The 134,795-nt window shown below is 34.3% G+C and overlaps 11 protein-coding genes across 18 annotated transcripts; 6 read left to right on the plus strand and 5 right to left on the minus strand.

The window, feature by feature from the left end:
• Nucleotides 1-15,836: 15,836 nt before the first annotated feature.
• LOC133289271 (B3 domain-containing protein At5g42700-like) lies at nt 15,837-17,904 on the minus strand. The gene is made up of 5 exons (XM_061487168.1): nt 17,683-17,904; nt 17,561-17,592; nt 17,300-17,465; nt 16,203-16,409; nt 15,837-15,887 (listed from the first exon to the last, which is right to left on the minus strand). Exons 1-5 carry the CDS (start codon nt 17,902-17,904, stop codon nt 15,837-15,839), a joined length of 678 nt encoding a protein of 225 aa, XP_061343152.1.
• Nucleotides 17,905-26,800: 8,896 nt separating this feature from the next.
• On the minus strand, nt 26,801-29,017 carry LOC133289273 (B3 domain-containing protein At5g42700-like). The gene is made up of 5 exons (XM_061487169.1): nt 28,790-29,017; nt 28,670-28,704; nt 28,410-28,563; nt 27,073-27,279; nt 26,801-26,851 (listed from the first exon to the last, which is right to left on the minus strand). The coding sequence occupies exons 1-5, from the start codon at nt 29,015-29,017 to the stop codon at nt 26,801-26,803; spliced, it is 675 nt and encodes a 224-aa protein (XP_061343153.1).
• Nucleotides 29,018-32,631: 3,614 nt separating this feature from the next.
• Nucleotides 32,632-34,721, minus strand: LOC133289297 (uncharacterized). Of its 3 annotated transcripts, XR_009748473.1 has the most exons (6): nt 34,295-34,721; nt 34,062-34,190; nt 33,800-33,964; nt 33,191-33,496; nt 32,967-33,049; nt 32,753-32,890 (listed from the first exon to the last, which is right to left on the minus strand). XR_009748473.1 is itself a non-coding variant. In XM_061487205.1 (5 exons), exons 1-5 carry the CDS (start codon nt 34,550-34,552, stop codon nt 32,750-32,752), a joined length of 999 nt encoding a protein of 332 aa, XP_061343189.1. In that variant the 5' UTR covers nt 34,553-34,721; the 3' UTR covers nt 32,632-32,749. The 3 variants fall into 3 exon arrangements, 2 of the variants coding, with proteins under 2 accessions (XP_061343189.1, XP_061343191.1); XM_061487205.1 differs by lacking the exon at nt 32,967-33,049 and having other exon boundaries at nt 32,632-32,890; XM_061487207.1 differs by having other exon boundaries at nt 32,764-33,049.
• Nucleotides 34,722-36,541: 1,820 nt separating this feature from the next.
• On the minus strand, nt 36,542-46,153 carry LOC133289292 (uncharacterized). Of its 2 annotated transcripts, none has more exons than XM_061487197.1 (8): nt 45,880-46,153; nt 45,545-45,730; nt 44,123-44,180; nt 43,716-43,796; nt 43,558-43,590; nt 42,982-43,221; nt 42,745-42,877; nt 36,542-37,455 (listed from the first exon to the last, which is right to left on the minus strand). In XM_061487197.1, exons 2-8 carry the CDS (start codon nt 45,721-45,723, stop codon nt 36,971-36,973), a joined length of 1,209 nt encoding a protein of 402 aa, XP_061343181.1. In that variant the 5' UTR covers nt 45,724-45,730; nt 45,880-46,153; the 3' UTR covers nt 36,542-36,970. The 2 variants fall into 2 exon arrangements, with proteins under 2 accessions (XP_061343181.1, XP_061343180.1); XM_061487196.1 differs by having other exon boundaries at nt 36,543-37,455; nt 42,745-42,886; nt 45,880-46,150.
• A 10,939-nt stretch (nt 46,154-57,092) lies between these two features.
• Nucleotides 57,093-60,853, plus strand: LOC133289305 (uncharacterized). Of its 2 annotated transcripts, none has more exons than XM_061487215.1 (7): nt 57,093-57,565; nt 57,670-57,758; nt 57,844-57,985; nt 59,280-59,375; nt 59,515-59,637; nt 59,902-60,164; nt 60,360-60,853. In XM_061487215.1, exons 1-7 carry the CDS (start codon nt 57,427-57,429, stop codon nt 60,468-60,470), a joined length of 963 nt encoding a protein of 320 aa, XP_061343199.1. In that variant the 5' UTR covers nt 57,093-57,426; the 3' UTR covers nt 60,471-60,853. The 2 variants fall into 2 exon arrangements, with proteins under 2 accessions (XP_061343199.1, XP_061343200.1); XM_061487216.1 differs by having other exon boundaries at nt 57,093-57,559; nt 57,670-57,774; nt 57,860-57,985.
• Nucleotides 60,854-62,613: 1,760 nt separating this feature from the next.
• Nucleotides 62,614-63,677, plus strand: LOC133289274 (uncharacterized). Its single transcript, XM_061487170.1, has 2 exons — nt 62,614-62,781; nt 63,225-63,677. The coding sequence occupies exons 1-2, from the start codon at nt 62,614-62,616 to the stop codon at nt 63,675-63,677; spliced, it is 621 nt and encodes a 206-aa protein (XP_061343154.1).
• A 4,372-nt stretch (nt 63,678-68,049) lies between these two features.
• Nucleotides 68,050-69,420, plus strand: LOC133289312 (probable carboxylesterase 2). Its single transcript, XM_061487227.1, has one exon. It carries the CDS (start codon nt 68,055-68,057, stop codon nt 69,057-69,059), a length of 1,005 nt encoding a protein of 334 aa, XP_061343211.1. The 5' UTR covers nt 68,050-68,054; the 3' UTR covers nt 69,060-69,420.
• A 6,081-nt stretch (nt 69,421-75,501) lies between these two features.
• LOC133289300 (patatin-like protein 2) lies at nt 75,502-78,036 on the minus strand. 2 transcript variants are annotated; one of them, XM_061487209.1, is made up of 6 exons: nt 77,896-78,036; nt 77,391-77,578; nt 76,923-77,271; nt 76,243-76,545; nt 75,715-75,890; nt 75,502-75,577 (listed from the first exon to the last, which is right to left on the minus strand). In XM_061487209.1, the coding sequence occupies exons 1-6, from the start codon at nt 78,034-78,036 to the stop codon at nt 75,502-75,504; spliced, it is 1,233 nt and encodes a 410-aa protein (XP_061343193.1). The 2 variants fall into 2 exon arrangements, with proteins under 2 accessions (XP_061343193.1, XP_061343194.1); XM_061487210.1 differs by lacking the exon at nt 75,502-75,577 and having other exon boundaries at nt 75,711-75,890; nt 77,391-77,581; nt 77,932-78,036.
• A 4,717-nt stretch (nt 78,037-82,753) lies between these two features.
• Nucleotides 82,754-85,247, plus strand: LOC133289275 (uncharacterized). Its single transcript, XM_061487171.1, has 5 exons — nt 82,754-82,986; nt 83,952-84,210; nt 84,502-84,681; nt 84,772-84,927; nt 85,083-85,247. Exons 1-5 carry the CDS (start codon nt 82,754-82,756, stop codon nt 85,245-85,247), a joined length of 993 nt encoding a protein of 330 aa, XP_061343155.1.
• A 9,431-nt stretch (nt 85,248-94,678) lies between these two features.
• Nucleotides 94,679-100,703, plus strand: LOC133289261 (polyadenylate-binding protein RBP47C'-like). Of its 2 annotated transcripts, none has more exons than XM_061487158.1 (6): nt 94,679-95,331; nt 97,505-97,970; nt 98,499-98,554; nt 98,651-98,781; nt 98,879-98,975; nt 100,290-100,703. In XM_061487158.1, exons 1-6 carry the CDS (start codon nt 94,993-94,995, stop codon nt 100,455-100,457), a joined length of 1,257 nt encoding a protein of 418 aa, XP_061343142.1. In that variant the 5' UTR covers nt 94,679-94,992; the 3' UTR covers nt 100,458-100,703. The 2 variants fall into 2 exon arrangements, with proteins under 2 accessions (XP_061343142.1, XP_061343143.1); XM_061487159.1 differs by having other exon boundaries at nt 100,293-100,703.
• A 9,316-nt stretch (nt 100,704-110,019) lies between these two features.
• On the plus strand, nt 110,020-126,222 carry LOC133289306 (uroporphyrinogen-III synthase, chloroplastic). 2 transcript variants are annotated; one of them, XM_061487217.1, is made up of 9 exons: nt 110,020-110,294; nt 113,795-113,882; nt 114,826-114,892; nt 115,626-115,744; nt 120,289-120,381; nt 120,500-120,555; nt 121,089-121,174; nt 121,559-121,693; nt 125,920-126,222. In XM_061487217.1, exons 1-9 carry the CDS (start codon nt 110,088-110,090, stop codon nt 125,972-125,974), a joined length of 906 nt encoding a protein of 301 aa, XP_061343201.1. In that variant the 5' UTR covers nt 110,020-110,087; the 3' UTR covers nt 125,975-126,222. The 2 variants fall into 2 exon arrangements, with proteins under 2 accessions (XP_061343201.1, XP_061343202.1); XM_061487218.1 differs by having other exon boundaries at nt 121,562-121,693.
• The last annotated feature ends 8,573 nt before the right edge of the window (nt 126,223-134,795 follow it).

A 134,795-nucleotide genomic window follows, 5' to 3' on the forward strand; every position in this document is an offset into this window, starting at 1 on the left:
AAAGAAGAGAGTCACCAACACCATATAATGCAAAACGAACAGATTGAAAAGAGTTAAATCAGAAGCTGTATATGTGAGGACAAACACCCCGAAGCATATGAAAGCAATAACCCACCTAACAACTTTCACAGTTATAGAAGTATCAACATTTGCCTTTGTATCTTTTTCATTTGACCCCCAAGTGCTCCAAATTGGATCCTGGAGAGAAAGGGGCAATGAAATCGTATCTGGTGGTATATATCTTAATATTAACACAAATATTTCCACCATGGTGAATGCAAGAAGTGTACCCACACTAACCATCCCAGCCAGTTGAGAGACTTCTATAGTAAATGCCAAGACTACAGTAACGAGGCCAGTAGCTATGTGCTCGTAACAGGAACCTGACTTTTCTTATCTATGTTAGTAAAAAATTATGGAAGAAGCCCATCCTTTTCTATAGCCATAAAAATTCTTGGATGGGCCAATATTCCACCCATTAATAATGCACATAGAACTGTAAAAGCCCCAACATTTATAATGATGAGGTGAGGTTGATCGAGGCAAGAAGCATGAGTAGATTGTACCTGATAGCTGGACATTTTGAGTTGCATGCCATTTAGCATTGCTATATGTATATCTTGATGCCACATGATGTATTTTGGAGGACTTAGTGCATGATCATTGTAGTAGTAATAGGTATCTGATACATGGTTACTTGCTTTGATCATGTTCCTTTTGTAGCTAAGTCCCTTGGCATGTATATTAAATTGTAGGAACTAAGATGTAAATGAGACTTTCATGAATTGTAATTAACACATGATGTAATATTGGAATTAATGGAGATGTATGTATGATGAAATGATATGCATGCTTCTTTTAGTGTATGAGTACCTTGAAAGATTAGAATTCATGTATTGGAAGAATTGTATGATATCAATTAGGAGATAGAGGACCTTGGGTTGGAAAATCCAAGTAAAGGTAAGGACATCCTGTCTTGTTGTCCATTTCCGTATTCTATATGACAGATTTGGACCCTCGTGTCTTAATGGAAGTTGTAGATATTTTTCTTAGCTTTCCATAGAGACCAAGATTGTGTAATTTGGAGTTGTATAACTAAAGTTATGGATGAAATACCAAAGGAGATCAAATTGCCCTGTGGAGGGGGCTTAAGCCTGAAAATGGAGGCTTAAGCTCGCTCAGGGGGCTTAAGCATCCAAGAGGGGGCTTAAGCGCCCTGAGGCACCTGTGATGGCCAAAAACTCTTTGTCGGTGGGCGCTTTAGCGCCCTGGAGTGCACTTAAGCGCCATTGGTGGCCTAAAAATCCCATTTTCCTCTGCCTTTGGGCGCTTAAGCTCTCTGTAGTGAGCTTAAGCGCCCTGCCGTGCGAAAAACTGGGTCGTGGAGGGCGCTTAAGCGCTCTCATCGCGCTTAAGAGCGCAGCCCGTTTTCAGCATACACATGATTTAGTAAAATTGGCATAACATGAGCTACAGAGCTCCAAATTGGGCGCGGTTTGAACCCACGCGTAGCTAATGAAAAATCCTATAACATAGTAGGAGATGTGAATCATAAAGGAAGTGTAGAATTAATTTAATAATAAAAGGGATGAAGTCATTTAACAACGTGTTGTCTAATAAAATGGTAATATTATGTCAAGCATAGTTCCACTATTCCGCAAAGTAAGATGGTTATGGTCACGCAATTGGTTATTTTAAATTCGGCTTGTTTAAAAAGAAAAAAATTATCCAAATTTCTAATTGAATCTATGTGATTGTAACTGCGCTTAATATCATAATGTGATGTTAACAAACCGGTTCTATAACGGGGTGTTACAACAGGGATCCAGTAATAGTAAAAATCATAATTGCAACACATGGGTCGACATCAATATTAATCCCAGGAACATGGTGGCATGATAAAAAGCTTGGCAAATTATCCATTCCTCCAATAAATGCAGCCACAAAGAGGAGGATCAACACACCCATGGTCAAATTCCTTCCGCCTGGATCCCACAAAACATTCCAACCAACAAAGATAGTTAAAGGCATATTCGCAAACACCTTCTAGGCAATGGTTAGCAATTGAATTTGTCCATGAATGAAGGAGACATCAGTAGACAAACCAAATGAAACAGAGAGTGAAAATAGTGGAACCATGTATAACAGTTCAGAATTAATCAGGCTGGAACGAGGTTGACTAGTGACCACGTTGATCTTGCGTGTGACTGGAAGGATGATTGCATGAAAATGAAAGCTCAAATCTGAGCCTGGTAGAGTGCTGCAGACTTGGTATTCAGTTGCTAAGGAAGGAGCCACAAGGTGAGTGAATGAAGTTGACACTGTTATGGTTGTTGGGCCTGAAGGAGTATGGTAGAACTCGTCAACCAGATCTAGGCTAGCAATATGGGGCTCCGGTGACACAATGAAGGTGTCGGGCTTCATAGTGAATATTTCAGAGTCAATCGTTGGTGGAGTTATTGAATATGTTGTTGGTCATTCCTGCCTACAAGCGGTTGCCATGTGAAAACCTCCTTGCGGATTTTCGCTTTCAAACCGAAGATAAAAAGGTTCATCAATATTGATTGTGAGACCACTATGCATATTGCAAGCGACTCAAATTGCTCCTAGTACTCACGTACACTTGTTATATGACGTAGATTGACTAATACCTCTTTTGGATCTGGATATTGTGAACGAATAAAGGAGGTGGTGGTTTATATTTCCGTGGGAATAGGAACCGGTGGAAGACCGAAAGTGGAACCACCGGCGAGGGCCGAAGGAGACACCAAGTGAGCTTTCAACGAGGAAACTTTCCGGGCTATGGGTCACATGTCCTGTTGCAAGGCCAATCGAGAATGCAAAAGTTGTGCCAACGTAGCTTCCAAAGCCGCAGTGGGCGTGGGGTGGCCAGCCATGATGAAAGAAGCTCAATAAAATTGTCAATTGATATAGTAGCAGATAAACAAAATGATAAAAAACAGAATAGAGGCCTCTCTTCAAGGGGAAGTCACCTCCTCAACCACAAAAATGGTTACTAATAAACTTCTCTATATTATTCAAGGAAAAGCTCAGTCTTATACAAAACACACACGCCCTACAAACAGAAAGCACGTAACAAAAAATACACGCAACAATACACAGCAAAGGAAAAAACAGTTTCCAACAAATTAACAACAACATCTGATTGCTCACACCAGCTAACAACCCTCTAGGCTTTCTCTTAGAGCACTAAGCACTAGTCATCACACCAGTAAATCCCTCATCCACTTGCCTCCTAGACCATATGGTCTTTGGGCTCATTTGGTGGCCCATCAGTTGCTCCTCCCAATCCACAGTAGCATTTTCACCATTTTGGGCTTTTTTCTCCTCTTGACCCATTTGCTTAGCCAGTCCACGCTTATCAGAAATCCTCTCCTTTCTTATTCTCGCTAGCTTTGCCGTGTAATACTACAACATCCGGTTTCTCAATTTTCTCGTTTTCCAATTCACGCTTCAAGAGCACCGAAAGGGGAACGGTTTGACATTCACTCCGAGAAGACATTGTTCACGCCGATCAACCTCGATTTCTTGAATCCGAATATGACGTATCTAGAGCATAAACAAGAACACGCCTTGCTTCTGCTTTAATCCTCCATGTGATTCTCTTGTCAGTTACAACCAAAATCTTATATTAGGAAACAATCATAATCAACATTAGAGAAACATCTCCAATGCTGATCCAACAGTTAAACAAAAAAAGGATCGTAATGCGGTACGCCTCATGAAATCAAGAGAAGAAAATATAATTATAAAGATGGTGTCCAAATCAGTTAGTTAGTTAAATGAATGAGAAGAAGGGAAAAGGTAAAGAAAAATTACGGGTAAGAATGGCGATCAGGCGCGAAAATATTGAAATACGTTGAAATGGAGTGGTCAAAAAACGCAGATTCCGGTGTTCTGCAAAACTTGCATTGTTGATAGAGAAAAACACTCTCACATACGATACAATAAAAAATCGCAAACGAAACCATTCCTTTTTCTTTTCCCCTAAAAACGTGAAAGACTGCGACTAAAACGCATTGTTTCCTTCTCTCGGCGTGAGCCATTTTGGAGCTAGCTAGCGACCGTATGGCCCGGTCACTATCAATGTTGTAGTTGTTTTTTTTTTGGAAAAAAAGAAAAAGAAAGCATTTTTTCTATTTTTTTTATTTTTGGAGAAAAAAGAAAAGAAAGCCATTTTTCTTTTTGACTTGCGCTTGCGGCGCTCTGTGAAGCACAGTCCATTATTTTCACTCATACTTTATATTCCTACCCCATAGTTCACTATTTAATTTGCATTACTCCTTTATAACCAGTAATTTTCAAAGCAATGAGAATTAAGAACCTATCTCTAGTCTAATCTACATAAAAATACATTGGTAACACCGGGATATCCAGGTTCGCCCACAGTCGAACGTTCATTTGGGCCGTACATGTTCTTTTTGGACTTTCCTTATTCACACAATGTGATTGGCTTACCATGTCAGACAAATTGGCTTAGCCTTACACTCAGGGGCGTTTGGTACAGGAGAAATTTTTATTTGTCCGAGAATCTCAATTTTCAAAAATATAATTTTTACATTCAGTTTACGATAATATTTGAAAATTTAAAATTTAAAAAATTTCAATTTCCCTGAAATCCAAAAAAAATCCGTGTGCCAAACAACCCCTGACTGTAATATTAGGGGTGATCAATGCTAACTTCATTTAAGTAACAAAAGTACAAAACACTGTACCAAAAAAAAACAAAAACAAAGGAAAAACGGGAGTTAATGGAGTGGACCCATATACAAGCACTGATAATAACATTGTCCAGTTTATTAATTTATAATCCCAACCTGAAACTTCGATTTGGAGGACCTGTAATTAGCGGGGCCTGTCGTAGTTATAGTCGATAACAAACGAGTGTTGTGCCGCACTCATCTAGGCACGTCCACACCATCGTAAAAGGGACTATTCTCTATTTATTTTTATTTTTTTTGGTTTGTTTGATTAATAGAATGTGTCAATTGGCTGGGTTTGGGCCAGATGGGTCGGGTCGAGGCAAGACAACAGGTAACCAACACCTACACGCCAGTGTAGGCGTGTAACGGCTTATAGATAGAGATGTGGGACTTTGATCATATTGCCACCTTTTAGGCAAAAAATTACCGGATTGCCACGTTAGGAAAATTTTTTGCCAAAATGCCACGTCACAATTTTGCTGGTCTGACAAGCGGGAATGGTCTGGACACGCGTCAGCGTCTGAATGGTCAACCATTCTCACTGGGCTGCCGAGCTAGAATGACAGAATGCTGACACGTGGCAAAAGTATAAGCATTCTCTGGATATCTGTACTTTTGCCACTTGTCAGCATTATGTCATTCTAGCTGGGCAGTCCAGCGAGAATGGTTGACCATTCAGACACTAACACGTGTCCAGACCATTCCCGCTTGTTAGACCAGCGGGATTGTGACGTGGTATTTTGACAAAAAAAAATTCTAACGTGACAATCCAGTAATTTTTTATTAAAAGGGTGGCAACATGATCAATGTTTCTAGATATGGTGGTTATGGAACAAAGTCCGCGTGAAAAGGAATCAATTATGCATAATGTAATAAGCCACTAAAAAATTCAAATATTAAAATGGTGGCTAACTTTTTGATGGCTCATGGGTAGATATAATCATGGCTTGAGTGGCTACCCTGCATGAGATTTATTTTTTTTAACCGAGAAAAAAAATTGTTAGGAATTTGGTAGAAATTTTTTTATCCAGTGTAAGTTTCAAAAAAGTGTTTGGTTAGCCAAAATTTTGCAGAAAAAGTTGGGTTAAGTTTACTGTTGCTATGTTTGGTTGATGGTAAAATATTGATGGGAATGTGAATGAAATTATCAAAATACCCTTAATTTTTTGAATATGCCATCATCAAATGTTGTTTTTTTTTTATAGAAAAAGTGAATCAAATATACCTTTTGAGAATCCAAGATCAAGGGGAAAAAATACCAAAGATTAAGTGGGACAAAAATTTTCCATTGTGTAGTTCAAAAAATAAATACTGGGTAAAAAAATTTCTTGGCATTTTGTTTACAATACTTATACCAAACATGATAAATAAATATTTTCCACCCTACTTTCCATCATTTCGTACCAAATACTCGTACCAAACATCCCCTACATGCTCTAACTAGGAATTATAAAGCTAGAAGGACTAGTTCTTGTTGTACATTCTTTTGCAAGCTGTAAACACCCCCACCTGGCCTTCCCAAGTGTTGCCATCAAATATAACAAAATTCAAATACGTGTAATCCATCACAGCCATTCACCCCAAAATCAATAATGAAATGTCTTTGCCCAAAATCAATAATGCATTTGTCTTCCTATTCCAATTTAGTTTTACTTGTCTTCCCAGAAAATATAGAAGTAACTATAAAACTATTTGTGTCTCATGTGTGATGTGTGTCAATTGGTTTGATTAATAATAAAAGAGGCTTTAAGGTAATTGACATTTCGTATTAATGGGAATTGACGTTTTGACGTTTTGCATTATGGCAACGTTTGCATTAATGGTAATTGACGTTTTGACGTTTTACATTATGGCAACGTTTCGCATTTATAGTAATTGACGTTTTGACGTTTCGCATTAATGGGAAGTTACACGGAGTTAATTGAAATTCTGTAACTGGTGACATGGTTCAGTTATATAAAGTGAAAAGTGGTGAGTCTCTGACAATGATAATCTCTCATAATTCTCTCCTTCATAGTTTGCCCATAAAAGTTATATCAGATCCCTGTCATAGACGATACAAGAAAAGCAGAAGGTAAAGACTCTGAGAAACAACGTTCCATCATCAAAGTTCTTCCGCACTAATGGAGAAAGTTCTTCCACACTAATGGAGAAAGGTACACTCTTATGTGAAAATCATGAATTCTAAAGATCCTTTGTCATGTTCTTAGAATGTTGATTGATGAACATGAATCATGAATCATTGTTGAAATGCTTACATGTGGTATCAGAGCTTGTGTTTAAGAGTTTGTGATTTTCCATATACAATTATGTATGATCTTCTAATTCATGAAAAGTTAGAGTTTTGAAAGGAAAACAAGATTCACGATCATCATGCTTAAAGGTACTTCCCGATTATCCGTGAATGTGTGTTTTTTATTTTATTTTATTTTTATTTTTTTTATGAAATGTCATATTATGCAATTTTTAATGAAACCGAAATGCACAGTGCATCATGATTAAGTCTTTATGGTTTTTGAATTCAATTCACTGTCTTTATTAATGTCAAATTCACGGTTATGGAGAAAGAAGTTGGAACTTCTATCTTTTATGGATTATTGAAAAATGACAAAGCTTTTTCAATTGATTTGAATGAAAGATAACTACCGTACGGTTTTCAAGAAATAAAATTGAAAGATAAAAGCCATTGATGTCCCTGTACGTTGAAAAGAATGGATTATTGAATGATACGCACAGTATGTATGAATTGTTATTTTTATTTTTAATGCCATTCGGTTTTCCATCTTGCACCGTAATATAACTGGTTATTTTTCGGTGGCGATTATGTTAAACTGTGAATAATTATGTAATTGGTTGGATTAAAATTGAATGTGAAAATTTAATCCTATCATTATTTATGAAATATTTTATTTTTGGAATTAAATTATAGTAGATTTGTTAGTCACCAAAGTGGCCAAATCTTGAAGAGTTATTTTAATTTCAAATATTATGAATTTTATTTCAATTACCATGAAATATTAAAGTTTTGGAAATTAAATTATGATAGATTTGTTAGTCACAAAGTGGCCAAATCTTGAAGAGTTATTTTAATTTCAAATATTATGAATTTTATTTCAATTACCATGACTGTGATGCTATGAATAGTATGATATAATTATTATAGTTATGGTATATTGAAGTTCATTATTATAGAACAGTTGGGGATCAACCCAAAGGTTGATTATTTGTTTTATAAAATGAACATGGATGTTGGTATTGTTGGCATATTTCCTCACATTTGGACATCCAAAGATGACAAATAATTATGATAGGGGTATGCATCATTGCCAAATTATGTGAAATTTATATAGCATCATTATAGTTAATGTTGTATGTTAATGGATCCCCAAAGGCGAACATTAATATGCATTGAAGTTAGTATAGTTGAATCTATGCATTGAAGTTAGTATAGTTGAATCTGTGAAGTATGTCAGTATGTGACATGTATGACTCAAAGCATTAAGTCAGCTCTTCCACAAACTGAAAGTACCATCGAAATGATGAAACTTGTGGAAGAGCGCTCCCAAACCGCTGATAAGTCTCTTGTTGGGACACTTATGAGTACACTGACCACCATGAAGTTTGATGGTTCGCGTACTATGCATGAGCATGTTATTGAAATGACAAGCATTGCGGCAAAATTAAAATCATTGAGCATGTTATTAAAATCATTCTGTCAATTATGTAAAGCATCAAGAAGCTGAAAAGTATAAAGGTAAGATGCATGAGAAGAAAGGAGGAGGAGGAGGACCCCTTAAAGTGAATGAGGCCTCTTCTTCTAAAATCCACAAGGCCAAATGAAAAGTTTGTCTTTATGGGCAATAGAGTGAAAGTTCCGGTGGAAGCTGTTGGGACGTATCGTTTAATTCTCGACAGTGGATATCATTTGGACTTATGTGAAACTTTGTATGTCCCTAGTATATCTAGGAATTGAGTTTCAATTTCCAAACTTGATGTTGCTGGATACTCTTTTAAATTTGGTAATGGTAGTTTCAGTTTGTACAAGTACAATCATTTGATTGGTAATAGTACTTTATGTGATGGATTATATAAATTATGTCTTGATAATCTTTATGCTGAAACACTTATGACTCTGCATCATAATGTTGGTACTAAACGTGCCTTAATTAATGAGTGTTCCGCTTACTTGTGGCACAAACGTTTGGGACACATTTCCAAAGAAAGGATGAAAAAATAGGTAAATAATGAAATCCTTCCGGATTTAGATTTTACCGATTTAAATGTTTGTGTGGATTGTATTAAAGAAAAACAAACAAAACACACAAAGAAAGGAGCCACAAGGAGCACTCACTTCTTGAAATTACACACACTGATGTATGTGGTCTGTTTGATGTTAATGCCTTTAATAAAGAAAATTTTTTATCACTTTCATTGATGATTATTCACATTATGGTTATGTCTATTTGCTGCATGATAAGTCTCAAGCTGCAAATGCTTTGGAGATTTATATTAATAAAGTTGAAAGGCAATTAGACAGAAAGGTGAAGATTGTCAGGTCTGATAGGGGTGGTGAATATTATGGAAGGTATGATGAAAGTGGACAACATCCGGGCCCATTTGCTAAATTTCTGGAAAAGCGTGGTATTTGTGCTCAATACACAATGCCCGGTACACCGCAACAGAATGGTGTATCAGAAAGGCGTAATAGGACCTTACTGGATATGGTTAGGAGTATGTTAAGTAATTATTCTTTACCCGTTTCATTGTGGACTTATGCTCTAAAAACTGCCATGTACCTACTGAATAGGGTTCCCAGTAAGTCAGTTCCAAAGACTCCTTTTGAACTTTGGACTGGAAGGAAACCTAGTATAAGACACCTGCATGTTTGGGGTTGTCAGGCAGAAACTACATACTACAATCCGCAAGAAAAGAAACTGAATGCAAGGACAATCAGTGGTTATTTCATTGGTTATCCAGAAAAATCGAAAGGGTATAGATTTTACTGTCCTTATCATACTACAAGGATTAATGAATCTGGAAATGCAAGGTTCATTGAGAATGGTGAAGTTAGTAGGAGTGAAACACCACGTAAAGTGGATATTCATGAAGTGAGAGTACAAGTTTCATTACCTTGTAGCTCTAGTAAAGTTATTGTTCCTTATGCTATTGAACCAATCAATAATAATGGAGGACGAATTGATGATCCCACTATTCATGAAGAAATCATTGTTGATGAACCGAATGAACCTATAGTAGAAGAACCACAACAAATAGCATTAAGAAGATCTCAAAGAGAAAGGAGACTTGCTATTTCTAATGATTATGTGGTATATCTACAAGAGTCTGATTTTGACATGGGTATTCAGGATGATCCAGTAACGTTTTCACAAGCCATGAATGGAGAAAATGGTGATAAATGGTTAGATGCTATGAAAGATGAGTTGAAATCTATGGAACAGAATAAGGTCTGGGATCTTGTTGAGTTACCAGGAGGGTGCAAGAGAGTTGGTTGTAAATAGGTCTTTAAGACCAAACGTGACTCTCATGGTAACTTAGAACGTTACAAGGCCAGACTAGTTGCAAAGGGATTCACTCAGAAAGATGGCATTGACTATAAAAAAAAAAAAAAAACTTTTTCACCAGATGGATGTGAAAACTGCCTTTCTAAATGGAAATTTAGATGAAGATGTGTACATGGACCAACCAATGGGGTTCATAGAAAAAGATAAAGAGCACATGGTGTGCGAACTTAAGAAGTCAATATACGGACTTAAACAAGCTTCACGGCAATGGTATTTTAAGTTTAATGATACTTTTGTTTCCTTTGGATTTAAAGAAAACATCATTGATCGATGTATACATCTAAAGATCAGTGGGAGCAAGTTTATATTATTGATTCTGTATGTTGATGATATTTTGCTGGCAACTAACGATCTTGGTCTTTTAACTGAGACAAAGAAGTTTCTCTCTAATAACTTTGAAATGAAAGATATGTGTGAGGCAGTTTATGTGATAGGAATAGAAATATTCCGTGATAGATCACAAGGACTGTTAGGTTTGTCTCAGAAAGCATATATTAATAAAGTTCTAGAGAGATTCAGAATGGAAAACTCATCATCTTCAGTCCCAATTCAGAAAGGAGATAATTTTAGTCTCATGCAATGTCCTAAAAGTGAATTGGAACAAAAAGAAATGGAAGGAACTAAAGGTCACATGCTTACTTATAGAAGGTCTAAAAACCTTGAAGTGAATGGATACACAGATTCAGATTTTGCAGGATGCGTAGACACAAGAAAGTCTACATGTGGTTACCTGTATCTTTTAGTTGAATGAGCTATATCATGGAAAAGTGCGAAGCAGACTGTAATAGCTGCGTCCACTATGAAAGCTGAATTTGTGGCATGCTTTGAAGCCACGATTCAGGCTAAATGGCTACGGAACTTTATTTCAGGGCTTGGATTGGTCGACAATATTGAAAAGCCGCTGAAAATTTATTGTGATAATTCCGCAGCAGTCTTCTTTTCTAAAAACGACAAGTATTCCAAAGGTGCTAAACATATGGAATTAAAGTACTTTGCCGTTAAAGAAGATGTTCAGAAACATAGAGTGTCAATAGAGCATATTAGCACCGATCTTATGTTAGCTGATCCCTTGACAAAGGGACTATCGCCCAAGACATTTACTATATAAAATGGGCATTATGTCAGCTAGTGAATGATGAAAAATTATAGTTATGCATTAAGTGTTACACTCTGAGCTCATTGATGAATATATGTTTCTGATATTGTCTTATTTTCAATTTATGAATGCATGCAAGTATATGTGATGATATTGAAAATAATTATGGTCCGTTATGAAGACATTATTGTTGGACATAATGTACACTTCCTATTAAAGTATCATGTTAGGAAGAAGAGTCAATATAGTAGTACATGGAAGGGACTATGCCGACTTGATAGCATACAACCGCTATGACTCATGTTGATTTTATTTCTAATAATGAATTATGATGACGTCAATGTATGGAACCTTTAGCTTAGTAAATGCGCATTAAAGTTAATGTTAATTAAATCATGAAGGGACACCTTATGACATGAGCCAAGTGGGAGAATGTAAAACTATTTGTGTCTCATGTGTGATGTGTGTCAATTGGTTTGATTAATAATAAAAGAGGCTTTAAGGTAATTGACATTTCGTATTAATGGGAATTGACGTTTTGACGTTTTGCATTATGGCAACGTTTCGCATTAATGGTAATTGACGTTTTGACGTTTTACATTATGGCAACGTTTCGCATTTATAGTAATTGACGTTTTGACGTTTCGCATTAATGGGAAGTTACACGGAGTTAATTGAAATTCTGTAACTGGTGACATGGTTCAGTTATATAAAGTGAAAAGTGGTGAGTCTCTGACAATGATAATCTCTCATAATTCTCTCCTTCATAGTTTGCCCATAAAAGTTATATCAGATCCCTGTCATAGACGATACAAGAAAAGCAGAAGGTAAAGACTCTGAGAAACAACGTTCCATCATCAAAGTTCTTCCGCACTAATGGAGAAAGTTCTTCCGCACTAATGGAGAAAGGTACACTCTTATGTGAAAATCATGAATTCTAAAGATCCTTTGTCATGTTCTTAGAATGTTGATTGATGAACATGAATCATGAATCATTGTTGAAATGCTTACAGTAACTTCTCATGCCGGGTAAAGTTGGTTGCTAGTGACATTGTCGAAGACACATTAATTCATTAATGATCTACCCAACTTGTATAAGATTTGGATTATGAAACACATGATCATAACATGTAGTTGGCCCACTGCCCCCATTTGCCATCAAGGAGCTCTCGCGCAAGGTCTTCAAAAGTCAACAAGACCATGCATTTACGCTTAATGTAAAGAACCTTAGGATACACTACACCACTCCAAAAGCTAACTCAAAGAGTGAAAGTGACCAAGGCCTTATAAACTCCACATTAGTTGTCCATATAACTAATATGAGACTATATATCTCGACACATAATCCCAACCTAATGTTTCATATCTACGGAAAGATCAAAAGCAACAAAAAATAAATAAAATAAAATTAAGAATTACGTATTGAACAATGGAACATCAGATTCAGGAAAGTCCGTGAAGGGATCGCCCTATTGATTTAATATATACGTAGATGAGTTCACTTCACATGTAGAATTTTAAAGAGGACATAAAAAAACAAGTTTGACATCATACACCGGCCAAATCTTAAGTCCTAAACTTAACCAAAATTTGAACCCAGGACGGAACTTTAACTCTAACAACCTGCAAAATAAATAAATAAATAAATAAATAGCTGCCTTTATGAGAGCACCAAAATAAAAGTTGCACTCCGATGCTAGTCTGGCAGTATTCCAGCAGAAATCAGAATGAAATTAAAACTGAAACAAAGGCAAACTTTGACAGCTTCAAGACGCTATAAGAACCGCGTCGTCAATTGAAGACAAAACGGAAACAGTGATGGCTTACACACACGAGACCCACATACAAAATTTATTAATTATTTGCAATAAGCTCATGTTAGAATAAATGAACCAAATCAGAAACTAAAATTAAAAATAATAAAATAAAATGAAAACCTCATTCATTATTGTAATAAGCTCATGTTAAAGAAAATAAATGAACTTCCAAAAACTACATTGATTACAAGCCTTGCCAAGGTATATCTTAGATCATAGATGTAAGCGTCAGTCCCCCTAAACATTTTTCTCACCTAGAGTGCAAACAACTTTACTCAACATCATTTGAAGCTTAAACTTGGTTCATTTATTTGAAGAAGTTAAATTTAAAAGTTTTAATTTGACTTATTTAAAGTTTAAACATATAAAGTTCGGGAAAAACTATTCTCATACTACATGAGATAAGTATTCCCTCCTAAAACTGTGCCATCTTTTTTCTTTTCTTTTCTTTTTATTTTTTAAGATGGTGGAGCTCACAAGTTTATCTCTATGACATAAGATAACTTATTTCCTTTAACCTGATATTAATAAAACCCATAAAATTTAGCTTTGGCTCACATAATTCATCAGTAAGGTTGATTATTATTTTTATTTTTATTTTTTCCTTTTCTAAATAATAGAAATATTTGAATTTTCTATTATTTAGTCATCTTTTGCCAAAAACACAGCTCACAAAACTTGTTCCAAATCACCTCCTCACCTTAACCTACCACTTGGATCTTCTTGGGTAGCCTTGAATTTCAAAAAAATATCCCCTCCAAGGCTGCAAGTTACTGTTCATGCTGAAGAAAAAATTATGTTTTGTTGGCACTTTTGATGCATGCACATTTTAGTATTCAGGCATTATTATGAGATGAGGTATATTCTGATATGTGATTATTGCATGCTCTTAGTTTTAGAGGCACAGAGTCTTGTATGCATGTGTTTTCATGCTGAAGAAAAAATTATGTTTTGTTGGCACTTTTGATGCATGCACATTTTAGTATTCAGGCATTATTATGAGATGAGGTATATTATGATATGTGATTATTGCATGCTCTTAGTTTTAGAGGCACAGAGTCTTGTATGCATGCGTCCATGGATGAGTTTTATAGTAATATGTGATATATTCTGATATATTATGATGCATGTGCTTATCAGGACATTATGAGAGTGGGATTATATCCCTGTTTATCTGAGAAACAAACGAAACTCTGTCCGATTTGAGACTCCGTCTGGAATGACACTTGTGGTCATATCCTGATGGTAGGTGATCTTTGACTATGGTCATTGATTACGGATGTATTAGAGAATGAAAGTATGTCATGAACAAGTAAGAAAAGAAGTATGTGTTGCAATATATCATGTGAATTAAAAGGAAAGAAAAGAAAGGAAAAAAGTTAGCTCATACTTCCGCTAATCGAGTTAAAAGATTAAGTAAGACTTCCACTTATGCATATTTAAATATCATATGTATGTTAATTGAACCGGCTCGAGACAGAGATGTTACAAACGACGTCGTTTTGGGGTTGAAAAATTAAAAAAATAGAATGATAAAAACTATTATAACCCTAAAATAAATTAACCTTACACATACAGCATGATTTCCGCCTCAAAACAACGTCGTTTTGGTGAACATTAGACAAAATTGTCTAAAGTAACTTTAGAAAAAATGAACCCATATATATTTATATACAAACACTCACATGAGTTTTTGACAAACTGTTACTCTCAAACATATAAAAATTTCACTTATTTATATAATCGAGCCTAATATCAAGCTTAAAATTGTTTGTTTAGTAAAACAAACAAGTTTTATGAAGCATTAAACAAATCCATTTACACCCTATTTCACCCAATGTCAGCAGCATCGTTTTACCTTGTAAAATATCAAGTGGCAACAATGTCTTTCAGACCCTTAATCATTAAGTGCCATTAGTTTCTGCAATACAATACTCACCCAGTTTTAAACCTCTTGTTAAATGTGATGGACCTTTATTTGAGCAATGGATGGTGCATTTCCAATTTTCCATCATACCTGTTATTTATCATAAAAGCCAACAGAGCAGCAGATTGGCTTTGCCAATTCTCCCATTCTGAACCTCGAAAGGATCAGCGTCTCTACTCTTCTTTTATGGGCTTTCTCCGATTCTGTGATATGACTCTTTAGGTGTGCCTTTTCTAAGATTAGTTTGTGTCAATTTTATGGGTCTTTGAGCACTTTGTTTACACACACATTGCTTAAATTTCATCTCTGAAGTTTTATCACAAACACACCTTTAGTTAAAAATCAACCATGGCACTACTTGTCCAAAATTACAGACACATTGCTTAAATTTTCATCTCTAAAGTTTTATCACAAGCACACCTTTAGTTAAAAATCAACCACGGCACTACTTGTCCAAAAAGCCCTAGACAAATATTTCACCACATATCAGAAGAATTGAGCCAAGTTGTTGCCATTGATTCACAATTCATTTCAACTTAAAGGTATTCTGAGCATATAATGTGGAAGAAAAAGAAAATTCTCTAAACAATAGCAGCAGTACATCTAACTCAGATGTCATTTATAATTGGTTATGTTTGTGAAGAGATAATACCTAGATTAATTTTCCTGGCTCCAATCTCCAAATGCAATTCACTGAAGCTGATTACCCTCTGGAGGACTATTCACTCTAACAATGTACACCTGATAGAAAATATTAGCAGCCACACTATGTCATGATTGATAACCATGGAATAGGAGTACTATATAAACTCAAATTGACGAAAACAGCAATATTGAGATAGCTCAAAAGGGAACAGGTAACAGCAAAGAAAACTAAATAACTATAACATAATGGAGTGTAAGTAGGAAAAACTGCACATTTTTGAAAGATTATCAGTCGCATGACTACTAATTTTCTTTTTTCTTTAACATTGATAAATACTATTCACATAATTAAATATGATGAATGTGTTAAACACTAAGGCATGAATGAGCCAAAAGTTAATAATTAATCACCTTGAATGCAGTGCGCTTAATTAATTGAAAAATTAAAGCATCTCCATCAGCTAGGTTATGAGCAACCGCAAAACCTTTCCATCCACCACTAAGTCCTGTTTTTCGAGGCAAATATATTGTAGGATACTCATTACCATCATCATCAATCAAAGTAATCACTTCATCCCGTTTTGGAAGGTTTTTCTTGCAGAACCAGACTGGAAGGCCCTGTTGTCAAGGATTGCCACAATGATTAACCCATTATAAATTGCAGGTATAAACAAAATACACTTAATTGATTCACTTCTGCAGTATTGAGGAAACATTTGCAGCTAAGCCAAATGGTTTTGGTGTTAAAAAGGCATCAATTTTTGTTAGGAATATTAGATCCTTTTTTAAAATTTCTTTGATAAATACTTATAATTATGAAAAAATTTACAAACAAATTATGCATAAAATTTATCATTGTTTAACCTAATATGACTGTGTTTACGTATAATAAAACTTCTAAAGATATAAAGTAGATATCCTCTTCTCTTGCAACTTTTGACAGAAAAATTGCAAACCTTCCACCAATATTACTCAAGAGCTCATGATAAAATCAAATCGAACAATTTTCACCTTAATCTAAACTCCATCCTCAACAAGAAATCCTCCTCAAGAATTTGGATGGAACCCAACAATTTTAATTGAAATATGCATTAATAGTTGCCTTTGATCGGGCAGAGACAAAGTCCTTCCATTGAGCTTAAGTAAATAGACTGAATTTTAAGTAAATAGACTGAAGTCAAGCTACCCAACCACAGTCTTCCCCTTCCACCATGAAATCAAACCCAAAAACTTCAATGAAAAAGCAAAAACAACTACGATTAATTCAAGTTACATTTATTTCTGAAAAGATGTCTTTAACCAGGCAGAGTCCCGCCAAAGAGTAAAAGGGCATAGCTTTAAGTTAATAATAAACACGAAAATAAGCAAAACAAATAATAAATAAGGTGATTCGAACTATCTTGTTATGATGCAGGTGCAAACAATTTCAGAAGAAATAAAAAGTGAGCACAAGAAAACTACGAAAATCTAACACTGACAAGATATGAATGGCCACAGCAGAATATTACCAGCCAGAATCCCCCACTGACGTGGGACTGGAGCATTGTCTTTATAAAGGTTGGATACTTGGATTCTAAATCCGACATTAACTTATCAGCTTTCTCCAAGGCTTCCTCTCTGGCTTCCTGTGAAGCATATACCCGATTCGAATAATCTCTATGCCTATTATAAACTCTACAAACATAACATTTGAAAAAAATAAGTCAAGTATTTTTCCATTAGAAAAGAACGCATATGCAGCCCAAAATGAAAGCATAGGGGACAAAAACCTTCTAGGTATTGCGACGCGTTCAATAGGCACCTGTGGTCAGAAAAAAGAAAAAAATGGAATGAATGAATGAATGAAGAGTTGGTGGTTGGAGGGGGAATAACAATGAAATTGAAAGCTCACTTCTTTGTAAACAGGAGCGGGCATGTTGGCGACACGGCTTGACCTCCTTACGACAACAAGCTGTTTCTGGATGGTGCGAGATTTGACGTGCTTAAGCGGAGAGGGAGACGGAGAAGGAGACTTATGAAGTGCTTGAGAAAGCTGCGGCAGATTCAGGGCCTCCATTCTCTTCCTGTTTTCCTCCAATCTCTTGCGTCGAGATTCCTCATATGACGCCACCATTTTTAGAGAAAAGAAGAGAACTAACAATTCAATGTGAAGAAGAAGAGGAGAAAGCTTTTGTGTTAGTGCTCTCTCTGAAATCAAATCAAGTGAAGAATAGCATTGCTCAGTCGACCGTTGCTTTCCCACTTCCCAATGTCTTCAATCGATGGAGGTAGCTAGGTTATCTTATTTTATTTTTAAGAATTAATAACTAAATTTTGATAATTAAAATAAAATAATATATATATTTTTGAATTTAATTTCTCTCATGTTATAAAGTAAATTATAATATTATCTTTTACACACATAAAAATATGTGAAACTCATTTTTTTTATTCTCTTCCTTTACATGATCTCATATGGACTCCACATATTTTTATATATATGAAAAATAATTTTATCTTCTATAAGATGATCACACTCACTCCCATATTTTTACTACTTTTATTTGAAAATGTTTTAACTAAAAAATAAAATAAAATCATGAAAAAAAAGTATCTAACATTATTTTATATAATTTTATCTAATGTTTATTAAAATAATATTATTTTACGATTGAAAAAATAAAAAAAGTACCTCAATATTAAATATATCATATCATTTTTGCCTAAAAAAAATACCACTTCGATCAATATTAAATAAAATTGTGCGAAGTAACATTAGAATAAAGTTCTCAGGTACCTCAGCTATTTTGAATTCAAATTTTCTAGTTTTTCTACGCCTGTTGGGTCGGGGTCACGTCAAACGTCTCTTCAACAAAGGTAATGTAATCATGTTTGCAATCTCGTAGCATAATCAACGATTTTAGAGCAAACTAGATTAACATATAAAACAGGTGGAGGTTGTATTTATAATTTTTTTTTTTACATACTATATTATCTTCTTTTCAAAAATATTAATTATATTATTTTTTTCGGGAGAACATAGTGCAATTTGCATAAATTTGTAAAAAAAATTTATAAACGGATCATTTTCCTATAAAATATAACTTGTTTAGTTATTCATTTTTATTTATTTACTTTGAAAACTTAATTTTCATAATTTGTTTTTAAAATAAATAAAAAAATACATAGGTATGCTTGATTGTTCTTTCAAAAAATAGTTTTTCTTTTTTAAGAATAAAATAACTTATTTAATAATTGGTGTTCCGTAAAAACTAATTCTTAAAAAATATCTATTTTTAATTTTAGAGTAAAGTATTTTTTAGATTCTCAACAAATATTACGGGCCCAATTTAATCCTTTAAAAAAAGTCAATTCGTAATTCTTCTGAAATTTAAAATAGACTCACGTTAATCTTTTGAGGGACTAATAAGGGTATTATTTGAATTTCAGGGATTATGATTTCGACTAACTCGATCTATTTGAATTTTTGAGATACCACAAGTCGACTTTTTTTTTAAAGAATTAAAATAGATTCAGTAATTTTGGTTGAGAACTCAAAAGATACTTTTACTCTAAAATTAATTCTAATAATATCATATCATTTATTCTGACAAAAATGATTCTCCAAAAAAGGTTATTTAACATAAATTATTTAAGAACTCTTTTCCTAAGTGAGCTAGTTGGCATGTTTTAGTCTTTTATGTTTTATTATGATTTAATATATATATATATATATATATATTTAAAAAACCTAACAACTGATTTAAAAAATTTTAAAATAAGAGAAAAATTATAAAAAATAATTATTACATTTATTAAATTATTAATGAGAGCAAAAAAAATTATTTAAATGTCAATTTATCTATAAAAAAATTACATGGATAACTTTTTAATTTAATAAAATGATATTTTTTAATTATATTAATATATTTTATCTATTAATTGAAAGTATATATATAATATAATGTACAACATAACCTTAGTAATAAAAATAAAATAATTAACAAATAAAGATATTTAAATTTCTTCTTTTTTTGGAAGCATATAAGAGAAAAGGAAACTACCTAGCTACTCTGGGTCTCTCAAAACCCATCATATCCTTAACTAACAGATCATTACAACCATTAGGAGGATATTGGCTTACAAGGATATCACTCTTACCTGATAGAGCTTGGTGCGCCATCCAGTCGGCCACCATGTTACCCTCCCTGAAAGTGTGAATGAGTTGCAGGTTCCAATTCCGCTCAATAAGATCTCTCACTTTAATTCCAATAGGAGCCAGCGAGTGATCACTCCTACAATCTTGCTCTATGAATTCCATCACCTGAGAGGAATCTCCTTCCAAAATGATGCTTCTAAATTCCCAGTCCCAAGCTAATTTCAAACCTGTTAAAATGCTCCATAGCTCAGCTCTAAAGGAATGTCCCTGTCCAAGATTCTTTGAAAAACCCAAGACCCATTCTCCTTTGCAGTCTCTAATCACCCCACCACAGCTAGAATTCCGCCCTCCCAAAGAGCTTGCTCCATCTACGTTCAACTTCAACCACCTAAGAGGAGGAGGGTTCCATTTTATCATTGGCAAGGCTGTTGGATTAACCTTCCTGTTGAAATCGTATTTTTTGCTGTTAAGTAACTTTCATAATAACAAAGGATGATACGAATGCTTCTTTGAGTATCAGGTTGAACTCCATTGAAGACATAATCATTCTTCTCTCTCCATAAAAACCAGAAACAGATACCAAAAAAGAGATCCCAATTTTTTATTATTGAACTAGTATTATCCATTTTAATGTTTTCTTCAATCCAAGCCCTTAATGGCTTAGTGCAAAACAGCGACCAATTAATCGGAAGAACTAGGGCTTTCCAAATTTTTTGGGACCAAATGCAGTCTCTGATCGCATACAAGGAGCTTTCTGGGTGGCTTTGACACCGAGGGCACAGGTTAGATGTTGCAAAGTGTCTGTTGAATCTCCTTTGATTTGTCATCAGATCATCTCCCATCAAGAGCCAAAGGAACGTTTGGGCGCTGCTAGGACCATCCCACTTCCAAATAATTTTCCAGTTGAAACTTGGAACAACTTGAGGGCTTTTTAACCTATTATAAGCTAACTTTACAGTAAAACAACCATAATTTGTGTCAGCCTAATAAACCCGATCATCCCTAGTATCCTGATTTGCTGGCATAATGCTATCTATTAGTTTACCTACTTCATGGTTGATCCAATCCCTCATTTTCTGCCAGTTCCAAGTACCATCATTCTTAACAAATTTTGACATTTTTTCCTGGAGAAGGATCTCTGGAATATCATCAGATATTAGCCGTTGGAGACTTCCCACATTCGAAATCCAGGGGTCTAACCAAAAATAAGTTTTTTCAATATTGCCCACAATGATTTTTGATTATCCTTAACCTCCAGCCAGACTTTAACAACTCCTTTCCAAAGGTTGGAGCCGTTGGAGGAAGCTTTGATTTCAGGAATTAAATCATTTCCCATTTGGTATTTGTTTTTAAGGAATTGAACCCGAAGGGCATCATGTTTTTGTGAGGATGCCAAATCCAATCTTCATAAGGAATGCTCTATTGACATCTCTCATTGATTTAAGGCCCAAACCACCAGCTTCTTTCGGATATCAAACCTTTTTCCAGTTCACATGATGAAGGCTATTTTCTTGCTCCCTGAATTCCACAAGTAACCCCGAGTAGTTTTTTCAATTTCATCACAAGTTCCAAGAGGAAAAAGGTTAGTTTGCATGGCATATATAGGAAGAGCATAGAGCACCGAGTGAGCAAGCACATTTCTGCCAGCCAGAGATAGAGTTCTTTTCTTCCAAGATCCTAACTTCTGGTTCACTCTCTCCATGATGTGGCTGAAGCTACCTTTAGTAGCTCTCTTGTGATGAAAGTTGATACCTAAATATTTCTCCAGGTCACTTGTTAAACCAAACCCCAACTCATTGCTCAGCTCAGCTGCATGGTTGTGATTGACATTCTTCGACATGAACACTCTAGTTTTCTCAACATTGATACTTTGGCCATAGCAGTCACAAAAACAATTAAGAAATTTCTTCATGATTAGAGCTTGCTTCAAAGACGCTTCACCAAATAACAGAAGGTCATCAGCAAAAAATGAGATGAGAGATCGAAGGGTCATTCTTCCTTAGAACCACTGGCTTCCACTCTTTTTGCTCCATCGCCAAGCTGATAAGATGATCAAGCCGCTCTATACAGAGAACAAATAGATAAGGCGATAGAGGATCTCTTTACCTAACTCCTCTAGTTGGTTTGAATTCTCTGGTAGTAGCTCCATTCCACAACACATTCATTGAGCAAGTCGAAACACAACTCATAATAATGTTTATTAGACACACCAGAATTCTCTTCTTCCTTTTGAATACTAGTCTTAATTACCTTTTTGAGACAAGTAGGCTCCCCCGTGTATCCTCACAAGCTTCGTCTCTTTGAGCTGGTGTTGACGAGCTGGGCAAGTGCACCGGTCGTACAAGTAATAAAGTGATAAGAAAGTTGTCGATCCCACGAGGACTGATGACCAATATTTTATTTATTTAACTAAAGTTGGATCGATCATTAAAGGTTTTCTTGAGAATATTGTGATTGAATTAAAAACAGAATTTGTAAACTATTTTTGATTTTTAATATTTTAGAAATTAAATTCAGAATTAATTAAAGCTAAAAAAATTGATTTAAGTTTTCAATAAAAAAAAACGTAGTTAGGATTCAACTTCCCCAATGGTTTCTTAATGAGTTTGCTCATTTTTATGATTACATTCAAGATCGAATTATTAACAGTTCTTTCTATTGTTGACTAAATCTCAATCCCTTGGTAATCTAATCCTTTATTCTAATCCAAAGCCTAATCCCTTAGTACTTTTTCATACAATAAGCATTAACGTAAGAACTCACCGTTATAAAATCTACAAGTTTATCCCTAGATCATGCAAATTCCAGCAATCAACCAATCAGAATCATATACCAGCATCCCTATTGTCATATATGACTTATATGTTTATCTACGAGTGATCAAGTCATAAATAAAACTAATCATATATATCAGATTGATTGCATAATTCAAAAGAAACAATATAATTCATAAGAAATAAACAAACATCAACTAAGAACCCATTGGTTCTGTATCTTCCTAACTATTAAAATAATTTAGCTACTCATAATTATAAAGGCAGAATTAAAATAAACAGTAAAAGAACTTGAGTTCATGATAAAACTTGTCTAAAAGTGATGATCAATGATGCAGGAGTGCTTCCTTCTTTCTCCTCTGCAATGATCCAGTGCTCTCTTCCGCTCCTTCCTTCGCTTCGTCTCGGTCTCTGACTTTTCCTTCGCGTTTCAGAATGAATTTTCACGGCTTCCTTCGCTTTGTATTTAAAGAGAAAATGTGGGCTTTGATTCCTGGATCCGCTCGCTGAAGCGAGTTGCTCAACGAGCAATTTTTACTGGTCGCCCCATCACTCGCTTGTGCGAGGAACCTTGCGAGCTCTTTTAATTTGGAGCGAGCATTACAATTATTTTATTTATTTATTTATTTATTTTCTAACTTTCTTCTTGCTCCGTGGATTTCACTGTTGCCTCGTCCTTATCATATAGGTACTTTGTTATTCTAGTCTAAACAACCTGAAACAACAACCAATATTTAGAATTTTATCTATTTGTTCACACTTCATTCTGTTTTACTATTTTATTGTTTTAACACTATATTTTTAATTATTTTAATAATTATTTGAACTCTTTTTAACTATAAAAATATAGTATCTTGGAAACTTATGAGCCAGTTATAAGATTAATCTTGAGTGCAGGACGAGACTGGGATGAAGATTTTTTGCCCCTTCCCAAGATCGCATTTATGGGGATCGAACTGATGCCCTTCCTTATCTACTTAACTCCCTTGCACCAACCGAACTATCATCATTGAGTCCTATTTCTTCTATTTCAGCATGATTTTATTTTCTTTAAACTTCTCTACTATAACCATTATTCATAAAAAAAAAATTAAAATTCCAACATGCTTTTTCTTTAATAAATTATAAAAAGAGTAAACACCCTTTTTAGTCCCTGGCAATATTTACGAAGTCCTTTTTAGTCCTTGGCAATAAAAAAAGACCAAATTGGTCCCTCGGAACTAAAAAGGACTAACATGGCTTTTTTTTGTAATTTCAGGGACCAATTTGGTCCTTTTTTATTGCCAGGGACTAAAAAGAACTTCGTAGATATAGACAGGGACTAAAAATGGTGTTTACTCTTATAAAAAATGAACTAAAAAATGAAATAAAGAAAAAACGAGAAAATAATTTGTTTGCTTAGTAATAATATTTTAATTAGTAATACATTTTTAATTTATATTGATAAAATTAAAAATGTCGGAATTATATTTTCAATGGTCTACCTCGGAACATCTTTGCCCAAAATCAATAATGCATTTGTCTTCCTATTCCAATTTAGTTCTACTTGTCTTCCCAGAAAATATGGAAGTAACTTCTCATGCCGAGTAAAGTTTGTTGCTAGCGACCTTGTCGAAGACACATCAATTCCCAACTTGTATAAGATTTGGATTATGAAACACATGATCATAACATGTAGTTGGCCCACTGCCCCCCATTTGCCATCAAGGCGCAAGGTTTTCAAAATTCAATAAGACCACGCATTTACCATGCTCATTGCTCCTACGCATAATCCCAACCTAATGTTTCATTTCCACGGAAAGATCAAAAGCAATAAAAATGAATAAAATAAAATTAAGAATTACGTATTTAACAATGGAGCATCAGATTCAGGAAAGTCCGAGAAGGGATCGCCCTATTCATTTAATATATACGTAGATGAGTTCACTTCACATGTAGGACTTCAAAGAGGACATAAAAAACAAATTAGACATAATACAACGGCCAAACCTTAAGTCCTAAACCTAACCAAAATTTGAACCCAGGATGGAACTTTAACTCTATAACAACCTGCAAAATAAATAAATAGCTGCATTTATGAGAGCACCAAAATAAAAGTTGCACTCCCATGCTAGTCTGGCAGTATTCCAGCAGAAATCAGAATGAAATTAAAAATGAAACAAAGGCAAACTTTGACAGCTTCAAGACGCTAATTAATAAGAACAGCATTAATAGAAGACAAAACGGAAACAGTGATGGCTTTCACACACACACAACACATGTCTCTTGCAGACTACATACAAAATTTACGAATTATTTTGCAACAGCAAACGAACCGGACAGAATGTGATAGGAAAGTTAGAATGAAGGCAGACCAACTTAGCATGCCTAACTCTAACCCCTCGGAACCAAATAAGAAACTAAATTTATTAATTAATAAAATAAAATGAATACCTCATTCACTAATGTAATAAGCTCCTGTCAAAGAAAATAAATGAACTTAAAAAAACTACATTGATTACAAGCTTAATGCCTTCAAGTATTACATTAAACCTGGCCGAGGTATACCTTAGATAATAAATATAATCGTCCGTGCCCCTAAACATTTTTCTCTCCTAGAGTGCAAACAACTTACTTTATTCAAGATCATTTAAAGCTTAAACTTGGTTCATTCATTTGAAGAAGTTAAATTTAAAGTTTTAATTTGACTTATTTAAACATGTAAAATTTAGCTTTGGCTCATTTAATTCATCAGTAAGGTTGATTATTATTTTATTTTTTTAGCCTTTTCTAAATAATAGAAATATTTGAATTTTCTCTGTAATTAATTCTCTACAACAATCGAATGAATTTTTCACAAACTTTTACTCTCAATCTTATTATAAAGTTTAAGTCTGACTCATTTATATAATCGAACCTAAAACCAAGCTTAAACTTATTTTGCTTTAAAGTTTTCACTTGGCTTGTTTAAAAATATTATACTTGGACTCGACTTATTTAGTTCAATTATAACTTGATTATTTTCTTTCTCTTTATGAAGTATTTTTTAGTTTATTCATTTGATATTTAGTAGACATTTTCATACTACAAGATAAAGTGAAAATAAGAAGAGAGAGTAAATTATAATTCTCTAAATAGAATGACAATTTATTAAGTAATAGAAATATTTAAATTATTATATATAACTAATTATCTACACTATATCTTTTTCTTATTTAAAATTAATAATTTTTGATATTATACATATAAACACTCACATGAGTTTTTCACAAACATTTACTCTCAAGCTTATAAAATTTAAGTTTCACATATTTATATAATTGAGCCTAATATCAAGCTTAAAATTGTTTGTTTAGTAAAACAAACAAGTTTGATGAAGCTATTTAAACAAGTCAATTTACACCCTATTTCACCCAATGCATTCAGTAGCATCACTTATACCTTTTAAAATATCAAGTGACAATAATGTCTTTCACATCCTTAATAATCATTAAGTGCCATCAGTTTCTGCAATACGCATTCTATTGCAATACAATATCACCGATTTTAGACCTCTCGTTAAATGTATTGGATCCTTAATAATCATTAAATGCATTTCCACCATGCCGGTTATCATAAAAGCCAATAGAGCAGCAGATTGGCTTTGCCAATCATCCCATTCTGAACCTCGAAAGGATCAGCATCTCTACTCTTCTTCTATGGGCTTTCTCAGATTCTGTGATATGACTCTTTAGGTGTGCCATTTCTAAGATTAGTTTGTGTCATTTTTATCGGTCATTGAGCACTTTGTTTACAGACACATTTGCTTGTATTTTCATCTCTAAAGTTTTATCACAAGCACACCTTTAGTTAAAAATCAACCTCCACGGCACTACTATCCAAAAGCCCCAAACAAATATTTCACCACACATCAGCAGAATTGACCTAAGTTGTTGCCATATCGTGATTCACATTTCATTCCAAATTAAGGTATTCTGAGCAGATAATGTGGAAGAAAAAGAAAATTGTCTAAACAATAGCATTATTACATCTAACTCAGATATCATTTATAATTGGTTATATTTGTCAAGAGAATAATACCTAGATTAATTTTACGGGCTCCAATCTCCAAGTGCAATTCACTTAAGCTGATTACCCTCTGGAGGATTATTCACTCTAACAATGTATACCTGATAGAAAATATTAGCAGCCACACAATGTCATGATTGATACCCATGGAATAGGAGTACTAAGTACTAACTATGTTTATGAATTCAAATTGGAAAAAATAGCAACATAGAGATAGCTCAAAAGGGAACAGGTAACAGCAAGAACCACTGCACATTGAAAGATTATGATGAATTTGTTAAACACCAAGGCATGAATAAGCCAATAGTTAATAATTAATCACCTTGAATGTAGTGCTCTTAATTAATTGAAAAATTAAAGCATCCCCGTCAGCTAGGTTATGAGCAATCGCAAAACCTCTCCATCCACCACTAAGTCCTACTTTTTTAGACAAATATATTGTCGGATACTCATTCCCATCCTCATCAATCAAAGTAATCATTTCATCTCGTTTTGGAAGGTTTTTGTTGCAGAACTGAACTGGAAGGCCCTGTTGTCAAGGATTGTCACAATGATCAACCCATTATAAACTGCGGGTATAAACAAAATGCACTTAATTGATTCACTTCTGCAGTATTAAGGTAACATTTGCAGCTAAGCCAAATGGTTTTGGTGTTGAAAAGGCATCAATTTTTGTTAGGAATATTATATCCTTTTTTAAAATTTCTTTGATACTTATAATTATTAAAATAATTTTTTTTCTAAAGTTATTTTTAGATAATTTTGCCTAATTTTAACCGAAACGACTTTGTTTTGGGACAGAAATCATGGTGCATTTGTAATTTTAATTTATCTTAGGACTATAATAGTTTTTATCTTCTAAATTTTTAATTTTTCAACCCCAAAACAACGTCATCTCGGTGAATATTAGACAAAATTGTCTAACGCAACATTAGATACATTTTTTCCTTTACGAAAAACTATACAAACAAATTATATATAAAATTTATTATAGTTTAACCTAATATGACTATGTTTGCGGATAATAAAACTTCGAAAGAGATAAAGTAGAGATCCTATCCTCTTGCAACTTTTGACAGAAAAAATGCAAACCTTCCACCAATATTAATCAAGAGTTCATAATAATTTGAATCAAATCCAACATTTTTCACCTTAATCTAAACTCCATCCTCAACAAGCAATCTTCCTCAATAACTTGGGTGGAACCCAAATTTTTTAATTAAAATACGCATTTGTTACTATATAGTTGCCTTAATCAGGCAGAGACAAAGTCCTTCCATCGAGTGAAAGGGCAGAGCTTAGGTAAATAGACTGAAATCAAGCTACCCAACAACAGTCGTCACCTTCCATCATGAAATCAAACCCAACAACTTTCATGAAAAAGCACAAACAACAGCGATTAATTCAAGCAGCATTTATTTCGTAAAAAAAATTACTTTAATCAGGCAGAGCCTCACAAAGAGTAACAGGGCATAGCTTAAGTTAATCGACATGAAAAAAAAAGCTTAAAAAAACATAAATATTGCGATTTGAGTTATCTTGTTAAGTTGTTATGATGCAGGAGGTGCAACCCATTTCAGAAGAAATAAAAAGTGAGGATAAGAGAACAACCAAAAATCAAACATTGACAAGATATGAATGGCCATAGCAGAATATTACCAGCCAGAATCCCCCACTGACGTGGGACGGGAGCATTGACTTTATAAAAGTTGGATACTTAGATTCTAAATCCGACATTAACTTATCAGCTTTCTCCAAGGCTTCCTCTCTTTCTTCCATTGAAGCATATACCCGATTCGAAAAATCTCTATGCCTGTTATAAACACTAAAAACATGACATGGAAAAAAACAAGTCAAATATTTTCCATCACATAAGAATGCATATGGAGCCCAAAATAAAAGTTTAGAGGGGGAAAAACCTTCTTCTAGGTATTGCGACGCGTTCAATAACGACCTGTGGTTAGGAAAAAGAAAAAATGGAATGAATGAATGAAGAGTTGGTGGTTGGAGGGGGAATAACAATGAAATTGAAAGCTCACTTCTTTGTAAACAGGAGCGGGAATGTTGGCGACGCGGCTTGACCTCCTCACGACAACAAGCTGTTTCTGGATGGTGCGAGATTTGACGTGCTTAAGCGGAGAGGGAGAGGGAGATGAAGAAGGAGACTTATGAAGTGCTTGAGAAAGCTGAGTCAGATTCAGAGCCTCCATTCTCTTCCTGTTTTCCTCCATTCTTTTGCGGCGAGATTCCTCATATGACGCTACCATTTTTAGACAACGGAAGAGAACTAACAATTCAATATGAAGAAGAAGAGAAAGCTTTTATTTCAGTGCTCTCTCTGCAATCAAATTAAGTATGAGTATGTATGGCATTGAACTGCACTGCCAGTCGACCGTTGCATTCCCACTTCCCAATGTCTTCAATCGATGGAGGTAGCTAGGTTTAAAATAAAATAATATTTTTTTTACTATTTTTAATTAGAAAAATGATATATTTACCACCAAATAAAAATTTACAATTTTTTAACTAATTTAATTATCATTAATTTTCGTCAATTTAACAGTTATAATTTATTGAAAATTATTGGGTCATATTTATTAATTAATTTTTAATTTTTAATAAATTATAACGTTAGATTGACAAAAATTAACGGTGATTAAGTTAATTATAGAGGTGGTAAACTTTTTTAGTGATAAATATATCATGTACCTCTTAATTATATATTAACTTAAAAATAAAATAAAATGGTCTCAGGCATCAGCTATTTTGAAATCAAAATTTCAAGTCTTACTTCGCCTGTTGGGGTCGGGGTCACCTCTAACGTCTCTTCAAAATTATACCAACATGTAATAATGTAACACGTTTGCAATCTCGTAGCATAATCAACGTTTTGAGAGCAAACTAATTCTAGCACCTCAAACGTTTAATGTTTAGTTTACGTGGATAGTTGTACATCATTTTGAATGATATAAAATTGTGTCATTTTAAGTGAGAGAAAAAGATAAATCATGAAAACAACAATGGGTAGAAATTTTTTTAAAATTATGGGTCCTACCTCTTTATGAAAGTGAAAGGATATAAGGTGTGTCATTTACCTTTTTCCTTTAGTTTATTAAGTGTGTACTCGGACAGTACCAGTTTATAAATATAATGCTGCTCTTTTTTATTTATTTATTTTAAAAACTTTAGTTTTCATAATTTGTTATTAAAATAGAAAAACAAAAATATATGTGTATGCTTCTTGACTGTTCTTTCAAAAAATAGAATTGTTTCGGGTTTATACTTGGGATAGGCCCACTGGGTTTGAACACAGATCCAGCTCACCTAAAGGCCCAGAGGCCCAAGATCTTCCTGCTCGATTATGGACTTCTAACTAGACTCTAAAGCCATAAGCCCGGCTTGTGGGGCTTGATGTTGGAGCTTGGATCATCGGTTTGAACCTACGATCCTTTCCCCCACATTCATTACCACTCAATAAAACCACGATCTTGATAGCTGCCCAAGATTCCACGTCTTATGTAACTACCGCTTGTAAGGGCTATATAAGCATGTGAATAACACAGGGAAAGGGACTTTTTGGATCATCACCAGAGACCCTGTTTCTTTTCTTTTCTTTTTTGGTGAATGCAGAGACCCTGTTTCTACTAACAATATCCAGTATTTCAACTATGGGAAATATGTCTCCCACTTAGTAAGAGAGACAATATTCTTTCTATAGAGATATAGAAATGTGTGTCTTTTTTTCTTTTTCTTTTTCATTTATTGTGGTGAGGCTCACGGTGGCTTTAAGTCTGAGTCTGCAACATAAGAGGAGATATCTCCTATTAATACAAACCCTTCAACTATACCCATAAGCATATACATACACCAGACCTTATCCTTTGTCACCCTATGTTAGACACTTACCCATTACCTTAGTCAAGTTGGTGTTCACACTAAACAGGAATAAAAAAAAAAACCTTATTTATTTACTTTTTCTTTTGTAAAAAAAAAACCTTATTTAATAATAGGTGTTCTGTAAAAACTAATTCTTAAAAAAAATATCGACTTTTAATTTTATAGCTATACAATTAAAATTAATTTTATTAACATTATATCGTTTATTCTGACAAAAATGATTCTCCAACAAAATTTTTTTAACAAATTATTTAAGAAGTCTTTTCTTAACTGAGCTAGTTGGCATTTTTTAGTCTTTTGTTTTATTATAATTTATAAATATAAATATATATATATATATATATATATATATATATATTTATAAAACCCAACAACTGATTAAAGAATAGTAGGAAAGAAACTATAAATTAATTATTATGTTTATTAAATTATAAAAATTAGTTATTTTCCTCTTCATCTCCCCAGTACCCCCCTCTTTCTCTTTCTTACCCCCTTCTTTTCTTCTATTTTATTTTTCCTTTCAATCTTTTTTCTTTTTTTATTTTGGTATGCAATCTTTTTTCTTTTACCTCTTTGTATATATGTTTTCTTTCTCTTTTTTCCATATATTTATTTTATTCTATTTTTTTTTTATTGCTTACCTTCTTATTCTTATATGTCATCCTATTATCCTATATATCCTTATTTATAGTTTATTTTAATTTATTTTTCCTTATAATTATGCACTACTTTTTATGGATAATATACTTAAAGTTTATTTTTTTATTTTTTTAATCTTTTTGTAATTGTTTTTTGAGTTTATCTACCTCTGACTCCAACTAATTTGAGATAAATGTATTGTTGATTAAATTATAATGAAAGCAAAAAAAAAAATTATTTAAATGTGAATTATCTAAAAATTGACATTAATAAATTATTAATTTAATAAAATCATATTTAGTTTTAAAACTATATTAATATATTTTATCTACGAATTAAAAGTATATATATAGGTTACCATATATATATAGGGGCGGACCCAGGGGGTGCTAGAGTAAGCGGTCGCTGCCCTCAAAATTTGAAGAAATTTTTTAGCATAATTATAATGCAAGAAACCTCTATTTTTTCTCTCAATTAATGTGAAGTAGTTTTCTCTCACCGCACAGAGTTTATAGAGCTTCTTTATATTCTCAGGTTTATTTAAGATTACATCACAGTGTTGGGAGTATCAGTGACCACCAATAGAACTACATGGTTTCTCTTAGTTCAAATTCTTTTAGCTACGTGGCTCTTGTTTGTTAGCACAGACCTGGTGGTAACAATTAACGTATGAAATTAGTATTAAATTATGGGGAAAGATCTATTTACAATTTTTCAATTTTTTTTTACAAATTACACTAAGTATGACCAGTCATACACTCTTGATTAAACTCTTGATTAAAGTATGACGGTCAGACACAATATAGTTTGTAAGAGTTTCTAAATGAAAAGTTTGTAAATATAACATTCCCCTTAAATTATAGTTTAAACTTCGACTTGAAACTAACAATTTCAACTTTTATTATGCTTAGATGTTAGCACAAATATTCCCATCCATAAATAAAAACAAGAAGTCCGAGAGTCTTATGAAAGAATGAATCTTATTATTTTAAGTAAAATAAACCGTGTCTTATTATATATTTGTTGGACTTTTATATTTTCTTTTCTGCAAAATTAGAAAAAGAGAGAATGAGAGAGTATTCAATTTTCCTTATCTTTGAGTGCCGGTCCTTATATTTTTTTTGTTAACTGATTTTTTTAATCCCCATAGTTTATATTAATCAACTAAATGACAAATATAAGAAATAAATCTACCATGAATTAGGAATAAGTATATGTTCGGATTAACTTATTGTTTGAGGTTGAATTGAAAAAAGTTACTAAAAGATATTTTGAAAAAAAATATTTTTCAAAAGAAAATAAAAACGAACATGTAAATCGCAAATGATTCAATCAACTCAAACCAGTAGAAAAATCTATAAAAGGATTATTCGCACTCTAAAATGTAACTTTCATTGTGGTTTTATTAGTTTTTAATTGATATTGCAAAAAAGTGAAGCCCTACAAAGACTATAATGTTCTAACTAATATCTTATCAAGCCCAAGTTCTTCAACCAGAGTAGTACCTCCGCAAGTCCTTCTTTCAGGCTTCTGGGCCTATAATCTAGCTCCATTTTAGCTTTCTCGCAGGAATACTCCCATTTATGTCTTAAAACATGCACCGTCTGCTCCAAGATTAAATCACAGAAAAGTAAGAGCAAAAAACACAAATGATTTGATAACAGTGGCAATGGATCTGACCTGTATTACGACAATTGTTTAATTGCCATGAGTTGAACCACGTTTGAGGGTCAAAACATGTATTGAGGAATGTGATTTTGGATCTAAAACAATAATACTTTAAATTTGATATATAGCAATTTTAATTTTAAGATATTAAGTTGCTAAAAATTTCTGGAAAAAATAAGATATAGGTGGTTTGGATGCATCAAAATCAAAATAAGTGCTAAAACAAGAGAACTTACTGGTGGACTGATCAGGGGTAGCTTTCCAGTGATTAGAGAGAATAAAACTGACAGCCACCCATATGCTTCAATCACCCACAAAGGGATGCTAAGTATTGGTTTTTTAGTATCAGTAATCACAGCAGCCATATCAAAAATATGCTTGAACGATGCATTTTCACCCGTTAGTAGATACCTATTCCCTGGTTGTCCTTTTTCCATTGCTGCAATGTGTCCTTCCACCACATCATCAACATGGCTGAAGGAGAATTTATCATTTCCATCGCCTATGTAACCAGGTAATCGACCACTAAAGCGTTCTACAATCTGACAAGTGAAACAAAATCAAAGAACATTTTCACTTTCAATGACATATAACATTTTGTAATTGAAACTCTAAAGGAAAATCAAGTAAGTTACTTGTTCAAAAGGAAAAAAAAAAAACTATGAAGTGATTATTCCTGACATTAGAATTTGGAAGGACAGTTATGATTTTCATACCAAATCATCCTAAATTCCTAGGTGTCATAAAAACAGATACATCAGAACCCATTTAGACAACCAACCATATTTCTTCTCATCATATCCTATGATAAAACAAAATAAACAAGAGTGAAGCAGTAACACTACCATTTTTGCAACAATGTTTCCTGCAGTGACCTTGCCAGGCCCATAGATTACCCCAGGATAAAGCAACACTATTGGCACACCCTCGGACGCAGCTTGCACCGCAATCTTATCAGCAGCAACCTTTGATTTCTCATATTCCGTGCAAAAAAATTTCTCATGATGAACCTGCAATTGCAATTGGAACAGAAACCAAATACTCAAACACAGCATCTAGAAAAAATAATAATAATAATAATAATAATATTCTAAGTCGTTATTTTACTTTATTCTCATCGGCAATGTCTCCATCAGTTGGTCCTAGAGCGAAAAACGACGACGTATATATGAGTTTCTCCACTGTCTTGGTCTCCTTCACCGCCTCCAACACATTCTTCAATCCACCAACATTAACCTAATTTAAAAGAAATAGGGATTTGATAGGATTGAGTTAACAATAGAGGCACGATAAATTTAGTTATGTTGATAGGTAATTACTGAAGAGTTGGGGGGGCTTACGGAGAAGAATTTAGAGGGATCGGGAAGCCAGGGCTCGACGAGAGCGGCGAGGTGGAAGACGACGGAGCAGGCGGAGCATGCGGCGAGGAGAGAGGCGTAGTCGGTGATGTCGCCGTAGATGATATCGAGAGAGGGAGGAAGGGCGGAGAGATCGCTGGTGGGTCTGACGAGGACCCTGACGGAGTAACCTTGTCGGAGCAAGGCATGACAGAGCCTTCCCCCAAGGTAACCGGATGCACCGGTCACCAATATCTTCATTCTCTGCCCGTCAAGTCTTGTTGTAGACTCCAGGCTCCACTGCTAGTAAGTCAATGCCAAATTGTCAATGTCCCAGTTCCAGATTTTCTTGCATTTTGTTAAGTCAACGTCCTAGTTCCAGGTTCTCTTGCTCATCGTGAACGAGAGGGCATATGAAAGGGAAATGGGATTTAGTTGGGTTCTCTTTTCAATAAAAAAAATATATTATGAGTTTTATAATTAATATTAACTACTCATTTTGCTATTGAAAGTATTGTGAAGTAAAAGAGATGAAAATTATTTACTAAAAACAAGAAGAAGATAATAGCGTTTGATACGGCAGAAAATTTTTTTGATCGAGAATAAAAATTGCATCAGAATATGATGAGAAATTTTTGTTGCCGGTAAGTAACAAAAAAGTGTTTGGTAGCCCAAAATTTTGCAGGAAAACTTAGATTAATTTTACTAAGGTATGTTTGGTTGACTGTAAAAAATTAATAGGAATATTTACAGAAATTACCTTTTTCCACCCTTTCTCTTTTCTCTTGATATTCTGATCCAATAGTATTAGAGATGAATAAATAAAGTATGCATGAAAAAATTTAGGTATAAATATCTTATCATGGAGATTGAATGCAGTTACTAATTCATGATCTGACATGTACAAAATGAAAACTTCATTCTCGATTCTACGAGAATTTTTATGTTTTACCAACCTCAGTCGTAGGAGAAAGAAACATTCTTCGGAGAGGAAGAAAAAAATTGAAAAAAAAAACGACTTTAGGTGGATTCCTAACTTTTCTATCATCGTGTAAGTAAGCAGTTCTTATTGTATCGGCCCCCAACTCCGCTAATTCATCTTTACGGTGCTTCCGGTGATTCAGGTGAGATCCAATTTAGATCCAACTTTCTATTCACTCGTGGGATCCGGGCGGTCCGGGGGGGACCACAACAATTTCCAATTCTTCGTCATTTAGATTCATGGTAAAAAGAAAGATATATTTAAGGATAAATATTACCTCCCCCCTTGCGGATTTTTTGGTCCATCATATTCATGCATTTACAATTCATGTGACGGTATTGATACTACTAAAGGGTGTTCTATTTGCTCGTAGCTCGCGATTGATACCGGATAAAGCAAATCTTTACAATCAAATAGAAAGCCTCAAGGGCGCCATATTGTAGGAGCCCAAATTATGTGATTGAATAAATCCTCCTCTATCTGTTGGGATCGTGATCTTTATTAACTTTTGTTTTTATCTCTATTAATTTTTTAGGATAAAATATTATACCTATTTTTTTATGCCTATTTTATTTAGGGAAGAACTTGTATTATTTTAAAGGATATAAAGTTGTGTCATCTTAAGTGAGAGAAAGAGATAAATCATAAGAGAGAGTGGGGGAGAAAGAGTGAAAAGATGCAAAGTGTTTCATTTAACACATTTTTCCCTTTTATTTATCAAAATATCAACTAGCCTTTACATTTTCTCTCTCCTTTCACTCTTCAGTTATGTTTGTGATGTAAATATATTTTTGAGAAAAATAAATAAAATAAGCATGAAAAAAATAGATATAATATTTTATCCGTAATTTTATTTTATTTATTTTTTTCATTAGTCCCCATCCCCTTTTTTCCAACTGCAGAGCATTATTTTGTTGGGGAGTCAGTCTGAGTTCCCCGTGTTTTTTTTTTTTTTGTCAACTTTAAAACATATGCCTTGCTACCATATCATATCAACGAAATTTATAACAATATTCATGATGTCAATTTTGACTTTATAATATAGTTACTCTAACATAAAATTAAACATGGTAAAATAAATATTTCACTCATATTGCGAGAAAGTAAAAATTTAGTCAGATGATACCAGCATAACTTCATCAATAAAAAATTAATTTTATTCTACTCTTCAAGGCTAAATTAAGTTACACAAAAAATATATAACGAAAAATACTATGCACATGTGTTATTCATAATGTGAAATAAGTAAATATTGTATAAGATTGAATAGAATTCCATTCATTCATCACGCCAAACAACCTTATATTGTGAATGAGTGAGGTTGAAAGTGAGCTCTGAAGCAATACTACTTTCTATATGAACAGAATATGTCAACTTAATTCGAAGGATACAGTATTACATTTACAACTCCCCCCTTATTCTTGTCACAGTGATCTCAGTCAAAACATAATATTTTTTCTCCGTTGAAGTAGCTGTACAATTTACGTTAAGAAAAAGGCTTACTGCTCAATCACATTACTTATTCCTCACTCAGTGCTTATAGAACCACTGAGGTGAGAATTCATTAGTCCTTCTGCCTCTTATTCCAGGTACTATCACAACTGAGGGCCTATTAGATCTCCCTAAAAAATTGAAGAAAAACATCAACCTTAAAGCTTGTCAGAGAATTCACCTCAAACTTTTGCCAGTCAACAATCTTACAACCTTGAGCGCCGAATACATTTTATAGGATTAAATGGAGCATGCCTCCTTGTACCAACTAAGAGTCCTCCATTCTTGGAATTCGACCTGATATCCCAATCCTCAACATTCTTGGGAACACAAATATCAAACAACATTTGGCCAAGAACCCCATGTGCATTGATGCTCGGACGGCTTGGGAGATGAATAAAACCTCCCTTGCGTTCATCTGCTACAGAGCCAACATCTTTGCCATCGTAATACTCCATTGAACTAGGAGACAAATTATCACTTGGAGCAAGTGCAAAACCCTGAAAACTAGTTGAGGTCATTGCTGCTTTCCTCAATTCAGAGAACGGATCTTTGATCTCATCTTTTGTTCCTTCTATGCCCAGTTTTTCATCTTCAATTCGTCTATTTTTGTGACAATAAATTGCAACTGCCTTGCCAAGCATCTCAGTGATAGCAGCCTTGTAATCAATTGGATGATGCCGAAAATGACCTGTGACAAATTCAAATGGAATTCAATACATTCATCCCCGATCTACAAACACACTTTTAAATATTACATGGCATTATGCTAAAAAAGATCCCATTACCATACTCATTTCAGTTTTACATAAATATCAGGAATTACAACTTCTTTCCCTTTGTACACACATGCAATTGAAATAATTTATTAAATCATATCATCAGTCAGCTTGCCAGGATTTAAAGGAAACAAAATCAATCATATTTTGCATGGTCGCAGACTTGAGTATTTGGAACTCTGGATGCACCATAGCATGCAAACCTGAGTTGGAATTTAAGATGCACATCTTAAGGGGAAAGAGGTTGCCAGCTGTACCAAGACTACACATTCTCCATAAATGAATGTTGTTTCGTTTAATGTATGAAAGACAGGCAAGGAAAAGAAAGGATCAGCAAAATGCATGTCTCTGTCCGAAATGTTAGCTTGCAGTGAAATATTTAAATAAATAAACTTTACTGTGACAGATTAAAAGAAACAAAATGCCTTACGCATAAGGCTGTTGTAAATATTTGTTCTTTTATTATTATTAGTATTTGTTGTATTGGGCCAAGCCCATTAGGTCAAGTATTATGTTTTTCATTCTCTATAAATAGAGACCTCTTTGTACAGATTATTTACACAATTAATAATATTTTCTGATTACTCTTTTCAAGTTGGTATCAGAGCTCTCGATCCTGAGGGCTCTGCTTCCGCGCCTATTGTCTTTAGAACAAGAACCTTTTATTCTTTTCTTCTCTCGCTGCCACCGGATTTTTTCCGGGGACCTCTTGGACCGAGAAGAACTCTGTTATACTGGATCTCTGTTACTGTTCATCGTCTCTGTTACTGTTCATCACAAGACATCATCTGTTCATCACGTTTGGACCCTTTCCCGGTGGTTTTTCAACTCCGACCAGACCTAGAAAGAACCGCGCTCACCGGACGACGTTGCTCCAGAAATTTCAGACCGGACGGCCACCGCACGCGCCCACACGCGCCTCCTCTTCAACCGCGAGTGAAGCCCACGCGCAGCCAATCTCACCGGCGCGTGAGACCACTTTTCCGGATCGGACCACCGCGATCTTGATCGTCCCTTCATCTTCTTTCTGGATCTGTGCTCAAAACTTTGATCGGACTTCATTTGGTATTTTTTCCAAATTTTTTGGCTTCTTGGTGCTATTCTTTGACAAGTTTTGTGCAGTATGACCTCTTCTCAAAGGAGTTCCTTTACAAAGTTTTCTGATGGTGCATCTTCTGGACCTAAGAGAGATGATCGATGGTGTTCTTATTGTAAAAGAACAGGTCATATCAAGGATCTATGCTTTCGCCTTCATGGAAAGCAAACTGCCTTAGAAAAGATGGATAGGATGCATGGTCAACAACATTTTACTTCCTCTAAAATAAATTCTACATTTCGTCCAGATGAGTTGGAACGGCTCCGAACCCTCCTTGATTCTTTGAGTGAGCCATCTGATACTAGTGCTTTGACTATGACTAGTATGAGCTCCAAAACTTATTCTTTCATTTCTTCATGTAATGATTTTAAACATTCTTGGGTTGTTGATTCTGGTGCTACTGATCATATGGCTTGTTGTGCTGACTCCTTTACTTCTTATCATCCTACCATTGGAACTCATACAATAGCCGTAGCTGATGGCTCTCATACATCAGTTGCGGGTTCTGGTGACATAAACTTACAGCAGTCCTTACATCTTAAGGATGTTCTTCATGTTCCTAAACTCTCCACGAATCTTCTTTCTATTCATAAAATTACAAAAGATTTGAATTGTACTGTAACCTTCTATCCTACCCATTGTGTTTTTCAGGATCTCGACACGGGGAAGGCGATTGGTAGTGCTAAAGAGCAAGGTGGGTTGTACTATCTGGTGTCACAATATCCCGCAAATAAAGTAACAGATCACATCTTGATGTCTCATGGTCAATCAACTGCTGATTCTTTGATTTGGCTTCATCATAAGCGCTTAGGTCATCCTCCATTTAGTTTACTCAAATCTTTATTTCTGTCATTGTTTTTGTCTAAGTCTGTTGAGTCTTTTCATTGTGATGTTTGTGAATTTGCTAAGCATCATCGTGTGTCTTTTCCTTCTAGTATTACTAAGAGTGTTGAACCTTTTGATCTTATTCATTCTGATGTTTGGGGTCCCTCTAAAGTCCCTCATGCTTCTGGAAATAGATGGTTTGTTTCTTTTATTGATGATTGCACTCGTATAACTTGGGTGTACTTAATGCGTGAAAAGTCTGAGGTACCACAACTGTTCTTTCAATTTTATAAAATGGGTGAGACCCAGTTTGGTAAAAAAATCAAGAGACTAAGAACAGATAATGGTACTAAATATGTTAATAACAGTTTTTCCCAATTTATAAAAAATAACGGTATGATTCATGAACTTACTTGTGTTGACACCCCCCAACAGAATGGGGTTGCTGAAAGAAAAAATCGTCACCTTCTTGAAGTGGCTCGTGCATTAATGTTTCAGACACATGTACCCAAATACTATTGGGGAGGTGTTATTCTTACTGCAGCATTCTTGATCAACCGTTTACCCACTCGAGTACTTGACCATGTAAGTCCTATTCACTCTATGACTTCTTTTTTCCCTTCTATTCCAACTATGAGTCTTCCTCCACGAGTGTTTGGGTGTGTTGCTTTTGTTCATGTTCATAAACATCATCGCAGTAAGTTGGACCCTAAGGCTATTAAATGTGTTTTTCTTGGTTATGTTCCTGATAAGAAGGGCTACAAGTGCTATCACCCTGGTAGTAGAAATTTTTTTGTTTCTATGGATGTTACATTTCAGGAATCTGAGTCCTTTTACCAAGGTCCTCATCTTCAGGGGGAGAATCCTTCACCAGAAATCTCATCACCTCCCTTCTTTGAGTTTGAATCTTCAGTGTCTACTCCTTTACCTGTGTCAGTGTATCCTCCTCTTGGTCCTGTTCCTCCTGTGTCTGATCCTCCTGTGAGTAATCCTCCTATGACTGATTCTCCTGTGATTGATACATCAAGTACACCAGAGATACGGAAGATTATGACACCTGAGTTGGTATATCAAAGAAGGAAACAGCCCATATTGCCTCAGCAGCAACCTCAATCGTCTGAACCACTGGTAAGTCCCGAATCTCATATTTCTGATCATGATGTTAATATTTCTGATGACTTACCCATTACTACTGATTCTGATGATTTACCCATTGCTCTTAGAAAAGGAAAAAGAGCTTGTCCCAAGAAATCTTGTCCCTCCTGTCCCTCTTGTACTCAATACCCTATCTCCCATTTTGTTTCCTCTGCTAATCTTTCTGTGCAGCACAAAAGCTTTGTTTCAGCACTAGACTCTATTGCAATCCCAAAATCAGTACATGAAGCCTTGAAAGATGGGAATTGGGCTCAAGCCATGCAAGAGGAAATGAATGCGTTGGAGAAAAATAAAACATGGGAGGTTATTGATAGACCTAATGGAAAGAAAGCAGTAGGGTGCAGGTGGGTTTATGCCCTGAAATATAATTCTGATGGAACTCTTGAGAGATACAAGGCTCGATTAGTTGCCAAAGGTTACACTCAAACCTATGGCATTGATTATGAAGAAACATTTGCTCCAGTTGCAAAGATGAATACGGTGAGAGTCTTGTTATCCCTTGCTGCCCATTACAATTGGGATATAAATCAATTTGATGTGAAAAATGCTTTCCTCAATGGTGAGTTAGAATAAGAAGTCTACATGGAAATCCCGCCTGGTTTTGATTCTGTGAAGGGAGAAAATAAAGTTTGTAGATTAAAAAAGGCCTTGTATGGATTGAAGCAGTCACCTCGTGCCTGGTTTGGAAGGTTTATTAAGGTTATGATGACCTTAGGATACAGACAGAGTCAAGGAGATCACACTCTTTTCTTCAAGCACTCCCATAATGGGAAGCTTACTGTGCTCCTTGTATATGTCGATGATATTATTATCACAGGTGATGATTTTGTGGAGAAACAGATTTTACAAGCACGGCTTGCCTCTGAGTTTGAAGTCAAAGACCTTGGGAAACTGAGATATTTCCTAGGGATAGAAGTAGCTCATTCAAGGAAAGGAATTTTTATTAGCCAGAGGAAATATGTTCTTGATCTTCTCAAAGAAGCAGGAAAGCTCGGGTGTAAACCCTCTAATACTCCTATTGAGCAGAATCACAAGATAGGCTATGAAGAAGAGAGTCCTCTAGTTGATAAAGGACAATATCAACGGCTAGTTGGGAAATTGATATATCTGGCTCATACTAGACCAGACCTAGCTTATGCTGTTAGTGTTGTCAGTCAGTTTATGCACGATCCAAAGGAGAAACACATGCAGGCAGTAGAGAGAATTCTGCAGTATCTTAAAGCTACTCCTGGTAAAGGATTGTTATTCCGACGTGATGGCAATCTCTCTTTAGAAGTTTACACTGATGCTGATTATGCTGGATCCGTGACTGACCGTCGTTCTACCACTGGTTACTGCATGTTTTTTTGTGGTAACTTGGTGACATGGAGAACTAAGAAACAAGATGTGGTCGACAGATCAAGTGCAGAAGCTGAATTTCGAGCTATGGCTCAAGGCATTTGTGAGTTACTGTGGCTGAAAATTATACTTGATGATCTCAAAATAAAATGTGAGGGACCTATGAAGCTGCTATGTGACAATAAGTCCGTTATTTGTATAGCTCATAATCCGGTTCAACATGATCGGACTAAACATATTGAGGTCGACCGCCATTTCATCAAAGAGAAACTTGATAGCGGGTTGATTACCACTCCATACATTCCCACTGGGCGTCAATTAGCTGATCTATTGACAAAGGGACTTCCTTCAGACAGATTTCAAGAACTTACTAGCAAGCTGAGAATGATAAATATCTATTCCTCAGCTTGAGGGGAAGTGTTGTAAATATTTGTTATTTTATTATTATTAGTATTTGTTGTATTGAGCCAAGCCCATTAGGTCAAGTATTAGGTTTTTCATTATCTATAAATAGAGACCTCTTTGTACAGATTATTTACACAATTAATAATATTTTCTGATTACTCTTTTCAAGTGGCATGTACCCACAGTTAACACTAAAAGAATCAAATGGATATTCGCAAATGAACAGTCATCTTGACCAGGAAAACTAGCATAAACAAAGCTTTAATATATGCCGTTACACTTGAAACAAAGTCACAATAGGAGCTACTAGGCATCTATTTGTCAAGTAGAACCTTATTATCTTATCCATATGCTATTATGTGCAATCAATCACGATACAGACCTACATGAGGAGAGCCACTCCATTTTATCAGTTTCACATCTCCACCAAGGTCTTTTAGTCGATGGGCAAACTTTGAAATAACTTGAAAAGGAGCAAGGTCATCATTTTCTGAACAAAAAATGAGATATGGGGCCTGCATACTCTGAGAAATAATTACTTGATAAGCAGAAAATTTAAGAAACCTAAGAAAAAAGAGGTAATTTTTTAATTAGATGTCATGTATTCTCAGCTGCTTACAGTGGTGGAGTAAAGTGTTTGCCAGTACTCTGCACGTTGTGATTCAAATCTGCTGAGGAAAAGAGAATCAAGACCAAATGCAATGCCATTTGCAACCCATGAAGCAAATCTTGGTGGATGGGACACTTTTAAAACAGTCGGGTGTAGAAGAAAGCGAACACCCAAATCACTGGTAAAATCAACTGGACTGGAATCATAAATATAGCCAGAAATACAGTCTCTAACAAGTTGGTAGTCATCCTGCGCAATGAAATAGTTCAGAAGCAGTGAAGAATATAAAAGAAAACTATCATTCAGATTTTTTTTTTTGTGTGTGAATAGGAAAATTACAAGGACAAAAAATCACCGCCCAGAATTCATAAGTCCATGTTACAAGAACTCAACCAAATTACTTAGTAAAAGGAAATATATGATCCATTAAATTATGGAAGCATAGAATGGAAAGCTAGGGATTCAACACTATATACCTCCTTTCACACATTAACATGATTTGAGAAAATTTACGACAATGATGGGTTTACTATGCAATCTATGTAACTCAATCATCCTTTGAACGGCTATTGACAGAATACATACCATATTATGTGTTTCACACTTCCCACTAATCATCTGGATCAAAGGAAAACAAGGTCATCAGACGTCAGAGTTAAAAGTTTTTATGGCATGATGATCAAAACATAAAAATCATGTAAAAAGAAAAGAAAAGAAGAAGCCCAAAGTCTGGAACAAAATACCTGAAGAACCTTGAACATACAAGCTTTTGCACCACCAGAAAAAGATGCAAAGACAATGGGGCAAGGCCTAATTTTCAGCACCTGCATATTAAAAAAACAGCAGTATTTGTGAGCTTGAACCTATGGGTCAATTTTTTACCAAATTAAAAAAAGATTACAAATTCAACAGTAGTTCAAAAGATAATCAGTTTACTTCAAGTCAGACTACTTTGCGCAGGTTCTACATAATGGGACATAAAACAAGAACAGATGTTACAATTATGCTTCTTATCTCATCGAAACTGGCTTTGTCTCAAATGTCGACACAAGATCATAGGCAACTTCAGAATTCTTTGTAAAGGAGGTTTTTAGCTGACTTGAATTCAGACTGATTGACCTTCAAAATGCAGGACTAGAGTAAAACTTACCTCAAGAAGTTCGTTAAGAATATCAGCAGCAAGAATTGTGGCTTTCTCAGGGAAGAACCTGCAAATAATAGCAATGCTACAATCATTATACAATATACATTGAGATGTGCAAAGAATCACGTACTGATGACCTCATCTCTCTTGAAAATAAATAAAATCCCAAAGCATCTGCAGGCCATTTTACATAAGAACTAAACATTGACTTCAATTAAAATAATTTAGCAAACTTAGCATTAGTTTATTATGCTCCCAAAACCCCCCATAAAGAAGAAGCCAGAACATTTGGAGATTAATTAATCGAGCTTATACCATCATCATTCTAAATAATACAAGCAAAAATTATAACTCAAAGTTTACACGCATCCAATGAAAAAAAAAAGACAATTAAAATGCAAATAAAAAGCTACAACTTTTACCTTTTGTGATTTATTAAACAAATGCTGTGGTTTTGACATAGCAATTAGCTCACTCAAGCATTCAACAATTCAAATAATAATCCCTTCCATCCAAACTGATTTGCTCTGTAAACCCTAAATGAAAATGCAGTTTGTAGAATCACAAAATTGAGATAAACTTCGCCTAAGGGTACACTTGTTGGTCATTTTGACCACATTGATCAATTCAAGGCCAAGCTAGCTGCTAAAGGCAACATTGAAATATATGGGTAAGACTATGGCGATGCCTCACACTTCATGCCAACCAGCAAATAAATGTAGTGTGTTTATTTTAGTGTCCTAAAAGACAAGGACACTACTCCTACTGATTACACTTCATGAAGTTAATATGTGATGGTTCATTCAGGAACCAACAAGAAATTTCCCTGGACAGAGAGAGCTCTCCTCCTGCCAGCCTCAACTTTTTTGAATGTATACAATTGTGGTCGAGCTTCAATCTTCAATTATACCTGTAAACCTTAGGGCCAGGTACTAATAGTTCATACAAGTAATGATTTAGTTGGGAATAACCCGTTCCTCTTCTGCTTTTGAAATCTTTTGGCTTGAAATATCCATTTAGCACCCCAACAATCAGATACTAAGGCTTTAGCAGTAGTAAATCCCCGCTTCATATGTAGCTTTGGAGTTGCTTTTACCACTTCGACATTCTTTGTAACATGCATTAGTCATTTATGAGGCGTTTTCTTACTAACAAGTAACAACAAAATCAATATCACCGTTATCCCAACTAACTAAGTAAATAAATTAACGGGTGGAATCCACATTCATTACTACTCAAAATTGACCTAAGAATATATAAATTGATTATATATGAAGATGTAACACAGTAACAAGGTAAAACCTTGTCTTCTCTTATTGGAGTAGAATCTCTAATTTGTCACCACCTATATCAAACACTTGTTGTTTCCGAAGACAAAGGTTGTTAATATCAAAATTCCCAAATACCCAATTAAAGTATAGAACTCACATATTGAGAAATTGAGAATGGCAGACAAGTGAATTCCATCCGACAGAGGAGTAGAGCTCAACATATTTCATCAAGTGCTTCTCCTCGCTTGACATCCACGCGAACACCACTACTATTCCATCAGCTTTCTCACAAGCTACCTTTCTTCCCCAATAATATCTACCACCAAATCCCCACATTCTTCTTCTACAAAAAAATAAAAAATAAAAAATAAAAAATAAAAAATCGTATATATCCTAGCACTTAATTTCCAGAGAGCTAACAAGGGGAAACAAAAATCGAAAATAAGCAGCAGAATATCATATTTGGATTCAGATGAAATGAAGAAACTTTACTTGAGAGGATGAAATCAAAGGGAAACAGACAGGTACATGCACTCCTCTTTGTTTCCGTCACACTGTCGCGGTTTTTTAAGGAAAGGACAAAAACAGGGTTGAAGGAAATATGGTGTTGATTATGTGTTTGAGCTCACGCTACGCCTTCACGGATCGCAACCCAAAAGTCCTATGCTCTATTGGTGCTGTGTCCACAACACAACTCGCGGGTATGGGAATTCAGAGTTCGTGTTCAACCCGAAATTGTTTTTTATTTTTTATTTAAATCGATTTAATTCCATTCCTCACTTTCCAACTTGTTTTTAAAATCGCTTGTTGATTTTATATTATTTTCTCATTTTAATTTTTTTAGTCTTTGTCATAAAGCAGACGAAACGATGATTTGAAGATAAATACGGGGTCGCGCGTCTTCTGATCGAGCGTCCTTATCTTACAACACACCAGGCCCATTCCATTGGTTACTGTTCCACGGAAGCTCCAATAATTCACCTAAAGCAACAAATAAAATCCAATATTTTTTCAAAAACATTCGACTATTCAAATTCTTTTATTCAGCGCTTGATTGTATTTCAAGAGTTTGATTTTTCAGTTATTAAGTGATTTAAAAAAAAAAACTTTGTAAAGAGGATTTAAAATTAATGTTAGTAAACTTGAAAAGATTATTAACCCGATCATATTGGGTTAATGAGTTATTCATTTAACATGTTAAATTGAATTTATATTAAATTATTTAATAAAAATATTAATAGGTATAATTTAACAAAATATATAACTCTAATCTGGTGATAAGTGTTTATTATCTCAACAACCCCAAATCTTTCAATATTTTACACATTTTCAAAATAGGTTCAAATAAAAAATTAATTTTTTTTTTAACATTTCAAACGATTCATCACTTTACGACTAGTTCAATTTAAGGTGGATACTAAAATTAAGACTTTAAAGACAGTATAAGAGAATGATCGAACATATACTGTATTCCTCACCTACTCAATTTCTTAACACAACTGAGCAACTAAAAAAAAAAAAAAACTAATATTGATCAATATTGGTTGAACCATGGTTCATAATTGGTTCACTGGTTTAGCTTAAACGTTGCCTTTCCTCATCATAATTAATTGAGGCTAATGATCAAGTGCACATATAAGCAACAAGTTTCCATCAGCAACGATTATATTAATCTACCAATGGAAGGATGTGCATCACGTTTTATTTTACCCTTGTTGACGATAGAGAAAAAGTACTACACAAGGACGAGTGAACATTTGCAATAGACTACAAAAATCATAATAAATATATGGAATTGTTTTTACCTACCATTTTTTTTTTTATCTTTATCTATCATTCTCCAATATTATTATATCAAAATCTCAACAGGAAAGAGAAATGATGAAAATAGTTAAGATTTTGATCTAACGGTATTAGAAAGTGACAGGCAAAAGTAGGCAAAAAAAATGATAGGTAAGATAATTTATCCCTAAATATATATATATATATATATATATATATATATATATATAACAAGGAATTAAAAGTTATCTCCAGCTATCCCCACTTAGGATTTAGAATAAATAAATAAAAAGTATTTTAATAAAAGTGTTCATTTTTTTTGCAATGAATATAAATAAGTTATCTGCATTGAGTTCAGGACGGCATTTTAATTTATTTCAATGTTATAAGTGGAAATATTAAAACATTAATAAAATATATGTTACAAAGTTTTTAAAATATCCTTTATTTTTTATTCTAAATTCCAGAACGACGTCGCAAGAAATAAACACTTTCCCCATATAACAATAATATGTAACGGTTGGTATATATTTGGAATCTATGCTCTATCATGGCAACGGAAAAATGAGAAACTTCTCTAGTGTGATCAATCGGGTGCAGTCTTGCCTCGCTAGTTGGAAGAGCCACATCCTCTCCTTTGTTGGGCGTGTGATTCTAGCTAATTCAGTCATGAGCTCCATTCGTATCTATCGTATGCAACATGGTTCTCTTCCCATCACTATCTATAATGAGATAGAAAAACTGCAATGCTCATTTATTTAGGGGATACTTTGGAGAAGAAGAAGGCTCACCTCATTTCGTGGGACAACATCTTCAAGCCGAAATGTGTTGGTGGATTGGGAATCCATAATCTAAAGATTCACAATGATGCCTTTCTTCATAAGGTTGCGTGGAGGATCATCAATAGCAGAGAGAACCTATGGGTTCAAGTTCTTTCAGCCAAATATGGGAGGCATCCTAATTTAAGAAGATAGCTCAAAGTTCAATAGTATGATTCTAACCTCTGGAAAGGAGTTGGTCGAATTTGGAATGATTTCCTTAACAATCTTATTTAGGATGTTGACAATGGGTGGAAATTTCATTTTGGTATGACAAGTGGAGCCATCTGGATATACCTTTTATTGACTATGCTCTTCCTACTACTAATATCTGGGATAGAATGCATAGTAGCAGACATGGTGGACCAATGTTTTGGGGAGTGGGTCTTTGACTTCCTTCAGAGGAATTTTCCATTGGAAGTGGTGTTATAGAAGACAGTGGGTGATGTTAAATCACTAAGAGGTTTGAACCCATGTATAAAGCAGAGGAGGAGGTAGATGATCAGAATTATCACTGTGCAATTATAAACAATTAAAAACAGACTTGTCAGGTATTAGAGAAAGACAGAATGATGAATCAGATATGCAAAATCAGAAGGATAAAATCTGAGCCCACAGAACGTGTCTCCTTAAGACAATTTGCCCCCTCACTGGTGTCAAAGGTTGATGGACACTTGTCTCCCAGGATAGAACAGATTTCGTCTGAAGAATGGTGGCACTACCAATCAACAGCCCAAACGAACACAACAAAATGCCAGAGGAAACTACACCGGAGTATGAAAAGGAACATGCAAAACCGGAAGGAGAAAAATTCCGGCAGAGTTTCAGTGCAGAAAAATTGGATCCATTTTCTGAAGGTGTCAGTGTCTATTTATAGACAACGTAAAGTCACGTTCCAAAAGGCACCTATTCGACGACGAAACAACACATTCGTTGGACACGAAAAGACACATTCGTTCGACACGAAAAGACAAATTCGTTCAACACGAAAAGACACCCATTCAAGGATGAAACAACATGTCCGTTAGGATGAAACAACATGTCCGTTAGGATGAAACAATATGTCCGTTAGGATGAAACAACACATCCTTTAGGATGAAAAGATACATCTGTTTGTCGACGAAAAGGCACACCTTTTTCACTACCAAACTTCTTATTCATAACCAATAGATTGTCTATACAATTTTTATATATATATATAAATTCCAACAATCCCCCACATGGATAAGAAGTCAAATCATCGTGACAAAAAATGCACAAGAGTATAAATGCAAAGTGTAATTTCCTCAACGAGAAACAACTGCATCGAGATAGGTTGAGTTACCTTTGAACCTTCTCTAGTGGAAACCTATCGGATATACTCGGTCAATCGGTGGTCTAGGTCGACTTGAACCGTCAACCTTTAGTGTATACCTAGACAATAGGAGTCACACAATTGCTTCTCTAGCATTGTTGGTCCTTTGTTGCGCCCATTTTGGCCGTGAGACACTTGCCTGGTTCTGCGAGTGTTTTAGAGAATCGGCCTTTGAAAAATTCTCATAGAAGCGGCCCTCACTTCACACTCACATAGGTGATTTCTTGTGATGTAACTCACTTATACATCTTCTGAACACAACAAATTAAGAAATCATTAAAAGCCTAAGTGCTTACCCTCATAAATACATTGTCTTGTCTTAGGAATGAGTATGAGTTTAAAAACTCCACAGTGTTTAAACAGTCGACCATCACTTAGCTGTCTCTTTGAACCTAGTTCATGGGATCTCCACTCTTCTAGGTAGAGTTACCGCAATGTTCAACAATTGATAGGCCTTAAACTCATTCCTTTCGACAAATTTTCAACCAACTCTATAGGAATCCCTTTGGTTAACGGATCCGCTATGTTTTCCTTAGACTTAACATAGTCAATCGAAATGATTCCATTCGAGAGTAGTTGTCTTACGATATCAGTCTACGACGTATGTGTCTAGACTTACCGTTATACATGACGTTCTTGGCCCTTCCAATAGCTGCTTGGCTATCACAATGTATGCATACAGATGGTACCGGTCTTGGCCAATTAGGAACATCCTCAATAAAATTACGAAGCCATTCGGCTTCTTCACCGGCCTTATCTAAAGCAATAAATTCTGCTTCCATGGTTGACCTTGCAATGCAGGTTTGCTTGGACGATTTCCAAGACACAGTACCTCCACCAAGGGTGAACACATATCCACTTGTGGATCTAGTGTCGTTAGAGCCGGTGATCCAATTTGCATCACAATACCCTTCTATAACCGCGGGGTATTTCTCGTAATGCAAAGCATAATTCTGAGTATACTTCAAGTATCCCAAAACTCTTACCATAGCTTTCCAATGATTCTCATTTGGATTACTGGTAAAGCGACTTAACAAACTTACTGCATAAGCAATATCAGGTCTGATGCAGTTCATAACATACATAAGGCTTCCCAACACTTGAGCATATAGCTTTTGTGTTGTAGCTTTACCAGTGTTCTTTAATAAACTCAAATTAGAATCTACAGGGTTCCTCACAGGAGTTATATTCAAACTCTTGAATTTCTCAAGAACCTTAGCTATATAGTGAGCCTGTGATAAGACCAACCCTGTAGATGTTCTATGGATTTTAATACCTAGGATAACGTCTGCTATCCCTATATCTTTCATATCAAACTTACTTTTAAGTAATTGTTTAGTAGCATCAATCATTTGATTATTACTACCCATGATCAACATGTCGTCTACATAAAGACAGACAATGGCAAAACCTTTTTCAGTATTTCAAACATAAACACATTTGTCACATTCATTAATTTGAAATCCATTTGACAACATAACTTTGTCAAATTTCTCATGCCATTGTTTTGGAGCTTGCTTTAACCCGTAAAGGGATTTTATTAAGCGACAAACTTTCCGTTCTTGTCCTGGAACAATAAAACCTTCAGGTTGTTCTAAATATATCTCTTCTTCCAGGTCGCCGTTTAAGAAGGCGGTCTTAACATCCATTTGATGTATTTGTAATCCATTCAATGCAGCTACCGCGATCAACATCCTAATGGATGTGATCCTTGTAACCGGTGAATAAGTATCGAAATAATCGAGACCTTCACGTTGCCTGTAACCTTTTACCACAAGCCTTGCTTTATATTTATCAATAGTGCCATTCTCTTTCATTTTCCTTTTGAAAACCCACTTACTTCCTAAAGGCTTATTGCCAGGAGGAAGATTTACCAATTCCCAAGTGTGGTTGGACAAGATAGATTCTATCTCACTATTGATAGCTTCTTCCCAGAATGGTCCTTACGGGGACGTTATAGCTTCCTTATACGTCTGAGGCTCATTTTCTAATAGATATGTCATAAAATCAGGTCCAAAGGATGTGGCGGTCCTTTGCCTCTTGCTACGTCTAGGTTCATCTTCTACATCCTCTACATGATCAGTATCAGTTGTTGCATCCTGAGGTATTACAACCTGATCATCATTATTACCACTTGATTCAGGTATCCTCTTATACGGAAATACGTCTTCAAAGAAAGTAACTTCCTTTGACTCAATAACCGTATTAGCATGTATATCTGAGACATCAGATTTATACACTAGAAACCGATAAGCACTACTATTAAGTGCATAACCGATGAATACACAATCCACGGTTTTAGGTCCGATTTTCAACCTTTTGGGTTTAGGAACCGCAACCTTAGCCAAGCACCCCCACACTCTAAAGTATTTCAGGGATGGCTTCTTTCCTTTCCATACGTCGTATGGTATGCTCTTTGTCAAACACCCCCACACTTAAAGATAATTCAAGGTAGGCTCCCTACCTTTCCATATTTCATAGGGGATATTCTTAATTTTCTTATGGGGTACTTTACTGATTATATAATTTGTCATTAAATGACTTTGCCCTACAAACCAGACATCAACAACATCATTTTATTTAATGTCTGGTTCTTTATACGCAATCACATTAAATTGCAACACCATAAGGAGCAATCCTTTGATACATAGTACCAAACTCTAAACAAAATTCCTCAAAGAGGACATCATTCCTCTCAACAATCCCATTGGATCGTGGAGCATAAGGAGCCATCGTTTGGTGTAAAATTTCAAACTATAAACAAAATTCCTCAAAGGGACATCATAATCTCCCCCTCGATCGCTCCTTAATACCTTAACCTTTCAATTTAACATTATTCGACTATAACACATATATCAAATAATAAATTCCAATTTAACCCTAAAATGATACACAATCATCATGTCATTTACAATATTCAAAGTCATCCATTGACCTTGATCATGCCATCACTAAGATAGCTTTTTGAGTTCACATAGTATCAAATATTTCACTAGATATAAGGCTTTTATATCGATCAAAGCACATAGTGCATTTTTAAGCAAGAGTTATCACTTGCCTAAATCATAAAGTCAAACTTTCACATTTATAAATCACGAGTTAATGGATATCAAACACAATCATATACCATCAAATCTATGAAGTGTACCGTATACAATTGAATGCCTATAAAAGCATGACATTTCACACATAATAATAAATATAACAAAATATTCATGTCATAAATATTTCTCATTTATCATACTTGTCATTTCTGTTATGCAAATGGAAATCAAATCCGATTTAATTTATGATTTAATTTACACAAAAATAAACCCAAAAGGAGATCACAGTGAAGCTTTCTTGCTGGTCATGGCATTTGCATACGGAATTTGATGAGGTAAGACCTCTGTTCATGCCAAAAATCTCCCCACACCGAACATTACAAATAAAAGCCCGACAATAAATATAAAAAATATTTTCCGATTATGGCATTCATTTCAAGAGTCGATTATCAATATTTGTAACAAGAATATTACAAACATACATTCGGATTTGAGATTACTTGAATCACAAAGAAAGCCAATGAACTGATTTACTGCACACGTGCTTCTTGAAGAAAAATGCACATAATGGATTACCACTTACTGCACACGTCTCATTTTTCCATATAACTGGATATTAAAATATATAACAGAGAACGCATCATAAAACACTATAACCATATATATCCATCCACGGCATCCTCTCTTTTTCCATATGTTGAAAGGACAGTTGCTTTGAACAATTTTTTTTTTCTCTTCATAATAACCACCAATTTAAAATTGATTAATATATTCCCCTTTATTTTTTCAACAGTTCCAATATGTTTACATGAATTATTCTTTAACAATTCAAGAAACCAGGAAGCCGTCATTTTCTTCAATCGATATATCTACTTATTCAGTATGAACAATTTGTATCCTTTTTTTTTTAAAAATATTTTCCACACACAGCGGTTAAACGCAACTTCAACGAAGGATCATCAAACACATCAAGCAATCAATAACTACCTCACAGATGAACAAAACGCATAATGTAGGCAAAATCACAAATCAGAAATAAAACTTATGTGAAATCACGATTATCGAGGCGATATTGACATAACTCAAATTCAATATCACAACATGATATTATGATAACAACACTTGATCAAAACAAAATGGAATGCACGATTCTCGAGACACAATGCATAATATTAAATCAAATTCATTCGTAAGACCATAACAGTGAGTGAACTTTTTGACAATATGTTGGCACGATTATCAAAAAGTTGTCTTTATATATTATTCAAATGTATAAGACTTTCATGAGTAAAAATACAATATTTCATGATCAATCAGAATCATGAATGCACCAGATTAATCTTACGAAAACAACATTTGTGGATAAAATTATTTTCAAATTTCGTAAGTTAAAAATATCAAAATAGAAACTCTATCATTTGAGTGTTCACAAATCAAAATATTAAACACAGATTAGAAAATTCCATTTCTGTTACATCAAACAGAAATTCTGATTGATCACAAAAATTAATCTTTTAATAACACAATAAATATAAACAGTATATTAAAGTTGAAATATAAAATATACTGATCACAGGTTCAAAACACCAAATTGTCTTAAGATTGTTATAGAAGACAGTGGGTGATGTTAAATCACTAAGAGGTTTGAACCCATGTATAAAGCAGAGGAGGAGGTAGATGATCAGAATTATCACTGTGCAATTATAAACAATTAAAAACAGACTTACTTGTCAGGTATTAGAGAAAGACAGAATGATGAATCAGATATGCAAAATCAGAAGGATAAAATCCGAGCCCACAGAACGTGTCTCCTTAAGACAATTTGCCCCCTCACTGATGCCAAAGGTTGATGGACACTTGTCTCCCAGGATAGAACAGATTTCGTCTGAAGAATGGTGGCACTACCAATCAACAGCCCAAACGAACACAACAAAATGCCAGAGGAAACTACACCGGAGTATGAAAAGGAACATGCAAAACCGGAAGGAGAAAAATTTCGGCAGAGTTTCAGTGCAGAAAAATTGGATCCATTTTCTGAAGGTGTCAGTGTCTATTTATAGACAACGTAAAGTCACGTTCCAAAAGGCACCTATTCGACGACGAAACAACACATCTGTTGGACACGAAAAAACACATTCGTTCGACACGAAAAGACACCCATTCAAGGATGAAACAACATGTCCGTTAGGATGAAACAACACATCCTTTAGGATGAAAAGATACATCTGTTTGTCGACGAAAAGGCACACCTTTTTCACTACCAAACTTCTTATTCATAACCAATAGATTGTCTATACAATTTATATATATATATATATAAATTCCAACAAGTGGTTCACACTATAGGTGTCATTCTTCCCCCTTCTCCTGAGAGGGGTGATGATAGATTGGTGTGGAGAAATAAGGTGGGTCAGAAAAGTGTGGTTAGGACAACTTATAGTAGTCTTATGAATTTTGATTCAATTGCTTCTGATCCTTTATGGAATCTGATTGGAATTAGAGAGGCCCCTAAAGGATTCACACATTTTTATGGATTTTGTACCATGGACGCATCCTAACTAATGAACTCACATTGAAATGGAGAGGCTCTCCCTTTTGTCACACTTGTTGTAACAAAGTTGAAAGCATTTCCCATGTTCTCAGAGATTGGAAGAGGGTTGCCCCTATTTGGAAGGCATGGTTTGCTGGCAATATCCCATTGGATTTTTTTTATATGCCTATAGAAGACTGGATTAGCCAAAATCCGCTTAAAGGATGGGCCCATCGTCAAGCCCTGAACTAGAGAGAAATCTTTATCATTACCTCCTGGTTCATCTGGCGATGATGCAATGACGATGACGCAACAATAATATACATGATCCCCATTTACCAGGCCTGACAATCCCATTCTTTTAATCTCGTCTTATGCTAGAGTTATCAAAGTGAGTATGAATTTCCAAGTTCAAGAGCACATTAACTCCCCTGCTATTTAGAGAGTGAGATGGGCTCCCCCTCCTCAAGGATATGTGAAACTTAATGTTGATGCTTTTGTGAGTTAAATTCTTTATCTGCAACTTGGGGTGGCCTTATCAGGGATGCTAGTGGGATTTGGATTACTGGTTTCATGTATAAAATTGGGATTTGTTCCCTTCTTACTGAAGAACTTTGGATTTTTGCAGGTGAACAGCGAGCCTATCGGCAATTCAAGCCATCACCATTCCTATCTTTGATGGTCCCTATAGGCAGTTAGTAACCAGCATTCAAACAGGTGTTCAGGTAACTTGGGAGAGGAATGTCCAACAAGTGTTCAGGTAGCTTGGGAGAGGAATGTCCAATTTTTGGAGGTGAAGAGCGACTGCCTATCGGCAATTAAGGCCATCACCACTCCTATTTTTTATGGTCCCCCACAAGCAATTAGTATTCAAAGAGGTACTCAGGTAACTTGGGAGAGGAATGTCCAATTCTTACAGGTAAAGAGCGATTTCCTATCAGCAATTCAAGCCATCACCACTAGTAGAGAGTGATTGCCTATCAGCAATTCAGGCCATCACCACTCTTATCTTTGATGGTCCCCAGGCAGTTATCACTAGGTAGAGAGCGTCTCCTAACCAAGCTAGCTAGTGCAAGGTTGCTTTTTGTTGCCCCCTCTGAACTGGGTATAGTTGTTTTTTCTTTTGGGCTTTCCTTTTTCATTCTTTCTATTGTTATTCTGTTCAAATTTTTTCATCTTGAAAAGAAATAACTTCACAATAAAACGTCAGCTTACAATTTAAATTGGAATCTAATATTATCATATAGTATCATTTGTCTTACACTGGTATTTTTTTTCTGAAAAAATAATTTATAAACAAATTATTATATAATAAAATACCATTTTATTAACTTTATGATAAATTAAATTAATTTTTTTATATTATCTCCATCGTTTACTTCACAACAAAATTAAAGTAACCATTTAATCATAAACTTATAACCAAGTTACTGAATACAAAAAAAAATAAAGTGGAAGTGAACGACCGTAATTATATGCACTTACTCATTTTTTCCACATATTTTAGACAGGTGCAGTCAAACATTAAAATTAGCAAACCCACGACATTACTTTATATCATGATTTAGACAATCAGCACATGTTCTCACGTCAAACAAAATAAAAAAAAATTACAGTAACTAAAAAAAAAAAAAACTACAGTAGCGTATAATGGAGTTACGAATTACGGTAATAGCAATTCAGACCATGTCCACTTTTTATGTTATTTTTCCCTTTTGTCAATATCCACTTATTCTCATGTTTTCAATTAAATGGGGAAAAAAATCATAGAACAAAGTGCTACTATAAAAATGGGACAGATCATACAAATTAAACATAATATTTTTAAGGAAAGTATTTTGTCGGCCTTATTCAATCTTCTAATGCAAGGTTGCGGGTTGGGCAAGGCAGCCCATAACTTGTAATAAACAATTATTTCCTAATTGGACTTTAATAATAAACTATAATCACACGATTGATAATGGAAGAAAAAAGAAGAAGAAAATATGTAGAAGAACAGATTCATAAATTTTAGCAAGACAAAAAGATTCATAGGTAGTGAAAAAGGCAAGAAAATATAATTACTAATTAGGAAATAAAACCAAGAAAAAAAAAAGTTTTTTAATTTGAAAATCGGGCGCACAGTAGACATAAGTGGCAAGCGCAGTTTAGCATGACAACCATCAATAATCGTGGAACCACCGAAATGATTAGGTGTTCCGTCAGATTCCCACCCCACCCACCGGCTCAGACAAAAAGCGTACGATAGAACCAAATCGGGTTCGATGACTTCGATATCTCGTTTAGGGCACTGATTAGAGCCGAAAATTGCAGAGCCAAAAAGAAAAAAAATCAATCGTCGTTGTGGAATAACAAAAGCTAATCACAAATTGGTGGTGCAAGTTTGTTACTCAAACACAAGTGAATTTTGTGGTTGCTTCGATTCATCGATCTCAGATTACAAATATTTAAAGTGGGAGCTGGCTTTTTCAGTTTTCGCAGAAATGGTGGGATGAGGAGAGTGAGAGAGACATGGCGAGAGGGAAGTGGGTTTGTTCCTACAAGAAAACCACTCTCTTAGTTTGCTTTGTCAACATTGCCGTTGCTCTCTACGTTCTTCGCTCTCTCTATGGTTCTCTTTATATCTACTCTGGTAACGTCTCCCGTAACGGTAAGTAACATCAATCTGGTATTAATAGGGTTTTTTCAGATCGAAGTTTTATGATTAAACCGTTTACCGTATTGATTTGGGTTTGTTTCTTTCGTGTTTTCAAGTTGTCTTGTATAAGCCAGATCAGATTAAGAAAATGGAAGAATCAATCCAAATCCGCAATGCATATAAACCGGTAGAGTTAATTAAATGGGTAAGAACTATGAAACGTTTATAACTGCCTCCACTAATCACTTACCAACCTCGAGTTGATGTTATGAAACCGTTGTTCAAAACAGGTGAATGCTTTAGAAGGGGAGTTTTCGAGAGATAACGTGGCGGTTGAGTTGCCTCAGCATTTGAAACAGAAAATAATTGATGAGATCTTGCAGAGACTAAGGGGCTTGAATTCCAGTAGCACAGATAATGCTAAGGAACGAGGTGAGTGTGTGCTTGTAAATTTTGCTGATAAGAAAATAATCTATGATTCATTCTTTAAACTTTATTAAGTATCTTGTGGATTACAGCTAAATTGAATGCATAAGATATGATTTGCATTGTTATTCTTGCTGCCTCCTGGTCCTGGCAGTTTCTCATTACAACTCTCGCATTTGGTTTTTCAGTAATAAAAATTCTGTGTGAGCCTCCTTACTAACATTTATAGCTTTTGGAGCAGATTGCAAGTGTGATATACTCCCCGCATTACTATTAGAAAATTGCACCAACACGCTGGTCTTATAGCTGTATCTCACCTTTTTTCCTGGTTGAGGGTTGGATGATAAATAAGGAATTGCATTTAAGTTCTTGGTGTTTTGTCCTATTAACCTAGATCAGACCATCTGACACATCTCACTTTTGCAATAAAAATAAGTCCTCTGCTTAATTACAAGTGTTCGTTATGGTAATCAGTGAGAATGTCAGATTGTACCCTAACTTTAGATACAACAAGGAAGTAAGGAACATGAAAAGGTCAAATTTCGTTTTAGCTCATTGAATTTGTGTATGTAACTCAGAAATGTAACTTAGCAGCTCATTATATTTAGTAAGGAGTGCAGACATTGAGTGAGTTTTCAGTCCCTCAGGTTGAAAGTCTGAAATGCTTATGGTGTATTATTTGATTTGTTGAAAGACAAAATTAGTGAAGATAGTTTGATTTTTTATATATTCTGGGCACTAAATTATTTAGACTGATGATTGACCGATTCAATTACTTAACATTTGTGTGTATTTGATTGGGAAAATCTTTGACCATATTACATCACATTACTTAATTCTATTTTGAAATATGTCATTTGTTATCCTGAAATATGTGATGAAACAAAAGTAAAAGAGATTACTGTGCAGAGGCAGAGACCACAAGTTTATGTGATCTGCTGTTAAAATGTAAAGGGAACTTACAGTTTTTTGGGCTGCAAATCAACAGCAGAAAGTGTCTTGAATACATTGGGTGTATTGATTTACTTCTACCCCCCCCCCCCCCCCCCCGAAAGAAATCTTGAAAGGCTTAGCCATGTGTGGGATCTGAGGTCCTGTGGTGCTTGAAAAGGTTCATCTTGAGAATGGGGAGTCTAGTCCTCCTTGGTTTATGAATTACTATAAGCTATGCTATTTTAGACACTAAATTTGTTGGTGTTATTTAAATGATAAGTTCAAATAATTTGGAAGAAATTTTATTGCTAACTTAACATCGACTCATTCTTGCTTCTTTTGGTGATATTACATTTTCACTATGCAGAAGCAGTTGAAAGTTGGCGCAAGGAAAAACTGAAAGAGGTCAAGTTGGCTCTTGTGAATGGAACTTCCAACTCAATCATCCCTCATGAAGAGGCTGGTATGAACGTTGATTTTCTGCTGTGTCCGTGACTGTTGAGTTTATTGTGCGATGCTTTAAGATTATGCTCTTTGCAAACTAGTAATGGATGCTTCTAAAAATCTGACACCTTGTACCTATGTTTACTTCAACTTCATAGGTATGCTAGTAAGAGCTTTGGAGTCTGATTGGGTTGTGCTTTGTGAAGAGGTTGGCCTTTGGATATCTGATCAAGTTGCTAATGAAGTTCATGATGATAAACCTGAGGGAGAAGAGGAGTTTGGTACTATCAGTTTCTTCAGTCAAAATGTTGTTTTTTTTTCTTCCTTCCATCTTCCTGTTGTAGACTCCCCCTGTTATGCCTGGTCTGCAATGTATGTTAGTAGAAAATTCATGGCTTTAGTGATTTCCTGGAATCAGTCAACATGCATACATTGTTGATAGAATCTGGAATTAGTATGCATATATATATATATATATATATATATATATATATATTCTTGCAGAAATTTATTCTTTGTATTTACCAAGTATACATTTTCCCCAGAGGAGGAGGTTCTTCCTGGCAGACCCCTTTCACCTGAGTGCCATGCTGAACTTCACACGGATTATGATGGTGCTGCAGTAAGATGGGGTCTTACCCACCACAAAGATAGTGCAGCTGATTGCTGTCAGGCTTGCGTGGACCATGCGAGACATGCCAAGGAAGGTGAAAAGAAATGCAATATTTGGGTTTATTGCCCATCTGAGTTTGGGTGTCATTCTCCAGATATCTATCAGCACAAACATCAAGAATGCTGGCTGAAATATGTAAGTTCTACTCAATAATTATCTAGTTTGCCTCTTTCCTATGTATTTGCATAATTACTTTTGATACTTTTATTCTATCTGAGATCTGAAAAATTCTTGATTTTTCATCTGTCGACTGGTTTGAAATTTTCCCTCTTGATCATGTATTTCTCCTTCTGTTTGGCTAATATACTCTAATTGATTTTCTGAACCTAGGCTGAGAAACCTCGAATAAATTTTAAGGATAGGTATTCTGAATCATATCGAAATTCACACCCATCTGCACCAGTGATTGTTCCATGGGTCTCTGGAGTTGTTAGTTCATGAGTCAAATAACCAAACATCAAAGGTAACATAATCAACCAGGGCTACCTCGTAGGCTACAAGAGCGAAAGCTAGCTCAGGCAAAGCCTTTGTCTTGATCGTCGATTATACTTCTGTTCTTCAACTTGTTTTTTGTGTAAAAGAAATGAACTGGGGAGCAAAGAATTTTCTCCAATGGTCATTTATGACTTGGTTTTGGTCAAAATACGGTTTTTGACAGGCTCACCATCTCGTCGCCAAGGATTTTCCACCAAGGTTGGTCTAACACGAAAGGTACTTTTAACTGATGAGAATGTTTTGTTGTAAGCTATTTGATACATAATTCATTGTATCTGTGGGACTTAGAATCCTACTCATAATATAATTCTTGTTCTTGAAGTTGATGATGAGCATCAATCTTCTCTGTCCGCCCTGCATTCCTTTTATCCATTATAATCGTACTTACATTTACATGTGTGTTATAAATGTATACATATGTCACCTATACCTAGGAGTTATATAAACCCAGTTTGTTTTGTCTACTCTATCCCCAAGATTTTCCACTTCCCAAGATTAAAAATTATCAAGCAGAATAGGTAACTAAGAAAAAGGATTGTTAGTTAAAAAAAGGAGAAGAAGAAGAAGAAGAAGAAGAAAGAAAAAGGATTGCACCCTTGTCGTTTGGGCTGTAAAAAAGAATTAGGGGTGGGTTGGGGAAATGTTGACCCGTTTGAACTTTCGTAATTTTAGCCCATCTTGGGTTAAATGGGGCATATTGCTTAACATGTGAGCTGGCCCGATTATTTTATTTTTCAACAATAATTACACAATAATCGTTAAAACTTAAAAACACAAAATAAAAAATTCTTAAATTTTTTTTAAAACTGAAAATCCTAAACATAATTTCATATCATTTACTAAAGCGCATGTTTAATCTATTTATAAGCTTAAATTTGATTATTTTGCTTTGGAATTTAGAACCTTTAATTTGTTATAGGCTTATCAATCTCATATCATATCCTATCCTTATTAGTCTCATATCATATCTTACCCTTATCAGTCCCATATCATATCTTACTCTTATCCTAACCTGTTCACCAAACGAGCCCTAAATAGGCTTAGCGTTTAACAATCTTTTTTAAGTGAATGAACCGTTTAACTAAATGCTGTCCTTTATCAAAAAAAAAAAAACCCCCACTAAATGCTGTTCTAAACTAACATCTTGTTCCTCGCCTAGTCTCGTACCCGATAAAAGCACCACAGTTTGGGTGCAGACACTAGTTCAATATAATTATCTGAAAATACTGAACTTCAATATATCTCACGTCTCTGCTACTCCTAAGATATGCTATATTGAAGACTTCTTGCCCAAAAACTCATGAAATGAAGCCGGCAATTAAAGAGAGGGGTTAATTTGTACAAGAGAAATGTAGAAGAATATGAATACTTGCACGTGAATCTGTTCCTTAAGATTAGTTGTTTGCGCAATACGATGAATCAAATTCTTGACAAAAGGTTTCCTTTTTTTACTAACATTAATCCTTCATGCCATGTGAGTCAACTTTAAGACATACCATAGGGGATCATTTAGCCTGTCATGTCCCGACGCTCTAGTCTCTTTCAATGTTTTTTTCTCGATATAACTTCAATTGGAGGATAACCAATCCAAGCAAATTTATCAAATAGCATTATTTATTCGGTGGCACGTCATGTTAACCATGGCTTTAACTTAAAGTGTCACTCTGACTAAGCACACTAACTTAAACAAATCGTTGAAGGTTACGGATGGAGACATTCTTATGTGTACTACAGGCATAATACATCCAAAAACATAGATGTCACGTCACTTGTCATGCTCTTATTGACCCGATGCATTATTCCAAGAACACAAAACAATTTCTCAACCAAACTACTTATGGCTGTCAAACAAACATTCTAGTCCTAAATTGAATATTGTTGCCATTAGTTAAAATGTCTCAAGGCCGTTTTAACTTGTCTTTAAAGAACTAGAAGAACACAGAAAGCTTTAGTATTCTCAGTATGCTGAAGGGCCACTATCAATCAAACAGGTCAATTTGAACATCAACACTAGTGCGTATGCACAGAGGTATTGGTAGTTCCATAAATATATATTCCTATCCGACAAATTGATGAACAAATTTCCACCATGGGTGTTTTCTACCACGAAGAGCCACCAAAGCATCCTAAGAGATGCAAATGCATTGTAGCAACTCTTAAGGAACTATTTTCCCATTGCCAAACTTTTGGTGGACGGCTTTCAACTGCTACCCTTGAGGAGGAGTACCCAATGAGCGATTTTGACGAGGAACAGGAAGTACATTTACCTCACTACTCAATCTTAAACTGTTCTAAAAATCTCTTTCCTTTTTAGTCCATGTGACTTCCATCTTAGATTTTCAATGTCATTACGATTGTTGTTTTCCTCTCTTTGAATTTAGCTATAAATTAGGATATAATTACGAGATATTGTATAATTTTCAGATTGAATTATGTTAAAAAAAAATAAAAATAATAATATAATATCCGGAAGATATCCTATAATATTAAAATTACATCTTTAAATAATAAGGCTCAATTTTCCTATTTCCTTATATTTTATATTTAGTTCCGTATTTCAGGATATACGGTTTAATATAAATGGAAAGTTGGAAACTAGTGGTTTTTCTTTTTTGTATCAATATACTATATATATATTTTATACAATTATTTTTTTCCCATTTATATATGAATTTTTCTATAATTTCAATACTTGTTCAGGTGTTTATTTCAGCAGTTATAAGCCAAGCCATGGAAAATCAGAAGCACAAGCCAAGCGTCTTGAGACATAGTTTTTCCTGGGTATACTCTCCTGCAACAAAAGAATTGTATGTGACTCAAACAATGGCAACACAAGAAAGGGTGGAGGGTGATCAAGAACAAGACGAGAGAGAAGAATATTTCTCTGTTAAAAGTAGTCTCTCATGTTGTTCGAGTTCTCTAAGTCACGAGGAAGCATTTTATTCTGTGAAGACAAACCTTTCACGTTGTTCAAGCTTGAACGAACTTGGCATGTCAAAATATTGGAGGCGTTCAGTAGTTCAGGAGTTTTGTAATTGCGAGGGATGGCCTTTTGGTCTCTGCCGCAGAGCTGTGTTACTTCCACCACTGCCTAAGCCACCTTCTGAGTCATGGTTGTCGCGTCAAATTCAAAGAAGTACTCAAATACGCTGAATATATTTGGAAAATGTTTTTATTATGTAATTGGAGATGAGTTATCTTACGTCACAAATAAAATTACAAAAGGACCAACAAATAATTGAAGAGAAAAAAAAAAAAAAAGATGAAACTCATCTTTGTATGTGTGTGTAAAAATTTAATTTATCTCATATTAAATTAAATGAGATAAATACAACCGTGAAAATGTCACTACCTAAAAGTTAAGAAGTGAGTGGGCAGTAATAATTTCTTTTTCTTCTTCTTTTTATTTTGGATTCTCAAATTTTTATATGAGTATAGTAAAAAAAAGATTTTCTGCACTAAAACAAAAATATTAAACCCATATCTTTGTCCGTTACTTATTTATCTTTCTTTTTTAAGGAGATGTAATAGCCATAACAGTTGAGGTTTTATAAATCGGATTGATATTTTTTTACACACATAAAAAGTACGTAGGATTTATGTTTTTTTCCTCTTTTCTTCTCGTATATTTTTATATGTTCCACATATTTTTATATCAGAAAAATATTTCTGCAGTCACTAGTCACTGCAGATAAGTTATCTGCATTTACTTTCAAAATGACATCGTTTTGAAATTCAAACATTAAAAATTATAATTATAAAAATTATAATAATGCTGAATTAAATTAAAATTACAAAAATACCATGATTTCTGCCTCATAATGACGTCGTATTGGAGTTTCTGCAGATAACTTGTATACAATAACTGCAAAAAAAAAAAAAAACCTTTTTATATATATAAAAAATAAAACTATCTCATTATAAAAACATTATACCTTTTATAAATATGGAAAGCACAAGGTTCATATACAGTTTTTGAGTGGGGATATTCTAACTACCAAAAATATTTACTACTAACTTACTACCCATCACATCACCAAGAATATTAAAAAAAATTTGAAGAGGGAGAGAAAATGTTAATCTAATGATGATTAGATAGGTAGTAAGTTAATAGTAAAAAATTTTGGTAGTTAAAATATCTCTCCTTATAGTTTTATGTTATACATATTCAAAATAAAGGAAAACTTCAATTATTCCATATAGCACATGTCAGTAGTTGTCAGATCTCCCTGTCATAGCACTGTGTGGCTGCTCTACAATAAAAGTTGTGTCCGGTTTTAAAAATTTGGGAGCGGATCATGTTATTTGATTACAATTACTCATTTAAAAATTATACACTTTTTTTTTTCTTATCTCATTATCAATGAGTGTTTGTGATCAAATAACATTATCATTTTTTCACATGAGAGGATCCACTCAATAAAAATTTAGACATGAACTATTCTTTTAATCATCTCACTTTAATTAAGAATACTATTAGCTGTCTCCGGGCAAATCTATTTTGATTTGAGCAGTGCAAACGTTGATTGGTTGAATTTAATTTTTAGGTAGATAAATACTAATTTATTTTCTTTCTTTTATTCTTTGTTAGAGCCCGTTTATTTAGTTTTTTAAAAAAGTAATTTTTATGCCTTATTTATTTTGGGGACGGTTATACTTACCACCAGGTAAGTTTATCACCTTTACCACCAATCTCATCACCGTTAAATTAAAATTAAATCTAACGGCTCATAATTATCCTTTATAATCCTAATTTTTTCTCTCAAATTCCACCCCTCTCTCTCTAGGTTTCCTCCTTTCTTTATCTTTACAGTGCTATGTCGAAATTCAAGATTTGTTCTCATTTGTTGACATATTTCATGAATCCGTTTAAGATTTTGGTGGGAGGGTATTATGAATTCATTTTTTTTATATGAATTATTAGTGCCATGATACAATTCATTATTCATCGCCCCTGATCCTCGTGCCAACGACTCTGACAACGGTTTTCCTTTCTTCGTCCACGTTTCCCGCATAGGAAGAAGCTCATGGCTGCCAAGGAAAATTATCAATCATTAAAATTATGAATCAGTCCTGAACTCGAACTTACCCAGGAACAAACAGATGCAGGATTGCAAGTTTGGGGGTACCATATAAATCAAAACAATATCATCAAATAAACAAATAAACAATTAAGAAAGAAAGAGCGAGAATGAGAAGAGAAACCTGTTGAATAAATCGATGTGCAGCGAGTTAAGATATCAAAAGCGCACAACAATTAAAGAGAGGATGGGAGAGGGTATGAAAACCTAGAGAGAGAAAGACAAATAGGGAATGTGAGAGAGAAAATTAAGATTATAAGGAATAATTATGGACCGTTAGATTTAATTTTAATCTAACGGTGATGAGATTGATGATAATGGTAGTAAACTTACCTGGTGGTAAGTATAACCGTTCTCATTTATTTTAGAAGTACATTTTACTAAAGTTATAGCTATTTAAATTTTTTAAAAAATATTTAGTGTGTGAAAAAAAATATTTAACTTTTAACTTTTGTTTTTTTTCGAAGTTAAAATTTTTAGCTTTTAAAAAAAAAAAAATTATCAATTTTCTTTAACCAGATATCCTAAAAAAATTATAGTGAGAAATATTTTTTTTTCTTAAAATAAGCCGTTCCAAACAGCTTATTATGCTCTGTTGTTAGGTAAGCCTAAGAAGTTACAAATTATGATTATAACGAGAGTCATGAATCACGATGCTGGAAAATGCATCAAACATTTTTTGTCGATTATTTCTTCATGCACGAGCAGCACAAAAGTCAAAAGTTACAAAGTTCAAAAGGTTCACCTTTTTTATTTGGGCTCATGGATGAAGGATGGGCCTACCTTCCGGCGAATAAGGAGAGAAAAAAAGGACCTACGATTCAGCTCGTTAAACAAAATCAAGCATGCTTAATCATTCTAATAACTTTCACGGCTTCAATAATGCATGTGTACAATCATTCAACACCCCTTTAATATTTTCGATGCCATGTTCTTTGCTTTTTGGGTTTTTTTAAGCTTGCACAGACTTTGATTGAGCTGGATTATTTATTTGTGTTGTGTTGTATTTTGTTTTTTAATCAATCATGCAAAAAGCAATTTATATATCTTTTTTTTTTTTGGTTACAAGCAATTTATATATCTATTTCATGTGACTCTGCACGCCACAAGTTTAAAACCATTTTCGCTGCAGCGCTATGACATATGATGATTGAGAGTCAAAGTATCTCGTCCGAATTTAATCTTTAATCCAACATATTATCCTTAATTTGGTTATTGATAAAGAAATGTTATAGTTACAATCGATTTTCGTTTACAACCTCTTACAACTATATTTTAACAGTTGATTTTTGTCAATCTAACGATTATAATTTATTGAATTACATTTATTAATTATTATTAATTCTCAATAAATTATAACCGTCAGATTACTTAAAATCCTTTCTCATTGATAAATTCAATAACTTTAACTAATTTTACTAGTTTAAAACTTTTTTTTCACCCATTTATTTAGTTAATATGAGTTGATATATTAGTTTTAAAATAGTAATTAATTTCTTCACCCAAAAAAACTGTAATTAATTATTATGTAGTTAATTTAAATATTCACAATTACAAAATTAGATCGCCAAGTATGGGTTTTAATATTTTTTTGATATAAATACGAATTTTAATTAATAAGGATACGAAGTAGGGTCGGGTTGGGGAGAGAAAAACTCTCCCATCCCTGCCCTATTGTCAAAACTAATAATAAAGAAATATGTTGTCTTTTATTGTCTTAGATAAATACATCATTTTATTTTCAAAATGGATCACTATTCTAAGTTGCAAAATTTAGTATTTAAAATTTTAAAGATGTATTTCAATAAACATTTAGCAGAACTCGATAATAAACCATCTTAATATTTTTTTTAGGGTGAATACTGCATATGGTTTTACTACATCAGCGTAGATTTTAAGTTATGCTTTTAATAACATGGTTATCTTTCCTTAGATAGCGAGCAATATATTAAAAGTGGGCTACTGTCACGTGGTGCTTTCAACGCACATAACAACTCTATTTTTGTTATTTGTATGGTAGTGTGGTTGTATGAATTTAAATATTTATTACAATAAAATTTTTCACAAGGTATGTTTAAAATTTATGTGTAACTTCGTTGCTTCAGACAACACAATACATTTTATACTCTTTCATAAACTACTATGGAGTCGGTGATATATTATTTAGTTTGTTTCGTTGAACTTTGAAGTTAAGACGGGAAAAGTCTTTCAACGTACCTAGTCGAAATAAATGTCCCAACAAGAAGAGAAAGATAAAATATTCGGGGTGGCACTCTCATCTTGACCAAGAAGGGAAAAATGTGCCGTCTATAGTTTTATAAATATAAGAACCACTTTTTTAAATAATATATGCAATTTTTCTGTAATGATATGAGGTATAGTCTCATTAATAAAAGCTGGCAGATAGAACAATGTCCTTCACCTATCAATACTCTTTACCACACTCCCTATGTCCTTGTCTGTTTCCAAGTTCCAAATGGATTCAAGCAATCCAGAAATCTCTGTCGATGTTCCTCCTTACCTTCGAGTCCACAAGGACGGGACCCTTGAGAGAATAGCCGGCACCCAAGTTGTTCCTGCGGGTTTCGATTCTGAAACTAATGTTGTCTCCAAAGACATCATTATCACACCAGAAACAGGTGTCACAGCCAGGTTATACCGTCCCAATTTCACCGCCAAAACTGCTAAGCTTCCTTTAGTTATTTACTTCCATGGTGGGGCCTTTTGCATCTCTTCCGTCTCTGATCCCCTCTACCATAACTCCCTCAACAAACTCGTATCAGAGGCTAACGTTGTTGCTCTCTCCGTCAATTATAGGTTAGCACCAGAGCATCCACTTCCAGCTGCATTCCAAGATTCTTGGGCTGCGGTTCAATGGGTTGCATCTCATGCTGCGGAAGCGGAAGATCATGAATACCATGAACCCTGGCTCAGGGACAAAGTTGACTTTGGCAGGGTGTTCTTGGCAGGTGATAGTGCTGGTGCTAACATTGGACACTACATGGCCTTAAGGTTGCATGTTCTGGAATCTGGTCTAACTAAAGATTTCAAGGTCCCGGGTCTTATCATGGTCAATCCTTATTTCTGGGGGAAGGAACCCATTGGAGTGGAGATCACTGATCCAGTGCGGAAGAAAATGGTAGACAAGTGGTGGGATTTTGTTTGTCCTTCTGACAAAGGGAATGATGATCCACTAATCAACCCATTTGTGGAGGAAGCTCCGGGTTTTGAAGGGTTGGGTTGCAAGAAGGTGCTTGTTATTGTTGCTGAGAGAGACATATTGAGGGAAAGGGGGAAGCTTTATCATAAAAAATTGGTGAACAGCGGTTGGAAAGGAACGGCTGAGTTTTATGAGACTCAAGGGGAGGATCACGTCTTTCATATCTTCGACCCAAATTGTGATAAAGCCAAGAGCTTGGTTCAACGCATGGCTGCTTTCATTAATGAACACTGAAGCTTTACAATGATAGTAGTGTGTGTGGAAGCATAATAATATTGAATAAGGGTTAAGTAGCCATAGATTACCTCTACTCCAGAATGGACCTCTGAATCTCATGTTAGAAATCCATAATACTTGTTTTGCTTGCCTGTTTCCAATTATCGTTATATGCTTTGTTGCCTAGCAATATTGTATATTCTATAAATGAGTTCATATGTAGGGCTTCGTGTTTCCGTGTTTCAACTTTCTACCCAATTTACTTTATTCATATATCGTAATAATCATAGTGAGATAGATCTATACATCATTTCGCCTTAAAGAATCTCAACTAACCTGAACATTTGTTCATGAATTTAAGAATGTGCCTCTGTCAAACCATCTGTCCATTTCTTCTTGTGAAGGTTAAGCAACACATTTTCTTACAGCTCATTCTTCTTGCAATTGATGGATATGGAGTAATAATGTTGGTTAAAGCCATGGATCAGAAATCAGCCTAAAATGGGGACAAGAGTAAGTGTCAAAATCAATACAAACAAGACAGAAAACAGGGCAAAAACTCTGCTTTAGAATGGAATTTGCACAATACTTTCTCGGATAGATGGCTTATTCAGATACCAAAGTTGGAAGTTGTCTATTGTGTTTCCTGACACAGTATCATAATCTGTGGACTAATCAATCGATGAGCATCAATATTACCTTGCTTTTAACACTAAATAGAATCCAACACCACAGCCACAGCACGTTGATTTAAAGCCTCAAAATTCTGCTAAACATAAAAGTAACAAAGCATACTATGCATAAGATTTTAAAATAATAGCACTATCTGAACAAGCTGTCATGGACTAATGGCTTACTTCACTTATCAACTCAGCTATTCAATAATTCTGAATTCAAATTGGAATGCAAATATAACAGTACAGTGTAAAACATTTCCTGAATGTATAGCAGTTTCTCGAAATCATAGTAACAAAAATAATCAATTTTTCTTTAATCAACACTCCAAGAGTTAAAATCTTGAACCAAATCCGTGAGACAATATTCTTTCTCCAAGTTCGCAGAACCAAAATTGAGTTACCATCACGACTACTTTTTTTTTTGGGTCAAGTTCACTATTACCTTATCAACTGGGGGTTTAAAAATCTTTTCATATTTAATTGAATAAATTTTTTCACAACTTTTTTTTTTTAATATGTAACTCATCCCAAGATTATGACAATTTGGATAGCAGACAAGGCATGTTGGAAATAAGAACAATTAATAAAAGCGAGTCTTTCATAATGCAGCCTTTCTTTGACATCAAAGTTGTCTTGATTGTTTACTACTGGTACTTAAGGAGAATTCCAGACTAGTTAAGCAAATTAATGAAAAGCATGACGAATATATATACATAGTTCGGCCAAATCCAATATACCGGTCATTGGTTACCCTAATTGACTCGTCTATATACAGTGTTTGACGCATTTCTTTAAAGAGGGCTTGATAAATGTTGCAGATTTTAATTCACACAAGAAGTCCAGAAGAAAAGGACAAACATATGTATGATTATGATAAAGGGCAATTTCGTGTTATGTGTTTTTTAATTTCAAACCCAAAGACTCGACTCGACATCCCGACCCGACTATCCAATCAAGTCTTTCTTTCTTTTTTTCTTTCTTTTTTCTTTTCTCAAATTTCGTGTTATGTGTTTTTTTTCCAAATTCTCTTCCAAAGCCCTCATTCTTGCCCTAGTTCTCGGCGGTTCATGTTCGTACCTCTATTGCGACGCGACAAGTTGTTGTAGATAGCCGTGACCTACGAAGCCGCCGAAAAATACCTCTATTGCGATGTGTTGGGTTTGTAGCTGTGCTAGGTGCCCGTGCCATGAGTGGGTGTGGCTTGAGTGAGGGTTTGTTTTGAATTTGTGTGGAAGTTGGTCGAAAAATGGTAACACAATTTTAAAAAAAGGAAAGTACACTCTAACAACTAGTTAGGGTCACTATAATATTACTAAAAGTTATATTTATTTTTATTTTTATATGGTTATGATTCTCTATATTTAATATTTAATATTTAATATTTAATATTTATTTTTATTTTTATATAGTTATGATTTTTTATATTTTTTTTTTGTACATACACACCATAAGTTTTTAGTTTAACATGAATTTTGGTATACAAAATATTGACCAATCATTCACTTTGCATCATTAGTCGTTGAATACATGAATCGTGGCAACTGTAATTAATAAATAGTGGGTAAGTAAGGTAAACACGTTTTTGCTGTGCAGAACTTTGTTCAACTTTTAGTTTGCATGTGTTTTATTACCATTTATATATTTTTTAAACTTAATCTTCGTACCAAAACTAACAGACACTTTTAAGTTGCCAATATTGTGGGTCTAAATTGACATCAGCCTTAATAATTTCCAACGCAAATAGTAGTGGTTTTGTTTCTACAATTTGGTTGCATTCCAATTAATCATATTAATAAATTTGTTTGTCGTTTCCAATGCAGAAATTTGGAGGTTAAGATTAATGATCAGACAAACACATGCAACCACAATTAATAAATAATAGTATGTTCCTAATAGACTCAATCGGTTGAACTTCATCCATCACAATTTGGTTCTTTGATTAATTATTAATCCTAACAGGTTTAATAATTAATCCTAATAATGAATCCTAATAGACTTAAAAATTCATATTAATAAATTTGTTTGTCGTTTTCAATCCTGAAATTTGGATGCCTACATTAATGAATAGACAAGTACATGCAACATATATTGATGTTTGGATGCCTACATGAATGAACAGACTAACCCAATATTGTTCGAATTAATAGCAATTAATCATATTATTAAATCGGTTGAACTTCAATGGTCAATTAAGTCACTGAATGGTTATTCACTTTATTATATTGATTATGTATAGTTGTATACTTTAAATAATAAATAAAACAATCCTCATTTACTTTTATGATATTTTTAATAATAGTTATGCATGTTATTTCTTTCTAATTCATTATTCAAGAGATGCATATGTCTTAACAAGTTTTAAAATGTTGTAAAATATGGATGACTTAAATCATGTTATCATTATGTTACCGTTGGTGCTAATGGTATAATTATCTTTCATTCACGATTCCGTAACTACCACATTAGTGGAACATTACTCCCTCACTCATGGTTATTTATATATTAGGAAAAAGTATGTATCATTTTAAAGGATGTAAAGATGTGTCATTTTAAGTGAGAGAAAGAGATAAATCATGGGGAAAAGAAAGTGGACAAAAAACGATAAATGTATGGGTCCTACCTCTTTGTGATAGTGAAATGATAAAAATTATGTCATTTAAAAGTACAAACATTTTTCTCTATATATTAACATTGTTTGTATTGGATACCCGTGCTCGATGAGAATTCGAGTTCTACCCTACCTCTCTTTGTTTTCTCTCTTCCGTTTCTCCCTCATTCCTATTCATGATACATTAAAATCGAGACTTCATGATCGAATAATGAGTTGCGTTAAATAGAAGGTTAAGGTAAAGTCGTGAAAATGTGAGTGGTCGAGGGAGGAAATGAGAGACCAATAATCAGACAAGTTGTTTGCGAAAGGGTTACAAAAGTAGGGTTAGTGATTCAGTGATGTAAAGATATATTATTTATGTTGAGATATATAGTCCTACATTGGTTGTATGTGCAACTAATGTGGAGTTTATAAGACCTTGGACACTCTCACCCTTTGAGTTAGCTTTTGGGATGGTGTATCACAAGGTTCTTTATAATTTATTATAACAATATATCAGACCAGCTTACGGGCTTTCAAGCCAAGCTTCATTAAATTAGGCTTGGCTTGTTTTCTAACCAAATTTTTGTTAAAGTTTAAATTCGTTCTATTTATTAAACAAGTTGGGCCAAGCCAAACTTAAAGCAAGTCAAGCTTTGAATTCCTGACAAGCCGCTCGACCCACTTACACCCCTACTGTTCTTCATTCTCATATTTTTCTATAGTTGTAGATGTGTAACTGTGTTATTAATTTGCATGTCCTTAATTAATTGCTAATAGAACACATTGAATTAAATAGTACATAAGGGAGGTGGGAAGCCATGCATGAATGATCAATCGAATTGAAATGAACATGTATTGAGTATGAGAAAGACGTCGTAACTGGGTAGATAGTGAGCTACCTGAAGCTCTGATCCTAGGAAACCAAGTATAACTCCAGGAATGAGTCCCCTTATACTCCCTCCATCAATACTAAGCACCGTAATTGGGTTTCCTTAGGTTTCGGTGTTTTAAGGAGGACTTCCTTGTTTTTGTAAGCTCTAAGATTTATTATATTGGAGAGTAGTGATCAAAAGGGAGATATATGTAGAGAAGCTTCCAGGGAAATTAAAGTGAACTTCGGAGGTTTAAGATTGTTCTTATTATGAGAAGATGAGGATAGGTGGGTATATATATACTCTCAATTTCCAATTTTTCAAATAATTATATATCCAGCCGTACCAATACTTACAACTTGGTTCAAAAATATAAAATTAGACCCGCTTCCATTCCATGTGCTGCCTTTGTCTCATTGGCTTTGCTTGGACTAACAGTTGAGACCTTAATATGAAAGAATTTCAGGTTTGAAGATTAAGTAAAATAATGAACGCCCCCACGCTCGTGCAATTGTGCAAACACTATATCTAATTAAACGAAACTCTCGGGGCTTTAATTTGATAATCGTTTAATTTTTATATGAAACTCCGTTTAAAAGCTATAAAATAGGAATTAATTGGACTTTAAAACTTTTTTAATGTAAGTTGTATGCATGTAAAAAGTCACTTAAATTTAATAAGATTTACGTTTATTTAATTTGATTTTACTTCAATTGTCAACCTCGTGAGCCTTTTCTTTTATACTACTAAATGAATTGAGCCTAATTTTTTCTATGTGATGTTGATTGACAGATGTTTTTGGTTGAGTTTTTATTACTGTTGATTTTGTGCTTCTATTATTTAATGATGATCATGAAATATTTGGTGAGACTTTATTATCATTTGCTATTTTTAGTTTGATATTTCATATAATGAAAGTGTAACCTTTAATGCTGACTGTTGCTTTTTCTCTCTCTCTCTCTCTCTTAATTTAGGGTGTTTGATTTGAAATATTGCGTCTGCCATTTGATGTTGTTGATAACATATCTTTTGATGTTTCATCATAATTTGTGGCATCTGATTCAATATTGTAACGAAAATGCAGCTTTTAATTTTGATTTTTTTATTTTTATTTCTCTCTTGCTTAACTGGTACGTTTGATTTGAATTTGGGGTTCTGTCCTGATTGCAGCATTTAGTATTTCAAATAGAAGAATAATAATGAAACTTTGTTCTGATTTTGTACATTTCATTATTTATCTCTGGGTATTTAAGGATGATTACACCTTTCTTTTTTTATTAGTTTTCACTTTTCACATGTGATGTGTGCTCATTGTACGGTTCAAGACAAGATAAATGTTGAATGTTATACCTATCCCTATCCAACTGGACCAGACAGTTAAATGTTATACCCATCCACGTAAAAACCGAAAACGGGTGATACATATGTTCTGTGTGACAAGTATAAGACCAAAGATTCATTGAATTTTTCTCGTCCAAGCTAGATCTTATCCTCGTTCCAGCTCACGACGCTCTTCAAAATTACATTCATAGTTTGTTTTTTTTTCTTTTTATATAGATAAAAAATAAAAAAAATTAAAACTTTCAGCCACATTAAAAAAATTTATATTACATTTCTCTCACATAAATAAATAAACTTGTGATTGATTATTATTTTTCCTTTACAAAATAGTTGTGGTAACTTCTTTATTTTTACAGCCATTGCATATCATTAACCCTGTGATCATGTTCGCCACATAAAACTACAATCACAAACGACATTACTATCCATTTAATTAGGTAATACGGATTCGGATATAACCCTAACAGTTGCACTTAAGATAATGAAGTGTAAGTGATTCTTAGATATAGAAATGGATCGTAAATAAGTAACGACTAAAATACCTGTTCTTAATTCATGCTTTTTTAAAAAAAAAACACAGATAGAGACGTCTCTCTCTAAGTAACGACTACACGCCATGCCTTGCGCACTCGGGAAACAACTACGAGGACGAATTGAATTGCGGTTGATAAATTAAATAAGATAATTTTATGATATCCATATTTTGTAATATAATTATATATTCCCGTAATCAATTTTCCTAATAATTTTCTTACTTTCTAAACCAATAAAAGATTAGAAATTTTGATATCCATATTTTTTTTTTTTTAAGATTTACATCTACTAAATCATTATATTCAAAAGATAATTCTAAATAGAATCCGATACAAACACTTAAAAGAAAAAAGAATAATAACATTAGATAGAACGAGTAGTCTTAAAAACAGCTTAAGCACGCAAACTCAGAATTCATAAACAACGAGCTAGCGAACGTCTTATTATATTAAGGCCTTGTGAGTGTGAGGGGATTTCAATTCTCGGAGCCTCCTCTCTTGTGAAAGTATTTTCGCAAACCTACAATGATATTTAGAGCCAAATGTTTAATATAACTGGTCTACCAAAAAATATGAATGACATATATAGCTGAATTGCATAGGTGGAATCATTAAATGACCCATTAATTATAATAAACATTTAATTTATAATCTTACCTTCTTAGAGCATCTTCATTGGTCTCCCCATTTTCTATCGGCTGAAATAAACCAGTCTCTAAATTGACCTTAGAAACTGGTTTCTTCAACAACCTTTCACCAATTTGGCCTAGTTTTTCCAAATTCTCTTTTGTGGCAATATCAACTGAAGAATCCGTACCAGTCAATGTATCATCCTGCACGTTGATTGAATTTCACAAAAGGAAAATGAGTATATGCATGAAAGAATATTCATAAATACATGTAATATATATGGGACATGTTATATGTACAAATTTTTTTGTTTACAAACTTTTACAAATTACACTATGTAGAACCGGTCCTACATTAATCACACAGTGTACGACCGGTCCTATATTAAGTTTGTAAACGGATCCTGTCAATATATATAGGTTTGTGCAGTTATTTTTATTTTTTGATCACTCAAATATTCTCACTCATGTTTCGTTTTGTAATCAATTCCGTAAAAAATCGTTTGTAGCAAATAGCATTGCTCTTCAACCATGAATACGTGGGAGCTTATATTACCTGTATCCGGAGGTAATTATCTTCTGAGTGAAGTGCTTGAGTGACGGTAGCAAGATGAAAATCAACCATATCCGCACTGGATTGAGTAAACACATCGATTAAGGGAGTAGAACCACCGTGGGTTAACCAATCCAAAACACCCCATTTGGCTGCCATTTTTGCATTGAATTTCTGTTCATTCTTGGGTGTCCCTGTGCCCAGTGAGATTATCAGGAAGCGACCATATTCCATAGGCTTGATGGGAAAGAAGTCAGGATTATCATCAATGATCTGCTTGGTTACTTGATTCATGGCTACTAATGTCTGAATCAGAGAATCCACAAAAGCAAAAATAAGTGATTAATGTTTACAATATATATATATATATATATATGATTTAGTGAGTTTCCTTCGATTTATGTCTTTTTAACAGTTTTAATTATGTATTTACAGTAATGCATAATTATAATATTAAAGTTGTACTTTTTTCTCTCTCTCCAAAAAGTTGTCTTTTGACGTACAAAGTAAAAAAATACAACTTTAATATTATAACTATGTATTCCAAAATGCATAATTAAAAACTACTAAAAGGACATAAGCTCGTATCCTTTTAAACGATACTCATTTTCTCCATATATGCAATAAATAGTTTAAATAAAATTTTGAATAATATTAAGTTAGAGAGTCATATTTACACATACCGGATTATTTGCACAAACGCCACCATCAATAAGGTTGAATTCGTGTAGGTTCCCTTCTGGGTCTTGGTTCTTGAAGTGGTAGGCTGGAAGATAAGTAGGTGCAGCAGAGGTGCTTATGCATATATCAGAGAGTCGAGCATCAAAGCAAGGTGACCTCTTGATCTGATAAGAAGAGAAAATGGTTGGTTGCAATGACTTGATGTCAAACGTGGGAATAACAATATTGGTGAGTGTCTCATGCAAACGAGTTTCCCCCAGCTTCTCCCTCACCACCTCATGAAGATATTTTCCATCGTATTTTGGTCCTCCTAATGATATCAACAACTTTTGTATCGACCCCCACAGGCCCCTGTTCAATTCGTACAAATTAAGCTCTTCAATATAATTTGTAATGTAAGTACACATATATTATTTATTAGTAACTTATTTTATTTTACCGCATGTAAAAGGAGTTGTATATGTACGTACCTGTGTTGTACTTGTGGGAAAATCTTTGGGCAGTGATCCATGTAAAAGGGCTTGATATCCTTGGCCGCAAAAAGTGGACGCTGCTTATCATTTGGAGCACTTAACATAGCCGTTACAAGACCACCTGTGCTTGTTCCTGCAATCACATCAAAGTAGTCTGCAAGCCTTGCATCCTCACCGTCCAATTCCTGCTTGTTAATACACTTAGTTAAGTTATATATAATTAACCTATATCATTACGTGGTTTATCCTTAATTGATCACTTTTGTTTTTACGAATATAGGAAACAAAAAGTTTTTCTTAAAGCACCCTATATATATATATTTCCAAAACCATGCTTTCCTTTATCACCTATCTTTTCATGAACTATATATGTTATGGTATATTGAGTGCTGGAATCAAGCCTGTTAAATCATAGACCACGCATGAGAACCCTATAGTCCTATCCTATATATGTACATAGACACATGCACATTAATTAATGTAATTAGAAGTATATAGATACCTGAAGTTGCTTTTCAAGGAAAGCAAGAATAGTTGCGGGTATAATGCCTCTAATACCACCCCCGTCGATGCTGAGAATAGTGACTAAGTTTCCATAGGTTGGGGGCTGAATCTGTAGAAGGGATGACTTTGTTCTCTCCATATATTGATCAAAAGTTAATTGCTGAATATTTGGAAAGTGGAATTTTGTGTGTATTCGTTTGATCAGCTTGTTCCGAGGAATGCTAAAGAAAAGCTCAAAGCTTATGAATTGTTTGCACAATGGAATCGCTAGAACTTGCGATTATCAAAGAAGAATGTTATAGAAAAGCTAGATTCAAGTTTTTCGTTGGGTGTTATATTTGCTCTTCTTAACGTCCTATTTATAGGTGTTTTTAGATGGTAGAGTCCAGACTCAAAGACGAGTCAGGGTTATGTTCAGTATCTGGCTTGGTAAATAGGTTGACTGTCTCCAATATCCAATCCATTCTCATGATCAATTGGTCCCGCGTTGAATATTCTATGGTCCAAAGTCCAAACATCGATCGCCTTAATTAGAGTTGGACTTATAGGGCAAAAGAAAAAGAAAATAGAAAGGGAATGAAAAATAGTACATATACTTTTGCATATCTTTAATTTCCTGTTAATTGGAGACATATAAAGTACTACTATAATCATACGAATAATTTCTGCGAAAGTGGTTCACAAATGAGTGGATCGTAGTATTTGGCTATTCCTCACCTAAAATCTAACAATTGAATGTTCTAAATAAAAAGAATAGAACTGTTCAAAATACAGTAATTGATCAATTTGTAAGCTTTCTACGAAAAAGCTTCCGTGACAGCCAGAGAGAGTCCATGTGCTTGGTAACGGCATCAAGTCGCCGGTAAGGTTCTAACCGTTTAATGTCCAGCACGTAAATAAGCTTTCTCGTCCTGCGCCACAATCGCCACGTCACTCTGGTAAGGTTCCCCTTTCTTTACGGGGGGATCCTAATTCTACAGACTCATAAAAATTATTTCATTAACTTTTTTTTTTAATGTGATGGTCCCACTTAAAAAATTGTGTCTATAGGAGGAGATTATTTATTGTGAACCGGGACCACCATTTTTTAGGTGGTCTCTTATTATAAATAGAAGGGTAAAATTGGAAAAGAGAAAAAATAACAGGGATAAAAAAGGAAAGAAAAAATCAATGATATGAAAGAGAGCACCAAAAGACTCAGTGATCCTGGACCATATAAAATATTTATCTAGAGGCAGGAGAAACTATTCCCCTTTGTTTACTAGTACAATGATGTTTATTTATTTATTTATCACTAGTCCAATCCTATTTATAATTGGCTTTTTCATTATTAATTTTTACTAATGAACTTATTACATTCTTAAGTTTAGACGTTAAATGTGTAATCACAAGGCATACGTTAATCCCACTACATGTGACGTATGCCTTGCTTATTTTGCTGGACACGAAACGGGTAGATAAGATAGCATTCTTTCGTGAGCTTGATAGTTAGGCAGCTAAAGATAAAGATGGCCGATTGGTTTGGATCAATATTTTAATGTACAGGTACTATGTTCAAGGTGCTTCAAAGAATAATAAATATAATAACTAATCTCCCAATATTGTTTGGACCCCATGGAGCTGATCTTTGGTGGCTGATTTGGTCAATGAGCTGCAATTCTGATAATACTAAGAATTCCCCTAAAATAGGATCGAGGTTCACAGTTTGGAGTTTTTGAATTCAACAACGAAAAAGGGAAAGCGTTATAAGGGAATGATATAGATAAATTAACGGAAAAATTGTGCGGTAAGAATATGTGTTTGATCATTTCTAATACTATTTTTAATAAGAGTTTAAAGTCTTAATTTCAAGACCTGTCCGGAATCGGATCAGTAGCTAAGCGATGAATTATTAAAATATCTCAAAAAATAAAATAAAAAAGGTACGTGTACTTTTAAAAGATACAAATTTAAATCCTTTGAGAGATGGACACTAAAGGTGAAACTCACTTTTTTTTTATCTTTATTTCTTTTTAACGGATTCACTTTTTTATATTTATCCCTCTCCTAGAAGGATCTAAATTTGTATCGGTGTATCTTTTAAAAAGATACACATTTTCGCTAAATTAATTGATAAATTGCTAGTGCTGCGGAATCAGTATAGTACATGGTGACATGTATAATTGTTGTACTTACTCATTGTGGTCCATATTCCATTGCTTGGGTCTTTTAACTTGGAGGTGGGAATTGCTCGTGGCGTGGCTTTATTTACATATACAATGCATCAGAGCTAGGACACGTATGTTAGGTTGTCGTACGTCAGAAATTTTCCTTTTACAACTCAAGGCATGGATATGTTAGACATGGGGAGGGCATGTACGTTATTAATATATAATATATGATAATTAAATAGATAAGTTAATTATCATTTAGTTGCATGACCATAGAGTAAAAAAAAGTCTGTATCACAAATCATGATGACTTGTGTTTTTGGGACTTGGGTGAAATAAAAATTTGAATTTGGATGGTAGATTCAAAACACATAAGTTGTATGTACCAATAAAATATTATCAAGTGCTTTAGTTATTAAGATCACTAGCTGGAACGAATAAAGTACTTCTTTAGGGTAATAATATGTATATATCTAGAATGGGGACTTTTGACCTGTTCCCCAACGTCCTGAAATTCAGAAAGTGTAAAGGAGAAGGGGAAACGGTCCAAGCAGCGAGCATTTATTGAGGATTTAAAGCAGATTTCTGGGTATGGTCAAGTGGAGGGTTTGGTCTTTGATTGATGCACTCAAAATAAAATTAAAAAGTCTCTTGCATACATGATACACGAACATACATAATTAATGTATGCGCTACATTTTCAGCTTTGATTTGATCTAATTAGCTTCTTCCATCTACTATTATTTTATCAATCAACCACGCCATACGTCGTTTTCATGACTTTTCTTGAAGGAACAATATATACCAGAACTATAATTATAAAGGGTGAGCTTTGAGATGCTTTTAGTCCACATGCAATCTGTTGCCAACTTGCTAGCTGGCTGATGACTGAGTCTTGTACTCTTGTCTTCCCACTTAACTCACGCATGCTTAACATAATTTAGAGGATTCTTAAGAAAAAATATTTATTAATTTGGCAAGACTTCATAGAACTTTTACATGTTTATATTCTTCACCGTCGAAGGCTAGAAACAACGTCCTGCACTGATGATTGCTTAATATTAATATATACTACGAGATCTTCGTTCCAACTCAGTGGTCCAGTTGATTGGATTTATCTTATTGCTTTGGTATGGCTGTATGTGTGATGCACTGTTTTTTTGCTAATTTAAAGTGACGATAACCAAAAGTATCGTAACTCATGAGATACGGCATAGGAAGCAGGGTTTATATATATTGAATACTCCTTGTTTATTTTGTTTCGATAGACACAATGCAGGCAACTATTCTGAGTTCTGATAAGTGATAACTAGCTAGTTATTTCTCTTATTCTTTAGCATGTATCTCAAGCTCAGTTGTGATAAAGCTTGTGAGTTTGTGGTAATCTTCATCCTTAGGTTGCATTCTCAGTAGGACTTCCATTTTCCTTAAGTATCGGGTCGGTATGTGTAGCTGTCTTCCTTCTTCATGATGAACAACTGAAGAAATACTTATTCTCAGCATGAGAGTTAAACCAAAATTTTGTTTTTCTTGCACTACAAGATAATATGCTATGTCAATTCACATGACAAAAAAAAAGTAAAAAGCATGTTGAAAAGTAAAGCATGTTTCCAAAAAAAAAAAAAAAGTAAAAGCAACAGTAACGTAAATAATATAAAACAAAATCAAATTAATTTTGATTTATTTATTTATAATTTCACATTAAAAGATGAATAATAGGTAATTTTATTGCAAATGATAGTAATTGCCAAATTAAATTACAGTCAAAAATTTACTAACTATAATTAAATTCAATAAAAAATTAGCTATTATAACTCAATCACATTAAATACTTTTAAAAAAAAGAAAAGAAAGTTCTTATAAATAAAATAAGTAATTATAAATCAACTTTTTTGTTTTATGTTCTCTATAATTATTTTATGTTTCCCTATTTCTATACTCATACACTTGGTGTTTTTCTGCTTTATGTTAATTATTACATTCCAGAAAAATATCAGCTCAGCGAGAGAAAAGTGGTAATTTATGGGTCTTTTATAGCTATTTAATATTCTGGATCTTCTTTACCATTTATTTTGAGAAATCTTCTTATGTGTTAAAGCTTCTAAAAGTAATAAATGTGTGCATTCTACTAAAAAATAAATAATAAATGTGTGCATTTTATATGTACATTACATATTTATTTATTTTTACAAATAAATTACATATTCTTTTTACTAACATCCTATGTACAAGAGGAATTGCAGTGTTACTCGGCCATGAAACTTTGGGTGTTCCCTCTCTCAAAATAGGAGGGCAAAATGGAAAAAAAAAAAAATAGGAAAAAAAATTCCCTCATATGAGATGGGACTACCAAATAATTAAGTGGATGTGTACCACTTAATTATTTTTCCCTATGTACATTACTTGAGCAGCTGCACCATGGGACACGCTTACCTCTGATTTTTTCAAGCGTAGATAGCCAGGCAAATCCTCTGACCCCTTCTCTAGCCATGCATCTCTCAAAGTTTTCAAACAGAATTTATGAAACCAAATGCCCTTCAATATACTCTTCTTTTTCTTTGTACCTTTTCTATTTTCTTTTAAATCTTAGATGGAAACCAAAGTAAGTTCTGGTGATCTCTTTTTCATAATGATTTTCCTACCACCTCTGCCAAAGTTACTCATGGTTTCTATTACACTCTAATAACTCTGCTTATTCCTTGGAGAATGACTGACTCCCCTATCAAGAGTTTTCCATTAACATTGAGGTTGGTAGTTTTAGTTATCGCTGTGGTTTGTGGAATATACATTTTCTCAATTTGTTTTGAGCAAATAGGTGTATCCACAAATACCAAATTGTCTCGCCTCAGTGTCTTCAAACAGCCATGTTATCATCCTTACAGTGTGGAAGAATGGGAAATACCCTACTTGCATTATCCAGAACCCAAAACTCATAGCAGGTAAATATACATTACATGTATACAACTGTACACATATGTTGAGGAGAATCCATTTGTGTTCCAATAATTGTTACGTGCAATATTGTCAAAATCGAGTTTCTACTTAGAAACGGAAGAAGAGAATGGTAGAAACGTATATCATAGAAACTTTTACTACTTGAGGTCAAGATACAAAATTATATGTATATGCATATAAAAAATGGGTTTGCTTTTTCTGCAGTTACTGCAGATAACTTATCTGCAGTAAGTCAATACGACGTCGTTTTGGGACGGAAATCATGGTGTTTTTGTAATTTTAATTTATTTGAGGGTTATAACAGTCTTTATATTTATAATTTTTTAAGATTTCAATACCAAAACGACGTTGTTTTGGGAATAAATGCAGATAACTTATCTGCATTAACTGCAGAAACATTTTTCCCATAAAAAATATATCACATAAGTTACTATTCAAAATTTAATAAATAACTTCATATTTAAAAGATATAAGTCACATAATTATATAAGACATAAGTACAAAACACAAAAAGTGTTTAACAATGCCTATAACCAAGTTTCACATCATCAAAAAAATAAAGTTTAACAACTCTTAAATGAAAATACAGCGGCCTCGCGTGAGAATTTTTTTTTCAAATAGGTAGAAAAAGATATACTGTACATTTGATTTGGGGTAATGGAAATGGGTTTTTTTATTTTATTTTATTAAAAATATAATAATAAAACCAATCATGGGTTAAAAGTTGACCTGATTTATTTTTTTTGGTTTAAATAAAAACGTAAAAACATGTGTTTCTACCATTTTTACGTTTTTACACGTAATTTTTATCAGTTTTTACTGAGCATAAGGACGTTTTAAGACTTATCATCTTAGTAAAAATGTTTTTAAGTTTTTACACTACTTTTTAACAAGAATGGTTATGTGAGTTTGATTGTTTACGTATATAAAATGATTGATGAATATGCAGAAAGGAGTGTGCTTGCAATCCTGTTCGGTTTTTTTGCATTTTATCAATGCAAAGATCTGGGAGCGGTTGGTTTGAGACGTTTTTAAACAGTCATGTTAATGTAAGCTCCAATGGAGAAATATTTTCAGTTGGCAGAAGAAGAAGAAACGTTTCTTCAATTTTGAAGACAATGGATCAAGTGTATAGTCTTGATTGGTTCACAAGTGCTTCCAAGAATGAGTGCTCTGCAGCTGTTGGCTTCAAGTGGATGCTTAATCAGGTAGGCATCATTACCAAATGAAATTACTTTGAGCATGTTGAAGTTTCACAGCTTCATGAGCCATCAACGAACAATGATTACATGTTTGTTGTGCTAAAAAATAATTACACATTTCATGCTATTACTAGACATGTGATCAATTGGTTAGTTGGGTTGAGTTCCTCGTAGTTATTAGAGCTTCTCTATTGTGTAAAAACAAATTTTTTAATTCAGTGAATTGAATTTCAATTTACTTTCTCATAATTAATTTCTCTCAATTTTCTCCAAATCTTGTCATGTTTCTCAATACAGGGTTTAATGGAGCATCATAAGGAGATAGTGGAATACTTTGAACAGAGACGAGTTTCTACAATATTCCTTTTCAGAAGGAATTTGCTCCGTAGAATGGTATCTGTGCTAGCAAATTCCTATGACAAAGATGCTAAGCCGCTAAATGGAACCCACAAATCTCACGTACACTCAACGGAGGAGGTCTCATTCTACCCCTTTCTTCCATTCTATATAATCTGTGTAAATGTGTTGATGTCAAAACTGATATGATATATAGTTCTGCTTCTGCAGGCTAGAATTCTTGCCAAGTACAGGCCACGGATCAATATCACGTTACTGATACCAGAACTAAAGCTAACAGAGGAGACTGCGGCAAAAGCCATTGCATACTTTAAGAACACTCGCCACATTGTTCTTTACTACGAGGATCTTGTCAACAACCGCACTGTAAGGCTAGTTAGATGAGGCACATTGAGCATTGCAGTGCCACACCATAATTCTATAACCTTTATTATAAATGAATATTAATGTGCGTGTGTCCTCTCTTTTTTAGTGTGTCCTTGCTGATCTTTCTATAAATGTTTCAATATTTTATCTTCCAGAAACTAAAGGTTGTTCAAGAATTTCTAAGGGTCCCATACAGAGATCTTGAAAGCCGTCAAGTCAAGATACATACTGATCCATTATCTAAGCAAATTGAAAACTGGGATGAAGTACAGAAAGCGCTGACAGGGACGCCATACCAGAGTTTTCTCCTTAAAGACTAATCAAACGTAGAAGATTTCCTCGCAAGATTAGACCAACATTTTATGCTCCTTCCATATAGCTTGTACATATGAAAGATTCTATGACTAGGCATAAGATTATTACAAGTATTTGACTGCTGCTTTCTGGGAATTGCCAGGCATAATAGATAAAAATCATGATATTTTTTTGTTTTAAATATTAATTGTTATCAGATAAATGGTTTGATTTGATATGATCAAATATTGAAGTTCCAGTACTCTCGTCATACATAGTTTAAAAGATAAGTGTATAAATCATTTTCGTTAATACTAAAAATAAATCACTTCTTAGGTGAATAGGATGTCGGAACAGTTCCTTTCAACTTCTAGGCGTTTTGACAGCAGTAATTTCTTTTTCAAAAAGTTTGACAGAATTAATTTCTTGGTGAAATTTATTACTATTGTAATGCATAAGAATGTGTTGGGCTTCCTCTTTCAATGCTAAACCCAAGCCCATTGAGAGGTTTTCTAAAAATCCTAAACATTAAACTCTAAATTCCACCTCCTCTATAGATTCATTAGTTGAGGGTGGACGCTACGTTAGAAGAGAGAGATTAGAAATTTGAGAGAAAATTCGTTGAGCGAAGCTTTATGCTTTGTATCTGAGAGATCTCTAGTTTTAGGTTATAAGATTAAAAAAATATAAAAATAAAGACTAATATAACTCTGTAATATATTATAATTATAAAAATACCTTAATTTTCACTTCAAAACAACGTCGTTTTGAGCCCACCAAAAATAACTTATATGCATTGAGTGATTTACCCTTGTAATATAATCTAGTATCCCACTTATTCAATCAATTGGTCACTAACTTAATAGCGCGGGAAAAAAAATCCTTTGCACAGTCAGAATTTTAGAACCATAGACCTAGCCACGGCCTTCAAATGGTGCCCACCGTGGAGAGGCTTGGGCTGGTTCAGCCAGCGTGTAAATAATTACTTCTGATATGATATAAACAGCCTTTTCGCAAACCCACCGTCACTTACTTCAAGTTGGGGTTTTGGGCCCAGTCGCACTATAAATACTGCTCATTGCTCGGACCCAGATCATTTCGCGTCTTGAACTTCAGGCTTGAGGAGCCAACCCAAAGTATTCAAGAACCTCTCAATTTTTTATAATGCAGAGAGAAAAGGACCTTTGAAGCAAGTTGAAAACGTAAAATCATCATATTCATTTGACATGTAATTTTGTTTATTGTGAAATTATTTTTCAACTGTTAGAAAAAAACCACAGGGATCTAAGTGGGGTTCAGAAGATTATAGCCTTCCTTTTACTAGCAATTTATTTCAGGTTTTAGTGCGCATTTTGGTCAAGATAGCTTACACTTTTACAAACATATATAAACATGAGGGGGGAGGGGGGTATCTCTTATATAGATTACAGTACTCTATATGTTTTTTTTTTTTTTTTTTTTTTTTTCATTATACAGTGCCCCAAAACATATCATATTATATTCCGCAAATTGTTGTGTTTCTTTTTTCTTTCCGCCAAGCATATCATATTTTTAACAAATGTATGAATAATTACGTTCTTTTTTTTAATAATTAAATTCAAATTATAACAAAACAGAATATTTAAAAACACAAAAAATAAAATAATTATTTTAATTAAGAATGTAAATGATTAGGTGAAGTTAAACTTTAACCCAAATAAAATATGGCTATATAAAATATTTCAAATCCGGCTTAACTTATTAGCCTGAAACAATTTAAATTATAAGTTTAACTTAACTTATTAGCATGACTTAAACTATGTAACATAAATTATGCCTATGTAAAATATTTTAAATCCGGCTTAGCTTATTAACATGATACAATTTAAATTATAAGCTTGATTTAACTTATTTTTCAAAAATATAATGATTAGTCTGACCTATCAAGTCTTAAAAAATGACATATTACATTCTGTAATTTATATGTTATGATTAGTTGATGATGGAGCTACAACTCAAAATATTGATAATTTTATTATGTTACTGCAAATCAAAAATAAAATAAAATAATAACAAGCATGTGGAAGATTTAATTAAATTTCAAAATAAATAAGTATATATTCACTCAATCATTCCACTCAACGAAAAGAAAAATATTATAGTCACGTAATCCCTTATACATATAATAATATAATCATATAAATTAAATATTAGAATGGGAAAATAAAAAATATTGATTATGTTCATAAGTCCCAAATATAACACTGTCTCATTCCCTTAAAACCAAATTAACAATTATATTCATAATTTTGAAAGTTGTCTATTGGATAAAGTTGTCGCCATGACTGAAAAGAGAATCTAACACACATGGACACATATATATGTGCGATTAGTACTGAAAAAACTTATTTACTTAAGGTTCATGTAGGCAAATTTTACTAATTACATCTTATCTTATGACCAAGGTCATTTTTTTAGACATACAAGTGTAGGAATTAATCTCACCCACTCTCTGAATTTGAAGACACCGCGTAGGGAAAAAAGAAAAGAAAAAGAAAAACCTACTGCTGATCTAGGTATAACTTAACAGTGGGATTGTTTTTAACTTTTACTTATGTAATATATAGTCAAATTATTTCATATCAGTGTAAGTTATATTCATAATTTTTGCCATTAATTATATTTATATTTAACGATTCTAATTTATACTAGATATGTGAGCTATTATTAGATGTAAGACTTATTATTCTTATGCAGGTATAAGAATAATCTACCTTATATATATGGTAAATTTTACGAAAAAGAATATTATTGCATATTAGAAAAAGAAAAAATGTAGCCAAAGACTCCTCTCTAAAATGGAACGTCACAAACAAATGAAGATTCCCCATGTTAGAGTTCATTTAGTTATGCTTTTTTATCAAAGAAAATGCATTGTTTACTTAAGAAAACATATTTGAAAATGTTTTTTTAAACATACTTAAAGTGGGATGTTTTTTAATTAGAAAGATTTTCTGAAAAAATAATTTTGGAGAGACATTTGACTTTTGTCGCACTCGAATCGAAATTACAAAAATAATATGTAAATTAAAAAAAAAAAAATTGGCATTGCAAAACGACTAAAGCAAGCTTACTTATCAACCGACCATATCTGTTCATGTTCCACACGGGGAGATGTTGTCGACCAGGATACCATTTCCAACCAGCGACATTAATGGAGTCCAATTCGGCATCTTGTCTATGTAGGGAGAAATTATTTCAAAATTGTGTTTACTTTATATTTATATTTTGATATCTTAACCTTAATTAACAATGTGATTTGTCTTTTTTTTTTTTTAAGATATCAACTCATATTTGAAGTCTAACGGCTCTGGCAAATTGAGTTTTGGATTTGAATCTCTCCATCCAATTGTTAGTCTTAGAATTTGAACTTATTATTTTTTGGACAGGTAAAATCTGAATCGTTACTAAAACAATAACTTTGGATTGTGATTTGTCTTTTGTTTATGGGAAATATATCTTTCATGTTGTATGAAATAATTTTATCTTATGCACATACACAAAGTGGATGAGACCTATTTTTTTTTTCTCTCTTTTCCTTTGTGGGTCTCATCCACTTTGTTACGTAAAATAAAATTATCTCATATAACATGATAAAAATATTCCTCTTTAGAACCTTGACTCGAAAGTTTAATAGTTAGAAAAGCACGACATTTGATATTTATCATATCTGAATCAAAATTTCAAAATATATATATATATATATATATATATATATATATAAAATAAAACCATTCTTATTTAAAGAAATGGAAAAGAATTAAGAAAGTTATTAAATACTCTTAATTTTTTTCAAAAATATATAATCTTATTTAACTAATTTACTTTTTACTTCATTATTATTCTCTCTCATCTTACTTAGTGAAAGTACCAAAATAATGACAAAATTAAAAATATAATGTTTTGTTAAATTTTTAAGTTACATGATGATAATTATTTTAAAGCAAGATGAGTATATTTATTATCTCAATATTATTTTTGTTTTTTGAATAAAAAATTAAAGCGTAAACAAATAACAGATCCAATCTTAATTAATATTACAATATGAAAATGCATGTGAATGAAAAGAGCATAAAGCCTCCATACTCGAGTACTAGTTACACCTGTGTAAAGAATCACTTCAACTATTACAAAAAAAAAAAAAAGAATCACTTCAACTCAAAATTTTAAAGTGATGGGTGATAACTTTTTTAATGGTTTATATTGTTTTCTAACACGCTCCTTCACGCAAGAGCTCTTTGGACTTGAAGCATGAATTATTGCGTAGGTCCAATATTTAGTTTACCTTATACTTATTTAATTTCACAAGTGGAGGGCGGTGATGATTAAACTCATGACCATATAGTGACTGAAACTCTAATACCATATAAAGAACCACTTCAATCCAAAATCTTAAGATGATGAATGATGAATTTTTTAATAATTTATATTATTCGTAAGATAAATGTATAACGAAATAGTTACTTCCATTAACTTCGTGAGTTTTGACTTTTGAATCTAACCAGGCTCAGGCATTGTACAAGTTAACGGACTTTTTTTTTTTTTTGGGTAAACAAATTAATGGACTTTAATTCAATACAAAGTTCGTGTTTATGCAGTGAGAAATTATTCCATACCATAGAGTGTCATCATGTATCCCAAAAAAAACAAAAAAAAGAGCGTCATGTATTTTTTTTTTTACTTTATTCATATTTTTTTTTTTGAAATTGATCCTAGTTACTTTTTTGAGATGAATCAGAACTCCCGGTATCCCCACGAATTCGACTATTTGAGCCTCTTATGGGACTAATCCAGAGTTCGGGTGCGAGTCCAAGGATTACAGTACTTATGTCCCTCCCCAAGTGTTGGTAAGATTCAAACTGAGATCCTCTCCCACCACTCAGTCCCCAAGCTACCAACTTAGCCACCACACTTGGGTTATTCATATTTTAATATTTCGATTTCTATAATAAAATTTTATTACTCATTTATATATTTATTATCCCAGACTTATTTTTATTTTGTAAAATGCAACATAATAAAAATATAAATGTATATAACTAGTTGGATCATTAATTAATATTAAAATAAATAAATAATCTTGGTAATACTCAATACTCAAGAAATATGATGATAAGATGGAAATGAATCCTCAACGGTGATAATTTTATAATTATTTATTTTAATATTTTTTTGTTTTCTTTCTTTATTATCATTAATTTATTTTTAAATAATTGTAATTTTTCTATATTAACATATTATATTTTATTTAAGAGAAAATATATTCTTATGTTGTAGGACAATATTTTTCTCTCTTACATATACATCGATTTTTGTATTGTTTTTTTTTTTATAAGTGATTGGGTCTTACACATAATTATTTCTATAACATGAAAAAATTTATATCCTATTGCATGAGATTAATAAAACTCTTTATTTAATATGAGATGATCCAAGTTTGAAATCTAAACCATGCCCAGGCCGCCAAACACTTGATATTAAAAATCAGTTGGGTTCGTACCAGAAACGTCTAATCATCACTGGCATAGTGAGTGCAGTAGTTGTTTCACACTATTCTTGATGAATCAATATTTCTCAAATGTCTCAGGAAATTAACATACCGAAAAATAGTTGTATGAAACATGCAAAACAGAGCAGTAGAAAAATTCGAAAGGAACACTAGACTAGAATTTACTCTCACAGTTGTAACTAAAAGAGAATCTTGAGGGAGCATAATCATGAAAAAGTTTACATTCACCATTTATAGTTTCCCACATTTTAATTAAAATTAGATATTTTAGTTTGAGCCCTGGACTTTTCGGCCTATATAAACTCCCCCCGCACTCACAACATTTTGCAAGCACCACTTCATAGATCTCAATTCCCCCACATTCACACATTCAAATCTCATATATACTCTCTAAAGCCACCTCAAGGCTACTCACTACTTACTGTATAATGGCCAATTCGAAGCTTGTGTTTATGGTCAGTCCCATTCTTCTTGCCATAATTTTTTTTAGTGGAACCTTTTCAGCTCTAGGAAGGCCACTGAAAACGGAGAACAAGGAGCAAGTGACAACCTACAAAAACAGTATCGAAGAGATAGCTACAGTGGCAGAAAATATTGCCCTGTGGCGCCGCCACACCCTTGAATTTGAAGCTGCAACCACACCTGACACCAAGAATGACGGGGTTAGAAATTGGATCGACGGTTTCCGACCAACGGAGCCGGGGCATAGCCCCGGTGCCGGCCATTAATTCCTTCCCACACGCCAACATAGCTCCAAAGCCCTATGAAAGGTTGCTTTGAAATTTTTTCCAATAGTAATAATTATATAAGCCTAAATGAAAGGAGCATAAATAACAAAATTCACAATTTTAGTTGATGAATTAATATGAATAGCTATCCCATATAGAACGTACGCACTTATAGTTGTGCTTTGGGTGTGTTTCTTCTTAGCCTCGCATATGTGCATCATGTTACTCATATATCAAATAGCAGCTGTCGCTGCATCCCACTTTTTCCACCTTCATATCTTCCGTGAATCTGTGTAAGCATATAGATATAAATATAAATAATGATAATGGTGATTTAGTATACATCCAGTTTGCTATTATTGTTCTCATTCGCTTTCTGTCCTTCTAATTGGAAACAATATTTCACATAAATAGAAAATAAAATTATATCATCAAAATAATTTCAAAACAAAATTAAAGCGATGTCAATTAAGGCATGACATCAAGGATCCGGTCCAAGTTTAAGTTGGTCTAAATGTGAGAATTTGAAGAAATTTAAGGAAGCATTTTATGGTTAATTAAAGAAATTTGGTACAACCAATAAAAAAAAAAACCTAGAATAAATCAAATTTATGACCATTAAGGATGTGAATAACAATAATTCGATCTATTCTCTAGGGTCACTGCTTCAAAGTGAAAAAAATTTATTTCTGTTTTTAGGATGAGTTTGGCAAATAATAATAATATTCCAACTTATTTCTATATTTAAATAGAGATAAAATATATTTAATAATTAAATTGTATTTAATGCTAATAACATTTTATACAATTTTTTTTCACATACTAAGAATAAAGAAAAATCTATTAAAAAATAATAAAGGGAAAAAAAAAGTTGCCATGTTTTAAGGGCAGAGGTTATGCATATTTTGTTGCAAAGTTTTTAATTGGGAAAAATTTTCTGGGCTGATTTAGTTTTTTATTTTAGTTATGTTCAATGATGATTGATTTATAAATTATTATGAGAAGGTTTTTTTTAATATTTAATGTTGATTAAATTGTAATTATTTCTTTTTTATGGGAATTAAATTCTCATTAATTTGTAATTAGAATATCATAAGACCTAAATATTAACAAGAAGAGAATAAATCATGTTTTATTAATTAAAATTCAGAGAGCTTTCCTTGTGGTGTTCTTAATTGAATTGGGTTTGCCGACACTAATTACCTGTTAATAAAAACATTTTTATTATTTTACCAAAAAAAAAACATTTTTATTAAGTTGTGAATTTGATATTAACGACATATTATGAAATTGATTCTTTTTCTTTGTGTGAGTAAAGATCGCGGTAACAACAATTTAGAATTCCTGTCTCATGCAAAGTTGGGGTCCAAAAAGTTTCAATTTTTACTTATCCCTCCATACAAATTCGCTTATATCATAAAGTTATAATATAAAAGAATTATTTTAAAAGTATACAATAACCTCTTCTAGATAAAGGGTCTATCTTGTAACATAGTCATGTTATTTACACATAATTTTTGCACTGTTTTTTAAATAAAAAAATAAAAAATTGGCATTATAATATTTTTATTTTTTTAATATAAAAGTTATAAGAATAATTAATATTTTGTATGTGTAAAATTCATAAATTTTTTAAGTGGGAGATGAAATTGGCTACTTCTTATCTTATTCATGCCGCCTTTTACTTTTTTATTTTATTTAGATTGCGCTCTTTCCTAAATTGTTTTAATAAAATTAGGGGAGAAATTTACCAATGCTCATGTGATTTATTCAAAAATTATTTTTTTATCACATATTATCATTTGCAAAAGATATATATTTTTATCACAAATGTCTTTGTGAATTTTTATTTTTTACAAACTGCATGAGCATAGGTGATTTTAAAGCACATGGTGAACTTTTCCCTAAAATTAGATATTTAATTTCTCGGCCAAATGATGGTACTAACCTAGTTTAAAAAAGAAACTTTTGAAATAATACACTTTATCATATTAAAATAAGAGAAATGTTATACTTATAAAACTTTTGAAATAATACACTTTACCATATTAAAATAAGAGAAATGTTATACTTATAACCTATTTTCGTTTACAATTTTTTACAATCATATCTTAACCGTTGATCTCCGCCAATCAGCGATTATTATTTTCACAAATCAAATTCATTAATAAATTATTAATTTGAAATAAAAAATAACCGTTGATTGACAGAAATTAACGGTTAAGATATAATTATAAGAGAAAATAAGTTATAAGTATAACCTTCCTCCTAAAATAATTAATCTTGCCTAAAAATATTTGGTATTAATCTCGCGTGTTTTTAATAGGATACTCTCATGCTGTCAATATATCATACATTATAAATGTGCATGATTAGTTCCGTGTGCATTTTGTATGAATTTCTTTTTTTTTTTTTAATGCGAGCTTGGACATTGCATAGTTATTATTATGTCACGTAGTAAGTTTCGTAGGTTGATTATATAAGATTAGTCTCCCACGTCAATCATGCAAGATTTGTAAATTTACAATTGTGAGTCCAACATCACTAACATGTGTAATTGATCTTGTTTAATTAATGTGCAAAATTGATAGCATTAATTTGATTATATGTTTAAAAAGTGAATTATTCCAATAATTATTTTTTAAAATTGCACTTATCATATCTAATTACTTAGATAAAAAAAACACAGAGAAGTAACCTCATAATATTAGTTTGGGTTTATCATCTATCATTTAACATGACCACAAAAAGTTTCCTACACACACAACATTTTATGGGGCCCGTAGCAAAAAAAAAAAAAAAAACTTCGGCACGCAAAACGAATCTCTATAACATAACACAATCACTTTTCCTACAACATAACTCTTATAAAACCCTATTAGTTTATATAAAGGAAATTGCAACAAAATTGTGCAAATTGATAGAGAATTTCCTAGTACGCCTGAGTTTGATGTAAATCTGAGTCATCTGATTCCTAGGCAGTTTTACATTTCCTTTATTTTTCCTGTCATTAACATCCCAACATCACTGAAGCAGTAAAAAAGGTGAACTGAGGTTAAAGTACTAACCTGCACTGCACCTGCACGGTGCACAAACTAACAAATAAAGTATATAAATAAATAAAACAAAAATCTACTGAGAGTGAGGGAAGAGGTGGCGGCGGATCCTGGAGAGAGAGGGAAGCAAACCATAGTATGACACTAGTGTTATGCATATCCCTCATTAGTAGATCCCACGGTTCATATCGAAGGCCATCACCTAATCCAATGGTCAAAACGACAACCGCATTCATCATCCCAACATAAATCATCTTCTTAGACCCTTGCCGCGACCTCTCTTTCTCTTTCTTTAAAAATCCAGATTCAACTTCTCTCTCCCTCACGCACAATTTTTTTTTTCTTTATTTATTTTTGGTTTTGGCTTTTCATTTCTGAATCTGCCATAGTCATTACTAGAACGGAACAAAAAAAAAAGTGATAACAATTATACAAGAAGATGCAATCATCGAACGGCTCTGATTCGCAACCAACGGAGCAGAATCAGCAACGGCAACAGCAAACGCCACCGCAGCCAGTGGCACTGCCGCAGCAGTGGATGCCGATGCAATACCCAGCGGCGGCCATGGTAATGCAGCATCACATGTTGCCGCCTCAACATTACGCGCCGCCGCCACCGCAGCCCTACCTGCCTTACCACCAATACCAGCAGCAGGTGCCGCACGTGCCTCATCAGCATCAGGGATCCAGCGCCGAGAACAAGACGATTTGGGTCGGCGATTTGCATCATTGGATGGATGAAAATTATCTCCACCGCTGTTTCGCTTCCACCGGCGAGGTCCTAATTTCATACTTTTACGTGTGTATATATATATATATATATATATATATATATATATATATATATATAAACTTTTTTTTGGCATTACACTTTAAGACACACCGCATACAAATGCATAATTACTTGTTTATTAGTGGATTTCAAGAATTTTTTTGGTTACTTCCTGAGTAATTTAATTTCGGAAGCTTGAGTCTTAATTGAGTTACGAGCTCTCTAGTTTATAAAACACACAGGTTTGAAAGTTGGGTTGGGTTGGCTTTGCTATGTTACAATGTTCTATAAGGTTGCATGCTTGATTTAGGATGTGTGTCAACCTCAACAATGAAAGGATATTTTTTTCCCTTTGATTACTGTGTAATTAAAAGGTCAATAATCTGTTAATCAATTAATGATTGATTGATTGGGAATTAAATATTGAAGAATGGAAAGGGAATAGTGGATACCAACCTTTACCTTTCCTTACCACTTTTGCTTTTCTTTCAAACGTTTCTAACTGAAATTGAGAAGGGAACCGGAAATAAAATTTTCAAGTTCTGAATTTGGCTGTGTTACTTGACCTTGTGTTCAAAATTTTATACATAAGGATAAAATGTTATATTGAGGTAGTGGATGGTCTCATGTCATATTTTAAAATGATCACAAGGCATGAGAAGACCTCAATCATTCGTAATTTTTAATGACAAATCAATGGTCATTAATTAAAATGATCCGCGGCCCAAATCCCGGCCTCCTCACCCAAATAGCCCCCAATTCTATGCAGTCAACCGAAAAACTTGCAGCCACCATGCCACCGCACATCCCAGCCACAACTGCAATCAAGCTCACTCCACTGGCAGCTGGAGTCGCTGTTCCACGACTGCTGTCCTAAACCCATACCCATATACATTTCCCCTGCAACTGGTTTGGGTGGCTCTTTGGGTGAGGAGGCTAGGGTTTCAAGCTTTGAATAAATTGGCTGTGTTACTTGACCTAGTGTTCGAAATTTTATACATAAGGATAAAATGTTACATTGAGGTAATGGATTATCTCATGTCATATTTTAAAATGATCACGAGACATGAGAAGACCTCAATCATTCATAATTTATAATAACAAATCAATGGTCATTAACTAAAATGATCTGCGGCCTAAATCCCGGCCTCCTCACCCAAATAGCCCCCACTTCTATGCACCCACCATGCCACTGTACTCCCCAACCACAACTGCAATCAAGCTCTCCCCGCTGGCAGCTGGAGTCGCTGTTCCGTTGCTACTGTCCCAAACCCATGCCCATATCTGTTTCCCCTGCAACTGGTTTGGGTGGCTCTTTGGGTGAGGAGGCTGGGGTTTTAGGTGGAGGTGGCGTCTGGATGATGGTTGATTAGAAATTTGATGGACAGAGATATGATGGTTACGTGGTGGTTTGGCTGGGTTTCAAGCATTGGCTGTCCAATAGAGAGCGATTGAAAGGATTTGAGAAGAGAAAAGGGCCATCTTGATTGTTGATAGTTGATTTATCATTAAAAGTTTTGGTTGACCGAGATCTTTTCACAAAAGTGCTCATGTAAAATAAGACATGAGAGTTTTTATTTCCTACATTAGAGGATCAATATTGGCTGGAAATGAACGGCATGGATAATTTAAATGAGGTTATAGGTTCAAACCTAAGTGCTCTATTCGTAACTAAAAAGTAAGAAAAGTATGCTTCATCGTCTAACTTTCTACTCTTATCTAGAAAATAAGATAAATCCTTTTTCAGTCGTTTTTTCTGCATCTTACTTGTTCAATTATCCCATCCATGATTTCATTTTCTGATTTTTCATGTCATGCATCAATTTAGGTGGTACCATTTGATTCAAATTTAAATTAAAATAGATGGGAACTGTGAGGGTTTTAGCATTTCTGTGCATAAGTCTGAACTCTTCTATGTGATGAGATTTTGCTTTAGTATCATTTAAAGTATGAATAGTTTAGGATTGAGGAGAAGGTGAAAGCTTCAGGTGCTGTTATTGCTGGTAGCTAGTTTTAACTAAACAAGGTGACTTCAGTGCTGTTTCTCTGCCATTCTAGTTTGATGAACAATAATCTGAATTTCGAAAGCTTAGCTTGTCATGATAGAAAATGATTCCTGAGCTTCGCATATTGCTTAAGATGGATCAACTAATGTATCTTATGTCATACATTTTTGCAGATTTCCTCCATTAAGGTTATTCGCAATAAGCAGACTGGTCTATCAGAGGGTTATGGATTTGTGGAATTCTATTCACATGGGACAGCTGAGAAAGTCTTACAGAATTTTGCTGGAATTGTGATGCCTAACACGGAGCAACCTTTCCGCCTGAACTGGGCTACATTTAGCACAGGAGACAAGCGTTCAGATAATGTTCCTGATCTTTCTATTTTTGTAGGAGATTTAGCTGCAGATGTTACGGATAGCATGTTGCATGAAACTTTTTCTAGTAGATACCCTTCTGTTAAAGCTGCAAAAGTTGTTTTTGATGCCAATACTGGCCGTTCAAAGGGTTATGGTTTCGTCAGGTTTGGAGATGATAATGAGAGGTCTCAGGCTATGACTGAAATGAATGGTGTGTACTGCTCTAGCAGGCCCATGCGTATCGGTGCTGCAACTCCTAGGAAATCGTCTGGCTATCAACAAGGTATGCCAAATCACATAACTAGCTTTGATATTGGAAATTTTACTCTTTAAAGAAAAGGATATTATACATTCCATTAAAAGAAAACCTATTTCGCCCTCAAATTTCAGTTGGTCTGTTTCATGTAACTGATTGTTCGATCCCAGAACACTGATGAACTTCAGGAACTACATTTTTATTGCACGTAAATGGTTTAAGTGATGATTTCAATTTTTTTTGAAAATTGGTATTGCCATGTCTTTTTAGATGAATAAATCGCTTGAAATGGCAATTATTATGTCATTTACCATTTGGTGTGTGTGTGGCATGATGTTATTTGTTCCTGAGTATGCAAGTAACTAAATCATAAAACTCCTTGAATCCGTTTATTCATTCAGTTTCCCCTGTTGCGGTTTTTGACCCATTAAGCTTGTTTTTGGTAATATATCTCTGAAGTTTAACTTTTGCATTTGTCTTTCCGCTGCATGCTGCTGCAAAAGTCTGAAATATCACTACCTGTTGGGTGTTGATTTAATCTGTTTCTTTGTATAGGAGGCCAGTCAAATGGCACATCCAGCCAATCTGAAGCTGATTCTACAAACACAACTGTAAGCTTTCAGCTTTTTATCAGTTTCTTTTTTCTTTTTTCTTTTTTTTTAATTCAATCGATTTGTCACTATTTTTCTATGGATGATTCATTATAGATATTTGTTGGAGGACTTGACCCTAATGTTTCAGCTGAAGATCTTAGGCAGCCATTTTCCCAGTATGGTGAGATAGTGTCTGTTAAGATACCAGTTGGAAAAGGATGTGGTTTTGTACAATTTGCAAACAGGTAAAAGTTCTGGCCCTGTCAAATCTTTGCATATTCATAGATAACATGGTTTTCAATGTCAATGTGATTACTACATTATTCTGAACAACCTTTCTAGAAATAATGCTGAAGAGGCGTTGCAAAAGTTAAATGGTACAATGATTGGCAAGCAAACAGTTCGTCTTTCTTGGGGTCGCAATCCAGCAAATAAGCAGGTAATGTCTCTCTCACGCACATACAGAGATACACATTAGCGTTGCCATTTTTGTCAGGCCCATTAATCTTCATGAACAAGTGCCATTTAATGACCAATAACTCACCTAGTAATACCATATACTACACTTTTTTTTTTTGGATACATTGGGAAATCAAAACAAAATCCAAACTAGCTATCAGGACATAACCTAGGGAGACTGACCGGGGGATACAATCCACAGGAGGAGTAATAAGTGTTGAACCTCCCAACCATATACTACACTTAGTTTAAAGAAAACGGTTCTATTTGTTTAATTTTAATAAATTTTCAGTATAATTTATAAGGAAAAGTTATACTTACTACATTTTTTTCTTACTACTTCTTACTATCAAATCTTAACCGTTGATTTCTGCCAATCTAATTGTAATCGTTAGATTGACGGAAATCAACAGTTAAGATTTGGTAGTAAGAGGTAATAAGAAAAAAAGTAGTAAATATAACCTCCCCTTAATTTATATAGTCAATTCATTTATCTGTGTTGTCACATCATTAAAATGAATTCACTGTAATAATAAATACTGAAAGTCAAACTCATTTAATGATATTACATCATATAATTTTTTTTTTATTATTATTATTTTGTAAAAATCTCCTCCAAGATGAGAGGAATTTGGGAGAAATTTCTACAATAGTACTGTCTTACCCGCTTTTCTTTACATCCCTCCAATAAAAATTAAACACCTATGTTGATTGATGACATGGAAAAGAAAAAACAATATATTAAAGACAAGTGTTTAATTTTCAATGGCAGTAGTACATACTACTGTTGTACTGAAGATGAGCTTGAATTTGGGTACTCCGAAAGCACATACTGAAGATGAGCTCGAATTTGGGTACTCCGAAAGCACCACTCACTCAATGCTCCCTTCTCACAAATGGGGAGGGTAAAAAGGAGAAAAGAGTAAAAGATATGGATAAAAGGGGAAGAAAATTTTTCTCCTTGCAAGAGGGATCACCAAAATTTTCATCAAATTTTTTCCTCCAAAACCGGATGGGGGACTAATCGCCGCCCACATGTCTAAAACACATGATTAAAAGTGAGCAAAAATTAAATCATTTTATAAAATAAATTAAATCATTATTTTTTATCAATTAAAAGTTGATCTATTAATAAGAAGTAATCGTAGATAACTTTCTTGTTTTTCATTGCTTCATTTCCTCCCCAAAAAAGACAGACTTTATGGTAACTACTAGAACACCGGGTTGTCTTCATGCTCTGTCATCAAATTGCATTTGCGATTGATTCTAACTTAATTTATATATCATTGGTTAGCAGCTTAGAATGGACTTCGGCAATCCTTGGAGTGGAGCGTATTATGGTGGGCCTGTTTATGATGGTTATGGATATGCTTTGCCACCTTCTCATGACCCGAGCATATATGCTGCTGCTGCTTATGGGGCTTACCCTGTTTATGGAGGCCACCAACAACAAGTAAGCTGAATGAGGTGCAGTGCAGGAGTAGCAGCTATCACAACAGCAGCACGCCTTGAACGAGCAAATTGACTTCTTTCCCTTGTAACTTGCATGATCTGTTGAATTCTGAAGATTCCCTCCTAATTGTGGAGTGGAGTTGAATTTTGACAACCTGGGGTAGCACTGTAGAAATTCAATTTATCATTCGTTTAGACTCGTAGGAGAAATGAGTAACTTAAAACTTGTTCACTGAAATAATTATATTAAGTATGCTTGCGTTTACTCTAGCTCACGTTTTAATTGTTTTTCGAAATTGGCGTTTTAATTATATTAAGTATGCCGGTATATTAGTTGCATGCGATTAAAAGGTTTTTTTCCCCTTAAGTCTGTTTAGGCTTGAAATATCATCCATTTTGATAAGTTGCATGGGCCATTTTGAATTTTTTTTTTTTACTTTTAATTTTCAGAAAAAAAACTTATTTGATAATGTCTGTTTTGTAAAAATAATTTTAAAAATCATATCTATTTTTTAGATTTTAAAACCAAATTTATAGAATATATTTTAGTTATTTCTGTTTTTATTTTTATTTTTTTAAAAAAAAACAATTACGAAAAACACTCATTTTATTTATTATTCTACAAAATAGTTTTAAGAAAAAAAAAATAGAATACAATCAAATAATTCCACCTCAGGTCTACTGCATTGCAATCATGATTATTGGTTGCAGGGAAAGCCTTCTGGCCCCTTAAAATAATTCCTTACTCTCTTTTCAATTTGTATAGGATTGTTTTTCTTTTTATGGAGAAATTTGCACCACATAATTATTGAAATTCACGTAAAGAAACGTCGTAAGAAAACGGCAGAGAATGTCCAACATTTATATCAGCATGCATGCTAAAACTAAAACCTATTGATGGTATAATTAATTTTCAACATGAACTTAACATAAAGGTTTGATTTTCAATTTTTTGATTTTCAATTTTTCATATTTTTCTCTTTAATAAGCCATATATAATCCTAACATAAATTCGTGATTTTCTTCGATCTTATGTGCGGGAGTGATTTTTCTTATCTAAACTTGTCCTTGAACTAAAGTACTTTTTTTTTACGACTGTTTGGTTGGGGATGATAATGAGTTTAGTTGATTCGTTGATCTGTCTAATCTATTGAAACAATTCATAAAATATGGATTCGGTTGGCTGATTTGATTTTGCTTTGTTGACTTAATTACGATAGTAATTCGTTCAAGTGGTAAGAAACTTGTATTGCTTAATCAGAAAAAAATGGAGCAAATGATATTGAAAAAAAATTTCTCCAAAAATGAGTTCAAGAGTACTTGAACCGAACTAGTCAAATAATTAATAAATGATGAATATATTAAAAAAAAAAAGCTTAAACTTAATTGATTGGATATTGAATTTTATTTTTCTAATTCAGAATTATAAAAAATTATATAAATGGTGTCAAACTGTACTTGGTTTGATTTAGCCCAACTTGCATTTAATTTTTAATTTTTTGGGTATGTGGGGCTATGCCCCAAACAAGCAGCAAAAAAAAAAAAAAAAACACTACATTGAAGAGTGTATAGCCCACTGCATAGAGCTAAAGTCAAAAACATACAATCATTTAATTTCAGGAAGGAGGAGAATGAAATAAAATAAAATTCATTTGATCCAATCTCTCCAGAGTAAGATTAGCTTCCAGTTCGCACAAAAATTAATTACCTTCCCTGTATGGTTGTATATATGTACCAACCGAACAGTCCAATTGTATGCCTTATCCCAAGGAAGGTGAAAATCATTAAGTAGGTGTTGTAGCCACTGAAGCTCACTAGATAATGACGCCAAAGCTTGATATTCTGCTTCGGAGGAGGACCTGGAGACCATAGTTTATTTCTTAGAATGCCAAGTGATCAAGGATATCCCGATGAAAACATATAAATCGATGATTGAATGACGCGTATCAGGACAACATGCCCAATCAGCATTTACAAAAGCACGGATACAAAAATTATGGTATGTTGGGAAGAAAATACCAACAACTGGAGCATGTTTAATGTATCTCAATACACGATGGGCTGCTCAAAGATGAGTATCAAGAGGAGCCGCCACAAATTGGCTTAGTTGCTGAACAATATAACAAAGATCAGGTCGAGTGGTGGTGAGACCAAATGCCTATATATCAACAAGAACACCTTAGGTTAGGCTTAGTTTAGAATGACATCCATTGGAGACTGAGATTGCTTAAAAGCAAGGAAGCCCATATCAGAGAGAATATCCAAGGCATATTTGCGTTGATTAAGCAAGATGCCTTTCTAAGTTTAAGACATCTCAAGGCCTAGGAAAAACATCAAAGGACTTAAATCCTTAATTCGAAACTTTGAATGCAGAAAATCCTTTACACACTAAATTTTCAGAGAAGAGTCACCATATAGGACAATACCATCCATATACATAAGCAATATTGTGAATAAGGATAATGTCTTCAAAACAAACATAGAATGGTCAGCTTAGCCTTGAATGTAACCCAATGAAAGCAATGCAGAAGACAACTTACTATACCATTGTCTACTAGCATGCTTCAACCTGTAAAACGACATACTTGATTCGGTTTCTCAGTGTGCAGCCTGGAGATAGCTGCATGTACACCTCATGAAGATCCCCATGAAAGAAAGCGTATTATACGTCAAGTTGCTCAAGTAAACAGCCTTTGGATGCTGTTATGGCAAGGAAAGCACATAATGAAGTGACTTTAGCAACTGGGGAGAAGGTATCAAAATAATCAACCCTTTCCAAATGCGTAAAGCCCTTAGCAACAAGTCGTGCCTTATACCATTCCACCTCACCATTCGATTTGTATTTCACCTTGTACACCCACTTACACCTGATGGGAGTTTTGCCAGGTGGTAGATCAACAACGTGCCATGTTTTGTTGAGTGTCAAAGCTGATAATTCAGCTTCCACAGCCTTCTACCACTGAGGAGATTTGACGGCTTGGGAGTAGTTTCATGGTTCAGAATCAATAATAGTGTTTAAACAAAAATGCTTGTATGAAGAGGAACAACGATTATAGTCAAGAACATCAAATAAAGGATAAATTGAATGACTAACAGAAAAGCAATTTCCTGACGACGATGGAATTCATTGAGAAGCAAGGAGACTATAGTGATATTCTTGAAGGTATTTGGGAGGAGCACGAGTTCGTGATGACCGATGAAAAGGAGCAGGTTCATGGATTGGACGTGGTTTTGTATGAGGTTAAGGTTCAAGAATGTTGGAGTTATCGAGTAGTGGTTGTGTAGGTGGGGTTATGTCAGGTTGTGGAGAGTGGGGAATAGGTGGGAAATGGTCATCAAAGATAGGTTATGGAGATTGAGGAATGATGGCATCAATGTTAGATTGTGAGTCAACAATAAAACTTACAGAATCTTTGAAAGGAAAGTGATCCTCGTAGAAAACGACATTTCTTGAGAGGAAGACTTGTGTAAATCATAGAACATGTATCCCTTGGTGCCTTCTTGATTTCCCAAAAAGACAAATTTGGGAGCTCGTGAAAAAAATTTGGTTCTCTGTGAAACCAGCGTATAGGCATACTTGAGGCATCCAAAGATTCAAAAATGAACAAAAGTTTGTGGTACTCTATGCAACATTTTGTAGGGTGTCTTCTTGGCAAGAACCATGGTGCAAGTCCTATTGATTATACGTACAACATGTGTCATAGCAAAACACCATATTGTGTCTGGGATTTTAGCTTGGAAAAATAGTGATTGTGCAACATTTAAAATATGTTGATTCTTTCTTTCTACAGCTACATTATGTTGTAGAGTTTCTACACAACTCTTTTGGTGAGAAATGCCTTCTGTTGCATACATTTCGGTCATAAAAAATTCTGGGTCTTTGTCAGTGTGTATATATGCTATAAAGTGAGTCAAATGCTTTCTGGTTTCACCTTTGGAGCGCATAAGAACTATCCTGATATACCTCACAGTGGCCATGAATGGAAGTAACAGAAAAAAAGCCCATATGTCTGCATGAAGTAATTCAAAAGTTGCCTTTGTTTTAGTGTTATTGATGGGAAAGGAAAGTCTATGTTGCTTAGCCATATGGAAAATATCACAAGGATCAATATGCTGGGAAGGGATAAAAGGACATCGTAAAGATATCTCATGTATTACATTCTTTGATACATACCCCGATCTACAATGTCATAACAAGGCAATATCAGAAGAAGCAGATTTATTAATGGACTTATTACAGGTAGAAACTAGTTTCTGTGTTGAGGGTAAAGTTTGGTATGTTGGTGTTGGAGTGGATATCACATATAATCCTTCTCTATGCTCAACTGAACCAATCGTCGTCCAGCAACTCATATTTTTTTGTTTGATGAGACACAGAATTAATGAAAACAAGGGAACATGGAAATGAAATAACTAGCTTTGGTGACAGAAATCAAATTGACATGAAAAGTCAGGAACAAATAGGACATCTGTCAATGTAAGTGTGGACGAGATATGCACATTACTAGATTTTGAGGCAATGACTTTGGATCCATTAGGCAGATTTATGCTAATTGGACTAATTTTACAAAAAAAAAGAGAAATTATAATGAAGAAAAGTAATGTGTTCAGTGGCACCGGTGTCTACTACCCACTTAATAACATGTTTACCTATGACTCCATTATCTGTTTTCAGATTGTAGGTTTGAATGGCATTGGTTGTGTGGATAGTTTCAAGAACCTCAATAATAGTAGTTTTATACAGAAGGCTCAAAATTTGCTGGTATTGATCTTATATGAGATTCGTGGAAGAAGCTTGAGCTTGTGAGTTTTGAATGCACACATTGTTCTCTGATTTTGCAACTGATACATTGTTTGCAGCATGAGGAGCATTACGTTTGTAACCAGGTGGGAAGCCTTGGAGCAAATAACAAGTCTCCACCGTGTGGTTAGTGCGATTATAATGAGTACATAACTTTCCTGGCACCCTTATACCTCCATTATATCCACCTCTGCCTCTTCAATTTTGTCCTCCACTATAGCCACCTCTTCGATTATTTGTGCCTTCTGCTACTGCTGCAAACATCTGTGCAGTTGTCGAACCATTAGTTAGATCTTCAGAAGAGAATTGATGCTCTTGTTAAGTGATAAACCCCTAGTTCATCAGGTTTTTCAGCATGAATTAGTATCAATTTGTGTGATTAATTGGATGAAAAAGAGGTTAATGTCCTGGAATTCCCTCAAGTACAAGTTCTGAAAGCTTTGTTGAAAAATTACACTGTCTTGTAGGGAAATGAAGTTTAAGGAGCAGCAAAAAGAAAGAAGAAGATTCTGGAGAAAAAGTGAATGCCTAAGTGTTGAGCGCTAAAACGTCCACACAGAACGTTTTAGCGCGCTGCTGTAAACGAAGGACAAAAGTTGCTGGTGCTGAGCGCCAAAACGTCCACATAGAACGTTTTAGCGCGCTGCTGCAATCTGAGGACAAAAGTTGTTGGTCTTGGGCGCTAAAACTTCCTGATCAAACTTTTTAGCGCCCTGCTGTTGGAAAAAGACTTTGGTCTCGAACGCTAAAACGTCCAAACCAAGTGTTTTAGCGTTGGAGTCAGTTGGAAGCAGTTGAGTATTCACAGACATGGACGCTAAAACGTTCAACAGTTCACGTTTTAGCGCCCAAGTTAGTTAAAAGCAGTTGGGCATCCGTCAAACATGGACGCTAAAACGCCTATTCATGAACGTTTTAGCGCCCATGTTAGTTTTCAGTTATAATTTGTAACACTATAAAAGGCAAGGGCCTTCACATTTGTCACATATCTGATTCTATCTCTCTCTCCAATATCAGATCCTCTGATCTGACTTCTCTCTCTTACTTTCCAAATTCTTTAGGACTTAGTTCTTGTATTAGTTAGTTTCCTATGTAATTGCACTTGAAGATTGAAAACTTACTATCATGACAATGGAGTTTGATCTTTCTTCTTCCTTTGTTTTTATTTCAATTATGTCTGAGTAGAGTTCTTTGTAGTCTGATTCAATGGAACTCAAGTTTGAATTTATGAATGGTTAATTAGATATCTTGTTTATCTATTATGTGATTTGTATGAAGTTGTCTTGATTAATTCTTCATGTTAAGGAGTAGTGTAGAACATACATGTTTACATTGTTTTTATATTTGACAATTTCATCATCAAAGTTCTATAGTCAAGACATTGATGCTAGGATTTCTGATGTGATCTTAAGACCTTAGTAATTAATGCATGTATTAAGAAAAGAATCACCAAGACATTAGGGTTTCTAATTAATGTGTCTATCAAGATAGTAAGACATTACATCTTGATGATAAGAAAAAGGTTGATCAACATTACATAGTAGATATTCATCATGGAAATTGGTTCATCCATAATTTCATTCTTGAGGGAAATTGACATCTGACTACTGGTTTTAAATTATATTCACATTTTATTTGTTTATCAATTCTTTAATTTTATTCAAATTTAATTTCTGGTGACAAGAAATAAATGCAATTTATAATCTTTTAGTTGATTCAACTTAACAATATTTGGTGAGTCAGTGCTTGACACAATTCCTCGTGGGAACGATCTTTACTCATCATTTTATTACTTGTTTGACTAGTACACTTGCTAATCTGACAACATTGAGTGACTAAGGCAAAAGCCTTTGTGACATTAGGCAGAGGCTCCATCATCATTACTTGGGAGCATACCTGAGTGTATTGGTCATTTAAACCTCTACGAAACCTGATAGTGTGATCTTGATCACGGTAGGTTCACATCTGAGTAAACGCACCACATGAACAATTGGCTGAAAGTGAGGGAATCGACTTCAAATTCTCAAGCTCGTCCCATAATGTTTTCAGCTGAGTGAAGTATTTTGTTACACCTTTGTCTCCTTGGTGTAATTTGTATATTTCTTCCTGTATATCCGAGATCCAAAACATATTTGATTGTGAAAACCTGTCGCTAAAGTCCTTCCACACATCAGACACATTTTTTATCCACGAAATAGATTGTGCAATCGTCGAAGCAATGGAATGATGGATCCATCCCATAACTGTAGTATTACAGCGCTCCCACACCTCAAATTCATCGCTTTCAGGATCTGGTACTGTAACAGTGCCATTAATGAACCCAAGTTTATTCTTGGAGCGCAAAGCCATGGACATAGCTCACGCCCAAGAATGGTAGTTTCTTCCATTCAAAGGTGGTGTGACCAAGACTTATGAAGGATTCTCATTAGGATGGAGGATTAATGGATGTAATGAATTTGTGAGGAATTCAAACAAATTTTCCATGACAATTCTTGAAAGAAAAGAAAGAAAACTATCATAACGAAGAAAGAAGATCGAATTGAAGCAGATATCAGAGTTTGGCTAGCTCTGATACCATATTAAGATAGCTTCAAGAAACTCATTCTTGAGGAGAGAAAAAATGAATACTCAATTTCATTGACATAGTGATTAAGATACATATACATCTCAACTTCAGTAAATAATAGAGAAACGAAGGAGGGAAAAGAAGTTATAACTCACAAAACTGACTAATAGAAAACTAACATTCTAACAACCAATCAATTTTTTCTGATATGTCATGATTAGTTGGATACATGTGAGAGAATAAGAGCCCGCGACTTTATCAGCGAAGTTTTCTGTGCTGTTTAAAACGCCATCGTTTGAATTATTTGAAATGCCATCGTTATGGAGCAAAACTCACATTTGATATTAGGACCAAATCTTAATCGGGTTATAATTTTAATATTATGTGGCATTTTGCTATAGGGTGAAGCAAATCACCAATCATAAAGCGGGCTTTGGTAGACGATGATTTATCATCTAGCTGCCTATACGCTTCAAAAGCATCATGGAATCTGAGATAGTTGCCATCTTTATGTGGGAGTCAGACTAAAATATAGAAAGGGTACAATTGTTATAATATTAATATTGTGTGGCATTTTCCAATATAGAGATGCAAATCACCAAGACACGAATCATAAAAGGAAGAGGGGTCTTTGGTAGACCATCTATCATTTAAATGCCTACATTCTTTAAAAAGCATTATGGAATCTGAGAAAGTTGTCATTTTAAAGTAAACAATGTTAGTTGTTTCCGCTTTCAGCAATTTTTTTTTTATTATATGATTTTGGAGTCAGACTAAAACATGGAAGGGCTTGTGATTTGTTTATGGCCACTAGCACGTCTTAAAAGAATGCATGCCCATCATCAAACGAAGTTGCGCCCCATTTCCCTGAACTTTCACAAACTATTACTCAATCGGATCCGTAAGCAAATATGCCAGAGGAACGTCACTGTACAAAAAGTATGTTTTATTAAAAAATCGATAAATGCAATTCAAAAATTTGCAAGCGTAGTTGGAAAACTAACTGCAATTGCAAACAATCGATTAATAAGTCATTAAGTATTCTCATTTCAAGTAAATACAAATTTTATTTTGGTATATTATCATTTCATTTTATTAAAATATTTTTTATTTCGCTAAGGAACAATATCAAAAGGTAATAATAAAGTTGAAAAAATACTTAATACCCTTTATTTTTTTTAAATAATAAAAATTCAAACAAAATAAACCTTTAAAGAAATAGTTTTTTGAATAGTAAATCTATTAATTACAATAAAGTAAAGAAATGCTGAAAATACAGGTACTCCATTATAAAAATTAAAATAAAGATTAAAGTTTAAAGCAATCAAAAAAAGTACGCAGAAAACATTATTATTCAAAATAAACCCTTCATTTGGTTCCTTAAAAATAACAGTGTATTGCATTGAATTTTTTTAAGGTTTTTTTTCACTAAATAAGTGTTTATAATAAATGTCACGGTGTTGGTCTTTTTGTTTTTAGTCGTTTGGGCTCTTGCTAACCGAAAGTAGTGGAGTTGGGTTGCGGCAAGAATATGGCGTTGATCTGATTTGGCTTTGAGGAATTCTTTTCAGTTTTCACACTAGATTTAAGTCTTCCTCCACAACCCATGTTATAACAAGAAATTTTAAAACATTAATTTGGGGAATCAAAGTGATGATTTACCCTAATATTTATATGTCCAATTGAATGTGTGAACTGTGCAGCCTCGTTTTGCCCGACATTCCAGCTCAACTGCTGTTTGTATGCACTGTTGCATTATGCTCACATCGTTTCTCCTGATTAATTAAAGAACAAGTTGAACGGTTTGTAAATTGCAACTGTATTTTTTTATTTTTATTTTTTGGATAAAAAATTGCAACTGTATTAATCAAATAACAAGTTGAACGGTTTGTAAACTGCAACTGTATGACGCGCGACGAAACGACGTTAGTTGTTGTTGGGAGGTAGGGCACAGAGGTATAACAAGCAGGTTAGGATGGCGTTGGGAGATTGGGACGCAAATGTCCACCGTTAATCATCATTACCATAATACCACTGATCGAAACAGACGGCGTGGATGGCTGTTTGGTCGGCAAGCATTTGGACACCGCCCAACCACCATGTGCCACGTGCTACGTAATCCTAAAGTTAGTAATCATAATGATTATGACTTTAAAAGCTATTTTGTCGGTAGATATTTGTGAAATTAAAATAAGCAAGGGGCCACGGCCATTCCCATTGATGTGATAACAGCTGGACCGTGGATAGGTTCCGTTGCCCAACACGTTTCAACAATGCCTCAGGTTTCTGTGTCTCCTCTTTCTCTTCCACCTTCTCCTCTTCAATCAAACCGGAGAATCTTTCCCGGTCCTCAACGAACCGCCGCTGCTTCCGCCACGGATTCCGTCTCCACATTCACTTCGGCTTCCACTTCGAATTCAACGCCCAAAGTCGTCGTCACCAGAGAGCGTGGCAAGAACGGCAAGCTCATCTCTGCTTTGGTACTCACTTCTATATACTCACTTAACCTTTCCCTGCTGCGATTCGTTTTCACTGCGTTGCTACCATTACAATGCGCTTTATTTTTTAGGCTCAAACTCAAACTAGTTATGCTGTGTTTTCTGATTCTCATTATAATTTTTCTGCTAGCTTTTCCTGCATCCGGACATGTCTTTCCTCGTTTTCTCTTTAACCTATTCAGTTCAGACTTCAGAGTATGTTGTGTGTTTATATGAACCGAGTTCCATTCCGTCGTGTATGTGTTTGATTAAAGGCTGAAATGAATGTCAATATGTAATGTTTTCATTGATCTTGCTTTCCTTTTTATTTTTCTTCAAAATTTCCGTGCCTTATTATTATTATTTTGCGCATTTTTTTTTTATCTTTAAACCACGTTCTCTTAAAGCGAGAATGTATTAAATATAACGGCAAACGTCAAGACAAAGATTTAGATTGCTAAATATCCATATTCATAATTTCTAATAATCGAATATATTTTACGTCGCAAAATTTATGTCATGTGTCCAGATCACAATAGGTTGTTCAAAAATGTACATGAGTTCAGGGATCGGTTGAATACAATTTACTTAACATTCTCCTGTTTGAAGTTAATGACCGATCAGCAATGAATTCTTGATCCATTAATTAATTAAGTAGATCCTTTAGAAATCTACTTAAACGGTCTAAGAGCTTAAGTTAGTTAATGAACACTTGTTGTTGCTCTTCATGGCCTTTCTTTTGTACATGGACGATGCCGTAGAACAGCTTCAACATGCTTATTTTTTTCATATCACTGTTTCAGTAAGTTTGTCAATTCCATCATCAATTTTTAAACAAAAAACTAAATTGTTCATCTCCCATCACCTTTTGCTTCCAACATCTACTTTTGTCCCAAAATACCTACCGAAATCTGTAATCCATTCATATTTTATGTTTTATTCCAACACCATTATATTGAAACTCCATCAAGGTGACTACATTTTGCTGTGATCGAATTGATACATAATCTGTTAGGAGAAGAGTAAAACAAAGGAGTTTTTACTAAGGCAGAAGTCGTAACTTTTTCATTCAAACAATAGATTTAAATTACAAAACTTGTAACTCTACAATAAAGACACTTAACATCACAATAAACTCACGTAATTTCATAAACTTAAAAACATAAAACTGACATTTAACGTTTGCTAAATTAAACCCATTAAAAAACTAAATTGATTGCTGAATTAAACTGACACATAATTCCACATTTAACGTTTATTCAACAAAACTCCCCCGTAAACCTAAATGCTTCTGCATCCTTCATGCCGATCAATTTCTTGTAGTTGTCAAGGAGTACCGTCGGTAGCGGTTTCGTGAAGATATCCGCGACTTGCTCTTGACTGGTCACGTGTGTTAGCCCCACATTTCCTTCCTTTACTTGATCCCGGATGAAATTCCTGAGCCACATTGCATGACAAACACACCAAGATGCAGCTACATATTCAGCTTCACATGTTGCACTCCTTTCTTCAAATTTTTTTCTTGTCCGGCGGTTCCTTCATTGGTGGAAGATAGACAGTCTTGAATTTTTCTCCGTCGACCTCATCCTCCGATATACTTCCACATCCATTCTTACACGTATGATCATCACACAAGTCATCATACTGATCAGTATCTGTATCACTATAACGTCCCATTAGTTTTACAACACCTATGCCAATTTTAATAATTTCAGATTCAACATGTGCTACATTAATAGCACGTTGGGCCTCTTCAACCACAGTAACCCCATCACTCATTGAGGACCGTTGATTCCCATCATCAAGCAAATAACTCAACGCATCATTTTCTGATTTCACCCCACGATCTTCTTCTGGTTTACGCTTGAGCCAAAATGATTCCGCCATAAAAGTAACTCTAGGCTCCTCATCGCCGGGTTCCCTATCCACAATCACACCTTCCATTTTTCCGCTCTCAGTTTCTTCATCGCCGGGTTCTTCTTCATCGAGAAGAGCTTCCACGCGCCTCATCAATGGAATCTCAGACCACCGTCCTCCAGGGAAATGGTCTCTTTTCGGTGGTGTCGACATCTTCCACTTCCACCATAAATTCAATGCAGTCTCCAACTTCTGACTTCCAACCCGAACCGCGCCTATGCCGGTCTCCGACATCAACCTCATCACGCCGGGGTCGAGCTCTTCTCCAGAACATGAACTCGGATTCGCGGTCTCCTCCATGCCGGTCTTCATCAAGCACCTCGGCTTCTCAATCTCCTTTCCGATTTTCGACTCTGTCTCCAGACACTCAGGTTCCACGAAGTCTTCTACCTCGACAATGGACTCGTCGTTCCCGTCCTTCTCTGCTTCGATCTCGGCTCCTTCGTTCTCCTCATCTTCTATCTCAGCTTCTTCGACCGCAGTCATCTCCACCGTCTTCTTCTCCGAGTCGTCTCTTACGCGTTCTGACACGTCAAACTCCTCCGCGGATGCGTTGCCGTTGGCAACCTCGAATTCCACCATCTCGGTCTCTTCTTCATCCGCATCATTTTCCTCATCTTCATCATTATCATTGAAGATTTCATCTTCTTCATTAATCAAATCAAAACGTCCAGGCAAGTATTTTGTTATGAAGGCCATTAGAAAATCCTTCCACATATTATTAAAGTCGCGGCAGTTCCATGTACGGAACCATTTGATTGCGCTTCCTCTGAGTCTTCTCATGGCTACCTGCCATTTGTCCTCCGTCCAGGTTTTTTCTTTCCGAAAATGTTCCTTCAAACAGAGAAGCCAATCTAATGCTTCATCCTTATCTCCATGGAAGAGTGGCACCTCCAACTCGCTCTTTTTCTCCATAGCTCTGATACCAATTTGTTAGGAGAAGAGTAAAACAAAGGAGTTTTTACTAAGGCAGAAGTCGTAACTTTTTCATTCAAACAATAGATTTAAATTACAAAACTTGTAACTCTACAATAAAGACACTTAACATCACAATAAACTCACGTAATTTCATAAACTTAAAAACATAAAACTGACATTTAACGTTTGCTAAATTAAACCCATTAAAAAACTAAATTGATTGCTGAATTAAACTGACACATAATTCCACATTTAACGTTTATTCAACAAAATAATCCAAATTGTTTTGCGTATACTGTGTTTATTTTCTACTTTTATTTTCTCTATTTTTTTTATCTTCTTCCATTGGGAATCCTTTGTAATTTATTCCATGTACTAAGTGTGTTTTTGGATTAGTTTATTTTGTGTTTAAAACAATTTAATATTCAAAATCTTACTGACAGAGCTTTTGAAAAAAAGAAGAAGTGATTTTCTTAAAAATAATTTGAACCAAACATGTACTAAGATGATTAGCTAGGCTTGTGTCCCAGGCCATATTAATAAAATGAAAAGGGGGATTCAAATGATAACTACAGTTGTAAACTGGCCTCAGAGGTTTTCCTGTTGACATAAGGTTTGACTGATCACATACGCTGAAACTATTTTGGTAATTCCAATGTTGAGTGCAGGCTAAACATGAAATCAATTGTTTGGAACTTCCACTCATTGAGCACACACGGGGACCTGATTTAGACAGGCTTCCTTCTGTATTAAGGGGTAAGTTTTAGGAAAAACCCATGTCATGAATATTTAAATATTTTGTAAAGTTTAAATCGTGCCATTTTCATCCAATAAAGATATTACTTGTGAGCTGATTGATTATCTTTGATTGGGCCAATTTTTAGAATAAAATTTATGTGTGCTTAATGGGAATAAAGATGCAGTGGTGACATTTCTAATGTCAAATTGATGATGCAATATCGGTGATTGATGAGCTATTTCCCATTACCAATGGTCTCCTTGAAAGTGAAGGATTATAGCTTCAAGTGCCTGCACTTATGTCTTCATTCAATTTTTATAGTTTGTGTTGGCATGTGTGGTGATGCTCTGATATTGTCTCAGACTCTCAGTTTATGTTAGGGGGAGTATTTGGCTGAACTTCTCCATGAAATATTTTCTTTCTCTATTTAATCTTTTTGGCCCTATTTAGGAATAGCTGGACTTCTAGAGTTGCAGATCACTTTCTCATTTTTTTTTGTGGGCTTCATCTTGATCATTTGATGTTATTATCACATAGGTTACAAATGTTTCTGCCTGAGACATCAGTTATTCAATGCCGGATTGGTTTAATCTGGCCCAATGGATGTGATAAATTTGTATATAAGTAGGCGGGTTGAATTTCGCCTAATGTGTGGCTGTGGATTTTTTTGGTTGTTCTCTGGGATTAAATTCAGTTGGTGTGTTCATAGAATAATTTGGAAGAAACTGGGTTGGGGTGCCTTTACGGATGTATTATCTAGAATCTAAGTAACATGGAGAAATTTGACATTTATGAATGTATGATGATTTTGTCAACTTAAAAAGTCATTACCATATTTTACATCCTAGATATTTTTTCTGAAACACATGACAACATGAATCATGCTGTCAATATCTTGCTTATGAGTGCCCTATCACTTTTCACATATTCATTTCTTCCCATGATGCTTGATACTTGCAGATAATGCATTTGATTGGATTGTCATAACTTCCCCTGAGGCAGGTTCAGTTTTTCTAGAGGCATGGAGGTAAGGATGTAGGGTCTGTTTGAGTAATTTGTGTAAAATTTCTCAAGTACAATGTATTTTGGATGAATTTATTTTGAAAATTTAAATTTGAAGTGAAATAATACTTTTTAGTCAGAAGCAACCTTTAGTTACTTTCAAATGATTTTGAAAACTTGTCCGAACATCATTTTGCCCTCCAAAATTAATTTTGGGTTATGCCAAACATGCACTTAGAAGATGCTGACTTGTGACAAAGTCACTATCTCCATGATGAGGTTTTCCTAAAGTTTATACAATGTCATTGAGGTTTCTGCTAACATTTGTATCATTGATTTTCTTCATTGACTTGATAGCTTTGTTTTTTTATCTCATGAAATTTTCTACCATTTTAATAACTTTTATTACCCACCTTTAATTATGGTACCACATAGTCCTACAGGCAAAATACTCGACATATCTTTTATTATACATGTTATCCAATTGTATGTGATCTACAATCTAAATTGTGCATAAGTTGTCAAAGATGCGAATGCAAATTTGTCAAAGATTCAAAGTTTTTAATTGCTTTGGCCTATTTTATTGGTGAATTTTACAGTTTGTTAGATACAATGATATAAAAAATAACATAAAAAACTAAGCATTCCTTTTGCTCTGTTCTTTACACTATCCTTTTTTGTGTGTTCAATTAATATAATTTTGTTGAGCATTTTATTTTCTAACAAATGATTGTCTTAGTCTTGATTGTTGTCCTTAGAGTTGCTGGGATGCCTCATGTCAAAGTTGGCGTTGTTGGGGCTGGTACTGCAAGCATTTTAAAGGAAGCTTTGCAGTCTTCAAAACAATCGCTTGATATTGCCTTTGCACCATCAAAAGGTATCCATGTGTGTAGTTAGGTGTAGGCTGAATTTAAATGGCTCCTGCATTGTACTGTCCCCAGATTCGCTTCTTCACCATGATGGATGACTGACTAAAGAAATATAAAGTAATATATTTGAATATGTAGAAAATTAGAATTCAAACATGTTTCCGTTTTTATTTCCTATTAATTAGGATTGATTATGATTGATTAGGATTGATTATGATTGATTAGGATTGATTATGATTGATTAGAATTGATTGTGATTAGGATTGTGATAGGATTGATTAGTCATCGCTTAGTCATTCTTAGCGATTCTTTCTTGTATAAATACTCACTCATGTAATTTATTCAATATCAATATACAAAAACTTCTTTTCAATATGGTATCAGAGCGGGTTCGTTCCTACCCTAATTCAAATCTGAAATAACCATCCAAACACTTCCATCACCGTCAAACACCTCCTAAACACCGCCTTGAATCTGTCCAACACAGAAACCTAGTTTACTGACCTCCGATCAAAAAAGTGAGGTGACCATTCGACTCAGAAGGATCCGACGAGTCGACCGCCGCTGGACCCATCGTCGTCAGCCGCTGCACGCGCCGCCACGCGCCGCCTTCCAGACGTTTTTTTTTTCGTCGCGACTTGCACAGATCTTCTCGCCGGCTTCTCCCCTTCCTGTTCCAGAGGTCATATCAAAAGTTTACAAAACTTGATTTTTCATCAACGGTCAACCCTTCTCTTTTTATTCATGGCTTCCTCAAAACACTTTTTTTATTACCACGAGCAACCTCCTAAGGCCACTAGTCATGTGGTCCAGCAAGGTACAACTTTCCATGTTGATAGTCAAAATCATTGGATCCTTGATTCTGGAGCCTCTGATCATATGACAGGTAATCTTGGCTTGTTTTGTTCATACACTCCATATTCTGAACCTTCTCGGGTCAAGATCGCCGATGGCAGTTTTTCCCAGATTGCGGGACACGGAACCATTAAACTTTCTGAGCTGATTACTTTGACATCAGTTCTTTATGTTCCTTCTCTGACTTGTAATCTCATTTCCATTAGCAAGCTCACCTCTGAGTTGCATTGCTTTGCTAAATTCTTTCCACATGGTTGTGTTTTTCAGGAACAGGACTCGGAGAGGATGATTGGCAGTGCTAGAGAGGATTGTGGACTTTACTACTTTGAGGAGGATGTGACTCATGAAGCTGTTTTCGTAGAAAAAAACTCTATGTTTCCTTTTGATTCATGTAATGATGTTATGCTGTGGCATCGTAGGCTAGGCCATCCAAATTTTATTTATCTTCAGAAGTTGTTGCCAAACTTATTTATTAATAAAAGTCCAAGTTTGTTTTCTTGTGATATTTGTCAACTTGCCAAGCATACTCGTGCTCATTATCCTTCTAAAGTTCACCATGACTCTTCCCCATTTTCCTTAATTCATAGCGACATATGGGGTCCAGCCCGTGTTAAAAATATTTCAGGTACTCGATGGTTCATTACCTTCATTGATGACCATTCTCGAGTTTGTTGGGTGTATCTTCTAAAGGATAAGTCCGATGCTGCATCCGTGTTTAAAAAATTTCATGCCATGGTTCAAACCCAATTCCAAGTTGCTATACAAATTCTTCGTACAGATAATGGCAAAGAGTATTTTAACTCTATTCTTGGAGAATATCTTTCCCAACATGGCATCCTTCACCAAAGCTCGTGTCCTGACACACCCCAACAAAACGGAGTTGCGGAAAGAAAAAACCGACATCTCCTTGAAGTTGCTCGGGCTCTTATGTTTACCACGAGTGTTCCTAAATATCTTTGGGGAGAGGCAGTTCTCACTGCCTCGTATCTGATAAATCGAATGCCATCTCGCATTCTGAAATTTCAGTCTCCTCTTTCTAGTCTTGTTCGTATCTTCCCTTCCTTCCGAGGTGTCTCCTCCTTATCTCTTAAGTTATTTGGTTGTGTTGTATTTGTCCATATTCCCTCCCATCAACGGTCTAAGCTTGATCCTAAGTCTCTCCAGTGTGTCTTTATTGGTTATTCTCCTACTCAACGTGGCTATAAGTGTTATTCACCCTCTCTTCGTAAGGTCTTTGTCTCTATGGATGTCACTTTTTCTGAGAATGACCCTTTCTTCCCCTCGACTTCTCTTCAGGGGGAGTCTATAGGAGTAGATGAAGATCAGTCATGGGAACCTATTAATGCCACAGTATTACCTCTACTTTTGGAAACAGGGGGAGCTACAGAATCCTCACCATCAGGAGCCTCCTCAAAATGGGGACAAGTTTATAGCAGGCGAAAGCCTCCTCAAAGTGTGAATAACCCAGAGCCTCTACACTGCCAGGATTCTGAACCATGTTCTAGTTCCAGCACCCCAATACTTGAGTGTCATGGTGAAAATGATCTACACTTGCCCATTGCTCTCAGAAAAGGTACTCGATCTTGTACTACTCATCCTATTTCTAATCATATTTCATATGGAAAGTTGTCCCCAGGGTTTCGTGCTTTCAATACTATGTTGGATAGTACAAAGATACCGAGAAATATACATGAGGCTCTCAATGATAAAAAATGGAGGGATGCTGTCTTTGAAGAAATAAATGCTTTAGAAAGAAATGGAACTTGGGAGATAGTGACCCTACCCAAAGGAAAAAAGGCAGTAGGATGCAAATGGGTGTTTACAATAAAATTCAATGCAGATAATAGCATCAACAGATACAAGGCAAGATTGGTTGCAAAGGGTTTCACTCAGACTCATGGGATAGATTATCATGAGACTTTTGCTCCGGTTGCTAAAGTCAATACCATCCGAGTTCTCTTATCTCTTGCTGCCAATCTAGATTGGCCTCTGCAACAGTTAGATGTGAAGAATGCATTCCTAAATGGTGACTTACATGAAGAAGTCTATATGGATCCTCCACCTGGTTTTGAAAAGGGAAATGGATCAGTGTGTAAACTAAAAAAGTCTCTATATGGATTGAAACAGTCTCCCAGAGAATGGTTCGACAAATTCACACAAGCAGTCAAAAGAAGAGGCTTCATTCAAGCACAGACTGATCATACTCTCTTCCACAAACACTCTAAGGATGGTAAAATTGCTATTCTTGTTGTATATGTAGATGATATAATTCTTACAGGTGATGATATTGAGGAATTGAACACCTTGAAGAAATTTCTAGCAGCTCAATTTGAACTCAAAGACCTTGGCACTCTCAAATATTTCCTTGGTATGGAAGTTGCTAGGAGCAAAACAGGCATCACTCTAACACAAAAGAAATGTGTTCTAGATCTTTTGTTGGAAACAGGAATGTTAGGGTGTAAACCTGCTGAGACACCTGTGGAACCTAATACCAAGTTAGGTATTGAAGATGGGAATGAGGTGGATAAAGAACAATATCAGCGATTGGTTGGTAAACTAATCTACTTATCTCATACGCGTCCTGACATTGCCTTTGCGGTGAGTATGATTAGTCAATTCATGCACTCACCCAAGGAGAAGCATCTTAGTGCAGTCTATAGGGTGCTTAGATACCTCAAGAATACTCCAGGAAGAGGATTATTCTTTAAAAAGGGGTATAAAAGGACAATTGAAATCTACACTGATGCAGATTGGGCAGGCTCATCAGTAGACAGAAGATCTACCTCAGGCTATTGCACCTATGTGTGGGGAAATCTTGTTACTTGGAGAAGCAAAAAGCAAACAGTGGTTGCAAGAAGTAGTGCTGAAGCAGAATTTCGAGCTTTAGCTCATGGAGTTTGTGAAGGAATCTGGTTGAGAAGACTTCTTCAAGAGTTGAAGATTTCATATTCCCTACCAATAAAACTATATTGTGACAACAAGGCAGCTGTTAGCATTGCTCAAAATCCTGTGCATCATGATCGAACAAAGCACGTGGAAGTTGATCGTCACTTCATCAAAGAAAAATTAGATGATGGAAGTGTGCGTTTGATATATGTTCCAACCAAAGAGCAAACGGCAGATGTCCTTACCAAGGGCCTACACCGTCCAGCATTCGAAGACTTGATTGGCAAGTTGGGAATGATCAATATTTACCTCCCAACTTGAGGGGGAGTGTAGAAAATTAGAATTCAAACATGTTTCCGTTTTTATTTCCTATTAATTAGGATTGATTATGATTGATTGTGATTGATTAGAATTGATTGTGATTAGGATTGTGATAGGATTGATTAGTCATCGCTTAGTCATTCTTAGCGATTCTTTCTTGTATAAATACTCACTCATGTAATTTATTCAATATCAATATACAAAAACTTCTTTTCAATAGAATATTACAAGTATTTTCGGGTAATCAAGGAGAATATGTCATAACTAGAGTAGTTCCAGATATGCATCTAGATAGGGGAGAGCGGGACCTTTCTTTACTTTGGTTGTTCTGTTATTTTTGTGCATCCATGTTCCGCATTTCATCAGTAGGTGATCGATCATATTGTTGTTTAGTATAATAGTAAAGAGATTGAAGCTTGCTCTTGCTAAGCCGGAATTTAAAGCTTCAACTCCTCAAAGTGAAGCTGATAATGGATTTGATAATTTTCAGCAACAGGAAAGATTTTGGCTACAGAGCTTCCTAAGATTGGAAATAAATCCACTGTTCTATATCCTGCTTCTGCAAAGGCTAGCAATGAGATTGGTACATGAATTATCTTGTTGTTGTTTCAGCATTTTCTAAGTTAAAAGTTAATATTTTTAAACTACTACATGCAAAGGCGATGATATGCTAATTGTTTGTGTGCTATTTATATAACCAGAGGAAGGACTTTCAAATCGCGGATTTGAGGTTACTAGGATGAGTACTTATACAACGGTAAAATATTTTAGCCTTGCCCCCTCCCTTTTCAAGAAAACATGGTCCAATACTTATTCTTTGCAAGCGCCGCATATTCTATTTGTGTTTCATACAATTAATTGACTTAAATTATTCAAGATATAATATTTATTAATGGTAAATTTCCAGTCGTCTGTTTCATGGTCTTGTTGGGAAGTTGCGTTGATGAGAATGATTTCCCTGCTAGAAAGTATTTGTGCGTGTCACATTATGCAGTTTGGATGAAAAGGTCACAAAAGCATGAAATTGTGCCTTTTTCATACAATCTTTCCCTTACATTTATTTACTTTATGTGGAAGTTTACAACTTGAGAATAATGGGCATATATATACTACCGGTATCTTCAATTGCTTTTGTTGTATTGTCATATTTGAAAAATTTAGATTACAAATGGTTTTGCTTAGGTTCGGTCATAACCTTCTATTCCTTGCACTTGGAAGAACTTCTAGATTGGGCTATTTATGATATTATCTCTTTGTGAGATTCACTGTTGCCCCTAACTTGTTTATCAGGTACCAATTCAACACGTTGACCATATGGTTCTAAAGCAAGCACTTTCAGCCCCTGTTGTTACAGTAGCTTCACCATCTGCAATTCGGTGAGCTGCTTTTTGCTTCTTCCTCTTCTTTTTTCCCTTTTAATTTTATAATAATTTCGTACACATTTCGAATCTACAAGTTAATTATATTTGGATTTAAAATTCAATTCTATGCAAGCGGGCGTTATGCATTAAAACTTTCTTGATGAGTCCAATTGACTGCTTCATACCAACTAACTGGGATGCTGATTTTGTCCCTTTGTTAGTCAAGCATCCTAATGACTATTGGTATTGGAAGAATCATGGAAAAATTGCATTATCTTCTTATTTCTACTGTAGAAATAGGTAGGAAATTGTTCTTAGGAAGTTCTATATTATTTAGCATGTACCCAGTTCATCTTTTTTCTTGATACAAATTACTTAGTTCATGTAAATCTGCCGCAGCAGTGCCTGGAAGAATCATCTTTCAGAGTCAGAGTGGAGCAATTCTGTTGCATGCATTGGTGAGACAACTGCTTCAATGGCAAGAAGGTTAGGCTTCAGAAATGTGTACTACCCAACGCAACCAGGCCTAGAAGGGTAATTACAAATCCACTTTCAAGAAATACTTTTTGGGGACTTTCTTGAGATATTTCTATTAATCAAGTATTCAGTACCTATTTTATATGCTAAGGAAGTTCCCCGTTGATAGATACTGGCTCAAGAATTGGGTTTGAATCTTTATTGATAACTCATCATAACAAGAGTTTCCTAAGAGTGGGTTACTCCGAACTCTCCTAACCTATAGAAAAATTCTAGTCTCTGACATTACCTCTCATCTTACTAATTGTCTAAAACTCTAATGGAACCTCAATGGATTAACCCACTATAAAGAACCAATTCAATACAAAAGCTTAATGTAAATAACCAATTCAACCCAAAAGCTTAAGTTTTTGGGTTGAATTAGTTCTTTACATGGTATCAGAGCCTCGGTGTACTGGGTTCGATTCTCACCGCCCCCACTTTCTTTCTAGTGGAATTTCTTTCGAGGTAGGTGAGCCTGTGCATTGTCCATCCTTAAAGCCCAGTGGGGCTCTCGTGTGAGGGGACGTGTTGAGATATATAAAACCATTAATGTAGCCTCATCCAACAGCTTAAGCTTTTGGGTTGAATTGGTTCTTTACATGGTATCAGAGTCTTGTGTCCCGGGTTCAATCCTCTCCGACCCCACTTTCTCGTGGAATTTTCTTAGCACAGGTAGGTGGACCTGTGCATTATCCATCATTCAAGTCCAGTGAACTCTCGTGTGAGGGGGGGCGTGTTAGAGTATAATATAAACTATTAAAGAGGCCATCACCTAATAGTTTAAGCTTTTGGGTTGAATTGGTTCTTTACATGAGCCTCGGTGTACCGGGTTCGATCCTCATCGCACCCCACTTTCTTTCTAGTGGAATTTCTTTCTTCGTACAGGTAGGGCCTATGCATCGTCCACCCTTCAAGTCTAATGGGCTCTCGTGTGAGGGGGCGTGTTGATATATATAAAATCATTAATGCAGCCTCATCCAACAACTTAAGTTTTTGGATTGAATTGGTTCTTTACACCTACAAACTGAATGGAAACACAGAAACACACTATGGAAAATTATCTTTACAGTAACGAATATCCAGAGCAGCTATTGTGATGCATGAAAACAGCCCTAAAGACACTATGAAAAAGATACAGAGGGCTCCAACAGCACCTCTCCCAACCCAATACCCAAACCAAATCAATTACAAATCACATACCCCACTCCCAATATTCCCTCACCTTTTATCCCATCCTCTAGGAATATTCTAGAAGAATCCCCTAACTAACTCTAATTCTCATCAATCTCCTACATGTATTTCCTCAACCCTATTTATAATACCAATGACCTAACTAACTAATTCTGTTGGTATTTCTGTAACTACCCCTGTTAACCCCGTTCGGGAACTAACTAGGCCTAAGTAAAAAAGCTGGGCTATGTGGTTCTTTGGGCCTACCATTGTTTCTTCTAATCTACTTTCCTAAATAGGGGTTTCCTAACAAGGTGAAGGGCTGAGATGTGTCGTGGATGGTCAAATACCTCCCACCTGGTCCCATTGCTTGAATCTCAACCATATAGTTCCCATTTCATGGAAAATCTCCCATGCTATGCTAGCAACAGCGAGATCAGGGATCAGTTAACTGCCATAACATAAGACAAATTATGTTATCTCAATTAGTTTAATTTATCTTTATCTTGATTAGTTTAGTTCATCTTAATAAGTTTGGTTTATTTTATCTTATTAGTAGTATTAGTTATCTTATTTCATAATTTGGTAGTTTACTTTAAATCTTAGAATGAGTGGGGATATTCTTACTACTAGAAAAATTCACTACCAACCCACTGCCTCCATAATCACCATTGGATCAACATTTTCTCTTTCTTCAAAAACTTTTTAACATCCTCTCTCTTTGATCCAATGGTAATTGTGGAGGTAGTAGGTTGGTAGTGGATATTTTTGGTAGTAAGAATATCCCCCCTCTCTCAGAATATGTAAGTGGCTATATAATAGACAGCCCACCGAGGAGTTAAGCAATTACATGCTTCCTTCCACTTATCTCTTCTCACTCCTATCCTCTCACTTATTCCTGATCTAAATTTTCTCTTCTCTCTTCAATTATTCTCCTTTTCCCCTATTTCTTCCTTCCTTCTAAGTTATGTTGCTATACACTGTTTGTCTATAATTATCAGTTGCTTTCAGCGTCCTGTGTGTAAAGAATCTTGGATACACCATCCCAAAAGCTAGCTCAAAGGGTGGAAGTGTCCAAGGCATTATAAAGGCCACATTAGTTTCCCACATGATCAATGTGGGACTATATATCTCAACACGCCCCCTCACGCAAGAGCCCTTTGGGCGAGAAGCGTGGAATTGCACAGGCTCAATTTTTGGTTTACCTTTTAGTGCTTTTTTATTTTAATTCCACTTGAAAGTGGGGGGCCGTGAGAATCGAACTTGAGATACACCACCCTAAAAGCTAGCTCAAAGGGTGAGAGTGTCCAAGGCCTTATAAAGGCCACATTAGTTGCCTACATAATCAATGTGGGACTATATATCTCAACACTGTGATTAATGAAGTTATCGTAGCACATAGACGGATCCTCGTGTTCAAGAGCGTGAGATGATTTCCATCAATGTGCCCAAACCTAGCTTTCGCTTCATCCACAGCTTTCTGTGCCTCTAGGCCGGACAAAGCAATTGGATGCTGATAGCATGGCAGAAACTGAAAGATCTCATTCAAACAATTGAATTCAGGACTGACAACGATCATCTTTGACACCTGAGGGTCTAATTGAAATTCATTCATAATCTCAAGAATTGGGTTTGAATCTTTATTGATAAATCATCAGAAAATATGAGTTTCATGATGAGTGAGAGAAAATATGAGTTTCATAATGAGTGAGATAGAAAAGTACGAAGCTTCTCTCCTAACTTCCGGAAAAATGCTAGTCTTTGGCCTTGCCTCTTTACTTACTAACTGCCCAACGGTCCTATAGATATTCTCTCAACCTTATTTTTAATCCCAATCTCCTAACTAACTAGTTCTGTTGGGATTTCTCTAACTACCTCTGTTAACCACCCTGCATGGAAAGTAACTAGGCCTAACTAATAGAAGCTGGTCCACTTGATTCTTTGCATAATCATTATTTCTTCTAACTTGCTTCCCTAAATAGCGGTTCCTAACAACTGTCTGGGTCACACGGAGAATCTTTGAAATAATTTTGCACGATGTTTTTAAGAAGCCCTTTTATTTTTTGGAATGTAGCATAGGATTAGACTACTTAAGAATGACTCTAGTTTTATAATTTATCTTTATTCTAAATTCACTATGTCACTCATTTTAATAAGGAAAAATGTATAAAACTCGATGAATTTTATCCCATTTTTAAGTGAGTGACTACCTTGAACTTTGGAATCTACATGGGAGGTTCTTAAACTTTCAAATACCTGCAAATAGATCTTTCGGTTCATTGGCTACATAGAAACTATTTATCACCTGACAGGTGTATATTATTAATTAATACACGTGATAGTCTTTGAAAGAAGCTTTTTTATTTTTTAATTTAATTTTCATGGATATTTTATCTTTTTCATTAGTAGAAATTAAACTGAAAAGATAAAATGGATTTTTTATATTTAAAAAAAGAAAAACGATGTCGATAAATGAGTGACTATCATGCATGTTAATGAAAATGTGCAAGTCACGTAATGATTGGTTTCCATTTTGTTGATGGACACAGAAGGGTCTAGTAGCAAGTTTTAGGGAGTTTAAGGCTCTCTCATCTGCGTCCAAAAGTTCATGGTGGCTATTTCAGATAAAGCTTAGGGAGTATATGTACAATTTTACCTTTTAAAATAATTCGCATTTTTTTATATCCAAAAAAACAATAATAATGTTTTCTCGCTAGTACTGTTATTCTATATTTTGCCGGTACTTGATGATTACTATGTTGTTGAAGTTGAGTCTATTGTGGTGATTGTGTGTGAAAATATGATTTTTTTTTCCTTTATAGAAAATATTTCATCAAGTTCCTTTTTGGTAATTTCCCCTTTTTTTGTCACCCTGTCTACGGGATGCTGTAAGACAAAGTTTTGAGAGTATCTTGCATTAGAATGGTAGTTGAATAAAAGCATATGCATTGACGTGTTATAAGTACTTCAGGGTAAGTTGGCTTAGTATGTACAGATGTGCTATTGTTATTTTGACTGCTTGGAATTACTGTTAATAATATTCTTTTCGACAACCTTCCTCCTTTTGACAGCTGGGTAGAAAGCATTCTTGAGGCATTAGGATCCCGTGATGAATTATTGAGGTAGTCCTCTGCCCTTCATAGCAAAACTGGAGATGTTCAGATGTTTCTCATGCAACGAATTTGATTAAAATACTGATTTGACATTATCGATGGGTTTACTTTCCCTGTTCAGTAGTATTTTTAGGAATACTGAAGAGGCTACCATGAGTTTGTGGTAAATAGTTTCCATCATGTAAATACCGTACTGCAATTTGAGATTTTCTTCTATTACCAATTGAGCCCTCAATTTGTCCCCAAACTTTATGGATGTCTATGGGATTAAGAAAAGTATTTGCATTAAATCACGATTTTCATGTTTTATAGAAGTTTATGGAGTCAAGGAAAGCCCACCAGAGCATGGATACCCTTTCATCCAAACACCACTTGCAGTTTAAGAATGTAGATGAGTGGGTTGCCAACTCTTTTATATCTTGGTCAGGCACCACTTTTTGTTTGAATTCGGACTTGGGATGTTTAAGGCCCACGTATATGATACACACACATCGTCCAAACAAGACTTGATGATTAAAATAAGGGATTAATTTTATCTCTTATACACACGTAACGAGCGTGTTATCGGACCAACTTAATTTCAGTTTCAGTTATTTTTATATATATAAGAGATAAAATTATCTCCTAAAATAAAGGAACAATTAATCAAATCATCAAACATGTTTTCCCATCTCAATTCTTAAATCAGTTGAGCGTGTTATCGGACCAACTTAATTTCAGTTTCAGTTTCAGTTTGATGGTCCAAATTAGAGTTTAGGGCGGAAAGACTTGAAACCAAAATACAGAAGTCGGGCAGAATAATGGAATGGACTTTTTCTAAGATCTTTTTCCAAAAATAAAAATCTTTAAACTTTTTTTTTTTTTTGGTTTTCTTTTTTCCTTTCCCTGAATCAGAGCTGGCAAAGTAAAAGGTATATATGCATGCTGACAAGCAACGGGTAATGGCAGCTATCAGCACAAGCTATCAAGTTAAGTTCCTGTTTTTTCTATGGCCTTGTCTCATTAACAGTCTGAACCTGAATCACTTTTTGGACTGTTATTCCGTATTTAACACCATTACTATTGAGAGATGCAACTTCCGTGGTTATGGGTTTGTTGAGTTTTTTTTATTATTATAACAAGGAAGGTCCACTATTTAAGTTATAGTTTTTCTCGGGCCCATTTCTACTAATGAATTCTGTATTTCAGCAAGAGGAAGGTAACCTGTCTTGGTCTCATGCGTAAGCTTTCCATTCAACTAATCTTATTAAAATCGGTCCGGTCATTGATCCGGTCGAGGTACCGAGTCACTGGATCACTGGTTCAACCAGTGGATCACTGGTTCAACCGCATGACCCGGTAATTATATGCAATTTTATAATTTATATTAAAAAATCATAAACATACTCAAATATCTAAACAAAATTAATAAAAATTTCAAATATTTTAATACAAAAAATAATAAATCACATATTATTATCAAATAAAAATAAAACAAAAATATAATGATCGTGATGTGAGGCTTTAGGTTCATAAAACGAAATCTCTAACTATAAATTAATTCAAACTCTTATGCATAGTACATAATTAAGATAATATTAGTGTTGTAGGTACATAACTTATGTAAGTCAATAAGAAAAAAAAAATTCAAATATGACTATTATGAATTTTTTGGAAAAAAATAAAAATTTGAATTTTTTTTTTTTTGGATCGGACTGGGTCACCGGTTAACCGACCGAGTCACCGGTTTTTATGAAAACCGACCGGGTCGCACCGGTTCTGATGCATGGCCGGTTCGTTACTTCAACCGGACCGGTTATATGACCGGTTCCCGCATCGACTCGGCCAGATCGGTCCGGTTTTAATAACTATGCACTCAACTACATTTACGCAATGTCATGTCTTGTAATTAAAAAATAAAATAAAATTGATGTCCGACCTTGTGCTTGAGCAGGCCAGATGGTTTTTATTCCCTACTCATTAGCAATACTTAGAAATCACAACAAAAATCATTTCTTCGTGTTAGCTAAACTGTCATTTACTTGCTTTGCATGCACCAAAAGATTACTCCTAGTATTTACCCAAAAAAAAAAAATTACCCTTATAACTCTGATGGACATTTGATTTATTTTGGAAGGGGACATGACAAGTTTGTTGTGGCCCCAAATCAACAGTAAATACAAAAAGATATGTTTTTTAAGGAAATAGCTGCTTTTCACCTTTTATCAGCGGTTGCAGAAAATTTCGAGTGTTCCTATTTTCCTTATCAGCCTGACAGAAATTTTAAGACAGATTCCAGAAACCCATGGCAATTGAGATGTACAACTGGGGATCACCAGCATCCAAACAGAGTAAGACCATTTGGATCCCTCTCCACCGTTTTAGCCTAATATCTAAATTGGTTGGCAAAGCGAAAGCAAATTTCTGGGATTTGTTGGAGTTTTGGACCATCAATCACTGGGAACTGCCATCACTCCCCAAATACACTTCTACTGCTAATCCCTACCATGTGATCGAGTGGTCTTGATGGCTCAATGTGATGGGGTACATGTGTCATTTGGCTAAACATACAGGTACACACACACATGCAAAATGATTTCGTTATAAAACTGAAAAGGCGTCCAACTTATGCGTATAATTATGATACAAAAGCAGAGAGAATGTGACATGACACGCATGGATAAAAGGGACCAGGACAATGAATTTGGATGCAAATCCAACTCTACTTCATCATCAAACAAGTCGCCACACTGACAAAGTTTTAAACGCGAAAAGTAAAATGATTCACTTTATTTATGGAAGAAGTGGGTGACAAACAATTAGGACTAGGACTTCTTTTACTATATGTACGCGTGAGACTGGGCTACAGTGGGGTGCTATTAGTACTATTGGTACTGTGGGGTGCTAGTAGTTCTGATGAAATCTAGTGTGCCATCAACATCCACCACCACCAACCACCACATGGAATTCCTTCATTCAAAGGCTAAAAAGTACTGAGAAACCCCTTCTAGTATTTTGGCATTATGAAACGTTTAATTTGGTGAATTCCTTTCAATTTTTCAGTTACAATAAAGTTGCTTTCAATTCACAACTTTTGAACTGGTGATCAAATATCAAAACTATTATTTGATTATGCATTCTGAATTAAGGTGACTTGATTAGACACTTGTCGGTAATGTTGTCCTTGAGGTTGTGAAAAAATTAAAATGAAGCGGTGACGTCAGTGGATCTGAATGTCTACTATTGTGTAAGGATATTACACATGAAATCGTTCCTGTGCATAGGTTCTTCTGGTTATGCTTTCCAGCACAAAGTTTCCAAGTCTTCCGTGAAACTGTCATATAACCAGAAGTGCTAATCTATTGACTTCTGTAGAACCAGACTTGTATTTCCAATACATGATTATGTGACCTACGGTGTCCCTCAATTGCAGAACCTTACTTCCCTGTGACTTCCTTTCTTACTTTTGCCCCAACTAAAATTAATTCACACAAAAACTTTTACCAAGTAAAAATAAAGTATTTGAGAATAATATAAATTATTAAAAAGGTCATCACCTAACATCTTAAGATTTTGGGTTGAAGTGGTTTTTTACATGGTATCAGAACTTCAGTGATCACGAGTTCGGTCCTCACCGTCCCCCACTTTCAAGTGGAATTAAATAAAAAGCACAAAAGGTAAACCAAAAATTGGACCTATGCAATAATCCACCCTTCAAGCTCAAAGGGCTCTTGCGTGAGGGGTGGGTATGTTAGAGAATAATATAAATCATTAAAAAGACTCTCATCCAACACCTTAAGATTTTAATTTGAGGTGGTTGTTTACCTAAAGTATTTACGCAATTGTGCGTAACTGAACAGTGGCTCCATCTAATTGTAATTGAGTTTAGTGATACACCTTTAAACTGTTCCTGTGTTAAAATTCACAGATGGAATCACTGTACAGTTGGGCAATGTAGTTAACGTAAAAGTGGTGCAAGTAGAAAGAGAGGCCAATAATATAGTTAGCAGATAAATGCATTTTAGTTAATAGCAACTAGCAACTAGCTAGTTAATCTGCTAGCTAGGCCAATAATATAGCTAGCAGATTGTGGTGAAACATCAGCATTGACATTGTTTTGTAGGGGGGAAAAGAAACATAATTTGCAACTGGAAAATTTAACTCTTATTCTTTACCAAATAATAAACTGCATTCTACTTGGAATTTTTGCGTAATAAATAAACTCCTAGGTCTGGTTTAATTATAGGGCTTGGACAATTATGTTTTAAAATTAAAGTGAATAATAACTACTTTATCGAATCGGATTATACGGGTAATCGATCAAAATACCTGAATGTCATTGATCCCGCGGGGAAAAAAAATTGCCGCTTCCATCTCTTCTTTTAAAATAATTGAAAGATAGAGCTTCTAAGAATAGTTTATTTTACTGGAAAAATAAATTTTCTATGTGCACAAGATGACATGATGCATGAGGCAAAGAGGCATGGTTTTGCTTCTATTTGCAAATGTGGTTTAAATATTGTTTTGTGTCCTGAAGTCTGTAGTGTCATTAGTTAGCAGGCTCTTTTCAATAGAAATAGGCAATGCGGCAACCGCAATTGTATCGTGTGCTGACAGCGTTAAAAGATTACAATTAGGGATTTGTTAATGGATTTTATTAATCTATGTTAAAAGAGATAAGTTATCTCATGTTATAGAGACAAATTTGTAGACTCCACCACCTGAAAAAATAAAAAGAAAAAAGTGGCACAATTATCGAAGAGTGTGTAAGAAAAAAAACTTATCTAATGTAGCATGAGAATAGTTTTTCGCTTTATTAATATAATGCAATAGAAGAGAAGTCCTCACATGTTATAGATACAATCATATGTGGGATCCATTCATTTATAAAAAAAAAATAAAGTAACACGGAAATTAATGTATATGTAGGAAAGAAAAATATCCTCCAACAACATGAGTGTATATTTTTCCTTACAATAAATACCTTAAAAAGTGATCAGACCAGATTATTACAAATGGGCCGATCATGTGATCTTCCTCTACACAAAGGCCTGGAACCTCCTTGGGTCAGAGCATCTTGCAGTTTGGAGTTTGGAGCAGCTTTAACTCATGGGTCTTCTATGGAACGAGATGGGGGGTGTACCTGCAAGACACTCTGACGCTCAAGTCAGTTATGGTTCAAGCAGATTTAATTATGTAGGAGAAGATCATGTACCTTAGTGTTGATACATGTATTTATAGTGGAGAGATGAGCAGCTTGGAGATGTCTTAATGCTGAAGTTAGGGGTGGCAATTTATGACACGACCCGCCAACCCAACCCGGACCCGACACGAATTTTTTGTGTTCGGGTCAACCCGTTTAATAAATAGGTCGTGTTCGGGTTGAAAAAATATAACACAAAAATATTCGTGTCGGGTCACGGGTCTACCCGTGAACTAGCTCTGACCCGCAAATATATATTTTTTAATTTTTTAAGGTTATTATGGTAATTTTATTGAATGATATAAAACAAAAATATACACCCTAGGTTTCAAACTACCCTTTCACTCTCTGCAGCGGCGCTCTCTCCCTCTGTTTCGACTCCTTTTGTATCTGGATTTTCTTTCTTTCCCACTGTCTTCACTCTTCTCAGGCTTGGATCTTCCTTTCCCACCTTCGTACCTGAATTTTATTTCTTTCCCACCCTGTTGACTCGTTCCCACCTTCGTATATTGCAATCTTCCTTTCCCATCTACTAAAGTTTCACTTGCATTTTTTAATTCTTTGCAAGCTTTCAATAATGGAGGTCATGCCAAATCATATGCTGCCATGAAGAACGCTGAGAAAGTCTCTGGAAGCTTTTTATTTTTCCTTTAGCATTTAGAATCTTGTAATTTGATACTTTTGCATAGTTATGAAGAAAAAATTATTTTTTTTCGGTGTTTCAACTTTCAAATTGTACTGGAACCTCTAGATTTTTTTTTATGAAGAATTTTTTTTGTTATATTACAATCAGATTTGCTGCATTTTTTTGGGCGAGTTGTGTAATAAACGGATCACACTTATATTATAAGATTTTTCGGGTCGTGTCGTGTCAACCCGCAGAAAAAATGGGTCGTGTTCGGGTTGAGAATTTTGACACGAATAATTAATCGGGTCGTGTTCGGGTTGAGTCTATTCGTGTTCGTGTCAGACACAGGTCGACCCGAACCCGACCCACGAACACGATTTGTCACCCCTAGCTGAAGTATACTTGGAGATGAAGTATCTTGAAGATACTTGCTGCCCTGCTACCTTTAATGATGAGGAGCTTTGCTAAGATAGGCTTTAATATTATGGAGCCTGTTTGTCATGTAGCCATTAATATTAAGGTGCTTGCTGAGATAGCCTTGGTGGAAGAGATAAGATAGCAGCATGTATTTATTATGGTGGAGCTTGCTGTCATGGAGTCTTGCAGCTTGCAGCCTTCTTGGACTAACGCTTTGCTTCATTGTAAAGGCTTTAAACTTGGGCCTTGTATTTGTATAATATTTATCCAGATCAAAAGGGTTTAGTATATACCTTAAATCCACTAGTAAAATTGGCGTCTAGTTAAGAATTTTTTATTATGCAAACAAGGAAGAAAAACAATAAGGGGATGTATTAGGTTGAGATTTTAAAGGATTATATTAGAACTTTAAGAATTTAAAAGATGGATTCGATTTTTTTGCAGTCAATGTAGACAAGTTATCTACATTGAACTTAAAACGACGTCGTTTTGAGGCGAAAATCAAAATATTTTTATAATTATAATTTATTTCTGAGTTATAATAGTCTTTCTCATTATAATCTTTAATTTTTCAACCCAAAACGACATCATTTTGAGAGTGAATGTATATAATGTATCTACATTCACTGTAGAAATATTAAAGCCTTAAATGATTGTAAAAAGTCACGTGATATTAGATTAAAATTTTAAAATATTGTTTTAGAGTCCATCCAAATTTAAAGGTATTCAATCAGGATTTTAAATAAAGGAAAAATAATCTTGTGGTATTCAAAAATCTAATAATTTTAATGGATTTTCTATTAATGTGAATTTTGTGAGGTTTTTTAGTGAAAAGTATAAATAACATGCTTCTCTCGCAATCTCACGCTAACTCCTGAGATTTCTCTATCGCAATGTCTCACAATTTACCCTAGCCTTTTCTAAAAGCCAGAGTATGTTTTTTTTCTCTCTCATATATTTACTATAGTTTTGGCATTCCTCCTTATGTTATTATTCTTCGTGATTATTTGATGTTTATTGTTGTGCTTGTCGTCTCTAATAATGTGTTCCATTCTTTGTTTTTGATATATTTATCGTAGAATTGGTAATACGTTGACGATAAATATGCTTAATAAACAATATATTGCCGATAAAAATTTCTCAAGATTTTTTATGCTCCATATTAGACACAGAGTGAGAGATAAATTTTAATATTCATTTGTAGAATAACAAGAAAAAAATTTGTTGTTACTATTGCATAACTTGCTTTTGTTACTGAGTTAAAAGAGCGTGTACTCAACAATTTAGTAGTTATATTTTTATTGAATTATTTGAGTTATTCATATGAGATTTTTTTTGTTCAATTTTTATCCTTTCTTATTGATTTTAATTTCCTATATGAATACCATTTTATTATATATATATATATATATATATATATATATATATATATATTAATTTATTTTCATATACATAAAGAGAATGACCTTTTTAAATCACAATTAACAATTTTTAAGTCAGTACCTTTTTTTCCATTTAAAACACAAGTAGAGAAACTACCCAAAAAAAACACAAGCAGAGCTTGTGTTAGAATGTGTTGCACTACACAACTTTTTTTTCAAAGAATGTCGTTTAGATGAATTTTCAATTGAATCAATAGATGTATCTTCATCTTCAGTATTATCAGTTAATGAAGAAGATGATTTTCAATCCATTGATCAAACTCAAAAGCATTAAAGAGAAGATGTTAATGCATGAAGCACTATTATAGCTTTAGATATGTGAAGACCTGCTGCTTAGTAGTATATCAAGTTATATCAAATTACTGATTGAGAAAATTCTATTAGGTTTTACTTTTTTATTAATATAATTATATTTCTTTATTATTATTTTATTGACTCTTGTAATTTTGAATTTTTGTTAAAAATTCGTATGATTTTTTAAAATCTTATAAATTCATATTGTCATTTTAAATCTTATAAATTCTATTAAAATCCTTTAAAATCTAATCTTATAAAACCTTGATTGTAAAAAAAAATTTAAAAAAAGTTTTTAAAATCACTACAATAACATTTGTTTACATTAATATCTGAAAATAATATTTTAAAATCCTAATCTAATATATGCCCCTAAAGCTGTTGTTTCCTATAGTTTTAAACTATTTTTTTATTCTAGTTTTTGCCATGTTCGTTTGATAGCATCTGGTTTAACAATAACATTCTTTTTTGAGTAAGAACCTTCTTTTTCTTTTGCTAGAGAACTACAGCGGTAGGCTGCATCCTTTAAAGTTACATTACGCCTAACGGATCTGATCCTAAATTTTCTAACTAGTCATATGTGCTTCAACCTAAATATTGATTATTGGTCAACAGAAACTAAAAAACGGAAGAAATCCAATGTTTAATATATATATTTTACATTAAGCCAACTTATTTCCCAAATACAAGGCCTCAGTTCGATCGGCACCCTAGGCCTTTTTTGGTTGATCTAAAAGTTTGGTCTGACCTTAAAGCTTGTTTAAATACCTACTTTATAATTAATAATAAGGTCTTTAAATATGTTAAAGGCTTAGGTATTCATGTAAATTAACAGGCCTAAATTTTTAAATAGACTAGCAAATATATAATG

This window comes from Gastrolobium bilobum, unplaced genomic scaffold (genome assembly GCF_033153095.1).
Source record: "Gastrolobium bilobum isolate Gb01-03AN ecotype WA unplaced genomic scaffold, APGP_CSIRO_Gbil_v1 utg9887, whole genome shotgun sequence".
Lineage (NCBI taxonomy): Eukaryota > Viridiplantae > Streptophyta > Magnoliopsida > Fabales > Fabaceae > Gastrolobium > Gastrolobium bilobum.

Excerpts from the sequence above, each read along its gene's own strand:
- LOC133289271 (XM_061487168.1), bottom strand. The coding sequence starts at position 17,904 with ATGGTGGCGTCATATGAGGAATCTCGACGCAAGAGATTGGAGGAAAAC. Across the intron at positions 17,466-17,560 it reads CGCGTCGCAATACCTAGAAG|AGTTTATAATAGGCATAGAG; the intron begins GTTTTTGTCCCC and ends TTATGTTTGTAG. Across the intron at positions 16,410-17,299 it reads TCAGTGGGGGATTCTGGCTG|GGCCTTCCAGTCTGGTTCTG; the intron begins GTAATATTCTGC and ends CCTTGACAACAG.
- LOC133289297 (XM_061487205.1), bottom strand. The coding sequence starts at position 34,552 with ATGAAGATATTGGTGACCGGTGCATCCGGTTACCTTGGGGGAAGGCTC. Across the intron at positions 33,965-34,061 it reads ACATTGCCGATGAGAATAAA|GTTCATCATGAGAAATTTTT; the intron begins GTAAAATAACGA and ends TTGCAATTGCAG. Across the intron at positions 33,497-33,799 it reads GAAACATTGTTGCAAAAATG|ATTGTAGAACGCTTTAGTGG; the intron begins GTAGTGTTACTG and ends TTCACTTGTCAG.
- LOC133289261 (XM_061487158.1), top strand. The coding sequence starts at position 94,993 with ATGCAATCATCGAACGGCTCTGATTCGCAACCAACGGAGCAGAATCAG. Across the intron at positions 97,971-98,498 it reads ATCGTCTGGCTATCAACAAG|GAGGCCAGTCAAATGGCACA; the intron begins GTATGCCAAATC and ends TTCTTTGTATAG. Across the intron at positions 98,782-98,878 it reads TTTGTACAATTTGCAAACAG|AAATAATGCTGAAGAGGCGT; the intron begins GTAAAAGTTCTG and ends CAACCTTTCTAG.
- LOC133289305 (XM_061487215.1), top strand. The coding sequence starts at position 57,427 with ATGGCGAGAGGGAAGTGGGTTTGTTCCTACAAGAAAACCACTCTCTTA. Across the intron at positions 57,986-59,279 it reads AGATAATGCTAAGGAACGAG|AAGCAGTTGAAAGTTGGCGC; the intron begins GTGAGTGTGTGC and ends TTCACTATGCAG. Across the intron at positions 59,376-59,514 it reads CATCCCTCATGAAGAGGCTG|GTATGCTAGTAAGAGCTTTG; the intron begins GTATGAACGTTG and ends TCAACTTCATAG.
- LOC133289275 (XM_061487171.1), top strand. The coding sequence starts at position 82,754 with ATGACTGACTCCCCTATCAAGAGTTTTCCATTAACATTGAGGTTGGTA. Across the intron at positions 84,211-84,501 it reads TCAAGTGGATGCTTAATCAG|GGTTTAATGGAGCATCATAA; the intron begins GTAGGCATCATT and ends TTCTCAATACAG. Across the intron at positions 84,682-84,771 it reads ACGTACACTCAACGGAGGAG|GCTAGAATTCTTGCCAAGTA; the intron begins GTCTCATTCTAC and ends CTGCTTCTGCAG.
- LOC133289306 (XM_061487217.1), top strand. The coding sequence starts at position 110,088 with ATGCCTCAGGTTTCTGTGTCTCCTCTTTCTCTTCCACCTTCTCCTCTT. Across the intron at positions 114,893-115,625 it reads GTTTTTCTAGAGGCATGGAG|AGTTGCTGGGATGCCTCATG; the intron begins GTAAGGATGTAG and ends TGTTGTCCTTAG. Across the intron at positions 121,175-121,558 it reads GCTTCACCATCTGCAATTCG|CAGTGCCTGGAAGAATCATC; the intron begins GTGAGCTGCTTT and ends AATCTGCCGCAG.
- LOC133289300 (XM_061487209.1), bottom strand. The coding sequence starts at position 78,036 with ATGGAGAGAACAAAGTCATCCCTTCTACAGATTCAGCCCCCAACCTAT. Across the intron at positions 77,272-77,390 it reads TTCCCACAAGTACAACACAG|GGGCCTGTGGGGGTCGATAC; the intron begins GTACGTACATAT and ends CGAATTGAACAG. Across the intron at positions 76,546-76,922 it reads GCGTTTGTGCAAATAATCCG|ACATTAGTAGCCATGAATCA; the intron begins GTATGTGTAAAT and ends TCTCTGATTCAG.
- LOC133289292 (XM_061487196.1), bottom strand. The coding sequence starts at position 45,723 with ATGTGGGGATTTGGTGGTAGATATTATTGGGGAAGAAAGGTAGCTTGT. Across the intron at positions 43,222-43,557 it reads AGTGTGAAACACATAATATG|GATGACTACCAACTTGTTAG; the intron begins GTATGTATTCTG and ends TTCATTGCGCAG. Across the intron at positions 42,887-42,981 it reads AAACACTTTACTCCACCACT|AGTATGCAGGCCCCATATCT; the intron begins GTAAGCAGCTGA and ends ATTATTTCTCAG.
- LOC133289312 (XM_061487227.1), top strand. The coding sequence starts at position 68,055 with ATGTCCTTGTCTGTTTCCAAGTTCCAAATGGATTCAAGCAATCCAGAA.
- LOC133289274 (XM_061487170.1), top strand. The coding sequence starts at position 62,614 with ATGGGTGTTTTCTACCACGAAGAGCCACCAAAGCATCCTAAGAGATGC. Across the intron at positions 62,782-63,224 it reads ATTTTGACGAGGAACAGGAA|GTGTTTATTTCAGCAGTTAT; the intron begins GTACATTTACCT and ends ATACTTGTTCAG.
- LOC133289273 (XM_061487169.1), bottom strand. The coding sequence starts at position 29,017 with ATGGTAGCGTCATATGAGGAATCTCGCCGCAAAAGAATGGAGGAAAAC. Across the intron at positions 28,705-28,789 it reads CCGCTCCTGTTTACAAAGAA|GTCGTTATTGAACGCGTCGC; the intron begins GTGAGCTTTCAA and ends TCCTAACCACAG. Across the intron at positions 27,280-28,409 it reads TCAGTGGGGGATTCTGGCTG|GGCCTTCCAGTTCAGTTCTG; the intron begins GTAATATTCTGC and ends CCTTGACAACAG.